The sequence below is a fragment of the Pan paniscus genome, chromosome 3, assembly GCF_029289425.2.
Source record: "Pan paniscus chromosome 3, NHGRI_mPanPan1-v2.0_pri, whole genome shotgun sequence".
NCBI classification, from domain to species: domain Eukaryota; kingdom Metazoa; phylum Chordata; class Mammalia; order Primates; family Hominidae; genus Pan; species Pan paniscus.
Window position 1 is genome coordinate 172,654,451 of NC_073252.2, and position 144,179 is coordinate 172,798,629.

The 144,179-nt window shown below is 36.5% G+C and overlaps 1 protein-coding gene and 1 pseudogene across 5 annotated transcripts; one reads left to right on the forward strand and one right to left on the reverse strand.

Annotated features, from left to right (window-relative positions):
* Window positions 1-12,229: 12,229 nt before the first annotated feature.
* On the forward strand, window positions 12,230-73,256 carry ADAM29 (ADAM metallopeptidase domain 29). Of its 5 annotated transcripts, XM_055112017.2 has the most exons (5): window positions 12,230-13,063; window positions 15,279-15,384; window positions 25,506-25,695; window positions 31,455-31,535; window positions 70,249-73,251. In XM_055112017.2, exon 5 carries the CDS (start codon window positions 70,429-70,431, stop codon window positions 73,234-73,236), a length of 2,808 nt encoding a protein of 935 aa, XP_054967992.2. In that variant the 5' UTR covers window positions 12,230-13,063; window positions 15,279-15,384; window positions 25,506-25,695; window positions 31,455-31,535; window positions 70,249-70,428; the 3' UTR covers window positions 73,237-73,251. The 5 variants fall into 5 exon arrangements, with proteins under 5 accessions (XP_054967992.2, XP_034815329.2, XP_054967993.2 ...); XM_034959438.3 differs by lacking the exon at window positions 15,279-15,384 and having other exon boundaries at window positions 70,249-73,256; XM_055112018.2 differs by lacking the exon at window positions 31,455-31,535 and having other exon boundaries at window positions 70,249-73,245.
* Window positions 73,257-74,368: 1,112 nt separating this feature from the next.
* Window positions 74,369-86,318, reverse strand: LOC129397700 (uncharacterized; annotated as a pseudogene).
* Window positions 86,319-144,179: the final 57,861 nt, after the last annotated feature.

A 144,179-nucleotide genomic window follows, 5' to 3' on the forward strand; every position in this document is an offset into this window, starting at 1 on the left:
AGTTTGTTAAGAGTTTTTAATTATGAAGCAATGGGGATTTTTACCAAATGCTTTTTCTGCATCTATTAAGATGAGTATAAGGTTTTTTCCTTTACTCGTTCGATGCAGTGTATGATATTTACTGTTTTGCTTATGTTGAACCAACCATGCATCCCTGAGATAAATCCCACTTGATCATGGTATATTATCTTTTTGATCTGTTGTTAGATTTGGTTTGCTAGTATATTTTAAAGGATGTTTGCATTTATGGTCATCAGGGATGTTGGCCTATAGTGTTTTCAATTTTTGTTTTATCTTTGTCTGATTTTGGCTTGTGGGTAGTAATTGCATGATAGAATGAATCAGGAAGAATTCCTTCCTCTTGAAATTTTTTAAATAATTTGAGAAGAACTGATATTAGTTCTTCTTTAAAGATTTAGTGGAATTCAGCAGCAAAGCCATTCAGTGCTGGGCTTTTCTTTGTTGAGAGACTTTTTATTACAGATTTAATCCTACTAGTTACTACTGGTCTGTTTAAGTTTTCTATTTCTTGGTGGTTCAATATTAGTAGGTTATATTCAAGGAATTTGCCCATTTCCTCTAGGTTTTCCAATTCATTTGTGTATAGATATTCATAAGAGTCTCTAGTGATCATTTGTATCTCTGTAGTATTAGATCTAATGTCTTTTTTGTTTCTGATTTTAGTTGTTTGGGGATTATCTGTTTTTTTCTTAATCTAGCTAATAGTCAATTTCATTTTCTTTTCAAAAACCCAGCTTTTCATTTTGTGGATCTTTTTTTTTATTTTGGAGACTCTATTTCATTTAGTTCTTCTCCACTCTTTATTATTTATTTTCTTCTGCTAATTTTAGGTTTGGTTTCTTCTTGCTTTTCTAGTTCCTTGATGTGCATAGTTAAGTTGTTTATTTGGAGTCTTTCTACTGTTTTGATGTAGGCATTTATTGTTCCAAACTTACCTCTTAGTACTGCTTTTGCTGCATCCCATAAATTTTAATATGTTTTGTTTCCATTTTTCATTTGTTTCATGAAATTTTAAAATTTTCTTTTTAATTTTTTCATTGACCCAGTGTTCACTCAGGAGCATGTTATGTAGTTTCCATGTATTAGTATAGTTTCCAATGTTCTTCTTATTACCAATTTCTAGTTATTCCCTTGTGGTCAGAAAAAGTACTTGACATAATTTCTACTTTTTTTATTTGTTGAGACTAGTTGTATGGCTCAACATGTGGTCTATGCTGGAGAACGTTTCATATGCTGATGAGAATGCGTATTCTGCAGCTTTTGGATAAAATGTTCTGCAAATGTCTGTTAGTTCTATTTGGCCTACAGTGTAGTTTAAGTTTTTTGTTTTTTTTTAATTTGTCTAAATAATATGTCCAATGCTGGAAGTGGGGTGTTAAAGTTGCCACTTTTTTGTGGTCTATCTCTCCCTTTATCTCTAATGATATTTCCTTTAGATACCTGGGCACTTTACCGTTTGGTGCATACATATTTCTAATTGTTAGAAATTGCTGAATATATTCCTTTATCATTATATAATGACCTTATTTGCATCTTTTTAAAATGATTTTTAACTTAAAGTCTACTTTGTATGATATAAGCATAGGTACTTCTGTATGCTTTTGTTTTCCATTTGCATGGATTATCTTTTCCCACCCTTCACTTTCAGGCTATGTGTGCCTTTAGAGTGAGGTGAGTTTCTGTAGGCAGCATACAGTTCAGTCTTGTCTTTTTAAAATTTATTTAAATAGTCTAAATCTTTCAATTCAGAAATTTAAACTGTTTACATTCTAGGTTGTTATTGATAGATAAGAAGATACTCCTGTCATTTTGTAAATTGTTTTCTGATTATTTTGCATATCTTTTCTTCCTTTCTTCTCTTATTGCTTATCTTTGTGACTTGGTGGCATTCTGTAGTGATAACATTTGATTCCTTTCTCTTTCTCATTTGTGCATCTGCTCTTTTTTGAGTTACACACTTCAGTGTATTTTCCTGATGGTTAATATTATCCTGCTGCATCCAGGTATAGGACTCCCTTAAGCATTTATTTTAAGGCCAGTCCATTTTTTGACAAATCTCCATTTTGTTTGTTTGAGAAAGACTTATTTTTTTTTTTTATTTCTGAAGTATAGCTTTGCTGGAAATAGTATTCTTGACTGATAGTTTTGTTGTTTCAGAGTTTGAAAATATCATTCCATTCTCTCCTGACCTGTGAGTTTTTGGCTGAGAAATCTGCTGTTTGTCTTATGGGAATTCCATGTGACTTCACACTTTTTCTATTTTTAGAAGTCTTTCTTTGCCTTTGACTTTGGACGGTTTGACTAAAATGTGCCTTGGGGAGGATACTTTTTGTTGTAGGATCTATAATATTTGGGGATCTTTGAGCTTTCTTTATCTGGATGTCAATATTTTTTGTAGAACTTGGGAAGTTTTTAGTTATTTAATTGAATAGATTTTCTATGCCTCTTTTTCATCTTTTCTCCTTCTGGAGCTCCCAAAAATCATATATTTGTTTGTTTGATGTTATTCCATATGACATGTAGGCTTCCTTCCTTCTTTTTTATTCTTTTTTCCTATTTTTTGTCTGACTGTGTTATTTCAAAAGAATATATTTATATATTCAAGTTCAGGAATTCTTTCTTCTACTTGGTTTAGTATATTATTAAAGGTCTTGATTTGTTTTTTAAATAATTCATTGAATTCTCTAGTTCCAGAATGTCTGTTTGGTTCTTTTAAATGATATCTATATTTCTGTTGAATTATTCCCCAGATGATGAATTTTTTTTCTTATTTCTTTGTATTATTTATCTGTGATTTTCTGTATCTCACTAGTTTCCTTAAGGTTATTATTTTGAGTTCCTTTTCAGGTATCCTACATATTTTCTTTTCTTGGGGCCTGTTACTAAAGAGCTATTGTGCTCTTTTGGAGTTGTCTTGTTTCCTTGCTTTTTCATGTTTCTTGTATTCTAATGTTGATGTCTGTACATCTGATGTAGCTGTCCCTTCTTCTAGTTTTATGGAGTAGTTTCCATATGAAAAGTGTTGTTCCTGTATCCATTCTGTTAGTTGGGTAGGGTACTTTGGTCTTGATTCTAGATGAACCATTTTAGTGTAGTCTCTATATGATTACTTCTGCTATAATCAATGTCATTGGTGTCTGCAAGTTACTAAGTGGCTTAGGCTGTGACTGTTTTTGGAGGCTGTAATGAGGGTTTGCTGGGGATTGGGGAATGTAGCAGGACAGTCCTCAGGCACCAAGGTGATGTGAAGGGGGCATCAGCACTGGTGACTTCTTGCCCTGGATGGGCCAGTCTTTAGGTCCTGGTGGGGTCCATGGGTACCAGTGGTGGCATGGCAGATCAGTCTTCAGTCACCTAAGAAGGTCACATGAGTGCCAATTGTGTCCACAGTAGGGGAGGCATCCTAGTCCCTAGGCCTCTGAATGGGGCACATGGCATTAGCATTGTTCACAGTGGGGTGAATGGGCCAGTTCCTAGAACTCTAAATGGGCTGCATGGATGCCAGAGGTGTTCACAATGAGGCAGATGTGCCATTTCATTGGCACATGACATGGATAGCCTGGTACCAGTGGTGTGTGCAGTGGTATGTGTGAGTGGGTCTCCAGGCCTCTGGGTGGGGCAGACGAGTCCTGATGGTGTCCATGGTGTCTCTTAGACTTTTAAGATAAGCTTGTGGGCTAGTCAACTTGGAGAATGGAAATGACAAAGTTTAGTAGTTTTAGGACTATTTCTTGCACTTTGAATTATGTAAGAAAAGGGAAATATAAGCATATTTAGATTACTATGTGTTCACATTGAGTATAACCCATATAATGACCCAGATAAACATAAACTGATATTTATATCTATCTATCTATCTATCTATCTATCTATCTATCTATCTATCTATCCATCTATCTATCTATCTATCGTGTATATATATAAATTTAATTCACTGGTGGAATCAGTGGGAATATCTCTCAGTGTCTTGCTGATGATGTTAACCTACAATGACATTTCCCCCTCTGGTATGAACATATATTATTCAGGTTGGGTTATGTTGGTAATCTCTGTGAAAATTATAGTGTTATTAATTTTACACTTTTATTTATTATATGGCCTAATATCATGATACAGAGAACCACTGTTGACAAATAACCCAATACCAAATATGAAAAATAAAATTGATATGCAAAATTACCATTGCTGGTTCCATCTAAACAAATTTATTGCTTTTGAAATTATTGTTATGAGTTATATAATTAATAAAAAGGTGAGTTACTATTTTGATTTATAAGCATCCTATTCTTAAAGCTGATTACAATAATCATGCAGAAATGGAAACAGATGCTTAGAATTTAGCATTATTTCCTAATTTACTCTATGATTTATTATAATCTCCTAACTATTCCACACAGCTAGTGAATAGGATGACTTTCCAGAGAAAATGGCTTTATTTAAGACCTAGTATTGGAAAATACTTTATATTTATTTCAACAACAATGGTTAGACACTTACATAAAAGGCAGCTTCTGGGTTCTTATGTCATTTAAGAGATAAAGAGAACTGGATAGTATTTCTCCCTCCTTCACAATAAGAAAAAACAGTTTTCTAAAAAACCTTAAAAATTGATTACTTTTACCATAAGACAATGAATGTTGTAGGGCAAAAAAAGTAAATCCAGAGTGACAAATGTGCTCTAAGGAAGGAACAAGATCCAGGAATTTGTTTACCTGAGGCATAAGATGCTGAATGTCATTTGAGTTGGTATGCAGAGTCAATTAGAAGTTTTTCACTAATTACTAATGTCTGAGTGTCGTTAAGCATGAAAATTGGAAGCCACAACAAGACACTGGCAAATGTTAGGTTTGCACCCTCTTACAAGATTTTCCTCTAGCAACCACACCAGGTACTCACAGGGAATACTGTTGAGAATACTGAGAAAGCCTCCCTCACGGTGCTGGCTGGGCAGTGAGTGACACTGCCCAGCCCAGTGTCAGTCTCATCTTCGCCCTAGTCTCATCTTCTCCACCTCTGCTAATGAAAACAAGCCCTCATAGGCAAAGCAGAAGTCATCAAAACCTGTGGCCTGAGGGCACATATGGAAATCCCCAGCAACTCTGGGAAGAAAACAAGAAGAAAATATTGCTTCTTAGGGAAGTGGAGAATATTTAGCCAATCATTTTGTCTGGAGGTGGGGCAGGGATATCTATGAAGGCTTTAACCTGGTACTCATTTTTGTAGTACCTGCCTAGGACTACAACTCAAAGAAAACTTCAGAGAATGACTCCCCCTCATTTCCTCCCAAACAAAATACTCTCAAGATACCTGTGAAAATAACAATGGGATATAGCTGGAAGAGCAGCAAGAGAGAAATAATCCTTTCTTGTGAGCAGCACAAAGTGGAGATCTAAAGTCAGTGGGGGAACAAAGTCCGTCAGGAAACATTTATACAGAAAAAAGCCTTTGGTAAATTAGTCAATGCTATGAACATAGGTTATCACTAGAGGAAGTTGAAGGTTTTGGTATGCTGAGGTAACAACACCAACAACAAGTGTCGACCCACTTCAACTCTCAACTAGATTAAACATAAAAAATAAGGCCTAGCAACAGGTAAGGTATATTCATTTTCAAGCATAAAAAAGCATAAGCCCGTAGTATCTACTGTCCTATACAACAGGACTACCTTTTAAAAACAAAGCCTGCAGAGAAAACATAATCATCAAAACCAGTCTCAAATATTATACATATGTTAAGACTACAATAATTAAAAATAACTATAATTAATATTTTAAAGGCTAATGGAAAATGTAGAAAATATGGAAGATTTAGATAGAAATTTAGCAGAGAGATTGAAACTATAAGAAAAAAATTGAGCTACTAGAAATTGGAAATATCATAATAGATATAAAGAAGCCCATCTTTGACAGGCTCGGTAGTATCGGCAAACTTTGGAGATATTGTAGGTTCAGTTCCAGACCACTACAATAAAGTGAATATTGCAATAAAGTTAGTAACTTTTTTTGTTTCCCAGTGCATATAAATGTTATATTTACACTATACTATAGTGTATTAATTGTGCAATAGCATATGTCTAAAAGGGACACTGTACATACTTTAATTTGAAAATACTTTATTGCTAAAAATATACTACTGATCTTTTGAGTCTTAAGCAAGTCATAATCTTTTTGTTAATGGAGGGTCTTACCTCAATGTTGATGGCTGCTGACAGAATAGGGTGGTAGTTACTGAAGGTTGGGGTGGCTGTAGCAATTTGTTAAAAAACAAGACAACAATAAACTTTGCCACATTGATTTACTCTTGATTTCATTAAAGATGTCTCTGTAGTGCATGATGCTGTTTGATAACAGTTTACCCACAATAGAACTTCTTTCCAAACTGGAGTCAATCATCTCAAATCCTGCTGCTGCTTTATCAATTAAGTTTATGCAATATTCTAAATTATTGCTTGTCATTTCAATAATGTTCACAGCATCTTCACAGGGAGAAGATTTCATCTCAAGAAATCACTTTCTTTGTTCATTCAGAAGAAGAAATTCCTTATCCGTTCAAGGTTTATTATGAGATTTCATCAATTCAGTGACATCTTCAGGCTCCACGTCTAATTCTTGTTATCTTGCTATTTCCACCACATCTGTAGTTACTTCTTCCACTGAAGTCTTAGACTCTTTAACGTCACCCATGAAGGTTGGAATCAACTTCTAAACTCTGGTTAGCATTGATATTTTGACAAATGTTCTTAATGACATCTAAAATGCTGAATCTTTTCCAGAAGATTTTCAATTGACTTTGAAAGAAATACATTTCATAAGGCTAAAGCCATCCATTGTGATCAGAGGAATCACAATGGATGGCTGTAGCCTTATGAAATGTATTTCTTACATAACAGGAATTGAAAGTCAAAATTCCTCATTGATCCTTGGGCTGCAGAGTGGATACTGTGTTAACAGGCTAAAAAACAAAATTAATCTTGTATGTGTCCATCACAGCTCTTGGGGGACTAAGTGCGTTGTCAATGAACACTAATATTTTGATGGAATTTTTTTTTCTGAGCAGTAGGTTTCAACAGTGGGCTCGAAATATTAAGTAAAACATGCTATAAATAGAAGTACTGTCATCCATGTTGTTTTGTTCCTTTGATAGAGCACAGACAGAGTAGATTTAGTATCTATAAGGGTCCTAGGATTTTCAGAATAGTAAATGAGCACTGGATTCAACTTAAGATAAGCAGGTATGTTAGCTCCTATCAAGTAACTCATCCTATCCTTGAAAGGTTTAAGCCAGGCAATGCCATCTCTTCTCTTGTTTTGAAGTTTTAGATGGCATCCTTTTCTAATACAAGGGATTTTGTCTACATTAAAAATCTGTTGTTTACTGTAGCCACCTTCATCAGGATCTTAGCTAAATATTCTGGGTAACTTGCTATAGATTCTGCATCAGTACTTGATGCTTCCCCTTGTCTTTTCATGTTATGGAAATGGCTTCTTTCTTTGAATCTCACGAATAAACCTTTGCTAGCTTCAAACTGTTCTTCTCCATCTTCCTCACCTCTCTCAGCCTTCACAGAATTGAAAAGAGTTAGGGTCTTCTTCTGGATTTGGCTTTGGCTTAAGGGAATGTTGTGGCTGTTTTGATCTATCCAGATGATAAAAATATTCTCCATGTCAGCAATAATGCTGCTGGTTTTCTTATTACTTATGTGTTATTTGGAGCAGCACTTTAATTTTCTTCAAGAACTTTTCCTTTGAATTCACAATTTGGCTATGTGTTTGGTGCAAAAGGCCTAGCTTTTGGTTGATCTTGGCTTTCATCATGCCTTTCTTATTTAGCTTAATCATTTCTAGCTTTCGATTTAAAGTGAGAGACATGTAGGTCTTCCTTTTACCCTCACACTCAGAGACCATTATAGGGTTAGTAATTGGCCTCATTTCAATATTGTGTCTCAGGCAATAGGGAAGCTTGAAGAGAGGAAGAGAGACAGGGAAATGGCTGCTGGGTGGAGTAGTTAGAACACACATTTACCAATTAAGTTTACCATCTAATATGGGCTCAGTTTGTAGTGCCCCAAAACAATCACAACAGTTACATGAAAGATCACTGGTCACAGGTTGCCATAACAGATATAATAATAATGAAAAGGTTTGAAATATTGCAAGAATTACAAAAATGTGACACAGAGATGTGAACTGAGCACATACTTTTGGAAAAATGATGCTGATAGACTTGCTCTAGATGCAATAGATGGTTATCTAGAGCAACAGATGGTTATCACAAATCTTCTATTTGTAAAAAATGAAATATTGGCAAAGTTTAAGAAAGCAAAGCCTAATAAAATGAGGTATTCCTGTAAAATCAACCTAGCCTGAGGAAAATAATCAGTGGATTTCTAGATTGGTCAATAGAGATTGCCACAAATAAAATGTAAAGACATAAAAGAGTGGGAAAAAAGAGAGCAGAGTAACAAAAAGCTATGAGGCAATATCATCTGGTCTAACACATGTGTAATTAGAATATCAAAAGGAGAAGAAATAATGAGCAGAAGAAATTTTTTAAAAATGTGCCTAAGAATTTTCTGAAATTAGTGACAGACACCAATCCACAGATCCAAAGAGCTGAGAGAACAACAAGCAGGACAAATTGCAAAAAGACACATCTACATATATCATATTCAAACTGTTGAAAGCCAAGCAAGTGAGCAACCAAAGAAACACACACACACACACACACACACGAGATAGAGAGATAGAGAGAGAGAGAGAGAGAGAGAATCTTAAGGTAGCTGGTATGGGGGTTATATAACTTATAATAGCACTTAAAATGAAATGCTTTGGTGTAATTAAATATAACAGAATGTGTGGAGAATCTGTATGCTGAAAAGAAAATAAACCTGATGGAAAAAAATCAAAGACAATCTAAATAAATGGAAAGCTACACAGGGTTAAGTATTTGAAACACTTAATATTTGAGATGTCAATTCTTACCAAACTGATTTTTATCCCAACAAAAATCCCAACTAACTTCTGTAAATATTGACAAGCAGATTCAAAATGTATACGGAAAGGCAAAGGAACCAGATTAACCAAATAATTTTTATAAAGAAAAAAATTGGGAGGGGGATCTGACACTACTACATTATAGTACTATTATAAAGCTACAGCATTCAAGACTACAATATTAATGAAAGGATCAAGGCATAAATCAATGGAGCAGAATAAATATCTTAGAAATAGACCCACAAAATGTAGCCAACTGATTTTTCACAAAAATAGAAATAGAAAAGGCATAGTCTTTTTAGCAAATGGTACTGAAGCAATTGAACATCCATATGCAAAATAAATAAATGACACCTTGGCAGACACTTCATGCCTAATATAAAAATTAACTCAAAGTGTATTATAGACCCTAATAGAAACATAAACTATAAAAGTTCTAGGAGAAGGAGGATTGCATGACCATAGCAATGAATTCCTAGATATAGTGCAAAAGCATGAGCCATATGTTTTATAAATACAGTTTTTCTATTTATGTTTGATAAATAGAGTTTATCAAAATTAAAACATTTTGCTCTTCAAAATATATTCTAATGAAAGTGAAAATACAAACAACAGACTGGTAGAAAATATTTGCAAATTACATTAGAGATAAAGAACTTGTATCCAGAAATGTAGAGAACATTTAACAATCACAAGAAAACAAACTACCTAATTAAGATGGGAAAGGTCTCAAACATTTTGAGAAAGAAAATAAACAGATGACAATCAAAACCATATTGAGTTATCTCTACACACATATCAGAATGGCAAAAACAAAACAAAACAAAACAAACATACAAAAATTGATAATAGCAAATGCTTGTGAGGATGCAGGAAACAGAAACTCTCCTTCATTGCTGTTGGGACTGCAAAATGGTATGTACAGCCACTTTGGAAACTGACAGTTTCTTAGACGAAGTTAAATATATATTCACCATGTGAACCAACAATACCATGTTTTGTTTTTTTTTTGTTTTTTGTTTTTTGAGATGGAGTCTCACACTGTTGCCCAGGCTGGAGTGCAGTGGCACGATCTCAGCTCACTGCACGCTCCGCCTCCCAGGTTCACGCCATTCTCCTGCCTCAGCCTCCAGAGTAGCTGGGACTACAGGCGCCCGCCACCACACCCGGCTAATTTTTTGTATTTTTAGTAGAGACGGGGTTTCACCGCGTTAGCCAGGATGGTCTCGATCTCCTGACCTCGTGATCTGCCTGCCTCGGCCTCCCAAAGTGCTGGGATTACAAGTGTGAGCCAGCGCGCCCGGCCCCATGTTTAGTTTTTAACCTAGGTAAATTAGTAAAAGTCTGTGTGCACAAAACCTGAAACCTGTATGCAAATTTTTCTAAAAGCTTTATAATCACCACAAAGCAAAAATAACCAGGATTCCCTTTAACATATGAGTAGATTAACATGCTGCAATGTACCTATACAAAGAAACGTTACTCAGCACTAAAAAGAAACTGTTGATTCATACAACAATATGAAGAAATCTTGATTTCATTTTGCCAAATGAAAGCAGCAAGACCCAAAGGGCTGTATACTGTATAATTTCATTTACATGACATTTTGCTAAATGAGAAAAAAAAATCAGTTGTTGATCAGGACATTTAGTTTTGATCACTGGAGAGCACACAATGGAAATTTGAGTGAGGCAACTGTTTTATATGGTTCTGCAGTGATGTACAAATGACACTATGCATTTTTCAAAATTTCAGAAACCATACAAAATAGTGCATTAAATGTACTCATATTAAAATAAAAACTAAGCTTTTGGAAATCCAAGGATGAAATGAAGACTGTGCCAAATAAATCTAAGTACAGGGTTTAATCTCACTGAAGTGTGTGAGAGAAACAAGAAAGAGCTCACAATAACGTTGGGAACAATGTTTTGACTAGATCATAAAATTAAAGGCAGAAAGAACTTTACATAAGCACTTTATTTCAGCTGGTAATTTTGATATCACAGGGTAAATTTAGCCATTCTGGAACTACAACTCCTAAAGTTGTACAAGTAAGTAAACAAAATGTAGACAGTTCACTACATGGAATGGAATGGGAACCAAATTCTTTATATCGAAAAAGGAAATTACAAATGAGCAAGTGGGAGAGGCTAGAATGACCACTGTGGTGATGAGTTAGAATTGGAAATAAAAGATTGGGTTCTTGCTTCTTTTAATATGCATAAATATAAGTAAATATAGAAATACATATAAACATGTGTGCATATGTACATGTAACTTTGTCTTTCCAGAAAAAGTAAACAAGCAATAATAGTTCTATAGCAATGAGCACCACTGTTGCTTATATCATGGATTCTAAATATGATTCTGCAATCATATTTAGAGAAATGACTGATCTCTTTGGTCATATTTGGAGAAAATATGGGGCTGGGGCAGGAAAAATACAAATTATTCTGGAGCATCCTGTGGTGCTAGAAAGCAAGCAAGGGCTGATAAATAAATAAACATACAGATAAATACATAGGGCATGTCAAAGTGATCCAAGAGTTATCCTGAAACCTCAAAAATCTCCCAAGGCAACCCTAGAACAACTTGAGTAACAAAATAAACAATGTCATTATTGAATTACATCCATTAGATAAAATAAACACGTGCCCATACTGATATAAATAATCAAATAAATTAATTGATGAAGAAAGGGAAAAGCTTCTTTACAAATGGTGAATGAAGAAGAATGGCAGAAATAACAAGTCAACAGGTCTGAAAATATCTCCCCAAAATATTTATTAAGTACTATGGTAGTTGAAACATATGCCGGTAAATTCTTTGATACTCCTCTCTCCATGGTGGAGCTTGAGGGTGGGTTAGACTTGTTAAGAAGCTTCTAATGAATAGAGCAGGAAAAGAGACAAAAGGCAGCTTTCCAGTGGAGAAATCTATCAGTCGCTAACTTAGCCATGGTGTCAAAGTAAGCCATCTCCAATAACAAATCATGCTGATATCAAGTTTCCTTGACATATTAGAAAAAGGCTTTAAATGATATTCTTCACAAAATCCATACCTCAGTTGCATTGTGAGAACCACACAAACCCATATCAAGGGCCATTCTACCAAATACCTTCCAAAGTATATTGGTAATGAACAACAAGGAAAAACTGACAAACTGTCACAAACTGGAGGAAACTAAGGAGATAAGATGACTTAGTAATGTGGTAACCTGGACTGGATCCTGGAAATGAAAAAAAATTTAGGGGAAAATACAGGCAAATCCTAATGAAGTCTGTAACTTAGTTAATAGTATTATACCAATGGTAATTTTTTACTTTTAATAAATGTATCATGGTTATTCAAGATGTTAACATTAGGGGAAGCTAGATGAAGCATATATGAAAACTCTACAAGCTTTGCAACTCTTCTTTAAGGATTTAATCATTAAAAAATTAAAAATAAATGAAAAAAACAGCTGCAACAATTGTCTATATGTTGAGAATTTCAAAAAGATGCTGTTTACTTTGGGATGCAAGTAAAAACACTATAGTTGTTAAACCCTAGAGTACTCTTGAAAAAGATGGTTTTATACACTTTAAACTGAAAGAGTATAGGAAAAATAATTTCACTCTTACAGCTAGGAAACAAAAGGGAACAAATACAAATGGGGTAATTATTGAAGTTTCTGCAAGGGGGAATAAGTCGCTCAATGTCCCTTCATTGCATAAAGGCAAAGTTCTCTAATTATTAAAGAAAAAAAACTCAACATTTTGATTGATAGGCCCTGTGACATCTGTCATACATCTTGACATTGTTACCTAACTTCTCCCTGGGACTGAATAACTATCAGGTGCCGGGTACCGCTAATAACCCTCAAACACTTTGCATGCCCCAGCGCATAATTGTCGCCCTCAGACTCTTAATTGAGAAACATTCTTTCCTCCTTTGTGACATCACATCCACTAACCAAATGGGGTGGTGTGAGTATCTCCTGTAAAATAAAAGCTCTCCTGATGGCCTGTTCCTGCACATTTCCTGAGGACGCCCTCGATCACAAGCAGGTTATAGCTATTTAAACCTTGCCTTACCTGTACTCTTTACACAAATTGAAGGTCAAAGAAGTAGTCATACTTCTGGGCATAGATTAAACTGATTTTGTAATACTATTTAGGCTGAACCTATCAGTTTCAGACTAAACCCTCCAAATATCTGCCCAAACTTGCCCCATACCCTCTAAAACCAAGGCCTAACAAAGCACTAAAATCAATAGATGAAAACCTAATTGAGAAATGAATCATGAAACTTTGTACTATTCCTTTTAGTACTTCTCTAAATTTAAAAAAAAGAAAAAGAAAAAAAAACACAGGGCAGTGATATAAATTTGTTCAGAATCTCAGGAGTATAAATTGAATAATGATCTCCCACTTCTCTGTAGTAACAAATTCAAATATTATTTTGTCTTTGGCGCATAATGAAATTGCATATTTTACAGCTGTAAATCTGTTTTCTGTTCCTTTAGAATCTGTTTAATTCAGAGTCATCTGTTTGCTTTCTTCTGAGAAATTCGATAACGTACCCTGGTAATTATGACTTAGGGCTTATTGAGATATTGTCTTAATTTTTAAAAGTCTTTAACCAGGGCCTCAAGGAACTTACATTTCCCTATATTCTACCATACTTTGTGGTATTCTAAAGTTTAGCTGAGCTCTAGGACTGACTCCATCCATCTAATTACTTGTTTTATGTCTAATAGTCTATAAACTTTCTGATGGGGACTAAAATTTTTTCTCAAACTAAAGTGTATCATCTGAAGCATAATATATCCCAAGGAGGTAAATTTCTCTTTTCTGAAAGATCATAACCATTCAGAATTTTTCTAGTTAGTAACCAGGAGATTTTAGAGATGATTCTTTGGGTCTCATTCACTATAGCCAACAATGGGTTTCCAAATGTATTCATTTTCTATGGCTAGATATTAAATTAGCACAGAGTTAGGCGCATAAAGCAACACACATTTATCACACCACAGTTTCTGTGGATGAGGAGTTTGGGTAAGGTTTAACTAGGTCCTTTGTTCAGGGTCTCACAAGCCGAAATCAAGGCATTAGCCACGTTGCAGTTCTCTTCTGGAGCTCAAAGTTCTCTTCCAAGCTCGTTAATGTTGGTAGAATTTAGTTACTTGTGGTTGTAGCATCGAGGTCCTCTCCTTTTAGAGGCTCCCCCTCTTTACGGGCAGCTTTCAATACAGCTGTTTCTCTTTAAGGCTAGCTAGAGATTCTTTTGCTTTTATGGCTTTCACCTGATTAAGTCAGTGCCCATCCAGAATAGTGTCCCTTTTGAATCAAAGTCAACTAATTAGAGATCTCAGTTACAGCGGCAAAACCCTTTCACCTTTTCTGTGTTACATAATCCAATCACTCAAGTGAGATTTATCATATTCAAAGATCCTACTTATATTCAAGGGAGAGGATTATACAAGAACATGCACATCTGGGCATTTTAGGAGTCATTTTCTTACTCTGTCTGCCACGTTGACTTTCAGAAATTGACACAATACTGTATCACTTAACCAAATCTTTGTTAATCAAATCTCTTATCTGAGAATTTATGCATATATAGGCATTTCATGCTTTAAAAATTAGCCCTTCAACAACCTCTCATTATGAGCCTGCGTCATCATGAATCATGTTACCTATTCATACATAAAAGATCTGAACAAGCCAAATATCTCTTCCATCTCAACAAACCAGTATCATGCAACTATTTTTCTACTAACCCAATGTCAAAATCCTACTTTCCTAAGCTGAAAGCAGAAGTTGAAACTTGATGGAGGCTTCTACTAACAGTTTTACTTTCTACCTTAAACTTAATGGTTCCCTATTTTGCCAGTCTTTGCTGCCCATTAAAAGTATGCAATATTTCCTAACAAAGTAGGCTTACTTTCTAAAATTGAATTACTTTCTTCTTTCCATGTTTCTGTTCATCACTGTAATACTTTAAATACTATTAATCTTCTTCCATTAGAAGAGGGAAGCTCATGGCCCCCTAACCACTGCTTCCTAAATATCTAGTAGATTTATTAAAACACGCTAATAAATTAATTAAAGCATGCCCAGAAATCCAGATTTAATCTTGATTTGTTTGTAGGTCATATCCTAAGAATGAAACCAGAAAATATCAGGCAGAATACACTGGAACAAATTTTAACTCACCATTTTGACCCCTTTCCAGAAATGAAAATATTCTTAGATAACAGAATTGTTTCCATTCCCATAGCTTGCTGGATGAATAAAGGGAAGAAAGTTTATGTACACTAATAGTAGAAATGTTTTGGGATGGTTCATGATTTCGAAAAGCTTCAGAGAAAATAAAGATACTTAATGTAAGTATCTTTGCAGTAAGATAATGTAATTATCTTACATTATCCATAATTTAGAATGGTTAGCAGATTAAAAGTATTTTAATAACTGTAATGGTTCCTAAGAAGTTGACTATTATCAAGGTGGATATCAGTTCAAAAAGAGACATCATCAAAGCAAAAGAAAATGTTGATTGATCATTACACCAACGGGTAGTTCTCACCAAGATCTCTAACCCACAACACTCAGAGACCACATCTTTGAAGAAGTTCAAAGAGAATATTATACTATGCCAGTCTTTGGTTCTACAGTAAGAAAACTAGAATAATAAGCACAATGGAATTGTCACCAGAAAGTATAAACAAGATGAGTATAAACAAAATTTATAAACAAGATGTAAACAAACACATTTTTAAAAACCTGTATTTATGAAAACAGTCAATCAACTCAAATGTTACACACAATTTTTCAACAAGAGAAATAAAAGCTATAATATGAAAATCACCTCTGGCCCACTTAGAGTGGCTTCTGGTGGCCCCAAGTGAAATCTTCTTAAAAAGGTATGTGACATTACGCACACATGTAGGACAAACTGGCCTCTGTACTCAACCAACATTAGTGAGAAAATGAATTTCATTTCCTATTGCTGGACTACTCTTGATGCATGGTGCCAAAGAATTATAATATTATCTGACAAACCCATACAGGCATTTTGGCCAAAACCAGATCATTGAATGGTCCCCAACAACCAATTTCCAAATGGACGCACAAAAGCCTACTGCCTATTATCCAAAAAGTGAACAGGAATATGTTACCATGTTAAACTGATATCCACCTTAAGGATAGTGGCTAACAATGTCAACTCGCATATATTTTGATCCATCAGTTTCCCGTCTCAGTAAAAGATTAATATGCTTTCTTCGTATGTTTTACATAAATTGAATCATTCTTAAAAGCTTTACTAAATATGTAATATATGGAAGGTGTATTATTAACTGCTACAGGAAATACCTGTGGGAATAAGTTGTGTGTGTGTGCACATGTGTACACACATACATGTGTGGTTAAATTTCAAAATTTCTTCCAAGCTATAGGTAAATTTTCAAATGACTTTTATTTTCGTATGTAGTTCAAAATGTGGAATGATAAGATAAAGAAATGATACTTTAGGAAGCCAGACTTATCAGGTATTATAACAATTAATTTAAAGTTCAAACTCAATTGAAATCACTCTATTGAGTCTCCAACTACTAAATTAGTTAATGATTCTTTTTAACTTTTGGGATCTTGGTTTGATGGAAGTGAATATAAGTATCAAAATTCCTTAAATATTTCCATATGAAGACAAGTTTAAATCATATATAAAAATTCAAATAAAGGTCTGTCACCAGGAACATTAATAAGCATAATGTAACTGTCACTATAAAGTCTTTAAACAAGTTGTAAACAAAATACAATTTTTAAAAACTGTGTTGATGACAATAGCTTATCAACTTGAGTGTTACATACACTCTTTCAACAAGACAAAAAAGCTGAGCAAACTGAAATCAATGAATTTTATTGGACCCATTAGAGAACTGAAGTCATAGAGCAAATCATCATCCTGAAATCTGGAGACAGGCAAATACAGAGGGTCATAACTGGAGTCTGCTTATTTGGAGCAGAAGTTTCCGAAGCCATAAACTGGTAGTAACATTTATAAGGTAATTCTTCTGAACTGCTGAAGCTTTTTGATGAGGCTGAGTTTCAATCAGCACGAGCATAAGAAACTCAGAGGTACCATTTATGGAGGCTTCCATACTTTGGTGGGTTTTTACTTCTAGGAACCCCACCAACTTATCATTGTGAAGAGGTAAGAGAGAGACCCTCACGGCTGTGACAGTGGGTAGAGAAAGTTACCATTTGAAATATTTGAAACCATTTTTATTTTATTTTTATAAAATAAATATTTTTATCTTAAAAAATATTTATTCTGTTAGTTATTTTATCCCCCCACTATCACATTCTTGTGATAATCACATCTTTTAAATCTGTAAGCAATGTTATCTTTTAATATAATCTTTGAAATATAATCTTTGAAATCTCACAAAAATTTATGTTTTATAATTCACCGTGAATAGCAAAGCCAAAAGAATAACCCACTATTTCCTATACTCAAACATGTTACAGATCAACCCAAAAGAAAAAAGACACAAAACCAAAACCAAAAAAACACATATGCTTAGTTAGGAGTTAAAGTTACTCAAGCTCTCCAAATAAAACATACAAATTATTAGCATTAATTAATTATTATTATTTTTTTTGAGATGCAGTCTCGCTCTGTTGCCTAGGCTGGAGTGCAGTGGTGCGATCTCGGCTCACTGCAACCTCTGCTTCCCGAGTTCAAGTGATTCTCCTGGCTCAGCCTCCCCTTATAACTGGGATTACAGGTCTGTGCCACCATACCTGGCTAATTTTTGTATTTTTAGTACAGACGGGATTTCACCATGTTGGCCAGGCTGATCTCCAACTCCTGACATCCTGATCCACCCACCTCGGACTCCCAAAATGCTGGGATTACAGTCATGAGCCACCGTGCTCGGCCTAATTTAATACAATTACAACTTAAATGGCCACTTTGTCATTGACAATGATTGCTTGAGCACAGGGTGAGTGCCCCATAAGCTGTTAGGAGCTGTTTCTTCAGATCAATGTCTCCTCTCTGCACTGCCAGCTCCTACCTGTGCATCACCCCCTATATACTGTGCATGATATATATATATATACACATATATATCTTTAAAAAATATTTTCCACCACACATACTTCCTTTCATTAATCAGATAACAGGGAAGAACAACAACAAAATCTGAACAAGCCAATCACTCTCTCTTTGGGATATGATTTTTTTCCTTGTGCATGAAGTATTCAGCAACAACATAAGAAAGGGAAAAGAAGAACCATTTCTTGTGTATACTCCCTAAACACACAAGCCTAGTCCACTGGGTGGGATATAACTGTATTTATATGCCTACCTCCAGGCATGGTCACTTGATGTTTCACTACTACTGGTTTCTGTGTCTAAGTTCTCACACTCTGCTTGACAAATGCTTCTTCAAGGGGATAACAGGCTAGAACTGCAGCTCTGCAAGAAGTCATTCTTCCCAAGGCCACTTCTTCTCAGCTTCTCTGTCTTCATGAGTTCTTTGAGCTCAATCTTCTGTGAGAAGAAGGCAATTGTCTTCATTTTCAGGATAGAAGACACTGTTAAGAGAATGAACAGAGTAGTCACAGACTGACGGAAATATGCAAAAATACAAAAGAAATTACTTTATTGTAAATCATACCTAACACTCAACAATAATAGTACAGACAACTCAATTAAAAAATGAGCAAAAGATCTGACAGACATGTCATCAAAGAACATGTACAGATAGCAAATAAGCATAGGAAAATTTTATCAAAACATTTGTCTTTAGGAAATTGCAAATTAAGACAAAATGCTGCTACATACTTGTTAAAGAGGTTAAAATTTAAAAAATTGGACAATACCAATATGTGGTAAGGATGCAGTGCAACAGGAACTCTTGTTCACTGCTAGTTTTGGAAGACAGCTTGGGAGTTTCTTACAAAGTTAGAGATAGTCTTACCTCAACATCCAGAAATTATACTCTTGAATATTAATGCAACTGACTTGAAAACTTATGTCTACACAAAAAACTGCATGTCAATGTATATAGCAGCTTTATTCATAATCATCAGAAAGTGTAAGTCACAAGATAGCCTTCAGTATGCTAATGAATAAACAAACTATGACATATCAATACAATGGATACTGTTTAGTGATAAAAAGAAATGAACCATTAAGCAATGAAAAGACATGGATGAACCTGAAGTGCATAATAGTAGGTGAAAAATGCCAGTCTGAAAAGGCTACATTAATATCATTTCAGTTATATGAGATTTTAGAAAGGCAGTAAAAAGACCATTAAAAGACTATTGTATGTTAGGAGTCTGGAGAAGCATAATTCTCCACTTCTTCCATGTGGGCTATGCAAGTTGACACCCTTTCAAAGGCTACAGTGTGGAAAATGGAAAAAGTAACTTTACATTAGAGAAATGGACAAATACTACCTAAGCCCGATGATGAAGGCCAACATTAACTGTGACAAGGAATGTCGATAGCAGTTGCCTTGATATGATAAAAGGCACTTTCCCTTTGTGGCCTTCCAAATATGTATAAATTATTCTAACCATCAAACACTAATTGAAGGACATTCAACAAAATACCTTCCCAGTACTCCTCAAGATTGTCAAAGTCATTAAAAACAAGGAAAGGGCAAAACTGCAATAGCCAAAGAAGCTGAAAAAGACATGACTAATTGTGATGTGGTGTCCTGGATGGGACCTTGGAACCACAAACAGACATTAGCAAAAAATTAAGGAAATCTGACAAAAGGCATGGATTTAATAACGAGGTGTTAATATTGGTTCTTTCATTGTGAAACATGTATTATATAACGTAAGATGTTTCTAATAGGAGAAAGTGGGTATGGAGATACATGAAACTCTGTGCTATTTTTGCATTTTTTTTCCTGTAAATTAAAACGGTTTTAAAAAACAAAGTTTATATTAAAAATATTTAAAATGTCATGACCATCTGCCTCTTGTCATATAGCCATGCCTCCATGGCTAAGACATACAGGAGTAATTAAATGGTTCTTTTATTAAAGAAAGGAAGAAAGGAAATATCTTACAATGTGATAGAGGAAGTCACTTTAAACTATGCAGTTTTCCCTTTCAGAACCGTCCAATTCAAATGTTCTCTGACAGAATTTGTTTACATTATTAATTCTGAGAGTCTTCATAACTCTTATACTTGAGCCAAAATTAAAATGCCAGGAGAAGTATCCATTTCAAAGGGAAAAGGAAGTGGCTACCCACGTCGTTTCGTAAAGACTTGTGCTCCTGAGAAACAAAGAAGTGAACCAGACAGAAGATAAAATGCTAGATGAAAATTGATGATAATAATTGCTTGAGAAGGCTTAGAAAAATAACTAGAAAATCACAGTGGGTACTTTCTGTTTTCCTTGCTTGCTGAAAGACAAATAGAAACAAAGTATCAGGTACAGATGCTTCTGATATGGGATCACACAATAACAACACTGCTTCAGACACACTTTAATGAAAGTCAGCTTTCTTTCAAATCATTTTTTAAAAAAATTATATCCTTTATTTCCTATTTGGTGTAAAAAAAAAGAGTATGTATATTTATACAGATAGAGTGAAGTGGAGATTTGCAAAACCACTGAAGTATTTTAAAGATTGTAAAATAATCATAATAACAATTATGTATTGAATAAGAATGGTAGTCACTGCCCTAAATATTTAACCTGGTTTATCGTATTTAACTTCCCAAACCACCGTATGAGGTAGACATTACTATTATCATTCCCATTTTACAAAAGAAAAAACCATATCGATAACGCTTCAAATTGATGCTCAGACCACTTCCCTGCCTTCCGTTCATAAGCACACAAGTTTACTTAGCCTAAAGAAACTTCTCCTGGTTGTCAATATGATTAAATTATATAAATATTATTTAATTTTCTCAAGTTCTGAAAATAAGATATATTTAACTATGAAGATTTAATAAGGCAAAAGTATAAGGACAGATGAGTTACGTTTTCCATTAAAATACTAGTTTTTAAACTCAGAGTACTGACACTCTAAAACAGTATTAAAAACAACATTTGGGAGGCTGACCGGGGAGGATTGCTTGAGGCTAGGAGTTCGAGACCAGCTTGGGCAGCATAATGAGACTCCATCTTAACAAATACATTAAAAACCATTAGCGAGTGTCGTGGTGCAAGCCTATAATCCCTGCTACTCAGGAGGCTGAGCCATGATCACACCACTGCTCTCCGGCCTAGGTGACAGAGCAAGACCATGTCCAAAAAAAAAAAAAAAACGAAACATAACAACAAAAGATAACACTGTTTCCCCTTTTCATTAAATAGTTCTATTGTCTTTATGAACTCTCTCTGACTTGCATTTGGCATATATTGAGAACTCTTAAAATTCAGTAAAATATACAAAAAACAATACAAACTAGGCAAAATATTTCAGCAGACATTCCACCGAAGAATATACATAAATGTCAAATATGCTTATCAAAGATACTCAGTATCATTAGTCATTAGTGAAATGCAAATTAAACTCAACTAGATACCACAACAAATCTCTTAGAGTGGCTAAGAAATACTCAAAATACCAAGTGCTAGCAAGAATGCAGACAAACTGGAACATTCAAACACAGGTGTTAGGAAATAGTACAGCCCATTTGAACTATTTGACAGTTCATTATACACTCACTATCAACCCAGCCACTCTACTTTTAGGTGTTTGCCCAACTAAAAACTTATGTTTATGCAAAAACCTGCATATCAATATTTATAGTAGCTTACAACTGTTGGTGCAATAGTAATTGTGTGTTTTTTTTAAACGGCATTACTTTCAATGGTAAAAACTGCAATTACTTTTGCACCAAACTAATATAAAACAATTTGGGGAGAACTGGCACCTTTACTATGTTGAATGTTCTAATCTATCTGTATTTGATTTTAAAAAATTTCCCTTATTAACATTTTGTAGTTTTCACCATGTCAATTCTGTACATGTTTTGTTATATTACTATCTAAGTAGTAAATTTTCTTTCGAATGATTGCAAATGGTAGTTGAGTTTTAATTTCAATTTCTAAATATTCCTTGTTTGCATACAAATTGTGATTAAGTTTTGTCTGTTGATCTTGTAACCTGCAGCCTTGGTGAACTCACTTACTGGTTCTAGGAGTATTTTATAATATATTTATTGGGCTAGTCTACCCACCACCTGTTATGGCGAGGTCCCTCTTGCTGGTTGGTGCACAGCTACCTGGGTATTCCTGGATGTGGGAGTGGGGTTTCAGGATGAGCCTAGTGGGAGAGTGCTTCTACTGGCCCCTCTATGTTTACTGGGTCCTGATTGATTCCTCTTGCTGGTGGAATCTTGCTTGGTATTATTGGAGGGACATGCATTTGATCCAAGGGAGACTTAATCCTTTCTGAGCCACCTTCTTTTGCTAGATTATGGGCTGGGAAACACTTGGCCTGTGTGGCCTTCTTCTGTTCGGTGGGGGAATATAAGACAAACTGCCATTATAATTTGGCTTTCCTCCAGTCCTAGGATTCCAAATCAGTTTGTCTTCGTCTTCCCTGCTTAAAACGTTTCCCCTAAGGGTATACAAAAACCTTCGTTTTCTGGATTTTACCTGTAAGGGATAATTGGAAGGACAGCCGAGTTCAGGCAAGCTGATTTATTGTCAGTCCTGCCGGGCTACCTCCTGATAAAAGCAGAGGAGGCAGCCCTGCTTACAGACCATTGCAGGGCTTTATAGGGCGAGGAACAGGGTCAGGGTGGGGGAGCTGAGATGGGTGTGCAGGTGTCTTGACCGCATCCTGGAGATGTTTTTTGCCAGCTTTGTTATGCAAGGTGAGCAGACATGTCAACCGCATCCTGTAACTGACTGGATAGTTACTGGAGGGGTCAGTGAAGGGGGGTTTGTCTTTAGCCCTGGGGGAGCTGTGCGGATGTAAGACCCATGGGAAGGGAGGGGGAACAGTCTGGTTGGGGTGAACCTAACATTACCTATCTCTACAAATTCCCTGTCATGTGCTTTAAAAAAAAAAAAAAAAAAAAAAAGACACCAGCCAGAGTTGACAGGCAAAGACAATTGCAGAGGGAGGCAAGACTATTGCAATAGGGGAGAGAGACTATATTTAACTCCCCTGAAACAAAAGATGGCACAGTTTTTAATGACAAAGTACTAGAGAACTTTGCAGGGAGGTTGGTAAACATGATTCGGCCATCTGTGTTTGCTAATACGTGCTTATCTAAGTTAAGCTCCTACATTTCTATAGAGACTGGATAAAGGCACTCCATCTTTCTTGGTGAATACTTTTCAAAAGGATGACTCTCAGGATCTGGAGAAAGACATTCCTAGTCTGTAAAACTTGCAAGAGAAGATTTACATCTCTAAGCTGCAGCGAAAGAATTTACAATTTTAACTTTTCTAAAGTAACTGCTCTAAGAAAAGAGAGATCAAGGGCCTAGAGTCAGGAAGAAACTTGTCTAAAGTTTAGTCAAGTTTGGGGGAACTTCTAAGGCTGCCTTGGTCAGTGCCAGATGACTTAAAATTTCCGGAATGCCATCTGCTAATTTGCACTTTCTTGTTTTTGCACATGTTGGTTTCTCTGTAAAATATCCTTTCCTCTTTGTTTTCCTGACAGTTTCCTTATTTTGTTTCAATAATCTGTTCAATCTTTACCTCTTCTGTGAAGTACACTCCTGGTTACTCCATATCAGTTGATAAGGCACATTTTATACCACCTTTTTGAAGCATAATGTTGACTTTCTTTAGAAAGCATATTCTGATGCTTTCAAAAAGACCCAGCCACCTCTTTTTGATCACTTTGTAAAACATAAAATGTCTTTTTGTTACAGGACTTTTCATTAGTTCAGCTCAAGATGAGGTCCTTATCACACAGCTACGAAAATTTAGGCTAGCGGATGATTTGAGGAGTGAAAAAAATGGAAAAGGGGGGAAACACAGACTCTCCACAAAGCCAGAGTCCCTGCTGATGCGCTTCCCGCCTCGCAGTTTGAATCCCAGGTTCCACACAGGAAGAGGAGGGGCTAAGCTCCTCCCTGCTGCAAAACCCACAGGAACTTCCTGAGTTTCCACCCCAGTGCCCAAGGCCAGCTGGAGTTTTTCTGGGGAGTCCTTCCCACTTGTCTGCCTCATTTTTGTATAGGATTTACATAATTTCATTGTTTATACATCTCTCCTTCACTCTATCTCTCACATCTCTCTCTCTCTTTTTTTTTTTTTTTTTTTTCTGTTGAGACAGACTCTCACTCTGTTGCCCAGGCTGGAGTGCAGTGGCGCGATCTCAGCTCACTGCAATCTCTGTCTCCTGGGTTCAAGCGATTCTTCTGTCTCACCCTCCCAAGGAACTGCAATTACAGGCGCATGCTACCACACCTGGCTAATTTTTGTTTGTTTGTTTGTTTGTTTTTGGGACAGAGTCTCAGTCTGTCGCCCAGGCTGGAGTGCAGTGGCCCGATCTCGGCTCACTGCAACCTCTGCCTCCCGGGTTCACGCCATTCTCCTGCCTCAGCCTCCCGAGTAGCTGGGACTATAGGCGCCTGCCACCATGCCCGGCTTATTTTTTGTATTTTTAGTAGAGACGGGGTTTCACCATGTTAGCCAGGATGGTCTCGATCTCCTGACCTCAAGTAATCTGCCCACTTCGGCCTCCCAAAGTGCTGGGATTATAGGCTTGAGCCACCGCTCCCAGCCTCTCTCATATATATCTATATATGAAACTCTATCCCCACTCATGATATAAAGCTTGAAGCTAAGTAAGCACTCAAAAATACTTTAAATTGAATAATTAAAGCAATTTTCACATTGTGTTAAAATTTTAATAATATGTCTCTTCATTCTTGTCTCTGAATAGCTTGAGTTCATTCATCTTGTGAAAAAGGCCCTAGCACCTTGTCTGGCAGCTGCTTACTGATTATTTAATGAACAAATGGATGAGTAATAATAATTTATAAAGCAAAATTATTTTTCCAGAAAAGTAGCAATTTTGTATCAAAACTTGGAATGTCATATTAAAGTCCTTAAAAATTAAATTTATTTAAGAATTAAAAGCCTCAGATTTTATGTTTAAAAGGTAACTATGTCTTTTTTCCTTCAACTATTAATTTTGTTTTTCACAAATGGCCAACTCTTTTTTTTAAATGACTCCTTTTCTCCTAGAATCGGAAATTGTACTTTGAAAATATACTCTAGATTTAACAATTCAAATAGCCCACTAACACTGACAATTTTGATGTAAAAGAATGATTTTCTTCTGGGAAATTTTATATTTATGCATTTAAATTTCTCTTGACTATTTTTCCATGTACTTCAGAAAGCTATGAATTTTTTTTCAGCCTTCCACTTTTGTGTGTAGTTATCAAGTTTTAGCTCATCAAACTGCTGAATTTAAGCTTTATCTGTCTAATTTCCTCTTCCAATATTCTTCAGCAGTTCACAGTCTTCATTTCTCATTTCAGGTAGAGTACAAAACATGTTCTCCCTGCAGTCTCACGAATTGTGAACAAAAACTGAAGTGAAAACTCCCGGGGCATAACTCGTCAATACTCCTGTGATCGTATAACCATCAGCAAGAAAACAAATTTGATTGAGCCCCCATCCAGTCCTCTTTGCGTGGAATCAGACCTCTTTCGCGGTGAAAAGGAGCAGGTAAAACAAATAAGCAGAGGCACAAAATCATCACCAAACCAGACTCACTGAAATGCCAACACTGGCATGTGCGCAGACATTTTCTACTCTGGACTTACTTCTAAACAGCAATGCTAACAAGCATGAGAGGTGAAAAAATGTGGATAAATACATGTTTGGTTTATTGAACTAGGTCTTATCATATCCAAATTAAAAACAAAAGGCACATCTCAATTTCAAAATAAGGTTCTGAATTTTAATTCTCAGATTCATTGAATTTCTTTTTGATTCAAAATTCAAACTCTTCTATCGAATATATCCTTTAGATAAATTGTCTCCCAAACTCAGCAGCAGATTCTCCCTTTTTCTTGTAGCCACATGAAACTATATATTTTCCCGACCAGAGTCTCCAAATATATTGTTGATAGAAACATAACTTTCTATTAACAAAAATTGTTTATGCATATCTACTAATTTCTTACATTGTATTTCCACCAACCAAACATAACCAAGATCACACATATATTCAATCTTACACTGAGAATACCTTAAAAGCTAATATTTTAAACTTTGTAATTAATTCTGATTGTCTCTATTTTCATTTTAAAAAAATCTCTCTCGTTAGTACCTACCATAATTTATACCCAGTCTCTCTCTGTCTGTCACACACACACACACAAGCACACATACACATGGTGAGAGGGAGAGTGGGAGAGACTGTTTTGAATGTTTTGGTTAATTAACTATAATGTATTTTTCTCATTTGTATTTTATTTAAATTTTCATATTTACTTTCATTGAAATGAAATATTTTTCCACATTTATTTTTATTGAAATGACAATACATGAGGCCAGGTGAGGTGGCTAACACCTGTAATACCAGCACTTTGGGAGGGCAAGGCAGGTAGATCACTTGAGGTCAGGATTTCGAGACCAGCCTGATTAACATGGTGAAAACCATCTCTACTAAAAATACAAAATTAGCTAGGTGTGGTGGCACATACCCGTAATCCCAGCTACTTGAGAGGCTGAGGCAGGAGAATCACTTGAACCTGGGAGGTGGAGGTTGCAGTGAGCCAAGATCATGCCATTGCACTCCAGCCTGGGTGACAAGAATGAAACTCTGTCTCAAAAAAGAGAGAGAAAAAAAAAGGAATGACAATATATGAAGTTTTCCTGAATGGGGAGAAAGTATAATCAGAGAGTAAAGATGTAACAATTCTTAGTTTATAACTTCAAATATTAGGATCTAGTGGTAAGCTACCTCAGTCTATTTGGGCTGCTATAACCAAGTCTGTATCCTCACATGGTAGCAAGGAAGGCCTCACAAGCTCCCTCAGGCCTCTTTTACAAAGACATTAATCCCATTCATAGGGCCACAGCCCATAGGACCCAATCACTCCCAAAGGCCACACCTCTTAATATTATCACATTGGGGTTCAAGTTTCAACATATGAATCTTGGGGGACACATACATTCAGACCATAGCATAAGCCAAGTAAAGATTTTGAGTGATCTTTTAGGAAGTGGGACTATTTTTTCCCATCCTTCTTTTCCCCTTTGTCCAAACTAAATGAAAATTTTGCAGTGAAAAAAGGGGAAAGTCTGAGGAGGAAACCAAAGGGCTAGACACTAATGAGATCTGGGAAAGCAGTTCTTTCGTCTCAAAATTAGCCACAGTATGGAACGATGAAAAGAAAGGATGTCAGGAATCAAAGAATAGATAAGACTTATTGTGTGTTCATACCTGATCATCTAGAAAACCTAAAAATCTCCCCAAATCTCCTAGGGCCAGGAACATGGATTTGGAACATCCTCACAGATAGGTCCCATGTGATTTGGTCAGATAAGAGGAGCAATCTCACATTTCCTTAACTGGCAGAGAGTGGAAGTTAAGGAACAGAAAGCAAATGGCTCTGAGGATGTTTTGTAATTGTGATTAGAAGAATCTAGAGAATAAATTGATTGGACCATAAAGTTAATGAGCAGAATGGGGTCTGAGATAACGAGAAGCTCTCTGCCTGAAAGTGTGGAGAATAGGATCCCAGCAGAGGACAGCACATCCACAGGGCAGGGGCTTTGCTCCTTCCTCACTATATATAGTGGTCATACAACCTCTTAGAAAAGAAAATTCTAGAGAGAAGTGAAAGAGAGACTTCTTGAGCTCCCTAAGTGTAAATTTGAAGTGACAAAGAATACTGAAATAATTGAGTTTAACTTGAATTGTTTATGACTATCTAACATGAGGTGGAAAAGGAGCTTTTGTGATATGTTAAATCATAGAAAAGTCAAGAAGTTACATGCCTACCAAGCTCTATTTAAAAAAAAAACTTTTAGGTTCAGGGGTACATGAGCATGTTTGCTATATAGGTAAACATATGTCACAGGAGTTTGTTGTACAGAATATTTCATCGCCCAGGTATTAAGCCTAGTACCCAATAGTTATTTCTCCTAATCCTCTCCCTCCTCCTTTCCTCCATCCTTAAGGAGACCCCAATGTCTATTGTTCCCTCTTTGTGTCCATATGTTCTCATCCTTAAGCTCCAACTTATAATTGAGAATATGCAGTATTTGGTTTTCTGTTTCTGTGTTAGTTTGCTAAGGATGATGGCCTCCAGCTCCATCCATGTTCCCGCAAAAGACATTATCTCTTTCTTTTTTATGCCTGCATAGTATTCCATGGTGCACATGTACCTCATTTTCTTTATCCAGTTTACCATTGATGGCATTTAGGTTAATTCTGTGTCTCTACTATTGTGAATAGCGCTGCAATGAACATAGGTGTGCTTGTGTCTTTATAGGAGAATGATTTATATTCTTCTGGGGTATACCCAGTAATGTGATTGCTAGGTTGAACGGTTCTTCTGTTTTTAGCTCTTTGAGGAGTTGCCACACTGCTTTCCACAATAGTTGAACTAATTTACATTCCCACCAACAATGTTCCCTTTTCTCTGCAACATCACCAGCATCTGTTATTTTTTGACTTTTTAATAATAGCCATTCTGACTGGTGTGAGATGGTATCTCATTGTGTTTTTGATTTGCATTTCTCTAATGATCAGTCATATTGAGCTTTTTTTCATATGCCAAGTCTATTTTTAAATATCATTAGTGAACTAATTATGAGGTTTATTACCTTATATTTCTCTTTGATATACCAGCATTATTATGATATAATGCATATATCATAAAGTTTGTAGTTTCTCATTTGCTGATAATTTCAGTATCAGAAATCTCAAAGAGTTTTAATTTTAATCTCTATTTCCTCCATATTTACCATTTTCTTTCTTTGTATTTTTATTTCTATTTTTTAATGTATAATCTTATTGTTCAAAACACTTGGGTTTTTCTAGTGTCGATTGCAATCATAATCTTAACTGATACAAATTTTAATGCTGATATTGCAGTTTAATTTTCTATAACCAAAACTCTTCTTTTTCAATTCATCTTATTATTTTTTCACTATGAGCCACATGTCTGTTGTGATATTTAAAAGTAACATATCAGAGCTTCATCCCCAGAGATTCTGACTCAGGTCTGGGGTTTCCCATCTTCCGCAGGAGATGCTGATGCACGGATGGAATTGAAAACCGCTGTTGTAGTTAACTTTTCAGGGTCTGTCAGTCTTTTGTCTAGTGAGTCTGTTCATCTGAAATGGGACCTTCAATTTGGCCCACAGCTAACTTTTCTGATATTATAATTAGATGCAAAAAGATAGGTTAAAAGAGATATAAACAATTCTCTAGTCCCTTAGAAAGCTGTGAACTAAAGCAAAATTAATAGTTTTAGTTCATATTATATTACCTGAATGGATAGAGAGAAAGAAAAATGGATACACAGATGATAGATAGATACATAATCAATAGAGATAAAGACATAGTACATATTGTTGTAACTGTGTTCATATATTATAGGCATCAAAGCTATGAGGAGCGTGAGCTGCCAGTGTTATAAATTTTTTACCGAAATACCCTAGTTTTACAATTGAGGAGCCCTTTTTTGGAAAACCAGTCAAGCTCCTTAGATAAGAGCTCTCTGTTGTCAGTTCTCAAATAAAATAAAGTTATATAACAATAGAAGGGTCTACATATAATACAGGATATGTCATTAGAAATGCATTGAATTCTTATCAAATTTCAAGGTAACTTCCCATGTGGAATTCAGAATTTATTGTTAGATTAAAATATGTAAATAAGAAAAACAACATAAACTCAATAAGCCCATGTATACACAGGACACTTTTGGGACACTATGAGGTTTGGGACCACAGGGAATCATTCTTGGAGATCTTCATCAAGTTAAAATGTTCTATTTTAAAGTAAACCTACTACCCCATTCGTAGTGAACGTCTAGTAAGATTTTTTTGTTTGTTTATTTTGTTTTTTGTTTTGCCTTTTGCTGCTTTCTGATACAGTTGAGGCTTAGGTATTTAGGAAGCAATATAAAAATTATCCATATTTACGAAATAGGCAAGTTAATCTGGTTGACTTAATCTATTTAGAAGTTTTGATTCAATAGATTCCCAGTGCTGCAGTCCTACCATTTACTCTTTCCTTCAAATACTTAACACAGTATTTCGCTTCATTATTCATTCAGTAATTATTGAAAAGGCTGTGTGTCTCTGTAAATAGAAAGATGTAGACTTCCGAGTCAGCAATTTGGGGTTTGCTCCTGGATTACATGAATTACTTATTTATGTGAAGGCTTAGTTTCTTCATTTGAAAAATGGGCACTTCTCCGACAAGTTTGCTTATGAGAATTATGTTTGCACTGGTAGAAACATAAAAAGTATGCCTCAGATATTAACTAAATAGAGTGACCATATAATTTACTGTCCAATCTGGATACTTTTGAGAACAAAAGGAGGTCAATATTAATAAGTACACTGGGACAACAGTTACAAATCACAAGAGCCCAGGGCAAAATTGGGATTCAGGTCAATCTAATAAATAATGGCATTGTAGACCCTCAATAACAGCAATTCAGTCTCTTTCATTGTATTCCTCTGAGAGTAGATAGTTTAAATCCAGCAATCAACTTGCATTGCGGAAATTCTGTCTCTATAATATCAATGTAATTTCGACTTGAATTCCCAAATATAAGCAAAAAGTGAAAGAAGTTTTTGAGCAGTTTTCTTTACCATGTAGAACAAAGAAACGTGCCTAATTAAGATTTTGAAAGGTCAAAAGTTATTATTTTTAATTTATCTTAATTTTTACTGAACGAAAATAAATTTGTTACTTATTTGACATTTTTTTGGAACAACATTTTACGAAGTTTACTACTTTAGCAGAATATACCATTTCCTAAATTTACTTCCTTTATGTTCTATTACCACTGTAAACTTTCCCCCTCACTCCTCCCCTGCCCTGGCAACTCATTATAACTTTAAAAAGTTATTTTATTTTATTGATAAAACATTGCAGTTAAAAACTACCTATGTATTTGTTCTAAGTTGCTCCCACTTGTATTTGAATGGCAAGGATAAAATAAAGCCTCCTAAATGGTACTATTTTTTTCATTGTTATTCCACATTACAACTAAAATTTACCTTCTATTGAAGCATAAAGTTCATGTCATGTCACCAAAAAGACATGGGCATGATATCCTTATATATTTTTTTCAATTAAGCTCATATCACTAAGTGCTATCCTAGGAGGAAAAAATGATTTGGAGAGTGATCTCATTCAGTTTAAAAGAGCATTTTTATGCCAATATAGAACAATGAGAATTTATCATCTGTGATAATATTTTAAATATAATGAGTTCCTCTTATTCCAGAGAATGTGACTTTCCTGAACAACAGGAGCAAGAATCAATGCCAGATTCTCTTCTCTAAAAATAATCAATTTGTTACTACAGGTAAATTAATTTCACTTTTTTCACTTCTTAGTACAAGGGGGTTTTAATTTCTATTACAATAAAACACACATTTTAAATAGATGTCATGCCATACACATTGATACTTACTTGTTGCATTATGTAGAGAACCAGTAAAATCTTTACTCACAATTTGCTAGTAATTTCCATAGAGCTTTCTTTCTCAATGAAAGAGTTCACTAATTCCTTCACTTCACATCCTAAAGCTAGAATGAATTGTGTCAAGCTGTTAGCCGTCCAGGCCACCAAAAAGAGTTACGCAAATGATGATGTATTCATTTATAAACACTCCTAGCTATTTTCTCAGCTATCATCAATTTTCCATTCTATTTTTAAAAATCATATTACTTTGATATATTTCTAAAGATTCTTACTGTTGAATCCTAAGTTATTTTACTCTTTTTCAGTTGTCAAAGTTCAAAAACATCTGACTTTTATATTGTGAAAAATAACCTTTTATAAACCTAAACATCTGTAGTCAGACCAGGCCATCTCTCCCATTTCATCAGGTGATTTCTCAACCAGAATTTCTATACCAAAAACTACAGTATTCTTTAAGGTTCTCAAACAGATCATATTTCCTTTCCTCTGAATGTCTTCATACATGCTGCTACCTCATTTCTTTACGTACCCTATTCACCTGGCTAGTTCCTAAGCATTTCAAATTTCAGAGTTTTTTTTTTTTTTTTTCTCAGAAAGCATTTTCTGAGCCTTGGATTGAAGCAGTTCCTATTCCTTATCCAAATCACATTTTATACTTTTTCATATAAGAAGGATCTCAGAATAGCAATTAATTAGTGCCTGCCACACCACTTGAATAAGGTATTAAAACATTATGACAAATTGCAATGTTAAAAGCCAGGAGTGAAAGAAGCAAGTGATACAGGTTAGGGCAAGTTTTTCAGAAATTAATGATATTTCATTGTTCGTAGTCCAACAAAAGTGTGGTGGCAGCTGCATGGTCTCGTGACAATAATAGATATTAGAGATGATGAAAGATTTTCATGACTGCAGCTGAAGAATATGGGGAAATATTCTGACTAGCTATATCTGAAAAGACATTGGGGACAATAGATTATTTGAAGGGTCTCTAAATACAAATGAACATTTCAGCATGTGGATATGGCCACAAGGAAAATTCTAAGTGGAGATAACAAATAAGGAGGGAGATTTAAATATTAAAAAACCAAGAAATCTTGGGGCGGGGCAAGAAGTTTACTAGGTAGCATGAATTATGTGGAAGATATAAAACTACAGAATTTGGGGAAGTTAACTAAGGATGGAACAGAGAGAAATGGAATGGGAATGTGAAAATCCTGTTCCTAAGTCCAGTAATGCTACCCTAAACCAAAATATTAGAGAAGTAGATGAGCAATTGAGAAGACTTGAGAGTGAAGGGATGCATGGTGGATTTCTTAAGGTTTTATTTGTAATATCACTTTTATGAAGGAGGAGGAAAAACTTCTGTATATACAAAAGTGCTCTATGTTTCTCTCCTTTTTTAAATATTCAGACTTTGCTCAGGTTTCATAAAATAATGTTTTCATAAAATGTACAGCAAAACAAAGATAAACTTATACTACTCAGATGACCTTGTTTTAAGAGATACTTGTGCCAAATATGAATTACAAGATGATCATGAGATCATCTGAATATCTTGACTGGGGCTCAGGATAAGAAAACAGGGGATTGTTGGTATAATGTTTTATTAGGGCTGCCATTACAATCTCCACAAATTGGTGGCTTAAAACAACAGAATTTCATTCTCCCAAAGTGTTGGAGTTGAAGAGTCCAAAATCCAGGTGTCGGCAGGGAAAAGCTCCCTCTGAAGAGACTCTGGGGCAGAATTCTTCCTTGAATCTTTGAGTTTTTGGTGGCCCAAGGAATTCCTTGGCTTGTGGCAGCATTACTGCAGTCTTTGTCTCCATCATTACATGGGTCTCCACGTGACCTTCTCTATTATGTGACCATGTCTTCTCACCTTCTCCTTTCTGATAAAGGCACTTGTCACTAGATTTAGGGCACACCATAATCCAGGAAGATCTCATATCAAGGTCCTTAACTTACTTATCTGCAAAGAGTCTTTCTGCAAAGAGTCTTTCTTCCAAATAAGAGTACATTCACAGGTTCCTGGGGTTAGGACATGGGACATATCTTTTTGGGAGCCACCATCCAATCCACCACAGATAGTAGCACTTCTTTTTTGATCATAGTACTCATAAAGATATACTTTCTTTTCCATTTCCTTTTCTAAGAGCCCACATCAAAACACTGTCTAATTCATGAAGTACTGATGTCGGCTAAGAAGAGACTTTAATTACCTCCTCCAGAAATCATTTAGAATAAGGAATAGTCAAAGTTTTATTATTCTGGTTCGAATATTCTGAAAATAGGACAGAAAAATGAATCATCAAACAACTCGATATTTTCCCCTTTAATATTTCAAGTATAGATTTCACTCCAAGCCAGCATTTGCAAATAAATGCCATTTTTATTTTTAAACAATTTAGAAAATATTTTATCACATACCTTTGAGTGAAAATAATAAATGGGTTTTGGCAATTGTTCATTAGAATTGAGAGATGTAAAATAATATATAATATTTCATTTTGAGTTACATTCATCAATTGTTCCCATTTCCTAAAATCAGGAACTCATGGAAAAAATAAAGTTTACCTACAAAAGCTTAAAAGGCAGATCAGATTTCACAAGGATGGATTATCCAAATAAAAGACACAATACACATTTAGATGGAAAGAAACAAACAAGCCTGAGGCTACCAAGTTTATAGTTAACTGGTGGAAAAATAGCCATTTTCTCACATGATTATCAGAAACACAAGACTGATCACAAGTCAGTGTTGCAAATTTTATGAATACAATCTTTCCTTTTTCTCCCTCTCTTCCTTCTACCCTCCCTCCCTTCCTCTCTCCTTCCTTCCTTTCCTCCCTACCTCCCTACCTTTCTCCATCCTTTCTTTCTTCCTTCCCCCCTCCTTTCCCTTTTATTGAGGAGTCAGAAACATATATAAAGGGTAGATTTTATATAGTTAGGGGTATATTTCAAGGCACACTGTTTTTGCTATTGTTTTTAATATCTCAGGGTAAAGTGGTTAGTTTTCTTCCAGGGCTGTGGGAAGTGAAGTAAGTGCATGATCACACCTCATGGTGGCAAAACAAGATATTAGTTTTGCTTTCTCAGTACCTCCTCTGGTCAAGGATTTGTTCACATCAGCTTATTTAGCTACTTTTAGACTTGGTGTCATTAACATGAAGGTTTGCTTATTTAGAGTTATTTACGTAGATATAACATGAGATATTAATAGACAAAACCGCAATGTTAACATGATGACAGCCATATGATATTAAAACTTGAGGGTTGACATATGCCTATAGGGTCCATAAAGTCCCTAATGTTATAATTAAAACTACTTGTGTGAGTCAGAATTATTTTTACAGCCTTGATCTGCTTTTTTATACAGATCAGAAAAAAGAGCCATTCAAAGTATTTTTCTCAGATTTCTTTGAAGCCTCTCTGACTTTTTTTCATACTAGGATCTTCTATTTTGCCAACATTCCTTGCCTATTTAAAAATGATATTAATTATTTAGTGACATTAATTACATATTCTAGAAGCACTTAATAGACATCACTTCACATGTGAAGTGGGGTCTTCTTGCTTAAAACAGGGCTTATAAGACCTATTTAAGTAATATTTGACTTTAAATGTGACATTTTCAGCATGGTCATGATTATACATTCCATTTATCCAAGTAAAGCCAAATAAAAAAAGACAAATCTATTGACCTATGAAAATGATTATGCATTCATTACTAGTAAAGGGAATCAGTCAAGCCTTTTAGCATGGTGTATAACCATTGTTTTAAGTGGTGTCATACTCAAGAACAATAAATGTACGCCATTAGTTAGAAAATCGTCATTAAGTTTTTATGATTAAGTTTATATGTTTTAATCTGTAGAACAAACTTTTATATGGTTATTATTTATAAATTCAGGGGGTCAATGGAGATAAGATTCTATTTAGCATGAATTTAATTTCCATTTGTACAAATACAGCCTGTTAAATTAAGGATTATAGATGGTATAAGAAAGAAGAAATTTCAAATTATTTAATTTCATTCTGGTCTACCTAATAATTCTTGTTATCTTGGTCTTGTGGTAAAGGTAGCAAAAACTGACCTGCTTCTAGATTAAATGAATCATGGAAATCCTGATGCAATCACCTGATGTGTCTGATAAATGTCAGATTATTGTGGTGATGTTGTCTAATACAGTGAAGCCTGTCTCCATGGGTTGGTTCCCTATATCAAATTTTAAAATGCTGTATTAATCTGTTTTTACACTGCTCTAAAGAAGTATGCAAGACTGGCTAATTTATAAAGAAACAGGTTTAATTGACTCACAGCTTCACATAGCTGGGGAGGCCTCAGGAAACTTACAATGATGGTGGAAGGGGAAGCAAGGCAAGTCTCACATGGCAGCAGGGAGCAGGGAGAGTGCCACACTTTTAACCATCAGATCTCCTGAGAACTCACTCACTGTCATGGGAACAGCATGGGAGAAGTTCACCCTCATGATCAAATCACCACCAGGTCCCTCTCCTGACAAATGAGGATTGCAATTTGAGATGAGATTGGGGGGACACAGAGCCAAACCATATCACTCTACCCCTGGCCCCTCACAAATCTCATGTCCTTCTTACATTTCAAAACCAATTATACCTTCCCAATAGTCCCTCAAAGTCTTAACTCATTCCAGTGTAACTCAAAAGTCCAAGTTCAAATACTCACCTGTGACAAAAAAAAGTCCCTTTTGCATATGAGCCTGCAAAGTAAAAAAGTTAGTTACTTTCAAGAAACAAAGGGGGTAGAGGAATTGGGTATATTTTTCCATTCCGAAAGGGAGAAATTGGCCGAAACAAAGAGGCTACAGGCCCCATGCAATTCCAAAACCCATAAGGGCAGTCATTAAATCTTAAACCTTTGAAATGATCTCCTTTGACTTCATGTCTCACATCAAGGGCATGCTGATGCAAGGGGTGGGATCCCATGGCCTTGGGAAGCTCCACCCTTGTGGCTCTGTACGGTACAGTCCCCATGACTGCTTTCATGAGCTGGCATTGAGTGCCTGCAGCTTTTCCAAGCGCATGGTGAAAGCTTTTGGGGGAATCTACCATTCTGGGGTCTGGAGGATGATGGCCCTCTTCTTACTGCTTCACTAGGCATTGCTCCAGTGGGAACTCTTTGTGGGGGCTCCAACCCCACATTTCCCCTCTGCATTGCCTTAATAGAGGTTCTCCATGCAGGCTTCACTCCTGCAGCAGACTTCTGCCTGGATGTCGGGACATTTCCATACATCATTTGAAATCTACGTAGAGGCTCCCAAAGTTCAACTCTTGTCTTCTGCACACCCACAGGCCCAATACCACGTGGTATCTGCCAAGGCTTAGGGCTTGTCCCCTCTGAAGCAATGGTCAGAGCTGTATCTTGACCCCTGTTAGCCACAGCTGGAGCTGGAGTGGCTGGGATGCAGAGCACCATCTCCTGAGGCTTCACAGAGCAGTTGGGCCCTGAGTGTGGCCCACAAAACCATTTTTCCCTCCTAGGCTTCCAGGACTGTGATGGGAGGGGCTGCTGTGAGGCTCTCTGAAATGCCCTGGAGACATTTTCCCCATTGCCTTGGCTATTAACATTCAGCTTCTCTTTGCTTATGCAAATTTCTGCAGTGAGTGGCTTGAATTTCTCCCCAGAAAATGGGTTTTTCTTTTCTACCAAATGGTCAGGCTGCAAATTTTCCAAACTTTTACACTCTGCTTCCCTTTTAAAAATAAGTTCCAATTTCAGACCATCTCTTTGTGAGTGCATGACTTTACACTTTCAGAAAAAGCCAGGTCACATCTTGAGTACTTTGCTGCTTAGAAATTTCTTCTGTCAGATACTTTAAATCATCTCTCTCAAGTTCAAAGTTCCACAGATCTCTAGGCCAGGGGAAAAATGTTGCCAGTCGCTTTGCTAAAGTATAGCAAAAGTGACCTTTGCTCCAGTTCTCAATCAATTCCTCACCTCCACCTGAAACCACCTCAGCCGAGACTTCATTGTCCATACCACTATTAGCATGTTGATAAAACTCATTCAGCAAGTATTTTGGAAGTTCCAAAGTTTCCCACATCTTCCTGTCTTTTTCTAAGCCCTCCAAACTCTTCTAACCTCTCCCCATTAGCCAGTTCCAAAGTCACTTTCACATTTTCAAGTATCTTTATATCAGCACCTCACTTCCAGTACCAATTCTCTGTGTTGGTCCATTTTCACACTGCTATAAAGAACTACCTGAGACTGAGTAATTTATTTTTAAAAAGAGGCTTAATTGATTTATAGTTCCACATAGCTTTGGAGGCTTCAGGAAAATGACAACTATGGTGGAAGGCAAAGGGGAAGCAAGTAACATCTTACATAGCAGCAGGAAAGAGAGAGAGCAAGGGAGGATCATCGCTCTCCATCAACCATGTGGTCTCGTGAGAACCCACTATCATGAGAACAGTATGGGGGAAATCCACCCCCATGATCCAACCACCCCCCACCAGGTCCCTCCCCTGACACATGGGGATTACAATTCAAGATGAGGTTTGGGTGGGGACACAAGAGTCAAACCATATTAAGGACCTTCTTTGGTCCTGAATTGGTATGTTATTCTTTTGATATTTCTTCCAGAAGAGTCAACTTCTGATCTTTGACTTGTAGCATGAGCCTTACCACAAATGTACAGGAAAAAAAAATAGAAGTCGTTCAGTGATTATAAAACCGAATAGTTTTATTATAATAATACACATTTTATGAGAAACTATTCAATGGTTACATTAAAAGTAAGCATGTCAATTTATTGTCCATAATTGCCCCCATCTTTGTACAAGAACACGAAGGTGCTTTTACTTATACTGAAAGGTATACCACTGAAACACAGTTATATAGTAATGTTTTATTGTCTATAAATAATTATAAATACAATTATAAATTATAAGTTGTTAAACATAAAATTATAATTAACAGTTATAAATAATGTGGAATCAAAAAGTAATAGCAAAACTTTGAAAGATTTTGAAATATAAAATACCACATAGAAATCATGAGATACAGCTAAAGTTGAACTTAGAATGAAATGTGTATAATGGCATACATTAGAAAAAAATGAAATCACCCATCTCAAGAAGTAAACACATTCATTTCAAGAAATAAAAACTAAGAACAAAAATCTGAATAGGAAGAAAGGAAAGATAGTTTAAAAAAATTAAATTGTTTTTGTAAACTAATAAAGTCAGCACTCTGCCATCTCACTCCCCAAGCTGTTGATATCCTTTCATTTCTTTCCATGCATGGGTGGAATATTATTTTTTTCTCTTGGTTTTATTTTCATTTCATATTCAAAACATGGTTAGGAAATGTCAGCATTCTAGTCTCCTTATTTCTATTTTTTTTGATTAAACTTTTCTTTAGCTTCAGGGATCCACATGTAAGTTTGTTGCATAGGCAAACTGTGTGTTATGGGGGTTTGATGTACCGATTATTTCATCACCCAGGTAGTACGCATAGTACCTTATAGGTAGTTTTTCAATCCTTATCCTTCTCCCACCTTCCACCCTCAAGTAAGCCCTCATGTCTGTTGTTCTATCCTTTGTGTCCATGTGTACTCAATGTTTAGCTCCCACTTATAAGTGAGAACATGCAGTATTTGGTTTTTTGTTTCTGTGTTAGTTTGCTAAGGATAATAGCCTCCAGCTCTGCCTATGTGTTCTCAAATGTCATAATCTCATTCTTTTTAATGGCTGCATAGTATTCCATGGTGTATATGTACCACATTTTCTTTATCCAGTCTGTCATTGATGGGTACTTGAGTTGATTCTTTGCTATTGTGAACAGTGCTGTGATGAACATACATGTACATGTGTTTTTATGGTGGAACAATTTATATTCCTATGAGTATATACCCAATAGGATTGCTGGATTAAGTGGTAGTTTTGCAAAACTGCTTTCCACAATGCCAGAATTAATTTACAATCCCATGAGACCTGTATAAGCCTTCCCTTTTCTTCACAACCTTGCCAGCATCTGTTATTATTATTATCTTACTTTTTAATAATACCCATTCTGAACATAGTATCTCATTGTGGTTATGATTTGCATTTTTCTAATGAGTATTGTTGAACTGTGTTTCATATGCTTGTTTATCCACATGTATGTTTTCTTTTGAAAAGTGTCTGCTCATGTCATTTGAACACTTTTAAATGGGTTGTTTGTTTTTACTTGCTAATCTGCTTAATTTCCATATAGATTCTGGATATTAGACCTTTGTCAGATGCATAGTTTGCAAATATTTTCTCCCCTTCTGTAGGTTGTCTTAAAAATTTACTTTGTTGATAGTTTCTTGTGCTGTGCAGAAGTCTTTTGTTTACATAGGTCCCAATTGTCAATTTTTGTTGCAATTGCTTTTGGCATCTTCATCATGAAATCTTTGTCCATTCTTATGTCTAGAATTGTGTTTTCTAGGTTATCTTCCAGGGTTTTTACAGTTTTAGGTTTTACATTTAAGTAATTAGTTTATCTTGAGTTGATTTTTGTATATGGTGTAAGGAAGGGGACCAGTTTCAATATTATGCATATGACTAGCCAGAATTCCAGCACCATTTATTGAATAGGGAGTCATTTACCTATTGCTTGTTTTTGCCAGCTTTGTTGAAGATCAGATGGTTCTACATGTGTGGCTTTATTTCTGAGTGCTCTGTTCCATTTCTTTAATCTATGTGTCTGTTTTTGCACCAGTACCATGCCATTTTGGTTACTGTAGTCTTGTAGTATATTTGGAAGTCAGGTAATATGATGCCTCAGCTTTGTTCTTTTTGCTTAGAATTGCCTTGACTATTTGAGCCTTTTTTGATTCCATATGAATTTTTCAAAACTTTTTTTCTAATTATATAAAGAATGTCATTGGTAGTTTGATTGGAATAACACTGAATCTGAACATTGCTTTGGGTAGTATGACCATTTTAAGAATATTGATTCTTTCTCTCCATGAGCACAGAAAGTTTTTCCATCTGTTTGTTTCATTTTTGACTTCTTTCAGCAGTGTTATGTAATTCTCATGGATGAAATCTTTTACCTCCCTCATTAGCTGTATTACTAGGTATTTTATACTTTATACTTTTTTGGCTATTATGAATGGGATTATGTTCTTGATTTGGCTCTCAGCTAGGACATTGTTGTTGTATAGAAATGCTATAGATTTTTGTGCTCTGTTTTGTATCCTGGAACTTTGCTTAAGCAAAGTTAGATCTAGGAGCTTTGGGGCAGAGACTATGAGGCTTTGTAGTTATAGAATTATATTGTCTGTAAAGTGAGATAATTTCACTTCCTTTTTCCTATTTAGATGCCCTTTATTTCTTTCACTTGCCTGATTGCTCTAGCTAGGACTTCCAGTACCTTGTTGAATGAAATTGGTGAGAGAGGTATCCTTGTCTTTTTCTCATTTTCAAGGGGAATGCTTCCAGGTTTTTCCCATTCACTGTGATATTGGCTATGGGATTTTAAAGATGGCTTTTAGTATTTTGTTGAGGATTTTTGCATCTATGGTCATCAAGGATATTGGCCTGAAGTTTTCTTTTTTTGTGGTATATCTTCCAGGTTTTGGTATCAGGAAGATGCTGGCCTCATAGAATGAGTTAGGGTGGAGTCTCTCCTCAAGTTTTTGGAATAGTTTCGTTAGAAATGGTACCAGCTCTTCGTTACACATCTGGTAGAATTTGTCTGTAATTCTTTCTGGTCCTGAGCTTTTTCTGGTTGGTAGGCTTTTTATTACTGATTCAATTTTGGAATTCATTATTGGTCTGTTCAGGGATTCCATTTCTTCCTGGTTCAGTCTTGTGACATTGAATGTTTTCAGCAGTTTATCCATTTCTTCTAGGTTTTCTAGCTTGTGTTCATAGAGATGTTTTTAATAGTCTCTGAGGATTTTTTGTATTTCTATGGGGCCAATGGTAATTTCCTTTTCGTCATTTCTCATTGGGCTTATTTGGATCTCTCTCTCTCTCTCTTTTATTAGTCTATCTAGCAGTCTATTAATCATATTTATTTTTTCAAAAAGCCAACTCCTGCTGGATTTGTTGATCTTTTTATGGTTTCATGAATGTGTCAGTTTCACTCAGTTCAGCTCTGATTTTTATTATTTCTTGTCTTCTGCTAGCTTTGGGGTTGGTTTGCTATTATTTTCCTAGTTCCTCTAGATAACATGTTGGTTGTCAATTTGAGATCTAACTTTTAGGTGTGGGCATCTAGCACTAAAAACTTTTCCCTTAACACTGCTTTAGCTGTGTCCAGAGATTCTGGTATGTTGCATCATAGTTTTCATTAGTTTCAAGTAATTTCTTAAGTCCTGCCTTAATTTCATTGTTTACCCAAAAGCCATTCAGAAACAGGTTGTTTAAATCCCTCGTAATTGTATGGTTTTGAGCAATCTTTTTACTATTGATTTCTATTTTTATTGTGTTGTGATACGAGAGTAAGTTGGTATGATTTAGTTGTTTAATTTTCTGAGAATTATTTTATGGCTGATTGTATGGTCGATATTAGAGTGTGTGCCATGTGCAGATAAGAATAATGTACACTGTGTTGTACTTGGGTAGAGAGTTCTCTAGATGTCTGTTAGGTCCATTTGGTCATGTGCCAAGATCATGTCCTGAATAACTTTGTTAGTTTTCTGCCTCTGTGGTCTGTCTAATACTGTCAATTGGAGGTGAAGTTTCCCACTGTTATTGTGTAGTTGTCTAAGTCTCTTCATCTGACAGAGCTAATTTGGAGAACTAGTCTTTGAACTCTGGGATTCTTTCCCCAGTTTATCTATCGTGCTATTAATACATATGACCATATTATGACATTCTTGAAGTGAGTGTTCCAGGTGTATCAGATCAGTTTAGTTATATCTTAAGATGGACATTTCATCTTTTACCTCCTGTATAGTTTGTTTGTATTCCTTAGATTCCTTGTCTTGGGCTTGCACTTTCTCCTAAATCTTGATGATCCATCTACCTTCTGAATTCTGTATCTGTCATTTCAGCCATTTCAGCTTGGTTAAGAACCATTGCTGGGAAACTACTGCAATCATCTGAAGGTAAGAAGACAATCTGGCTTTTTGAGTTGACAGAGTTCTCATGCTGGTTCTTTCTTATCTGTCTGGGCTGATGATCCTCCCATCTTTGAAGTTGCTGGCCTTTGGATGGGGTATTTTGCTTTTATCTTCTTTGTTGCTCTTGGGAGTCTGATTGTGGCAGAAGGTGGGTTCAGTCCACTGACTTCACTTCCGGAGGATTTTAGGAGTCCAAAGCTCAGCTCGGCACTCCTGGGATGAGTGCTCTAACTCTGATCAGCTGGTACTGAGCCCCCCAGCTTGTTTTTTGGCCCCTTGAGGTTATGAACTGGAAGGGCTGAGGTTTTCCTGGTACACTAGCCACAACACTCCAATTTCCAGGGGCTGCCAACCAAAGTGCTTTGTTGGGACAGAGGCAGTGGGATCTGTGCTTGCTCACATGTGCCAGCAGCTGCAGCAGCATGGTGGGGTGCATGCACGTTGGCTGGGCAAGGGCATCTAGAGGGGGTAGGGTTGTCAGCCTCTCTGCTAGCACTTGTGCTGATAGTGGCAGTGGTGATGGGGGCACTGGCAGAGCTGAGGTTGTTGGCACCTGTGCACAAGTTTGTACCAGCAGTGGTGATGGCACTGTGGGGGTGAGTTTCCTGGCATCTGTGTATGAGTTCACATCGGCGGTGGCAAAGCAGCATCACAAGGAGGGGGTGGCTGGGTGAGCTTGTGCTGGCAAAGTGGTAAGGGGGCCGTGAGTGAGTGCATGCTGGAAAAGCTGCACGGGGAGTCTTCAGCGAGGGGAAACTGGGTGGCCTGGTGTGCATTGGTAAGGATTAGTCTGCTGGAGCTTTCCAACAGTCAGGCATGGTCTTCTGGCAAAGGAGCTATAACGTGAGCCCCCAGGAACTGCCCTGATTGGGCAACCGAGGCTGCACTGCAAGTGGATGTGGTCAGGCTGGGGCCCCAGGAGATGCCAGTAGATGGAGGGGCACTCAGTCATGCCCTCATCCCATGGGCATGACTGCTCTGCTCTGTCCAGGTCCTACAGTCACCCTGAGGCTAAAGTCTCCTAGAGTTCCTAGGGGAGCATGGCAAGCTTTGGGGGATGAGCATCACTGGCCATGCTCCGCTGAAGCCACTCCCATGCCAAATCTTCTGAACTACACAGGCTAGAGCCCTGCCGTGTCATTTCTCTAAGCAGATCTTTCTGCCAGCTCAAGTGTCTGTGGGGGTCAGGAGTTCTTCTTCTGCTAGGATTCCAGAGGTCCATGATAAGTGTAGGTCTCTCCTCACCTGTGTGAATTACCCCTTCGCCAGGAGTCACTGGGGGCCAGGAGTGAGTCCTGGTGCTTATCTACCCTGTGCCGGGTTCTCAGCTTTCTCCCCATTCAGCCCAGCATTTGTGTCCTCCCCGTGTCCACTCTCAATTCCTTCCCTCTGAAGATCTACTTGTAGGATGCCAGTCTGCCCCATATCACAGTCCCTTGGTGGGAGATGTTCCTCCTGGCTGCAGCTAGTCAGCCATCCTGAATCCCTTCCTATTTCTGTTTCTGAACCACCATTATCCTTGCGCCTCATGTAAAAATGCATCCATCCGCATTTAAAATAATTGAATTAAAGCTATTAATCCTTTCCCCCTCACTTTGCTGTCCTTTTCCCTCAATTTCTCATCTTTATAATAGTCCTTTATATCACTCCCCATATTTGTTAAAATCCTTGTCTATGGATTATTAACATTTCCTATATATAAACCCCAAATTTTTCTTGAGAGTTTAAAAAAACACAGAATAACTGTGGATGACTTAACCAATAACCTATCTTGGATCTATTCAACTTCAAAACTTAAAAACTTCAGTATCTCATTCTGTGACCATGGCCTTTAATAAGTAACAAATAAGCAAACAAATAAAATAAGTAAAAGTATTGATTTTACCAGGATTCTCTTTTCAAACCTCTTCTTTTCTTTACATATCCCTCCATTGATTTCCCCACTCCATGCCCATGATTTAAATATCATTTATATGTTCATGTCTCTCAATCCCATTCTTTATAGGTAAGCACCAGAATAGAATGTTTCACAACTTAGTGGAAGTCTCCAGTATGATAAACCCATAGGACTTCCAACTAAAGCATTCAACACTAATCTTTTCATCTCCCTGGCAAGGTTCCCTTCAGACCTGGAATCCTATATATTGTTAGTGGCATAACTAACAACCTGGTCTCCCAGTATAAGCCTAGGAACTTTTGAATTCTCTGACTTCTCTACTGGACATAAGTAAATTCATTTTTACCCTATATTGACTATCCTTTCTCTTTTCCATTCTCCTAACTATTGCTATATGTAACTTCTAATGTGAATTTCTGAAAAAACTTCCATACACATTGCTTACAAGTAATGATTTAAAGTGTATAACTTAAAAGACTATAAACATAGATTTCATAAGCTATAAAAAGTCCTTCTAGATTTATAAATCATACACACATGCATGTGTATATATACACACTTGATGTGGTTTATCTCTGTTCCCACCCAAATCTGATGCTGAATTGCAATCTTCAGTGTTGAAGGAAGGGCCTGGTGGGAAGTGAGTAATTACATCATGGGGGCAGACATCCCCCTTCTGTTCATGTGATAGAGTTCTCACGAGATCTGATTGTTGGAAAGTGTGTGGCACTTTCCCCTTCTCTCTTTCTCTCTTTGTCTCTCTCTCCTGCTCCCCCATGGTAAGACATGCTTGCTTCCCCTTTGCCTTCCACCATGATTGTAAGTAAGTTTCCTGAGGCCTCCCAGCCGTGCTTCCTCTATAGCCTGAAGAACTGCAAGTTGATTAAACTTCTTTTCTTCATAATTTACCCAGTCTCAGGTAGTTCTTTATAGTAGTGTGAAAATGGAGTAATACAATACTCCACACACAAACATATGTACCTGTGGTGGTAAATGTATAAAAGTATAAAGCATTTACTTTATAGATTTCTTTAGAGTTTTGAAAAATACCTGATACCCAAAATGTTTCTATCCACTGGCCAATGTCTCCACTCAAGTCATTTTGTATGAACACGTGGGCTGTCCTGACTCCCATCTATTTCATAGACAGTATCTCCTACCATTCCTTGCTTCAAAACATATGCCAGTTCTAAATAGTGTTGATTATTATTCTTTAAAGATACTTATTATTACTTCACACTTCTTTCCATTTGAGCGTTTTGTTATCTCTCCCTTAGAAATAAACTTCTCTGATTATTTAACTAGGAAATTCCTATGTATCTTTCAAAACAAAGAATAAATATGTTCTTTCTTAGGAAGCCTTTTGTATAATGGTTTATTTGTTTGAAATGATGTTTCACAACTTGAGGTGAGTTGTACATTATTCCTATTTAGGTATGAAATTGTATTTGCAGTTATGTTTCAAATCTATCTTCAATAGTATGTGTTAATGTCATTTACTTTATGTATCAAGAATGCAGGATAATGCCTGGCACACAGTAAGCTTTGAATGAGCAGAGAAAATGGATGATTAGCTGAGGGGTTCTGAAACAGGCAGTATCATATTGCCGAGTGGCCCTGCACTCTCAACCATCAGCAGTGGTTTCAGTGCTGTTCATGCCTTTTGAGTAGCCTTTTCCCTGCTTATGGAATCCCAGAAGTCTGACAGTCTTTCTTCATTTCATCCCACATTTGCCCCCTTTATTTCAAGGGGATTGGGGAGATGTTGATTAAAGGATGCAAAATTTCAGATAGATAAGAGCAATTAGTTCAAGAAATCTATTGTGCATCATGGTGACTATAATTAATAACAATATATTGTATACTTGAAAATTTCCAAGAGAGTAGATTTTAAGTGTTTTTACCACACAAATGTGATAAGTATGTGAGGTAATGCATATGCTAATTAGCTTGATTTAGCCATTCCACGATATATACATGTATGAAAACATCATATTGTATAACAAAAATATATGCATTTTAATTTATTAATTAAAAAGAAAACAACCTTATTGACTTTTTTTTTGGAATGTCAAGGGAATCAACATTTGACATGAGGGCTCTCCGCAGATTCTTCCTGGTTAACTTTATCTCTATTCCTAGCTGCTCTGATGATGGCTGTTATGATCCACAAGTCACACATGTCTCTCCCCTCATGAAGGTCAAAATTTAGTATTACAGTGCAACAACCACACACACACACACACACACACCTTAATTACAGCAGTTTAAAATGGGTGACTTAGATCTTCCCAAAAGTAAAGGGAATATCAGTACATACTAACACATGAGAATATGTTTGAAACAGCACTATTAGTCAGGACCAGAAGATTTCAGATATCCAGTTAATATATTTTTAAAGAACACTTTTAGAATTATATTACAACCAGATCTTCCACAGGAATAGTCTAAATGGGCAATGGAAACTATACTTCACTCAGAGATTCAGAAAATCTTAGAGAGAAAAAAAGTGGGAGATGAGATGAAAATGATGAGAATATGTAAACTGAGTATCTGTACATGTGTTTCTGGTATTCTGTCGTTCACCTCTAGTGTGAATGGGAAATAAAAGCTTCAGATTAGAACTAAGGAGCAGTGTGCAAAGACTGTCTGCAGATGGAGTCAGGACAACTACCCTGGGCATAGTACCCGGGGGCAAAATATTAATATAATCTTAATATAATCTGAGTGACAAGCCGAACATTTTCTGGTTCTGTTAAACATATGATTCAAAAACTTCACTTGAATGCTATTTTAGAGAGGGAAAACTAGTTTCAGTGCTAAATTTGTAACAGTAATTGAAAATAACTGAACAATTTTATCGTTAAGAATGCTAGGCTGGGCGCGATGGCTCACTCCTGTAATCCTAGCACTTTGGGAGGCCAAGGCAGGTGGATCACAAGGTCAGGAGATCGAGACCATCCTGGCTAACATGGTGAAACCCCATCTCTATCAAAAATACAAAAAATTAGCCGGGCGTGGTGGCCGGTGCCTGTAGTCCCAGCTACTTGGGAGGCTGAGGCAGGAGAATGGCATGAACCCAGGCGGCGGAGCTTGCAGTGAGCTGAGACTGAGCCACTGCACTCCAGCCTGGGCAACAGAGCAAGACTCCGTCTAAAAAAAAAAAAAAGAATGCTAATTATATTAATTGATATCTTAGTGAATAGATGTTTACTCTTACTTATTTTTCAATAAATTATTCTTTACTAAAGTATACTATTTTCTTTAATACTCACTGGGTTCATTGAACAAAAGGGCCTGGAATAAAATAAGCAAAAATAGCAGATATTTGTTCAATTTTCACATCCTACAGATTTCAAAAGATTTTCTAACAACACACAGCATGAAACTCACATAATATGAAGACACAAAACTGGCCCCGATATACAGCATTCAAAGGAGAAAACTTTAGACCTGTCCCCTACTACATTATTGTTTTGGAAGATTACTTAGAATATATTTTAAAACCCACAATACAAACATTTATTTTGATAAAGTTTATCTGCAGAAAAAATTGGTACATTATGACCCATGCTTTTTTATTATTATTATTTTTTTCTGAGATGGGGTCTTGCTCTGTTGCCCAGGCTGGAGTGCCATGATGTGGTCTCGGCTGACTGCAACCTCCACTCCCAAGTTCAAGCTATTCTCCTCCCTCAGCCACCTGAGTAGCTGGGACTATAGGCATGCACCACCATGCCCAGCTAATTTTATTGTATTTTTAGTATACATAGTAGAAACCGGGGTTTCACCATGGTTTTCAGGCCAGACTTGAACTTCTGACCTCCAATGATCCTCCTGCCTCGGCCTCCCAAAGTGTTGGGATTACAGGCGTGAGCCACCATGCCTGGCCCCCATCTTTATTATATCATGTCATTTCAGCTGTCATTTCCATTCTGCCATTATATAACTTTCCCTCATTTTCAAAATCCACCTTAAAATATAAAATCCTCACCATGGATTTCAAAATATGCCCCCAATTTACCCTTAAATGCATTATTTGAAATACCTCTGTATTGATCTTAAGATGATCATTGCTTCTTCATTTCGTATTAGATCTTGCCATTCCCTAAATTCTTATCATCAGTCCCTTTCCCTCTCATTTCCTGTATTGTCTCAAATCCCATATCTTTGTCATTTATATTTTGAAGATGCCAAGTGATTTTTATCTTCAAACCAGACACATGTTTGAATCCAATAATTTTATGTTTAACACTGTGGTCTCTCTCCACTGAAGTTTTCCAGGTATACTTTATTCTCGTTAAGGCTAAAATTAGTTCTTATTTTTTTCTCAATATTTCTCCAATCTTTCAATATTCTATTCCAGCAAATGACCACCGAATCAGTTTAGTTATCCATAAGCCAGAAACATGGGCTTATACGTATTTACAATTCCTTTTGCCTTCATATTGAAACAGTTATTGAAATTGTAAGGATTCATGTTCCCTTTATTTTATCAAGCTTGTTCTGCCTTTCATTTAACACCTGAGTCACTGCATTAGCCTTTTACACACATCTCTGTTCCAGGCTTAGTATCCCCAGTCTCAGGCAGTCAGAAGGGTAAGTAATTAAGATTGGATCTGTAGTGGCTGTAAAAACTGAGATGGTCATCCATCTCAGGTAGGTTACATATTTATATTTATGAATGAATGAATGGGCTTGGATTAAATGTAATCATTTTGCTCCTATGTCTGTTTATTTTTAAATGCTCTATTTCTAGTATATTCTGAAATTTTCCTCTTATTTGAAAACTTAAAGTAAAAATAAGTCATTTTTATAATCACTTAATATATGACAGTAGAGATGCATTTTCTATTTCATTCATGTATGTTTTAGATTTCTATCATAAAGATTTTAAATGAAAAAATAAACAGCAGCAAATAAAACTAATAAAATGTATGTTAGTAATAGTATTAAATGCATTTTTTTTCAAAATGTAATATCAGAGATATCTTAAATAACAGAGCTAGGTTGTCTTGCTTATCTGGCAAGCAACTGCTGTTGTAAACATGAATCCAAGAACAAGGTATGAAATCGTATGACATATTTTTGAGCTGAATGTGTCAAATATCTGGCTCATTGAATCATGAATTGTCTGATCAGGAAAGGAGAAGAAAACAACCCCTACTCCTGACCTAGAATAATTCATATCCTGTGGTATTAGGAAGATTTAAAAAAGAAGAAGACGACATGAATTAAAAAAAACAAAAACCACTAGACTCTTTTAATATTTGAATATAAGAGGGTACTCTGACACACAGTTATTATATAGCTGGAAAGAGGATTTTGAGAGATCAATATTGTAGCTTTCATCAGCTTATTATTGCTATCAACAAACATTCTGCTTTATCGAGATGTTTAAGCATTCTTAAATTATTAGGGGCAATAAAGACAAGCAAACATAAAGCTGAACAGAAAAATAAATACTCAAAATTTCAGCTGTATAAGATCTCAAAATTTGTTATGCATTGTAAATTGTCCTATTTGTAATTACACTTATTTTAAGATCCCAGATCAATTTTATTCTGCGTGTACTTTATGAAAAAAGATCAAATATGTATATTAAGTATAAAGTTGCAAAAGCTAAAGGTTAAACTTAGTTCATTATAAGCCTTTACTAACCCTTTATTTTCTACCCTTCCATATACAATTTCCTTGGAAATTACCAAAAGGAGGAAGCTTTGACTTCAGGAATTGTTTATTCTACTATAATCTTTATTGGTTTCCTTGCTTCAATTTTCAAATCTGCAATTGAAATTAGATATGATTGCCTAGCTGAACTTCAGTAAGATGCATTTTGATTATGATACCCTCTACTTAGAAACATTATGTTCTTTCCTATTGTGCTCAGGACAGACTATATGTTTTAGACTAGGTCTTCAGACACATAATAATCTAGCCTCATGCTATATGGCCAGTTATCTCTGAAATAGCCTTACCATTCTGTTCATTATCCCTTTGGTACTTGAAGTCATATCTCTTACTGAGACACTTTCTTCCATCTCCTCCTCATCGATATTTGGTATCTCATTCCTTAAAATGTGTTCCATCTGTCAACTTAAGCACGTACCTTTCCCATTCCATGAAATTCTTTGCAGCTACAGTGATTGTTCCTTCCTCAACATCTATACAAATTCCATTCAATAATCGATTTAATTACTTTAATGTATATATGCTTGTGTTTCAGTTTAATTTTTTAGTAAATATTCATTCAAAATTTCTAGAGATAATTTTATTCATTGCAGCTGTGGCATATAAGCCCTAACTGTGAAAAATGTCCATATCTGTATCTTCAAATTCCTGTTTTAAAAAAATGTGTGTGTGTGTGTGTGTGTGTGTCTGTGTGTGTGTGTGTGTGTTTGTGAGAGAGAGAGAAAAAAAGAGAGAGAATAATGAATAAGAGCTATAGAATCACTCCCTTTATACCATGGCTTTGTGCTCAGTATAGTCAGTGCTTTGCATATAATCATTGTGGTGGTAATATTAGTAGTTTGGCAATGGAAAACACTTATTTTTTCTGGCCATTGTACTGAGCATGCTTCATGTGTTAACTCTGAATTCTCCTACTGTCTCTGTAAACACAGATGGAAACCCTGCTGCATACAGGTCCTAGGTAATTAGCCTAGGATATCAGGCTGTAGATTACATACTTATCACACTATGCACTCTCCATAAATAGACGATTTTATTAATTACTTAGTTAAGCTTCTATAAGCAAATTTTTCAGGAAATAAACCGTATGATTCCTAAAAGTCATGTTCCATACATGTAACATGATGCTTTGTAAATCAGCATAGTCAAATATGAAAGAATGATCCACTTTTCAGTGTTGGCTGAAGTTATTTTTACCTTTCTTTGCATGCATCCAAACATGCAAATAATACTTAAGCCATTTTCTTTTATAAATCAATAACAATGAAACACACAGGCAACAATTGCTTCATATATGACAGTTAAATTAGCACCTGATTAATTGCATTTATGCGATAGGAAAACCATGGACCCTCTCAACATCTGGACAAACAGTTCAATGAAAGAACTTTCCTCAGTTCAGTTCTGTGTATTCTTTTGTGTTATGAATACCTTCAAAATATAGGTTAATCAACATTTATTGAGTACTCACTCTGTAATGAGCTTAATGCTAAGGATTATATTATTGCAAATGATATTGTTTTATTTCACTGCCTCCTTTTACTCTTATCTGGGTACCTTAGATTTTATCTCTTCACCCACTGACCTGTACCCAGTTGGATAAAATATCCCCCAAATTTTAATGGCCAAATTGATTCCTCCTTCCGCTTTAAGATATGGTGTTCCTCTGCCCTAAAACTTACCATTTCAGGGACAAACTGTTTATAACTTAGTTGTTGCACCAGTTTCTGTGTATCTAGGAGTAAGAAATAAAGAAATCCTAGTAAGTTCCTACTCTGGGTCTGCTCTCTGCTTTATCTAAACTAAAACTCAGAGAAAAGAAAATACCTACACTGAAGATTCAGGCAGCCAATTAATATTTTTAATAGATAGAGGGCTGTTTGGGTACCCACAACACTTATTTTCTTACACTCCTTATGAGTTATTTTTGGAATTTTTCAGTCTGTGTATTATAATTAATATGAATCTATCTTTCTAAAAATATAATTAGATCAGAATGAATTTAAATTGACCTGAATTTAAATTGACAAGGTTTAAAATGTGAGATATTTGTTTCTGTATAATATTTTGAAAAGGCATTTGGTGATGATGCCTGGATCTGATTTTATGAGCTTTTGATCTTACAAGATTCACTGCTCATGGATCACAGCTTTGCCAGTACTCTGAGTATTTGGAGATTTTCTAGTCATCTTTCTGTTATAGTTTAATTGTATTGTAGTCTGAGAAAATATTTTGTATGATTTAGATTCTTTTAAATTTGTTAAGCTAGATCCAGGATGTGATCTACCTTAGTAAATATTCTATATAAGCTTAAATATGTGTTTTGCTGTTTTTAAATAGAGTGTTCTATAAACGTCAATTTGATAAAATGGATCAATACTGCTCTTCATTTCAGCCATATCCTTGTTGATTTTTTGCCTGCTCCATGTCAATTACTGATGGGGGGGTGGGGAATTATCCAACTATAATAGCAAATTTGTGTCTTTCTCTTTTCAGTTCTATCAGGTTTTCCCTCAAATATTTTGATACTGTGTTGTCAGGTACATACCAGTTAGGGTTGTGTTCTTCTTAGAGAATTGACCTTTTTTATCATTATGTAGTTACCCTTCTTATCCCTGACAATTTCCCCTTTCCTGATGTCTTCTTGTCTGAAATATACTTTGGCTTTCTTTTGATTAGTGATAGTATACTATCTTCCTCCATCCTTTTAATTTGTCATAATCTTTACATTTAAAATGAATTTCTTGCAGACAGCATATAGCTGGGGCTTGTAATTTATCTAGGCTAATAATTATTGCTATTTTACCGATGTCATTAGACATATTTAAAGTGATTACTCATATATTTATGTTAAAATGCAATATATTTGTAACTTTTCTTTCATTACGTTTGTTCTTTGTTACTAGTCTCTACCTCTTGTTCTACCTTTTTTGTTTTAATTATTTTATATTATTCCATTTTATTTGGCACAGTAGTTACACTTCATTTTTACATATCTGTAGGTGAACTAGGTTTTATAATATGCATTGTTAAATAAAGTTAGTTCAACTTCAGATAACACTATATTTTATTTGTAGCATAGGTACCTTGTAACACAGTGTTCCACATTCTCCCTTCTGTCGCTTCTGATGTTGCTGTCATCATTATTTTACTTACTTATATTCTTGAATTACCTAAATGTATTGTTATTACTATTGCTTTAGATAATTAACTGTTAGATCAGTTAAATATAAGACAAATAAAATATTTCACTTTATTCCTTTTTTGATGCCCTTTTAAAAATGTAGTTTCAAGATTCTGACTTATATCATTTTTCTTCTTCCGGAAAAATTTTTTTTAACATTTCCTGTATGACAGTTCTGCTGTCAATGTCATTAGTTTTGGTTTGAGAATATTACTTCTCCTTTATTTTTGAAGAATGATTTTTGTGGATGTAGAATTCTAGGTTGGCAGGGATTTTTTTTCTCCCTCAATACATTAGAGGTTTGATAATCTTCTTGTTTTCATTATTTTAGGGGCAAAGTCAGCTGTAATTCTAAACCTAATTCTTCTGTAAGTAAGGTGCCCCTTACCAGCTTCCTTCAAGACCTTTTTTTTTTTTTTTTTTTGCTTTAATGCAATTGAAATAAAATATTCCTACTGTGGTTTGTGTGTATGAGAAAGACTGTGTGTGTGTGTGTGTGTGTGTGTGTGTGTGTGTGTGTGTGTGTGTGTGTGTCTGAATGTAATATTTACCCTGCTTGGTGTTTTCTGAGTTTCTTGGTTTGTGGATTAGTGGCTGTTATTAATTTTGTAAAGTTCATGGCCATTTTAGTTCTCGTTTACTTTTTTTCTCTAGTGTTTTCTTATAAATTTTTAATATTTCTCCACAGTTCCTGAATATTTTGTTTTTAAAATCTTTTTTCTTCTCTTTGTACTTCAATTGGTAAATTTCTATCTTCAAGATTGCCGCTAGCTTCGTTTATTATTTTCTTAATAGTGTTGAGTCTACTGATAAGTTCATTAAACACATTCATTTCTGTTACTTTAAGAAAGTTTTCTGCATTTTATTTTTTACTTTTTCTTAATGTAGCCATGTCAATGTGTCCTGAAGTAGTTGGTGTAAGATTCAGTTTATACATTTCTTATGAGATTTTATAGAATTCAGTGTCAAAACTACCTGGGGCTGCGTTTTCTTTATAACAATGATTTTTACAATGAATCCAATAAAAGACTACTCACATTTTCTGTTTATTCTTTTGTGAGTTTGATGATGTGTTTTTAAAAATAAACTTATCATTTCACCTAAGTATTCATAAAGGTGTTATGAAGTTGTTTATAATATTTTCTTATTAACATTCAAGTGTCTATGTGATTTATAGTGATAATCCTTCTATCCTTGATATTGATAATTTTTTGCTCACTTAGTGTTTTCTCGAATAATATACATAGGCTACTATCAATTTTCCTGGTGTTGGAAATAATAAACTTTGGTCTGTTAATTTTTTTCATCACTTTTTATTATGAAATATTTACTAATTTTCTTTGTGATTCTTCCTATCATTATGGATTATTTAGAAGTTGTTTAATCTCCAAATTTTAAGTATCATATCTTATTATTACTTATGACAAATTTAATTTAATTATTATCAAAGTATATTCACAGTATAATTTCAGTTTCTTAAAAAGTATTTAGATTTGTTTGATTTTTTATGTGGACTTTGTGTATGTATCATCTGCAGTGAGTTTTCTGTATTTTTTAGGTATATTGTTCTACAATTCTCAATTAAATCATTCTGGATGAGAAGGGACCTAAGAATATTTACATCTTTAGTAGTTTTTTCTCTAATTGCTCTATCAAATGCTTTGTGAGACATGCTAAAATTTCCACGCTTGCTGTTTTGGACTGCCTCTTTGATTCTATCAATATCTTTCTCGTGCATTTTGAAGCTCTGTTATTAAGTGTAAACATATTTGTTAAACAAGGTTTACAGGAGGGCATTGTTTTGCACTAACTTCCTGAACTAGGTCCCATCAAACCAGGCCAAACCAAAATGGTATAACTTATACTATGTGCAAGGAAGTAGGTAGATCCCCAAATAGACCAGTTTTCCCTGAAGACAGGAGATTCATAGCAACCAATCAAAAAGAGCCCAGTCTACCTGAGTCAGTGTGATAAGAACTGTCTCCTTTGCTTCAACCTTACAAGAAAAGTGACCTGTAGTAACTTTATGTTAACTGATCTGCTTTCTAAAATTGTTCTGCCTTCTTGCTCCTCCCTTACAAAAACCAACCATTCTGGCATGGCCTGTGGAATATTCATTCTATTTTATAAAATGAGGTGTTTCCTGATTCCAGAATTAAAAATAAAAAATAATTATATCTTTATGTTAAATTTATTGTAATATTGTCTTTTGACACATTTATGATGGTTATTTTTTATAAACTTCTCATTATATTGCTAGAAAATATCCCTTTTTACATACAGTAATACATTTTACTCTGAAGCTCATCTTATTTGATATTATGATATATTTATATATAATAGATATTATACATTATATAGTTGATATATGATTGATAATATTAAATATGAGAGTTCTCTCATATTTCACCTTTAGGCAGTGAAACTTTATGCTGCAGGTTTAGTTAATGACTCATTATAAGGAAGTAAGAAGTCTAAAATTATAATGACCCACATTAGTTACAATGACTATCTTGTGATTCTAATGCTTTTAGTAATCATTTCGTGCTCGTTAGTACAAATGAGAAAGATTCCATACCAAGCTAAAAATTTAAAAACTAAGTTTTAGTTTAAAAGAAATATTTAAAAATCATTTCTCGTTATTACTACATTAGATACATTCCAAATTTAAAACAAACATACCTAAGAAAAAAGATCTAAACCATTTCATAATAAGAAATAAAACAAGAATTAGAAAAACATTTTTTATCACTGGCTTTCAAATAAGTTATATGCTAACAGCAATTCTCTCTTGTTTTAATTATCATGATGAATTTGGGATTACTGTATTGCCATACAGCCTATCCAGTCAGAGCACACACTTTGCTTAAACCTTACCAACTCCATAAAGATTTCACTGGCTTCTTCATCTTTCCTTCAGACACTTTCTGTCTTTAAGAATTATGGTGACCTTCTCCAATTAAGAATTATATAGTGTTCTGTATTTTTTCTTTCTATTAATTATTATATTTTAAGTGGTGCCATTTTTATAGAAACATTCATAGCAAGTAGTATGTATGTTGTAATAGAAAGACAAGGAAAGAAAATAAAAATAATAATTTGATACGTAAACTTTTAAAGTAAATACTGATTAACTTCATATGTAAAATTTGCATAAACTTTTAAAGTAAATACTGATTATTAACTTCATATGTAAAGTTTGCATCTGAAATTATCAATTCATGTTTTCTATAGCTATCATGTTAAAAAGATTTACAGTTAGAGGCCTGGTGCAGTGGCTCATGCCTGTAATCCCAGTACTTTGGGAGGCCGGGGTGGGCAGATCATGAGGTCAGGAAATCAAGACCATCCTGGCTAACACGGTGAAACCCCGTCTCTACTAAAAATACAAAAAAATTAGCTGGGCATGGTGGGGGGCGCCTGTAGTCCCAGCTACTCGGGAGGCTGAGGCAGGAGAATGGCGTGAACCCGGGAGGCGGAGCTTGCAGTGAGCCGAGATCGCGCCACTGCACTCCAGCCTGGGCGACAGAGCGAGACTCCGTCACAAAAAAAAAAAAAAAAAAAGATTTACAGAGTAGGAGTACTTTCAAGACATTGTGCATCAGAGTGACTGTAACTGATGACAATATATTGTATTCTTGGAAAATGCTAGAGTGGATTTTAAGTGTTTTCACCACAAAAATGATAACTGTGTTAGGTTATACATTTGTTAAATAGCTAGATTTAACCATCCCACAATGTATATGTACTTCAAAACATCATGTTGTACACAGTAAATACATACAGTTGTATATGTCAATGAAAAAAAAAATTTGAAAGAAAAAGAAAAACTTTGAATTACTTGATTCAACATTTGTTTGTATTAATTAATCATGATTTCCTAGTATAGTGAAGAGAAATTTAGTGTTGATAATTGAGTCAAGCATGAATTATCAATAAAATAACATGAAAAATTATTAGAATGCTCTACCAATGAAAAAATGAAGCTGTTACCACCCAAATCCACTGAAAAACTTTAGCATCTCAGAAAGTAAGACAATTAGTGTTTTGTGCTTCCTGATGAAATTCAGTATGAAGTACATGGGACAATCTATGAGGTAGTCTCATTAAAATACTTGGCCTGAATCTAATCAAAATTCTAGCATTAACTTCCATTTACATGGGAAAACACATAATAAGGGAAAAAATATAAATGCAACTAAAAAATAGACAGACACATTAGGATATGGTACATTCAAATGGATGGCTAACAGAGTGAGGGGGACAAATCTGGACTGTAAGAAGCTTAAGAGACACATCGAATATAAATGCAATAGGTGGTCTTTATGGATCCTGATTCACATAAACAAACGGTGTAATTTTTATGATATCAGACAAATTTGATTCTTGATTAGGTGTAAATTTATATGAAAGAAACACTTGATAATTTTTCTTGAAACATACTGGCTTTACCATTAAGTAAGACTGTGTCCTCTGTTCAGAGATTCAGTGGTAAAATGACATGTGGAATTTGCTTTAAAGGCCTTAGCAAAAAAAAGATGAAGGGATGCATATAAACCACATATAGCAAAATCCTGATAAGTTGGGAAATAAAGAGATTCACTGTACTTTCCTCACTACTTTAAATATATATTTTAAGTTTTATTAAAATGTTGTAAAGTATAATATTTTCACTGACAGAAACAGAATGAAAAACTTGAAGGACAAATAGTAAAGGTTTTTTCATTTTAATTTTTTTTCTTAGATAGAATCTTGCTCTGTCACCCAGGCTGGAGTGCAATGGCATGATCTCGGCTCACTGCAACCTCTGCCTCCTGGGTTCAAGCGATTCTCCTGCCTCAGCCTTCAAGTAGCTGGGATTACAGGTGCCCACCACCGTGCCCAGCTAAATTTTGCGTTTTTAGTAGAGACGGGGTTTCCAGGCTGGTCTCGAACTCCTGACCTCGTGATCTGCCTGCCTCAGCCTCCCAAAGTGCTGGGATTACAGGCATGAGCCACTGCGCCTGGCCTAGTAAATGTTAATTTAAACGTAGTTTGATCTTATTTATACTTCCTCTTAAGCTATCTTTTGTGACTCAATTAATGGGTCATTTGTTGATTAAATACAGTATTATCTAGGATAATAAAATGTTTTTTTCTATAAATTATGTATGGTTTGAAGGCCCAACCCCCAGTACTTGAGAATGTGACTGCATTTGGAGATAGCTTCTATAAAGAGGTGATTAAGATTAACTGAAGTAATTAGGGTGGGCTCGAATCCAATTTGACCAGTGTCCTTATAAGAAGAGAAAATTAGTACACTCAAGAGGCATCAAAGATTGTATGTACAGAGAAAAAACCATGTAAAGCCCCAGTCAGAAGACAGCCATCTACAAGCCAAGTGGGAAGGTTTCAAGAGAAACCAAACCTGCCAACACTTTGATCTCAGACTTCTAGATACCATAACAGAAAATAAATTGTTTAAGCCACTCAGTCTGTGATACTATACTTTTGTTTTGGCAACCCTACTAAACTAATACAGCATTGCAGAGAATACAGAAGTGTAAAGATAAGAAACCCCAAAATAATTAAGAAAATATGAAACATGAAGGAAATTAGTACAGATTCTTAGGAGACCATAATCTATCTATTTTACTAAAATTATTTTACTATGTAACTAATATTTTTCGGACTAGATCTTACATTCTCAAGGACACATTTTAAATGCATTAATACAGTATTGCACCTTGTTAAAATTGAGTAAATGGAATGCAGTGGCCGGATAAATTAAGAAATTTAATTACAAATTAAATATAAACATGTAAGAGTAAAACTCTTAACATAGAAAGTTGAATTTAACCACAAGATTATGGGTACCTTATTTTTTAAAAGATGATTTATGAAATCTTTCTTGTGTTTGCAAAATTCTTTATGTATATGTTCATAAGTGTTTGGCCAGGTGAGTAGGCAAAAAAAAATAAAAAAAAACACAGAAAATCAATGAACAGGAGATGGTGGTTTATGGAAGTCAAAGAGAACTGGATTCTAGAGCCAACTCCAGCAATTATTAGTTACTGACTCACACTACCAAAATCTTTAGTTATCATTTCACAGAGAAAAAGAGGACTATTTATATATTAGTCTTTTTAGTGTTGCTATAACAGAATACTTGAGGCTGGATAATTTATAAAGAAAAGAGGTTTATTTGGCTTCTGATTCTAGGTCTTGTGAGGGACTCCCTCATGCTGCTTCCTCTCGTGGCAGAAAGCAGAAGGGTGCAAAAAGATCAGAGGGTAAGGGAGGAAGCAAGAGAGAGAGAGAAACCAAGGAAGCCAGACCCTTTTAATGAACAACCAGCTCTCATGAAATAACCCATTCTCTTAACAGTGAGAACTCACTCCCCCAAATAAATGCATTAATGTATTCATAAGAGGTTTACCCCCATGACCTGAACATCACATACCAGGCCTCACTTCCCAATACTACTATTTCAGGGATCAAATTTTAACATGAGTTTTCATGGGGAGAAACCACATCAAGCTCTATCTATCATCTATCTATCTATCATCTATCTATCTATCTATCTATCTATCTATCTATCTATCTATCTATCTATATCTATTTACCTACCTATGTACTTATATATGATTATAAGAAACATGAGGTTAATTATAAGAAACTGGCTCATGTGATTATGGAGCCTTGAAATACGAAGATAGAGGCAGCAGCAGATTTGATGTCTGATGAGAGCCCTCTTTTGCTCTTAAAAAAATGGTTTGCCTACCACTGCCTTCTTTCTGTGTCTGTATTTCAGAGGAGGAGAGATGTGGTGTCCTCATCCTCTTATAAAGGCATGAATCTCATCATGGGGGCCTTGCTCTCATGATCTCATTTAAACCTAATTAACATCCACAGGCTCCACTTCCAAATAACATTATGCTGAAGATTAGGGCTTCAACATGTGAATTAGTGGGTACACAATTTGGTCCACAGCATTGGGCCCTGGTACAACAAATTCATGTCTTTCTCAAAAGCAAAATACAGTCATCCCTTGATATCCAAGGAGCATTGGTCCCAGGACCTCTCGCAGATACCAAAACCCAGATGTTCAAGTTTCTAAAATGGTGTAATATTTGTACGTAACTTGTGCATGTCCTTTCATATACTTTAAATCATCTCTAGATTACTTATAATACCTAACACAATGTAAGTGCTGTGTAAATATTTGCTATACTCTATTGTTTAGTGGGTAAATGACAAGAAAACTGAATCTGCACATGTTCAGTACAGATGCAATTTTTTTTCAAATGTGTTTGATTCACAGTTGGTTGAATCTATGGATGTGGAACCCACAGATACAGAAGGCTGACTATATATTCATTCCATTTTAACAGGCCCATGAGCCTTAATTCATTTCAGCATCAACTCTGAAGTCTAAAATTCAAAGCCTCTTCTAAGCATTTTTAAAATCAGATATGGGTGAGACTCCAAGCAAAAATCCATGCTAAAACTAAATATCCCTCCAGCTATGAAACTGTGAAACTAGATAAGGTATGCAATTTCAAAATACAGGTATGGGACAGGAGTAGGATAGACATCCTATTCCAAAGGTAAAAATCTGAAGAAAGAAATGGATAATTTATCTCAAGGTAGTCCAAAACCTAGCAAGGCAAATATCATTAAATATTAACATGTTAATCCTGTCTGGTTTGATGCTCTGCCTTTCAGAACCACTGGGGCAGCACTTCTGCCTCCATGGCTCTGCTGGTCATGGGCCATACCCCCAAGGATTTATGGGGCCTGGTAGCTGGCCTGGGTTAGTCAAGATCATGTCCCTCACTCTTTGAGACCAAAGAGGCATCCCCAATGATCTCTGAATTGCCTTTGGGATAATTCTTCCATTCTCTTGAAGAATAGCATATATTTGTAGCAGAATGGCAAAATAATTCAGTCCTAAAAATAGAAATCCAAGAGCTTTCCTTCATTTCATCCCATCACTTTCCCTTTCAGTTCAAACTGGCAGTGTGCCTGCTCATATAATCCTGTGTGTATGTTTTCCTGCATATATCGCCCATCTAAGCACTTTGTGTACATACTTGTATAGAAAATTTAATTGTGCTAGCTTTCATTTGTATGAGTTTGCTAGTGCCTCCCTTATTAAAACTTATTGCAGCTTCACCTCTTTCTAAGATAATTCAATAAAGCCATGGAACTTCTAACATTTTTGAGTTTGTTTTAAATCAGAAGCCCACCTCTGAAGTTTTGAAATAGTGAATCAAAGGGGCTTCAAACTGTTAACTTATTTTTCTTATTTTATTCTCTCAACATTCTAATTAAATGTATATGTAAACTTGTTCATCTCAATCATTGAGGTAACAAGATTTTTCTTTTATTATCTCTTCTTTTCATTTTATTATTATTATTACTTTAAAAGCAGTAGTGGTGGTTACCTGAATTAGCTTTGGTACTTGGAGTTTCTAAGAAATGTATCTGAATACTTCATTTATATCCTGTCTACCCTCTTTTGCTATTTTCCAAAATTTGTTAAGTTGCTCACAAAGTGGCTCTCATATATTGCTTCATTTAATTCACATCCTTTAAAAATCTGTAATATTTCAAAATGTGCTAATTTCCTTCAAAAGCTTTTGGCCCACCTTAATGGATTTGATGATGAAAGGGGAAACACTGCATATAGCAAGAAATGGTGTGAAAGGAAAAGCACTGGATATTTCCTGAGTTTGGTAACAACTAGTGCAATTTATTTGCAATCCCTATGTATTAAAACAGTTTGGCTCATCCAAGAAGTTACTGCAGTTCTCTAGAATTAAGTCCTGTCATGAAACCGCTTGGACTCATTTAATGCTTATTGATTTTCATAAACAAACACTGAATTGTTGGGTGGTTAAGACAAAACAATCGCATAGGCCGGGCGCGGTGGCTCACGCCTGTAATCCCAGCACTTTGGGAGGCCGAGGCGGGCGGATCACGAGGTCAGGAGATCGAGACCATCCTAGCTAACACGGTGAAACCCCGTCTCTACTAAAAATAGAAAAAATTAGCCGGGCGTGGTGGCGGGCGCCTGTAGTCCCAGCTACTCGGGAGGCTGAGGCAGGAGAATGGCGTGAACCCAGGAGGCGGAGCTTGCAGTGAGCTGAGATCGCGCCACTGCACTCCAGCCTGGGCGAAAGAGCAAGACTCCGTCTCAAAAAAAAACAAACAAACAAACAAAAAAAAACAATCGCATGAACCGATATGCTTTCTCCAGTACAGATATGGTTTCTCCAATACAGACATCCACTACTTGGAATGTCTTCCTTTCATGGCCTTTTCTTCTGATTTAATACTCACAAGTTATTTCTTCCCAGAATAATTTTGCTATCAAATAGCTAAAATCTTAACAGAAACTGAATTATTTTGTTCATTATACTCGCTTTATTATTTATTTGTCAATTCCTCTATAAAACCATGATTTTTCCTTCGTGTTTCTTTCTAAGTACACTGCAGGTGTCAGTATACTTGCCTTTAAATACTTCGTCATGAACACCATGAGCTAGATCTGAATTTTGTTTAGCTTTTTCTTTTGAGTTAAAATATACATACAATGAATTACACTAGACAAAGTGTGCATTCACTGTCATTTGACAATTGCACACACCTTTATAATCCAAAGACCTATCAAGCAGGAGGACTTAAGCAAGTGCATCAGTGGCCCTCTGGAACAGCTCTAGCTTACTGTGTTTCAGACTACATCGGGGAAGGATTAAGGCTCTTGCACTGCAGCAGGAAGTTAAATGTCTGCAGTCACACTGCCCATGCCAACTGTGGATCAGATCTTCTGGCCGTGGGGTCCAATGCATTGCAAAGGACTGGATCTTGTGTACAGTGTCTCTCTCCACTTTTTGTACATAAGCACTTTAGACTTGACCTTAGTGTGCATGTTGTTTGTTTTCAGCAATCTTGAATCATGTCCTGGTTTCTTCTCTCGGTGGCAATTATCTGCTTTTAACTTTGGCCACATTCATGTCATGTTCTATTCTGCAGCACATTCTGACTACCCAGTGAATAGGGAAATAGGTAGCATAAATAATCAACTTTGTACTTCTTTATAAAGATTATTGTGGATATTCCTAGGTACTTTGAACATTCATATAAACTTTAAAATCAGTTTGCCACTTTCCGCCAACACACACACACACACACACACACACACACACACACAGCTTAATGTAATTTAGATCGTGTTTGTCTTATATCTGTAAGTCAATTAGGAAAACAAAATTGCCACTGTCATAGATTGTCTTCAAGTATAAGTACCTTGAATTTTATGAAATTCATTTCCTACATTTAAACTCACATAAATCCTCTCAACATCATTGTTGCTATTCGTATTTTTGCATAAGGGGATTAGTTCTAGAAAAAAAAAGAAAGAAAGATGAGAGGATCTTCACCCTAGAAAATTCAACGTTCACAAAGACTTTCCATCACGTAGTCAGATCTGTCATTAGAAAACTTAGTCTCTTATTTTCCAGTATTGGAAAAATTAACATCATCTTCTTCATTTTTCTTTTATTTATTTATTAAAAAAATTTTTTATTATTATACTTTAAGTTCTAGGGTACATGTGCACACTGTTGAAGACAGTGTGGCAATTCATCCTCTTCATTTTTCTTCATCACCATCATCATTGTCTTCTTTATACCATTATATATTTTAAATAAAATTACAGAACCAAAAACAAAGTAAAAATTAAAAAAAACTTCTACATAGGATGTCAGAATCCTAACTACTAAAATGAATTAAAATTGAACCTATTTTCAATGTCTTCACTTGAAAAATATCTTTTTTCTGATTATAAATTGAATTTATATGTATTTGAAAAAAATTTTTAGAGGAAGGCCTTAGAAAGAAAATACAAGTAACAATTAAACTCACAATTCCAGGGAAAACCAATGTTAATATTTGTGTGTACTTCACAGTAAACTATATAAAATAAATGAATAAAAATATAGAAATATTTATAGTAATGTACATACATAAAAGAATGCTATACCAACATAATTTTTTAAAGTTAAATTAGGTTAGTTATTTTTATCATGCTTTTACATCTCAAAATAAACACCAAGTATTTTGATGTGTCAGTTAATATCCTTTGAAAATATAATTTATACTAATTACTTTTCCATATAAAAATGAAATATCATTAATTTATTTACCCAAAGTTGAGAATTCTTTACATATTTTTACTATTATAAATAATGCTATGATATTTTTCCCATAAATATTTGATTAAATTACTTAATATTACTCTGGAATAATTTCTTAAAAGGAAACTCTGGATCTTGACCATATTGCCACATTTTCTCTGCAGTGTGGGGCTTGATTTATCATTCTATATTCTGTATTAGAAGGCACCTGTCTCCTCACATCCTCACTGACTGTAAGTGACACCATGTTTATATTACAACACCTTGATAGGTACAAGAAAAAAAAATATGGACCCTACATTCCTGGAAGAAAAATTCACAAAAAGAGAATATACACAGATTAAAAGACAATAGGATTAGTTATTAAGAAGATGAATACAATAAAGAGGATGAAGTGGGTGGAATAATTGTCTCCCAGAAATGTTCCTGTCCTAATCCCTGAAACCGACAAAGATTCCAATTTACATGGTAAAGTGAATTAAGGTTGCAGATGGAATCAAGGTTGCGAATCAGATGACCCTAAAATAGGGAGATTTCCCTGTATTATACCATGAGTCCAATGCAATTCCAAAGGTTCTTATAAATGAAGGAGGGAAACAGAAGAGGCAGAGTCAAAATGAAGTGATATGAGAATGATTTGACCTGCTACCTCAAACCATCCTTGAAAATTGAAGGAATAAGTCTATGAGCCATTAATGTGGGTGGCTTCTAGAAGCTGGAAAGGAATGAGAAACAGATTTTTCCCTTTTAACCTCCAAAAAGAAACTCAGTCCTGCTGACACTTTCGTTTTGGCCAATGAAACTCATTTTAGCCTCCAGAACTACAGAACTATAAGGTAATACATTTGTGTTGCTTTAAGACACTGAGATTGTGGTAATTTTTTACAGCAGCCATAGGAAACTAATAGAAAAGCTAAAAGAAAAATAAACATGCTATGGTAGTATTAAAATCTATATTGTTGCCAAAACATTCCATGAAAATCCCTTTCATAGTGTTATGATCCATTTTATTTCTGTGGCATCTGTAGTAATGTTGCCTCTTCATTTCTGATATTGAGTCTTCTTTTTTTCTTTATCTAGCTAACATTTATGAATTTTGTTTGTCTTTATTTTAAAAACTGCTTAATAGTCTATTTTAAGCTGATAAGTTCAATAGCACACAGAAACTCTAGAATAATCTCTGCAGTCACACACAGGAGCTCTAACACCCTACCCCACACTTTATTTTATTGTTGCTGCAATTTACATCCATTCATATTGTGTCTCTTTTAACATATTTTATTTCTTTTTTTAATACTTTTGTCTTTTGACTTTTATACTAGAATTAAAAGTCATTATTACTGTAGTAATCATTTCACTATGTATATGTATATGAAAATATCATGTTGCATACCTTAAATACATACAATAATATATTTGTAATGAATAAAAAATAATAGTCATTTATACACCACTATTGCAGTAATGCAATATCTGTATTTGTCCCTATACTTACCTTTATTGTCAAGTTTCATACTTTCTTATGCTATGGTGTTGCTGTTTAGTATCCCATCATTTCAACTTGAAGAACTCCTTTTAGCATTTTTTCTAAGACAGGTAATATACTATTGGTGATGATCTCTCTCAGATTTTGTTTATTTTAAGTAGTCTTTATCTCTCCTCCACTATTAAAGGCCAGGTATAGTGTTCTTGGTTGGCAGTTTCTTTTCTTTTAGAACTTTGAATGTATCATCCCACTCCCTCTGGCCTGCAAGGTTTCTGCTGAAAAATTCAGATAGTTTCATGGACATTTTCTTTTATGTGACAAGTTACTTTTCTCTTTATCTCAAAATACACTTTGTTTTTGACTTTTTAAAATGTGATTACAATGTGTCTCAATGTTGATTTGTTTGAGTTCATCTTATTTGGGAACTTTTGGGCTTCATGGATCTGAATGTCTATTGCCTTCCTCAGATTTGGGAAGTGTTCAGCCATTATTTCTTTAAACAGGCTTTCTGGCCCCTTCTCTCTTCTCCTCTGACACTTCCTTAATGCTTATATTGGTGTCCTTGAAGAGGTCCTATCAGTTTCTTAAGTTTTCTCCGCTCATTTTTGTTCTTTTTACTCTACTGACTGAATCATTTCCAATGATATGTTTTCAAGTTCACTGATTGTTTCTTCTGCTTCGCCTAGTCCATTGTTGAAGCTCTCTATTAAATAATTTAATTCAGTTATTGCATTCCTCAGCTTCAAGATTTCTGTTTTGGTACTTTAAAAATATTTTCTATGGCTTTGTTGAAATTCTAACTTTTTTCCTGCATTGTTCTATTGACCTCCATAAACATCTTTATATCATATTTTGCATTCTAAATGAAGTAAATCATATAATGATGTTTCATTAGGGTTGGTTTCTGAAGATTTATCTCTTCTTTCTTTGTTTGGAATATCTTTGCCTGTTTCTACATTTTCCTGTTATCTGTGTTGATATTTGCACATTAGACACAGAAGGTCATCTCTCAGTCTTTACAGACTAGCCTTGTATAGGAGGAAACCTCCACCAACCAGCAAAGCCAGAGATTCTAGTCCTTCTAATAACTCTCTCTCTCTCTCCATGAAAAGAAGCAGGTGTGATTTTTGTCTACTCCTCTGTGCTGACCTGGGGTGGGAAACTATTGTATCAACCAGTCCAAACTACCATTTCTATTAATCTTTTATCCCAGGTGTCTAGATTGTACCAGACCCATCAGAGATCCAAGAGTGGCAAGTCTCATACCAGTTCTTTGTGTAGTCCTGGAGAGGTTGGGTGCTGGGCTCATGATCAATTCTTTTCTTCTCTAGAAGAAAGCTGACACTTGGGATATTTTTTCTGCTTGCTCTGTGCTGAGCAGGAGGGACTATCTATGGTGTCCACCAGCACTAGCTTCCATCTATTTTCTTCCCTGGTGGCTAGACCGTGATAGGCCTCTCAGAGCTCTAAGACTGGTCAGTAAGATGCCAGTTCTTTAGAGAGCCCTGGAGAAATTTGGGTGTTGGATGCACCAGTCAAATCTTCCACACCCTTCCCAATCCCAGGAGAAAGCTGAGAGCTGGAATTTTTTGTCTGCTCTCTATGTACTGAGAAGTAGGGAAGATCTACGCTGTCTACCGGCTCAAGCCCCATCTCCATTCTCCCACAGGTGTCTAGACTGTGCCAGACCCATTCGAGCTCTAAAACTAGTTAGATAGATGCTAGATCTTCAGGCAGCCATTGAAAAGTTGGAGTGTCAGATACACAGATCAGCACTCTTCCTCCACAGCAGGAAGCTGAAAGCTGAGATTTCTTATCTGCTTACTCTATGCCAAGAAGTTGGGTTGTGGGGGGGGGGCGGGGTCTGTGGCATCCACCAGATGAAACCACCATCTCCGTCCTCTGCAGAAAGCTAGATTGTGGTAGACCAGTCAGAGCTCCAACTGACAGAAGTAATTCGTGTATAAAGGCCCTTTAAAAATTTTGGAGTACTGGACACAAATCAGTCTCTTCCAATGACTGGGTGAAGCTGGGAACTAGGGGTTCTCTTTCTGATCGTATGGCAGTACACTGGGGACAGGGACTCCACTGAGAGGATGTTCTGAATCTCCCTACCAACTTTGGTAACTCTGATTTTTCATTTTCCCAGGATGTGGTAGTCATTCAATTAGCTTCAGAATTTCTTACAAAGATAATTTGTTCAAATTGTTGTTGAAATATGTTCTGGGGAGTAGGACGGTGGAGAACTTCCCACTCTGCCTTTTTGCTGATGTCACTCTGTAGGAGATGCTTGATCCTATTTAAACTTTCTATTTTAGAAGATAGTTGCCTTTCTATGTTTAGAGTATATATATTCTGGTGTGCTTTTGTGGGCTGAGTTCCAAAAATGTTTAATTTTGATAGCTCTTTCAATATTATTATACTTTACTTTGCTTTTTTAATTCTGAAGGGGTTTCAGCTCAATCATTGCTGGTGCCATCTGGGGCAGAAGGCCCTTTCTAGGCCATTCATGTCATTGGGCCACTTTCACGCCTGAAGATGGAAGGAACAAAAACAATGAGGCTTTGGTCTTCCTATGTCATTTGATAGAGGGCTAGGAAATATCAAGTTTGATGGATAATACTTCTGTGGCTCATTCAGGCTCCATTTCACTGGCCTTATTCTACAGCAGGGTTGTATCAGCTAGGTAGGGCTTCACTGATGCCTCTGAAGGCAGATCAGTTAGCTAGTTACCTGGTTATCGAATGACGGTTAGGTTAGTCATCCAGTGCTGTGATGTTGCCAATATGGGTGGAATGGACAGCCCACCAGTGCACTGAATGTGGAGTGTGTTTGGTGGGCCTGCCAAGTCTGAAATGGCCACTGTGGGTGAATCAACACACACATGTGTCCTGACTCCCTGACTCTAAAGAAGGGGCTGGAGCACCTCCCCATGTCTTTGCCGAGCTTTTCCATTCTTAGTCATTTGGCCAGAAAGTGAAAGCTTTTCTTTAGCTATTATTGTTATTATTTTTGTCTATGCCTGTTGGAGGTTTGGGGTTAAAGATCTGTCTAGCACCCAGTTTGGGATATACATGAAAGATAAGAAGAAACTCAGATAACTGACCTTCCTCAAGTCCAAAGGTCACTAGTCAGAATTTTTCTTTTTATTAACCATCCTTCTATTCTCTATGTCCATGAGTCTTCAGAGTCTTTTTGTTGTTGTCCATTGACTTGTTTCAGAGTATTAAATTGTATTTAGAACGAAGGATAAGGAAAAACTGAAACTACAAAACTTTGTTCCAGAGAATGCATTTATCATAGATGTTGAATAATTTTCTTCTTTAAAAACATAATAAAGTGTAAACATATTTTGAGTAATACTTATTTCACTCCAAGAACAATCAGCTTCAAGTCAACCATTATTTATTACATAAAGAATTAAACCAGGCATTATATGAGACACTAATATTTGTGAAAGATGCAAATGATGCTCTTGAGGATCTTCCTGCTGACAAGGCTAGTGAGAAGAGGAAGTTAGCGAAGAAACAGAAAATTAAATAAATATTGTGCCATAGAAAGGTATATGATAAGAACCAAAAATTTAAAATAACATAAGAATGGTTTTTAAAAATGTCTCTTAGATAATGTTTTCAACTAATTTATCATCTGAAATGGAATAGAAAATCTATTAATGCTTATGACAATTTAACACGTGTAAATTGAAACTGTCTCAGAAATTGAAGATATAAGTTCAGCTTACCCTTAAAAATTTTTGTTTCAATTATTGTGGAAATATTTGCAAATAATTACATATTTAAAGAACTGTATAGTGAATCAATTTCCCACCGTTTATATTCAGTAACTATCTGTGTATGGCCAAGTTTTATTTTCTGTACACTCCCTATTCCCTTTTCCCTATCAATATTTCAGAGCAAATTCTAGGCAATTTTTTGAGTCATTCCTTGATGAAAGCACTAATCACTTTTATCTCATGTTTTTTTCTCTTTCTCCTCTTCCCCACTGGATTCTCTTATAAGAAGAATTTCTGTACACTCATCCACATGCTGCTTTTTGTTTTACTTATAGTGCTGCAGCTCTGATGGTTCAACTCTGCCAGAAGATGGATCTTTAATGATCAGCACTACACACTGACCAACTCAGAAGAAGGAGCCACACCACCTGTGACTCCAGCCCTGACTTCTGCTCTGGACCAGTGTTTCCATAACAGGGACTTCAAAATCACTGTGATTTGAAGCCTTGTTGAACATGAAGATGTTACTCCTGCTGCATTGGCTTGGGGTGTTTCTGTCCTGTTCTGGACACATCCAGGATGAGCACCCCCAATATCACAGCCCTCCGGATGTGGTGATTCCTGTGAGGATAACTGGCACCACCAGAGGCATGAAACCTCCAGGCTGGCTCTCCTATATCCTGCCCTTTGGAGGCCAGAAACACATTATCCACATAAAGGTCAAGAAGCTTTTGTTTTCCAAACACCTCCCTGTGTTCACCTACACAGACCAGGGTGCTATCCTTGAGGACCAGCCTTTTGTCCAGAATAACTGCTACTATCATGGTTATGTGGAAGGGGACCCAGAATCCCTGGTTTCCCTCAGTACCTGTTTTGGGGGTTTTCAAGGAATATTACAGATAAATGACTTTGCTTATGAAATCAAGCCCCTAGCATTTTCTACCACGTTTGAACATCTGGTATATAAGATGGACAGTGAGGAGAAACAATTTTCAACCATGAGATCCGGATTTATGCAAAATGAAATAACATGCCAAATGGAATTTGAAGAAATTGATAATTCCACTCAGAAGCAAAGTTCTTATGTGGGCTGGTGGATCCATTTTAGGATTGTTGAAATTGTAGTCGTCATTGATAATTATCTATACATTCGTTATGAAAGGAATGACTCAAAGTTGCTGGAGGATCTTTATGTTATTGTTAATATAGTGGATTCCATTTTGGATGTCATTGGTGTTAAGGTGTTATTATTTGGTTTGGAGATCTGGACCAATAAAAACCTCATTGTAGTAGATGATGTAAGGAAATCTGTGCACCTGTATTGCAAGTGGAAGTCGGAGAACATTACTCCCCGGATGCAACATGACACCTCACATCTTTTCACAACTCTAGGATTAAGAGGGTTAAGTGGCATAGGAGCTTTTAGAGGAATGTGTACACCACACCGTAGCTGTGCAATTGTTACTTTCATGAACAAAACTTTGGGCACTTTTTCAATTGCAGTGGCTCATCATCTAGGTCATAATTTGGGCATGAACCATGATGAGGATACATGTCGTTGTTCACAGCCTAGATGCATAATGCATGAAGGCAACCCACCAATAACTAAATTTAGCAATTGTAGTTATGGTGATTTTTGGGAATATACTGTAGAGAGGACAAAGTGTTTGCTTGAAACAGTACACACAAAGGACATCTTTAATGTGAAGCGCTGTGGGAATGGTGTTGTTGAAGAAGGAGAAGAGTGTGACTGTGGACCTTTAAAGCATTGTGCAAAAGATCCCTGCTGTCTGTCAAACTGCACTCTGACTGATGGTTCTACTTGTGCTTTTGGGCTTTGTTGCAAAGACTGCAAGTTCCTACCATCAGGGAAAGTGTGTAGAAAGGAGGTCAATGAATGTGATCTTCCAGAGTGGTGCAATGGTACTTCCCATAAGTGCCCAGATGACTTTTATGTGGAAGATGGAATTCCCTGTAAGGAGAGGGGCTACTGCTATGAAAAGAACTGTCATGACCGCAATGAACAGTGTAGGAGGATTTTTGGTGCAGGCGCAAATACTGCAAGTGAGACTTGCTACAAAGAATTGAACACCTTAGGTGACCGTGTTGGTCACTGTGGTATCAAAAATGCTACATATATAAAGTGTAATATCTCAGATGTCCAGTGTGGAAGAATTCAGTGTGAGAATGTGACAGAAATTCCCAATATGAGTGATCATACTACTGTGCATTGGGCTCGCTTCAATGACATAATGTGCTGGAGTACTGATTACCATTTGGGGATGAAGGGACCTGATATTGGTGAAGTGAAAGATGGAACAGAGTGTGGGATAGATCATATATGCATCCACAGGCACTGTGTCCATATAACCATCTTGAATAGTAATTGCTCACCTGCATTTTGTAACAAGAGGGGCATCTGCAACAATAAACATCACTGCCATTGCAATTATCTGTGGGACCCTCCCAACTGCCTGATAAAAGGCTATGGAGGTAGTGTTGACAGTGGCCCACCCCCTAAGATAAAGAAGAAAAAGAAGTTCTGTTATCTGTGTATATTGTTGCTTATTGTTTTGTTTATTTTATTATGTTGTCTTTATCGACTTTGTAAAAAAAGTAAACCAATAAAAAAGCAGCAAGATGTTCAAACTCCATCTGCAAAAGAAGAGGAAAAAATTCAGCGTCGACCTCATGAGTTACCTCCCCAGAGTCAACCTTGGGTGATGCCTTCCCAGAGTCAACCTCCTGTGACGCCTTCCCAGAGTCATCCTCAGGTGATGCCTTCCCAGAGTCAACCTCCTGTGACACCCTCCCAGAGTCAACCTTGGATGATGCCTTCTCAGAATCAAACTCCTGTGATGCCCTCCCAGAGGCAACCTCAGTTGACGCCTTCCCAGAGTCAACCTTGGGTGACGCCTTCCCAGAGTCAACCTCCTGTGACACCCTCCCAGAGGCAACCTCAGTTGACGCCTTCCCAGAGTCAACCTCCTGTGACGCCCTCCCAGAGCCAACCTTGGGTGACACCCTCCCAGAGTCAACCTCCTGTGACACCCTCCCAGAGCCAACCTCGGGTGACACCCTCCCAGAGTCAACCTCGGGTGATGCCTTCTCAGAGTCAACCTCCTGTGATGCCCTCCCAGAGGCAACCTCAGTTGACGCCTTCCCAGAGTCAACCTCCTGTGACACCCTCCCAGAGCCAACCTCGGGTGACACCCTCCCAGAGTCAACCTCATGTGACACCTTACCGGAGTCAAAGTGGTAAACAAAAGCAATCAGTACCAATTCCAAAAACTGTATCCAGAAAAGGTACATTAAAAAAATAATTCCTAGTATGTTTCTACTTACTCTTCATTGTTTTAAATAATTTGAAAGTTTATTTTTTCTGAAAAACTTGCCACTTTATATTTCCTAAAAGAGCCATGGCATATGTGTGGCGTACCAATTTTTAACTTGTTGTCTTTCAGCTTCCAAATCCTTTCTTCTTTTTCAGTCTACTTTATAGGAACCGTATTTCTGCTAAACCAGCCCTCATCCTATAGGGTTTTGCAACAGGGAGAAAGAATAGGAAATTAGAAATCTGGGAGATCTGTTTTCTTTGTTTATCAGTATTTCCTGAATAATAGGTTTTACACTGGTAACAATACTTGATTTTAATCTCCCCCTACTTTTTAAAACTCACTCCAGAAAAACTTCATTGTCTGCTGTCTGCTGTGTTACACTCAGGGTTCTGGATTTCAGTTCTTTGAGCTCTATGCAAATGTCTCAAACCTCCAGCACCGGCTGAGCAATACCTATTGTTAGAATTCTGAGTGTGAGATCCATGGGGCCAGTCCTACCATCTTCTAGGTTCAGCTAAGTCCAGTCTTTTCCATTTGCTTCTTAGCTTCATGAATGGAATCATTTTTTTGCAATTAGTAGTTCATATTTAGTAGCCAATTAGTAGCGTGGTGTCTACCTTAACTTGTTCTGTTCTTCAATTGCTGTTTACCCAATTACTTATATTTAATTATATCCCTCCAAAATCACTCATGTGGTTTCCCTTTTTCTGACTAAGCTCTTTTTAGTACTAATCTTGATATAATGGATGAAGCAGGAGTGAGAAGGCATCATATGCTTTATTTTTTAAAGTTTACTTTTAATTTTCAGGGTTTTTTTTATCATTGCCCTTCACTGTCTCTGGAAAATTACTTAAACTTATAGACAGTTTACCTCAAAATAAGGTGGGATAATAATAACAGTTCTCTTTCAACTTCTGGGTTCCTCTGGTTATAAAATGCGATGAAGCACAGCACTATTCACAGCAGCAAAGACATGGACTCAACCTAGGTGCCCATCAATGGTGAAATGGTGTATTAGGGTTCTCTAGAGGGACAGAACTAATGGAATACACACACACACACACACACACACACACACATACACAGAGAGAGAGAGAGAGAGAGAGAAAGGGGAGTTTATTAAGTATTAACTCACACAATAACAAGGTTCTGCAATAGGCCATCTACAGGTTGTGGAGCAAAGAAAGCCCATCCAAGTTCCAAAACTGAAGGAGCTGGAGTCTGATGTTTGAAGGTAGGAAGCATCCAGCATAGGAGAAAGATGTAGGCTGGGAGGCTAGGCCAGTCTCTCTTTTCACATTTTTCTGCCTGCATATATTCTAGCTGTGCTGGCAGCTGATTAGATTGTGGCAACCCAGATTAAGGGTGGGTCTGCCTTTCCCAGCCCACTGACTCAAATGTTAATCTCTTTTGGCAACACTCACACAGACACACCCAGGATCAATACTTTGTATCCTTCAATCCAATCAAATTGACACTCAGTATTAACCATCGCAAGTCCAACCCTTGTCAACTTGAACCCATACACATCTCTTGAGATCATGCATAATCTTCAAATAAAGACAATAATACAGTCATAATTATGCCTAAAATAATACAACTATCCTTCGTACAACTGGAAACGCACCAATCTCCAATCCAAATACTATTACATAAAATTACTTAAATGCTGATATGAAGTCAATAAATCTTGTCACATGATAAATGAGAAAGGAAATAAAATGAAGATATTTTCTTAGTACAAGTGTATACATGCACAAAAACGTTTTCAACAAAAGAAAAAGGAAATACTCATGACAATTTCAGTCCTCATTTCTGCAGCTGGTCACGTGGTCATGGCTGGTATTGATGACTACCTTCTACTACCGATTCTGTATTCCTTTTGCCTTTGGCAAGCACCTCAGCAAGTCCTTTTATTTTATTTTATTTTTAATTTCCCTGGTGGAGTGACCCAAACCTTCATTCCTGTGGGGTTTGGTCATTTGTAGTCTTGCCTGGATTGGGCTGTTGTAGTTTCCCACTTACCTTAATCACAGAGCATGGTAATACTAAGAGACGCCCTAATGGATCTCCTGTTTTCCATGCATACTCTTCCTTACCTCCATTGTGGAGTAATAGACTGATTTCCTCTTAATAGTCTGGGTAAATCACCCCAGCCAACACTGTAACTCCCTTCTTAGCCTGTTGACTTAAAGTAGGAGGAGCCCAAAGTGTCCAGGTGGCAATCTTCACTTCCAGTTTAATGGAATCGTTGTTGTGTATCCTGGTGGCAGCATTCCTCCCTCTGGAACTAAGACCTCTAGGCCAGCAGAACATAATGTCATGGAAACAGGAAGCAAAAATTTTGCTAGTGGATCACTATGGGTAATGGTGAGTGGTGTCACTTCCACCCCTTGATTCCTTGAGCCATGAATCCTGCCTATGGGAGAAACAGTACCATATATCGGATGCAGATTCAGAGCATATACAGCCTTGTGGAGAACTTTGTCCCAGTCATGAAAAGTATGGTCACCTAGTTGGCATTGTAATTGTGACTTCAAAAGGCCATTCTACCATTCTATCAATCCAGCTGCTTCAGGATGATGGGGAACACGGTAAGACCAGTGAATTCCAGAAGCATGAGCCGACTGCTACACTTCTTTAGTTGTAAAGTAAGTGCCTTGGTCTGAGGCAATGCTGTGTGGAATACCATGATGGTGGATAAGGCATTCTGTGAGTCCACAGATGGTAGTCTGGCAGAAGCATTGCGTGCAGGATAGGCAAATCCATATCCAGAGCAAGTGTCTATTCCAGTGAGGGCAAACCTCTACTCTTCCTATGATGGAAGAGGTCCAATATAGTCAACATGCCACCAGGGAGCTAGCTGATTACCCTGAAGAATGGTGCCAAATAGAGGGCTCAGTTTTGGTCTCTGCTGCTGGCAAATTGGGCACCCAGCAGTGGCCTTAGCCAAATCAGCCTTGGTGAGTGGAAGTCCATGTTGCTGAGCCCATGCATAACCTCTGTCCCTACCACCATGGCCATTTTGTTCATGGGCCCATTGGGTGATGATGGGGTGGCTGGGGAAAGAGGCTGAGTGGTGTCCACAGAAAGAGTCATCTTATCCACTTGATCATTAAAATCCTCATCTGCTGAGGTCACCTGTTGGTGAGCACTCACATGGAATACAAATATCTTCACAGTTTTTGACCACTCAGTGAGTTCCATCCACATACCTCTTCCCAAATTTCTTTGTCATCGACTTTTCAATCATGCTTCTCCCAAGTCCCAGACCATCCAGCCAACCATTGGCTACAGCCCATAAATTAGTATATAATTGCACATCTGGCCATTCCTCCTTCTATGCAGAGTGCACAACCAGGTGCACTGCTTGAAGTTCTGTGCACTGGGAATACTTCCCTTCAGGTCTATCCTTCAGAGATGTCCTAGAAAGGGTCTGTAGTGCTAGAGCTGTCCACTTTCGGGTGATGCCTGCATATCATGAAGAACCATCTGTGAATCAGGCCCTAGTCTTCTCTTCCTCTGTCAACTGATCATAGATAACTCCCCATGAGGCCATTGGTGCAGGCTGGGGAAGAGAAGGCAGGGTGGCAGGAGTGGAGGCCATGGGCATTTGAGCCACTTCCTCTTGTAACTTACTTGCGCCTTCAGGACCTGCTTGAGCCTGATCACATACATACCACTTCCATTGATAATGGAATGCTGCTGTGCATGACCTAATTTATGGCTAAATGGGTCAGAAAGCACCCAGTTCATGAAAGGCAGTTCAGGTCACATGGTGACTTGATGACCCATAGTCAAACATTCAATTTCCATCAAAGCCCAGTAGCAGGCCAAGAGCTGTCTCTCAAAAGGAGAGTAGTTATCTGCAGAAGATGGCAGGGCCTTGTTCCAAAATCCTAGGGGCCGCTGCTCTGATTCACCTCTGGGGGCCTGCCAAAAGCTGCGAACAGCATCCCTATCAGCCACTGACACCTCAAGCACCACTGGGTCTGTGGGGTCATATGGCCCAAGTGGCAGCGCAGCTTGAACAGCAGCTTGGATGTTTTGCAGAACCTTCTCCTGTTCTGGATCCCACTCAAAACTTGCAGCTTTTTGGGTCACTTGATAAATGGGCTGGAGTAACACACCCAACTGAGGAATGTGATGCCTCCAAAATCCAATAGGCCCACTAGGTGTGGTGCCTCTTTTTTTATTGTAGGAGGGGCCAAATGCAGCAACCTATCCTTCACCCTGGAAGGATTATCTCGACAGTCCCAACATCACTGGACCCCTAGAAATTTTACTGAGGTAGAAGGTTCCTGAATTTTAGTCAGATTAATTTCCCATCCTCTGGCATGCAAATATCTCACCAATAAGTCCAGTGTGTTTGCTACTTCTTGCTCACTGGCTCCAGTCAGCATAATGTCACCAATGTGATGGACCAGTGCGATATCTTGTGGAAGTGAAAAGTGATCAAGGTATCTCTGAATAAGATTATGACACAAAGCTGTAGAATTGACATACCCCTTAGGTAGAATGGTAAAGGTATATTGTGAGCCTTGCCAACTGAAGGCAAGTTTCTTCTGGTGGGGCTTTGGACAGGAATGGAGAAAACAAATTTGCCAATTCAATGGCTGCATATCAGGTACCAGGAGATACCAAGACCAGCTCAGCCGTGGAGACCCCAGCCCAGCAGCGCTAGAGGAATTGAAGACAAAGACACAGAAATAGAGTGCAAAGTGAGAATCAGGGGGCTAACAGCCTTCAGAGCTGAGAGCCATGAACAGAGTTTGACCCACATATTTATTGATAGCAAGGCAGTAATAAGCATTGCTTCTATAGATTATAGATTAACTGAAAGCATTCCTTACGGGAAACAAAGCTTTCTTAGTGAGGAGAAGAGAAATAAGCTTTGGCTGATTATCTGCAGCAAAAATATATTGTTAAGGTACAGGCTGCTCCTGCTATTGTTTGTGGTTTGAGCAGTTTTCCACTCTGGGTGGGCCAGGTGTTCCTTGCCCTGCTCCAGTAAACCAACAACTTCTAGCAGTGTCTGTGATAGCCATCAAGAGCATGTCACATTGCTGCAGAAATCCTGTTTCTGGCCAGTTTCTTTAAGGCCTGTTTATGACAGGCTTAGGGATTGTTCCCTGCATGTCTCCCTTTCTGTTTTTGCAAAGCAATAAAGGCAAAGGCAGTTTTTTCACAGTGGGCTACTTCTTGCAGAATTTAGGATCCGCATCTGCAGACTACACAAAGACAACACCAATTAAAAGCACAATCATCATTGAAATCACAGAGCCTCCGAGTGTCTTGATCCGTTTTAACCAGTTAATAGCTGCTAATCCATCTGCAGCTCCTTCAAACACTTCAGTTCCTGGCATTAGCGTCAGATGTGCCTGAGAGGCTTGAAATACTTGTTCCTTCAGTTTTGCAATATCCAAAGATAAATTTCCAGTATGACCCTTTAAATGTCTCTTAATTATTTCCCACTCATGCTCTGTTTCATTATACAAATGAGGAGTAATGCAAAAATCACAAGTATTCCAGTCACATTGTAACTGTATTCTATATTCTAAACTACTTACTCAATCTCCTAGCCACATTACAATTTATCAGAGATCATTGATTTGGTTAGCTAGTTTCTGGTCTATATTAGTTTGGGAATTCCACAGCAGAGTAGAATTTAAAAAAAAAATTTTTTTTTTTTTAGTATTTATTGATCATTCTTGGGTGTTTCTCGGAGAGGGGGATGTGGCAGGGTCATAGGATAATAGTGGAGAGAAGGTCAGCAGATAAACATGTGAACAAAGGTCTCTGGTTTTCCTAGGCAGAGGTCCCTGCGGCCTTCTGCAGTGTTTGTGTTCCTGGGTACTTGAGATTAGGGAGTGGTGATGACTCTTAACGAGCATGCTGCCTTCAAGCATCTGTTTAACAAAGCACATCTTACACCGCCCTTAATCCATTTAACCCTGAGTTGACACAGCACATGTTTCAGAGAGCACAGGGTTGGGGGTAAGGTTATAGATTAACAGCATCCCAAGGCAGAAGAATTTTTCTTAGTACAGAACAAAATGGAGTCTCCTATGTCTACTTCTTTCTACACAGACACAGTAACAATCTGATCTCTCTTTCTTTTCCCCACATTTCCCCCTTTTCTTTTCTACAAAACTGCCATCGTCATCATGGCACATTCTCGATGGTCGCTGTCTCTTCGGAGCTGTCGGGTACACCTCCAGAAAGGCTGTCACTTCACACTTGGAAGATTGCACAGCAGCCAGGCAGAGGTGCTCCTCACTTCCCAGACAGGGTGGCGGCTGGGCAGAAGCACTCCTCACATCCCAGATGCGGCGGCCGGGCAGAGGCGCTCCTCACCTCCCAGACGGGGTGGCTGGGCAGAGGCGCTCCTCACTTCCCAGACGGGAATTCCACAGAAGAGTAGAATTTTTCTACCAATTATTTACATAGTCTGCTGTTTGTACTGTGGAATGCAAAGAAACTCCAGCTACCATGGCAGTAGCTGTGACAGCAATCAATCACATAATAATTAAAATTAAGGTAGCAATGAAACACTGAGGGCACCTCAAAATCTTATGAAGAATTTCAGTAATAATATGCACAGAAGGAGAGACTTCCCAAGGATGGGAAATCTTTACAGGTATCCATACTCCTTCTCAGGCTCTTACCGCTAAAATAGAATGATCAGTATTATACAAGGAAGAATTCACACAAGAAGACAATATACATTATTGACAAGTCACATGATGATTAGTGAGATCAAGTTTTAAATCACCCACTACAAGCAGGAAAGAGGCCTCATTATCAGTCTCGACATGGTTGCAACCGGGGAGTCTTCGGGGTGCTTCCCAAATATCTTCCTCAGCATCTGGCTCATGATAAGGTTTCAGGTGTCTTGATGGTATCCAAATTGGCTGCTAGTTTTGGCCTGGAGAAACACAAGCATAACCTCTACCCCATGTTATTATTTTACCTATTTCCCAACTTTTTGTTATTGGATCTCTCCACCAAACCAGTTATTCTGCTTCTGTCTTTGCCGCTGGTTTCTGTAGATGCTGTTCAGCTGCTGATAGCATCTGGCCTTTAGGTAGGCTCAAAAAATTTAAAGTCAATAATGCTAGATTCAATTGCATATGTGGAGTCCCATATTCACTGTTTCCCCCTTTTTGTTTTTGTAACTGCTGTTTTAGGGAGAGATTCATTCTTTCCACAATGGCTTGTCCTTGTGAATTATATGGGATGCCAGTAATGTGTTTAATATTCCTTACAGAGAAAAATGTAGCTAGAGCTTGGCTAGTATAGCCTGGGGCATTGTCCGTTTTAACTGAATCTGGAATGCCCATGACTGTGAAGCATTTCAGAAGATGCCATTTAACATAGGCAGAAGATTCCCATTTGACAGGAGCCCAAACAAACTGAGAAAATGTATCTATACATATATGTACATAAGCCAATTTACCAAAGGAAGGACCATAAGTGATATCCATTTGCCAAAGAGAATTAAGTTCCAATCCTCGAGGATAATTCCTCTTGTAAAAGATGAGGAATGCACCATTTGGCAAGTTGGGCATTACTGGATAATAGCTTTAGCTCATTTCCGGGTTATGCTGTATCTGTGTTTGAGACCAGAGGTGTTAACATGAGTTAAATTGTGAAAGTGTTTAGCATTAGATAATGCAGTAGCAACTAGATGATCAACCACTTGAGTCCCTGCAGTCAAAGGTCCTAGAAGAGACGTATGAACCCTAATGTGAGTGATGTAAATAGGGTGCATTGTACTCCTAACTGCTGTTTGCAATTGGGTAAATAAAGTCATCAGTTGCTCATCTGTGTAGAATTGTAGCTGAGCATTTTCAACTAACTGTGTAGAATGAACCACATAAGAAGAATCAGAAATTACATCAACAGACATCTCAAAAGCACTCAGCACCTCAATTACAGCTACAAGCTCCGCTTTTTGAGCTGAAGTATAGGGTGTCTGGAAAACTTTGCTTTTTGATCCAGAATAAGAAGCTTTACCATGACTAGATTCATCTGTAAAAACATTTTCAGCACCTTCAATTGGTTTAAATTTAGTTATTCTAGGGAGAATCCAATTAGTTAATTTCAAATATGGAAATAATTTTGTTTTCAGAAAGTGATTATCAAGAACACCTATGAAATCAGCTAAATGGGCTTGCCAAGTAAGACTATTTATAAAGGCCTGTTGTATTTGTGCCTTCGTAAGAGGGACAATAATTTTTCCATGGTCATATTCATGTAATGTAACAATTTGAGTTCTCCCATTTCCTATCAGAGTAGCAATTTGATCCAAATAAGGAGTTAGAGTCTGTGAATTAGTATGTGGATGAAAACGCCATTCTACCAAGTCCTGCTCTTGAACAATAACACCAGTAGGTGAATGCTGAGTTGGAAAAATCAGTAAGTCTAAAGTCTTTTCTGGATCTATTCTATTTATTTGAGCTTTATGCACTTGCTTCTCAATCAGCTGTAACTCTGCCTGAGCCTTCTTTAATTGCTGAGGGCTAGTGAGACTAGGATCTCCTATAAGGATAGAAAATAGATTACTTATGGCATAGGTAGGAATGCCTAGAGCAGATTGTATCCAATTAATGTCCCCTAGTAATTTTTGAAAGTCATTTAATGTTTTCAATTGATCCCTATGTATGGTTACTTTCTATGGCACAATGGTAGTGCCATTTACTAAGGTCCCCAAGTAGGAGTAAGGGGGTAGTAGTCTGAATTTTGTCAAGAGCTATAATTAAATCGGCATGAGAAATCGGGTTTTGCAAGTGATCATAACATTAGAGTAATATTTCCCGAGTGGGGGCAGCACAAAGAATATTATCTATATAATGAATAATGTAACAATTTGAAAATTTTTTATGAGTAGGTTCAATTGCTTGTCCTACATAAGTCTGACAAATTGTTGGACTGTTTAACATGCCTTGTGGCAACATTTTCCAGTGAAAATGCTTATCAGATTGCAGGTTGTTTACCGCAGGAATTGTAAATGCAAACCATTCATAGTCTTGCTCAGCTAAGGGATAGTAAAGAAACAGTCTTTTAAATCTATGACTATTAAAGGCCAATTTTTTGGAATCATAGCAGGAGAAGGCAATCCTGGCTGCAAAGCGCCCATAGATTGTATAACTGAATTAATGGCTCTAAGATCTGTCAACATTCTCCATTTACCTGATTTTTTTTTTTTTTAAATAACAAAGACTGGAGAATTCCAGGGGGAAAATGTTGGAGCTATGTGTCCTTTTTCTAATTGTTCAGTAACTAAGTCCTCTAAAGCCTCCAGTTTCTCTTTACTCAGTGGCCATTGTTCTGTCCAAATTGGCTTATCTGTTAACCATTTTAAAGGTATAGGTTCTGGAGGCTTAACAATGGCTGCCATCAAAAATGATATCCTACACGTTGATGAGGATTCTGTCCTTCTGCTTGAAGTGGTTTCTTTAACCCTTGTAAATTTTTTCCTAATCCCATACCAGGGACATACCCCATTTCATGCATCATATGTTGACTTTGAGGGCTATATAGTTGTTCTGGAACTAACACTTGTGCTCCCCATTGCTGTAATAAATCTCTTCCCCATAAATTTATAGGTACAGAAGTTATAATTGGTTGAATAGTCCCAGGTTGTCCATTGGGCCCTTCACAATGCAAAATATAATGCTTTGATATACTTCAGGGGCTTTACCAACTCCAACTATGTTAAATCGAATGGGTGGAATTGGCCACACGGATGGCCAGTGCTGTAGAGAAATGATTGAAATATCTGCTCCTGTATCTACCAATGCTTTAATTTTTTTCCCTGAATAGTTATTTCACAGGTAGGACGTTTATCAGTAATTTGACTCACCCAATAAGCTGCTTTGCCTTGTTTATTAGTGCTTCCAAATCCTCCTGTTTAGTTTCACTTTTCCCCATTTCCACATATGGCACAATCAGGAGCTGTGCTATGCGCTCTCCTGGCCCTGCTTTCCAGGGAACAGAAGTAGATATAACAATTTGAATTTCCCCATTGTAATCTGAATCAATGACTCCTGTTTGCACTTGTACCCCTTTTAAATTTAAACTAGACCTGCTTAGAAGTAATCCTACTGTCGCTGCTGGCAAGGGTCCACAGAATCCTGTTGGCACTTTTTGAGTAGGTTCCCCAGGCAGAAGGCTCACAGCTTTTGTACAGCATAAATCTACTGCAGCACTACCAGTTGTGGTGGGGGACAGGCATTGTACAGGGGTGAGGGAATGGCCTGAGCTGGGAATGCCACAGTTTGAACCGGGGCCCGGGACAGGCCCCTCATGGCATTTCCCAAAATTGGGTTCCCATGTTTATCAAACTTACAGTGACACTGATTAGCCTGGTGTTTTCCTTTTCTACATTTTGGACATATTTCAGACTCAGCAGTTTTCTTTTTTCCCCCAACTGGTGGCCTGACTTGCTGATTTTTTCTGCATTCTTTTTAGTATGACCATGCTTCCCACAGTTAAAACAAGCTCCAGGAAATGGGGTATTTCCTTTACCCACTCTCAGTCCTGCCATTGCCTGGGCTAGCAGAGTAGCCTTAATGCAGATTACCTCCAATACCATCACAAGCTTTAATATAGTCAACTAAATGTGCTTTTCTTGTAATAGGTCGCAGAGTGGCTTGGCACTCAGGATTGGCATTGTTGAAAGCTAATAACCGCAACACTATATGCTGAGCAGCTGAATCTGCGATCACCTTTTTAAGAGACTCCTGTAACTGAGCTAAATCCACATATGGTTCTTTTGGTCCCTGTTTGACAGCACTAAAGGAAGGGTATTGTTCTCCTCCTGAAGTGATTTTTTTCCCAAGCTCTAATGCACACTGCTCTAAGCTGCTCTATGGCATCATCCTGCGTGACCTCTTGTGAATCTAAACCAGCCCAGCCGCTGACCCCCAAAAGTTGGTCTGCAGTTATATTAATTTGAGGTTGGGCCTGGACATTGTGAGCAGCCTGAGTGGAAGCTTCCTCTGCCCACCAAGTTTTAAATTGTAAGAACTGAGCAGGAGTTAGACAAGCTCAAGTAAGAGCACCCCAGTCAGTAGAAGTCATCTGACTGAAGACAGCAGCATTCTTTAACAGTCTCATTACAAAAGGAGAACCTGGTCCACATTGATTAATAGCTTGTTTAAATTATTTAAGTATTTTAAAAGGAAAAGGCTCAAATGTAGCTATAATATTCCCCTGCTGATCAGGTCTATGTATTCTAACAGGTAACTGTCAAGCATCTATATCACCCTCTCATCTAGCTTGCTGGATTCCTGCCTGAATAGAACTGAGAGCGGTCGCTTGAGGCGCTGCTTGAACAGTCACTAGGGCAACTACTTGTTGCCCAGTGTCCTCTGGAAAAGAAAGATCTGGAGGGTCAGGCCACTCCTTTTCTTCAAAATAATGAGGGTGTGCAGAGGAGTAGGGACAAACCCCTCCCTCCTTTACCGCTTTAGCTGGCAAGCAAACCTGCTCTGGTACTTCATTATACTCTCCTTCTTCCTCTGATTCCTTCTCCTCATCATCTGTGTGGAAAGGCTCCAAGGCTGAATGAACCAGAGCCCACACTGACCAGACAGTTATAGGAGTATCCTCAGCACCATCCTTATATGCCTTTTTCAGTGTGCTGCCTACATTTTCCCAGACCTCTACATTCATAGTTCCTCAGTCCAGAAACCGGGGGCAATGTTTCTCTACTGCACTAAAAAGCTGTGTAAGTCAGCTAGTGATAACTTTCACTCCCCCTTTTCTGAGGAGCTTCCAAAGCAGACTCAAATAAGCCTTGTGCCTGCTCAACCCTTGTCCCATTGTTACCCTGATGCTTCTGAGTTCCTCTTCTTACTTACCACGGAGATTGCTTAAGAGTACTTGGGTGTCCTCCAGCATAGTTCCACATTCTCCAACCATCACTCTGGCGATGCTTCAACCTGGGTTCAGGCCCCTACGTTGGATGCCACTTGCCGAGACAAGCTCGGTTGTGGAGACCCCAACCCAGTGGTGCTAGAGGAATTGAAGCCAAAGACACAGAAATAGAGTGCAAAGTGAGAATCGGGCTAACAGCCTTCAGAGCTGACAGCCACGAACAGAGTTTGACTCACATATTTATTGACAGCAAGGCAGTGATAAGCATTGCTTCTATAGATTATAGATTAACTAAAAGTATTCCTTCTGGGAAACAAAGCATTCTTAGTGAGGAGTAGAGAAACAGGCTCTGGCTGATTATCTGCAGCAAAAATATATTGTTAAGGTACAGGCTGCTCCTGCCATTATTTGTAGTTTGAGCAGTTTTCCGCTCCGGGCGGGCCAGGTGTTCCTTGCCCTGCTGCAGTAAACCAACAACTTCTAGCAGTATGCGTGATAGCCACCACGAGCTTGTCACATTGCTGCAGAAATCCTGTTTATGGTCAGTTTCTTTAAGGCCTGCTTATGACAGGCTTAGGGCTTGTTCCCAGCAAGGAGATGTTTTAATTTTCTCAAGCAATGAAACCACATTTGGTACAGCAGCTGCAGTTGGAATCACCACTTGATTAAGCTTACCATAATCCACTCTCATTCTCCAAGATCCATCTGTCTTCTGTACAGGCCAAATAGGAGAGTTGAATGGGGATGTGTTGGGAATCACCACCCCTGCGACTTTCAAGTCCTTGATGGTGGCACTAATCTCCACAATCCCTACAGGGATGCGTTACTGTTTTTGTTTTACTATTTTTCCAGGTAGAAGCTCTAAAGCCTTCCATTTGGCCTTTCCAACTATAATAGAACTTACCCTACCAGTCAGGGAGTCAATGTGGGGGTTCTGCCAGCTGCTAAGTATGTCTATGTCAATTGTGCATTCTGGCACTGGGGAAATGACCACAGGATGAGTCTGGGGACTCACTGGACTCACTGTAAGTTGGAACTGAGCTAAAACTACATTAATTACCTGGCTTCCATGAGCACTTACTTTAACTGGAGGACCACAGTGAAGTTTGTGGACCCCTTAGAATCAACGTCAACTCAGAGCCAGTGTCCAGTAGTCCTCAAAATGTCTGAACACTTTCCATTCTACAATGCAAAGTTACCCTGGTAAAGGGCTGAAGGTCTCCTTGGGAAATGATTGGAGAAAGATTCACTGCAATAATTGTCAGTAATGTAGTGGGATCTTTCCTCAAGGGGACCCAGACTCCCCTTCATTCAAGGGGTTCTGGGTCTGTAAACAGGAACCCCAAGTCTGGAAATTGATTGAGGCCATGATTCTGTTTTTATAATTCAAATTACTCTTTCATCCCTTCCACCTAGAAGTTTTCTGCTTATATAAATTAAGTAGGAAAGCAGTAAGCTTCCTATCAATTTCACTTCTAGGAACACCATTGTTAATTAGCCAATGCTAGAGCTCTACACAAGTCAGACTATTCTGATTGCTGTTTTGTCTCTGCTGTCTATTATGGTAGCTATGCCCACATTGGCTATGATGGTTGAGTGCTGCCTTTTGGCCCCTGGCACCTCAGGATCCATTTATTCCCATTGTATTTAAATTTTGTAGTTGAGTGACTGCAGTTCCCACTGTTAGATCTGACATACAGAAAAGAGCAATTACAGGGCACTTCAAAGATGCAGGTGCTGTCCTCACAAATCTATTTCACAAGGCATCCATCAAGGGTATATCTCCTGGATCCTCCCAGCTGGGATGAGTAGATCTAAAGTGACTAATCCACTCCACCATCTCAATCTCCCTAAGCCTTTGGATCCCTTCCTGCATATTAAACTAAGGCAGATCAGGCATTTCCAGCTTGCTCACAGTGGGTGATCTTTTAATCCGTATTTCAGCTAACCAAGCAAATAAACTATTAGAATATTTTTAACTCCCCAAGCTGCAACATTAAATGCGGAGTCCTAACTTAGTGGGCCCAAATTAATAAATGCAGCCTGATCCAACTCTATGTTCCTTCCAACGTTATTTCACACCCTTAATATCCATTCCCATGCCTGTTCTCCAGGTTTCTGTTTATATAAATTAGAGAACTCAAGTGGGTCTTTTTGAGCATAGCACACCTCCTCATGGGTCACACTCTAACCTCACCTCTAGGGGTCCTTCAGGACTTTAGTCTAGTTATAGGTCTAGAAGCAAACAGGAGTGTTGGGAGTGGCTCCTGAGGAGAATCAACATTATCTTGCCTGGCAACTGCCTCAGAGGAGGCCACCACTGTTGCCTCAGTCAGCACAGGGTTTATCTCCTCAGACAAAGGTGAAAAAGCTGATGCCAGCACGGGTTGGAGAGGGGATGTTGCCACTACTGAGGATGGGAAAGCTGTTTCTTATGACAAAAAGGGTTCATCAGAGTTTACACTCAGTGTTCACAGCTTCAACAGGGTCCTCCTACACATTCTTATTCCAAGTTGCAAGGTCCCATTCTTTTCTAATCAATGCCCTCACTTTAACAGTAGACACCTGGTGAGGCTGTGCATGCACCCTTCATTGCAGGTCAGCCACTTGCATGATAAGAACTTGTGTCTGTTATTCCATAATTGCAGCTCTTTCCCTACTGAAGCTGGGAGATAGAATCTCTGAGTTCATCATTTTCTTTCATCACTTTGTCCACTGAACTTAGGAGCAACCAACTAATGTCATTATGTTCCTTGGTTCTCCATATATGGTCAAAGTTATTGTGTCACTAAATTCCTTGCCTCTCACGAGTGATGAATCAGGAGTGCCACATGCATTTATTTTGCATAACGCTCTAAACAGTTCATGTCAAGAACTATCAGTGTTCTCCCTACTATTAGACGTAAAGTCCTTAGCATTTTTGGGTCTAATCGTGTTAAGCAGCCAAGTCCAGAAACCTCCAAACCAATGAAAGAACTCCATCCTTAATATTATGTTCTTCTAGAACCACTTCTGGTACCAAAATCTATATTAGTCAGGGTTCTCTAGAGGAACAGAACTAATGGAATATATATTCCACTTTATATGTATATGTACATTCCTATATATATCTCATACATATGTATCCCATATATATGGGAGTTTATTAAGTATTAAAGCGTACATTCACAAGGTCCCACAATAGGCAGTCTGGAGGTTGAGGAACAAGGAGAGCCAGTCTGAATTCCAAAACTGAAGAACTTGGGAGTCCAGTGTTCAAGGGCAGAAAGCATTCAGCATGGGAGAAAGATGTAGGCTAGGAGGCTAAGCCAGTCTCTCTTTTCACATTTTTCTGCTTGCTTATATTCCAGCCATGCTGCCAACTGATTAGATTGTGCCCACCCAGATTAAGGGTGGTTCTGCCTTTCCCAACCCGATTCAAATGTTAATCTCCTTTGGCAACACTCTTACAGACACACCCAGGATCAATACTTTGTATCCTTCAATCTAATCAAGTTGACACTCGGTATTAACCATCACAAATGGATAAAGAAAATGTTTTGAATATGCCCCATGGAATAATATGCAGCCACATAAAATAATGAGGTCATGTCATTTGCAGCCACATGGATGCAGTTGAAGGCCATTATTCTATGTGAATTTTTACAAAAAAAGAAAACCAAATACTGCATGTTATCACTTATAAGTGGGAGCTAAACATTGGGTACACACAGACACAAATGGAGAACAAGACATGGGACTAGAAGGGGAAGGAGTGAGGAAGAAAGGCAGGAGTTGAAAAACTACCTATTGGGTATTATACTCACTACCTGTGTGACAGGATCAATCATATCCCAAATCTCAGCATCATGCAATGTAGCCAAGTCATAAACCTGCACGTGTACCCCTTGAATCTAAAATGAAAGATATACATAAATAAATAAATAAGGTACTTATATTTTAGGTAGACTGTAGACTAGAAAAGCAAGTGATTCTTCTAGGGGAAAAACTATACCATGCCAAATCAATTAAAAAATTATTTTAAATGGATGAGGGAGGATTTAAATGAAAAGCAGAAGGCACCATAATTGCAGAGAAGGGAAAACAATTCTGAACTGTCAGCACTTTCTTTCCTTGGAACATATGATGTTTCTGAATACAAGTTAAATATCAGTTTTGGCCAACTCAGTTAGAGTTCCTCTATTGAGAAAAGAGAAACCTGAAGACCCCTTAGTGCCTAGAAAAGATTAGATTGATAAATTTTAAATTAAGGGATATCAAACTCAGTATCAGCTTTTTTTATGCCACATTTGTTGAGTTAACATCCTTTGAGGGAGGCCGAGGAGGCAGGGTGAAGCTCTTAAGGCAGAAATTTCTATAATCCTGTTGTACTTGGGAAACAAAGCTCGAATGGAAAGAAGGCTTGTCTAAAGCACATGTGCTGCCTCCCCTTTAAAACATTTACCTGGTTTTGAATAAGCTTGGGACATAGGCTAGAGGACTGAGATTTGAAGCTCTGAGTATCAGAAATCAATCATTTACTGTATTTCAAAGCTGAGAAAATAGAGTTATTCTGGCTCTTGAGAGAAATTCTGTAGAGTATCTGAGTCTTACTAATACTACACTTTTTTGCCTAATTTAATTTAAAATGTGCTGAAGTTGTCAGTTACTCAGCCCATTTTCAAAACAGAAGATGGAAACTTCCTAAGTCGAAAGCAATACCACCTAAAGCTTCTACTGCTTTATTAAATAGAACATAAAGCATACAATAAAAACTGCACATAGCAAAAGCAAAAAGTTATGGACAATAACACAAAGAAAAAACAACAAAGATAGAAAAAAGAAGCCAGAAGCTAAGAGATGATCTATAGAGTCAAAAAGGTGATAACACACACACACAAAAATCCCACTGTTAGAGAAAATGAAAGAAAAATGAACAAATTAAATGAGGGAAGATAGATTCATTTCACCAGAAAATTTGATTCTATAGATTTCACTTGCTATGTATATATTTGATAACAAAATATGTAAAGAAATCAGTAAATCGTTTGAATTATAGGCCTCATAGTTAAAAATACTGGATTAGTTAACTAGAAGAGATAATGAAAAACATCTCAACTGACAAAGAGAACAAAACATTAAAAAAATAGTATAAGTAATAATTACACCATATTAAAAAGCCTAAAACCCATAAAATAGGGACCAATTTGTGGAAAAGAAAGAGAATTGAATAAAAGTTATGTAAAAACATACAATGCCTGAGAATTTTCTAAAAGTATGGAATGATATCATCCCATTCAAGCAGCTCACTGAATTCCAACAGGATAAACACAAAGAAAACACACCTGGTCATAGTAAGACTGTTGAAAACCAGAGACACCGAGAAATCTTAAAAACAGCCATAGAAAGAAGGCCTATATTTTAAAAGACAGCACGATAAGATTGATGGGTGGCCTCCAAAAATGAAGTGCAGAAGACAACGGAATAAAAATTGTATGCCATAAATATAAACTATTGACCTAGTTACTTGTTCTTCAGGTAGAGTAAGTAACTAGGTCAGCAGTTATATTTAAGAGCAAGACATCATCAGGAAATGTGAATGTGAAGATGGCAATGAAGTACACAAGGTAGAGTAAATGTGTGGGTATATATAATAAAAATTAACTGCAAAAATCAATATTAATAATATCTTATAGATTCTAAAACATATGCAAAACAAAAATGCAAAATACCACAAAAGTTGGGAGGCACGTAAGTAGACAAAAGGTTCTAAGTTTCCAGTAGTAATAAGAAATGGTGAATTAATGATATATCTTTATTATATTATATTATATTATATTATATTAATGTGAGGATGCATGATTCAATTTCTAGTGGGACCATTAAAATAATAAAAAATATAAATATAAGACAGAAAAATTATAATAAATATTTGATGACTATAAATACAGGCAAGAAAGAAGGGAAGCAAACAAGACATTTGTAAAAATAAGCAAACATAACTGGTAGATATAAGACCTATGTAAAATAGACTAAATAAAGCAAACAATTTCAAGATATTTCACAATGAAATAAGTGTGCTAGCATTTTGCTGCTTATAAGAGATGTAATTTTAAAATAACGACACAGAGCATGTAGAGTGTGGAAATTTTTATGCCTTGCAAATTTTAACCATAAGAAGATGGAGTTCTACTAATATTAGATAATTAAGGATTTATGGAAAGAAGCAAGAATAGAAATAAGAAAATATGTTGCAACATATCATTCCCCCTCATCCACAGTTTCACTTTCTGTGGTTTTGCTTTCTGTGATTTCAGTTACCCACCATTAACCAAGTGAAGAAAGATGAGTACATTGTAAGAAGATATTTTGTATATTTTGTGAGAGAGAGGGAAAGAGACCACAGTCACATCATTTGTATTGCAGCATATTGTTAAAATGTTCTATTTTATTATTAGTTGTTATTGTTAATCTGTTAGTGTGATAACTTATAAATTAAAACTATCATACATACAGGGAAAAAAACATAGTATATACAGGGGTCCATACTTTCCCCAATTCAGGCACCCACTGGGGCTTTTGGAACATATCCCATGTGGATAAACTGGGTCTACTGTATTTATCTACAAACATAACTTTAATATATATGGGGAAATTTTGAAAATAGACAAATTCACAATCATAGATATTAACCCACTTCCTCAACAGTGGTTGAAGAAGCAGAGAAAAATCTCTTAAGAAGAGAAGATCTTCAATATATAATTGTAAACTTGATCATCTTATATATATAGTACAAAAAGACTTCAAAATGTTCACGGAAAATGGAATAAAAAGATAAAATGTATAAACTTCATTTCTCAACATAAGCTCTATCAAGGTCAAGACAGTTTTGTAAGTGATGATAGCAGCCATGTGGTCCATCCCTAAAGAACAGAAGGTCCTGAGATTTTAACCATGTCAAGGCAATCTTTTTTACATTATTAACTGAAGGAAAAATAGGTGTCCTTTAAATATTTTGTTAAGATTAGGAAACAAAAACAAGTCAGAAGAAGTCATATCAGGACTATAAGGTAGATGCCTAACTTTCTTACTGAAACTGTCAGAAAATTGCTCTTGTTTGATGAGATGAGTAAAAGCACTGTCATGGTAGAGAAGGACTCCCTGGTGAAGTTCTTCTGGATGTTGTTTTCTGCTAAAGTCTTGGCTAACTTTATTAAAACACTCTCATAATAAGCAGATGCTATTGCTCTTTGGCCCTACAGAAGGTCAACAAGGAAAATGACTTGAGTAACCCCAAAAAACTGTTGCCATGGCCTTTGCTCTTGACCAATCTGCTTTTGCTTTGACAGGATCACTTCCACGTCTTGGTAGCTAGTGATTTGTGCTTTGTCTTCAGGATCACACTGGTAAAACTGTTCATCTTCTGTTACAATTCTTCAAAAAAAAAAAAATGCTTCAGGTTCTTCATTCCTTTTGTTTAAAATTTCCATTGGAAGTTCTGCTCTTGTCTGCAGCTCATCTGGGTGCAATGGTTTTGGCAGCCATTGACTGGAGTGTAAAATTTCCTCAGTTTTAATGTTTGAGTCAGATTTGCATAAGCTGCACCAAACGAGACATCTATAGTGCTCGCCATTTTTTCTGCTGTTAATCATTGGTAATTTTCAATTAGGGCATGGACAAGATGAGTTTTTTTTTTTTTTTTTTTTTTCCGTGCAAACTGATGTGGATGGTCTGCTGCTGTGGGCTTCATCTTCAATATCATCTTTTCCCTTCTTAAAATACATTTGTCCACTTGTAAACTGCTGATTTATTTGAGACATCATCCCCATAAACTTTTCACAAAGCATCAATTATTTCACCGTTTTTACACTCAAGCTTCACAATAAATTGGAAGTTTGTTCTTGCTTTAATTTTATCAGAATTCATGTTGCTCTGATAGAGGCTCTTTTCATACTGATGTCTTAGTGCTTGAAACTAGATCCTGTTAAGGCATGTTCTAACAAGTTAATATGAGTGTATTTTGGTGCAAAAAATCTTGAAATCCATGAGTAGTTTTTTCAAAATACACATTTTAATGAACTTTTTGAAGACCCTTAACATGTGTGTGTGTTCACAGTTGTGAACTTGATTATATATATCAGTGTGCCCCAAACTGACAAAACTCACTTTAGTTCAACTTCATATGGTCTGTTTAATGCAATAAACAATGTATTTAGCCAAAATATGTCTCAATAAGTTTTGTAAGTTTGAAATGATGAATAATGTTTTTTCTATCTACAATAAGATTAAGTGGTAAGTCAACAGCATTAAAGATAATGCTTTCAATTCCTTGGAAATGACAGATTCCATTTCTAATTAATATATAGGTAAAGAAGAAATCAAAATGGAAACCATAATTTTTTAACTAAGGTATAAGTATGCACAACATATGGAAACACCATAGGATTAAACTAAAGCAGTGGTTTAAGGAAAATGTATAGCCATATATATACTTTAAAAAAATACTGAAAAAATACCAATGATTTAACTTTTCTTGTCGAGAAGTCAGGAAAATAACATATTAAGTCTGAGAAAATTAGAAATATAGCCATAATAAAACTAGGAGAAGAAACAATAAAATATGAAACAAATGCAAAATATTGAAAATAAATGAAAGCAAAATTTAATCAAATACATTTTGAAACATAAAAGTTTAAAAACTTATGAAAACATGAGCTAAAACAATAGCAGAAATGAAAAGAGAACACCATAACACAGCCTATACAATTTTTGGAAGGAACAACATTTAGCAAATAAATTTGACAATTTTGATAAAGAAGTTTATTGAACAAACCAAGATACTAGCTGACATTAACAATAAACGTTAAAGACACTAAAGAATCAGCATTACAAAGAATTAGCCAGTCTCAGGTAAGTGAATTTTTCCAAAAATAAAGAAATGTGCATCATTTTAAAAAACTTCTATTTTAATGTCAAGGGCAAAAATGCAGATTTGTTACACAGGTAAACTTGTGTCACGGGGGTTTGTTGTACAGATTATTTCATCACCCAGGTATTAAGACTAGTACCCATTAGTTATTTTTCCTGATCTTCTCTCTCTTCCCTCCATTCATCCTCAAGTTGTCCCCAGTGTCTGTTGTTCCCCTCGTTGTGTCCATGTGTTTTCATCATTTTGCTCCCACTTATAAATGAGAACATGCAGTATTTGGTTTTCTGTTCCTGTGTTAGTTGCAAAGGATAATGGCCTCCAGCTCCAACCATGGCCCTGCAAAGGACATGATCTCATTTTTTTTAATGGCTTAATAGTATTCCATAACGTATATGCACTGCATTTTCTTTATCCAATCTATCATTGATGGGCATTTGGGTTGATTCCATGTCTTGCTATTGTGAATATTGCTGCAATGAGGATACATGTGCATGTATCTTTGTAATAGGATAATTATATTCCTTTGGGAATATACCCAGTAACGGGACTGCTGGGTCAAATGGTATTTCTGTCTTTACGTCTTTCAAGGATCGCCACACTGCCTTCCACAATAGCTGAACTAACTTACACTCCCACCAACAGTGTATAAGCATTCCTTTTCTTCCATAACCTTGTCAGTATCCGTTATTTTCTGACCTTTCAAATAATAGCCATTCTGACCGGCATGAGATGGTGACTCATTGTGGTTTTAACTTGTACTTCGGTAATGATCAGTGACGTTGAGCTTTTTTTCATATGCTTGTTGGCCACATGTATGTCGTCTTTTGAAGTGTCTGTTCATGTCCTTTGCACACGTTTTTATGTTTTTTTTTCTTGTAAATTTATTTAAGTTCCTTATAGGTGCTGTATAGCAGACCTTCATCAGGTACATAGTTTACAAAACATTTCTCACATTCTGTAGGTTGTCTGTTCTGTTGATAGTTTCTTTTTGCTGTGCAGAAGCTCTTTAGTTTAATTAGATTCCATTTGTCAATGTTTACTTTTGTTGCAATTGCTTTTGGCATCTTCATCATGAAATCTTTGCCTGTGTCTATGTGCTGAATGGTATTGATTAAGCTGTCTTCCGAGGTTTTTATAGTTTTGGGTCTTACATTTAAGTACTTAATCCATCTTGAGTTAATTTTTGTATATGGTGTAAGGAAGGGATCCAGTTTCAATCTTCTGCTTATGGCTAGCCAGTTTCTCCCAGCACCATTTATTGAATAGGGAATCCTGTCAAAGATCAAATAGTTGTAAGTGCATGGTCTTACTACTGAGTTCTCTATTCTGTTCCATTGGTCTATGTGTCTGTTTTTATACTAGTTCATGCTGTTTTGGTTACTGTAGTATAGTTTGTGGTCAGGTAGTGTGATGCCTCCAGGTTTGTTCTTTTTGCTTAGGATTGCCTTGACTATTCAGGCTCTTTTTTTTTTTTTTTGGCTCTATATGAATTTTAAAATAGTTTTCTCTAGTTCTGTGAAGAATGTCAATAGTAGTTTAATAGGAATAATACTATTTTTAAAAGCACCCCAAACCCAAAGTACTTAGGTAGAAATCTAAAAAATATAAATATATTCAGAAACTATATGCAGAAATAAACCAAATGCTGATTACTGAAATCAAATATCTAAGCACATAGAGATATAGTTCATATTCATTGATCATAAGATTCAGTATTGTTAAAATGTCAGTTCTTCCCAACATGATCTACAGATTCATTGTTTTCTCAGCCAAAAATCACATCAAGGTTTCTAGAGATACAAACTGATCCTAAGGAGTACTCAGAAAATAAAAAACCTAAACAACCACCCAACATACTTGTATTACTGAAGTCAGAATTACTTATTTTAATATTATATATCATTAATAAATTTTTTGTTATAGTTAATATTTTTGTCTTTTATATTAGAGTTAACATTAATTTATGTACCAACATTAGTGTCACTACTGTGTGTCTATATATTACATTTACTGGTAAAATACCCTTTTATATGCAAAATCATTAGCATAATTTTGTTCCCATTTTAAAAACTGTCAAGTTTTTCTCATAAGGAAGGTCTGGTAACGATTCTGTCAGTGTTTGTTTGACAGAAGATTTTACCTCTCCTTCATTTTAAAAGATAGTTTTGCTGGGTATAGTGTTTATGATTGGCAGTTTGTTTCTTTTCATTAAGTACTTTGTATAGATTATCCCACTCTCTCTTGAACTGCAAGATTTCTCCTGAGAAATCAGTTGATAATCTCATAGAGGTTTGCATATTACAAATTGCTTTTCTCTTGCTACTTTCAAAATTCTGTCTGCTTTTGACTTTTGCCAACTTAATTGTAATGTGTCTTGGTGTAAACATTTTTATGTTCAACATATGTGGAATCATTTGGGCTTCTTGGATCTTTGATCTTCTAAGATGTCCATTTTCTTCTCCAGATTAGGTAAGTTTTCAGTCATTATTTATTTTAATAAACTTCCTGCCCCTTTGTACTCTCTGGGTAAACTTCTATTATGCATATATTGCTTCACTTAATAATGTCACATAACTCCACTTCCTTCTCCTTTCTATTCTCCGGGGAAACTTCTATTATGCATATATTGCTTCACTTGATAATGGCACATATATCCCATAGGCTTTCTTCACTATTTTTCATTCTTTTCTTCTCTTTTCTCTTCTGACTATATAATGTCAAATGACGTTGCTTTTAGTTCACTATTTTTTTCTTCTGCTTGACTGAGTCTACTGTTGAAACTCTTTATTGCACTTTCTATTACAGCACGTGTGTGTGTGTGTGTGTGTGTGTGTGTGTGTGTGTGTGTGTGTGTTGAGAAAGGGTCTTGCTCTGTTACCCAGGCTGGAATGCAGTGGTAAAATCATGGCTCATTGCAGCCATGACCTCCTGGATTCAAGCGATCCTCCAACCTCAGCCTCCTGAGTAGCTGGAAACACAGGTATGCACTGCCATGCCCACCTAATTTTTTAAAAAATTTGGTAGAGACAGGGTCTCACTATGTTTCCCAGGCTATTAACTGTATTAACTCCAAAAACGGGCTCTTTTATGATTTTTAACTTTTTTTTAAACCTCTAATTTTGTTTATATGTTGTTGTGTTGAAATTGTTGATTTGTCTTTTTGTGTTACAGCTTGCTGAGCTTCTTTAAAGCAATAATTTTGAATTATTTTTGGCAACTCAGATCTCCATTTCTTTATGGTTTATTAGCAGAAATTTGTGTTCCTTTGGTATTGTGTGAATACTTTTTTGTGTTCCTTGTAGCCTTGTCTTAGTGTTTGATCATCTGAAGAAGGTGGCTCCTCTTCCAGACTTTACAGACTAGCTTTAGTAGAAAACAGCCTTAACCTATAAAAAGGCTTGAGGGCAACAACTTTATGGGTTTTGTGGTGGTTCCAGGTGCAGAGGGGCATGACAATGCTGGTGCTGTGGGAGAACATGGGAGCTATTTCCAGGGGTTGCACAGAGATGTCAGTTGGCGGGGTTGGGTTAAGGCCCAGGGCTATGAAAACAGGGAGGTATTATGGCATAGACTCCACATGGCTCCAGCAGAATCTAGTCGGAGACAGTCTCAGATGGAGATGAAGAAGTTGTTGGGAACTGGAGCAAAGGTGACCCTTTTTATGTTTTAGCAAAGAGACTGGTGGCATTTTATTCCTACCCTTCAGAATTGTGGAACTTTGAACTTGGAAAAGATCATTTAGGGTATCCAGCAGAAGAAATTTCTTAGCAGCAAAGTGTTCAAGAGCTGACTTGGGTGCTGTTAAAGGCATTCAGTTTTAAAAGGGAAGCAGAGCATAAAAGTCTGGAGAGTTTGCACCCTGACAATGTGATAAAAAAGGAAATCCCATTTTCTGAGGAAAAATTTAAGCTGACTGCAGAAATTTGCATAACAAGGAGCTGAATCTTAATCACCAAAACAATAAGAAAAATGTCTCCAGGGCATGTTAGAGACCTACACAGCAGCCCCTCCAATCACAGGCCCAGAGGACTAAGAGAAAAAAATGGCATCATTGATTGGGCCTAGAGTCCCTCTGCTGTTTGCAGTATAAGCATTTGGTGCTCTGCTTCCCATCTGCTCCAGCCATGGCTAAAAGGGGTGAAAGTAGAGCTCAGGCCATGGCTTACAGGCAACAAAATGAAGAAAAAAAGATAACCTTTCCAACAAATGGGGCTGAAAAAAAATATATACATGCCAAAAATGAATCTAGATGTAGACCACACACTTTTCACAGAAATAAACTCAAAATTGATCACATATCTAAATGTAAAATAAAAAATTATACAACTAATACATAAGATAGGAGAAAATCTAGATAAATTTGAGCTTGATTATAACTTTTTAGATATAACACCAAGGACACAATTCTTGAAAGAAAGAATTGATAGCTGGACTTCATTAAAAGTAAAAATTTCTTCTTTTATAAATGCACTGTCAAGAGAATGAAAAGAGAAGACAGAATGGGATAAAATATTTTCAAAAGATGTTTCTGACAAAGTATTGTTATTAAAAAATAGAGAAATAACTCTTAAAACTCAAAAATAAGAAAACAATTGATTAAAAATATGCCAAAGACTTTAGCAGACAACTGATGAAGAAGATATACAGATGGCAAACAAACATGTATGAAAAGATGTTCCACATACTATATCATCAGTGAAATGTAAATTAATACAACAGTAACATACCATATTACATATTACGATGGCCGAAATCTGAAATGCTGATGACATCAAATGTTAGTGATGGTGTAGAGCATGATAGACTCTCATTGATTTTTGGTCAAATTCATAATATTAAAAAACTGTTGCAATACATTTGTCAGTTTCTTAAAAATGTAAGCTTATTCTTCCATATGATCAGCAAGTGCACTCCTTAGAATTTATTCAAAGGAGGTGAAAGCTTATGTCCAAACAGACATCTGCATGTGGATATTATATCAGTTTTATTCATAATTGCCAAAACTTAGAAGATGTCCCTAAGTAGGTGAACAGCTAAATAAGGTGTAGCATATCCAGACAATGTAGTATTATTCAGCTATTAAAAGAATGAAATATCAAGCTACACAAAAATACATGAAGGAAATTTAAATGCATAAATTTTTTATGAAACTTAAATGCATAATCCTTTGCTAAGTAAAGGAACCAATTTTGAAAAGATCACATACTGTTTTAATGCAAATACAACAGCTAAAATTGAAAAAAGCTATGGAGACATTGAAAAGGTCAGTGGTTTTCAGGTGTTAGTCGGGAAGGAGGAATAAACAGGACAGCACAGAGGATTTTTAGAGCTGCGAAAGGACTTTCTGTAATACTACAATGTTGGATATATGTCATTATGTATTTGTCCAAACCCATAGAATGTACATTAAGAGTGAACCCTAATATAAATGATGATTTTGGGGTGATAATGTGTCAATATAGATTCATCAATTGTAACAAATATACCACTTTGGAGAGAAATGTTGATAAGATGTGTGCATGTATGTGAGAAGGAGCTATTTGGGTTATCTCTCTACCTTCCCCTCAATTGTGCTGAGAACCTAAAACTGCTCCAAATATTATAGTCTATTAAAAAAATTCAACACCAAATTTGAATTGTTGAAGCCAGAGTATGGACTTAAGTAGCTTGTGTTTATGACATATGTTATCTATATATTCCTTATACAAACATACATGCCACTTTCTCATGTGAAATAGTATATCTTCCTCCTCTTCATCACCTTCTCAACCACACTTTGATCTGACCTGGCTTTCCTCCTTGCTTGAGTAATATAACTTGGCAAATTTGACATTCTGGTACTTCTGAAGCTAAATCATAAGAAGACTTTCAAGTGTCTGGCTAGACCAACCAGAATGTTTGCTCCTGGAACACGGTAATGTAAGGAGAAACTGTGCTACAGAGGTATTATGTAGCCTCTCTAATACACAGACCCAACCAAACCCAGACTTCTGGCCATCTTGCTCAAGTCATAGACTGAATAAAAGTACCTCAGACCCTCAACATCAGCCAAACTACCAGCTGAATACCACCAGATGAACACTGGTTGACATCACATATGAAAAACTTGCCCAGCCAAACTCTGCCGGAATTCCTGGCCTATAAATTTGTGAGAAATCATAATATAAATTTTGTTATAAGTCACTAAGTTAGACTAATTTTTTATAGGAAAATAAGTAACCTGTAACATATTGTGTTCAGTAATCTTTCCTCTGGGCAAACTTCTCTTTGAAGTTTGACAGAGAAGTCTCCAGTTCTACTTTAATATATAAACATTTCAAGAAAAGGAGCCTCTGTGGCGTATCTTGGAGGTAATTAATATGAATTTTATCTGAGTATTGACAAAAAATGAAAAGAGCTTTGTTGAAAATGCTTCTGCTTCATAGTGATGTCTTAGGGATTGGAACCTTCCTGTTACAAAAATAAACAAACAAAAAATCCCCAACACTGTAAGCTATTTTGTATCTAAGCATGGAGGTATAATCCCTTGATTGTTGGCCAAAATATCCCTAAGATTCGCTCCACCAAAATATACTCTCAGTTTCTGACTAGACAATTATATATGTCTTTGAGTTATTTTTGACACGTATCAGGAGGTTTCACTGAGATACTTAAAATAAAAGGTGCTGTTGAAACATATACTTGACACTCCTAGAACATTTAAGCATTTAGCTCATTATCCTTAATTCCTTCTAAAAGTGCTAAGTGTTTCTTATAAAATAATATTTTTGGTCTGATTTTGATTTACACACTGATAACTATGTCTTCCTTAATCAGCATGTGTTCTGGTTTTTAATTTCATGGTATATTCATTTAAAAATTTCTGTTAGGTGACAGTCTATTTTCTTTCAAGTGGCAGAGGACTACAAATTTGGATTTTTCTTATTTACTTTATTAGTTGGATTCCAAAGTTTTCCAAAGTTTTAGAATTGATTAGTTTATTCACTTTCCAATTATAGAGCCATCTGTCTTTGTTTGGTGTTACATGAAACTATGATTTTTTTAATCCCCAAAATGGTTGTTTTCTTTATACCTCTCAAATCCACCCATTTTGTCTTTAATAATTATGGTGCCAGATAGTTAACAACATCCACAGAATTGGAATTCCTACACCAAAGATGATGTTTGTATAAAAATGTCCCCATATGTGAAATTTTGAATCTCTTATAATGATATTCTTTTGAATGGTGTGTCAGAAGAAACAAAATTCCAGCAGAAGGTGTTCAGCTTTTTAAAAAATTAACATGCAAAGCAACTATTGGGTAGCACTATTATCTCTTCAAACCTCTTTAAATAATACTACAGAAAGCAGAGAAAGGGAACCTATTTTCTAAAATGGACAATAGTTATTGATGTATTAAAAAATTATCCCAAATCTAGTGATTTAAAATAACACACATTTATCTCAGAATTTCAGTGAATCAGGCATCTGACCACAGCTTAGTTAGATCTTTTACTCAGGGATCTCACAAGTCTGTAATGAAGAGGTTGGCCAGACTGTGTTCTCATCTGGAGGCTCAACTGAGATTGAATCCATTTCCAAGCTCATTCAGTCTTAGAACAATTCATTTTCTTGCAACTTTATGTCTGACAGTCCTGGCTTATTACTGTCCGTTGGCTGGGAGCCTCTCACTGTGTTCTCTGCCAACTGGAAAAATAACTATCCTTGCTGGATTCATAAGGACTTTTATAGAACTTTCATATTTTACCAGTAACACTCCTAACACTCCACTGAAGGATCCAGTAGTGTTAATTATACTGTTATTTTGTTCTTTAGTCAATATTCTAAATAAAAAACAATATTTTTTGTTCCACTTTTAAGGCTTGCTACTTTATAACAACTTGCCCAAGGTTAATTAAAAATTTTGTTTGGGGAGTACAAGCTAATTTTTTTGAAAAACGTATTTGCATAACTTTTCTATTTCTGGAGTAAATTAATACATTTAACTATGTGATTTCCTGTAATTTCAGGAAGATAACTGTTTTGCCTGGCTTGTAGAAACTATAAGCCCTATATTTGTAGATTTAAATAAAGGAAACTCAAGGATTTCTAGGAAAAATCTTCCAGTTATATTTTATGCTACTCCTATAACTCCAGCAGAGAAAGCTGCTTAAGCTTTCATAATGCTACTGGCCTTTGTTACTGAATTATAAAATAAGAAGCAAATAACTAATGGGAAGTTTACTTATTCTAAGTAACATAAAATAAAATATTTCAGAGGTAATTTTACTTTACGAGTTAATGCAACCTTCCTGATCAAGATAATAAATGGAAAAATTGTACCTGTTAAGTAGCTGGATTATAAAACTATATTCACTCACTCTCTCTCTCATTTTATCTACATATAGAAATAAAATTAACATGATATTCTAGCTGATTCAAATTTTGTTTTTCTCTTCACTTTAACATCTAATAAATTTAGTTATCTTATTCACATAAGGATTTTTTTTCTTTTCTTCCTTATTGTGATAATACTTAATCTGAGATCAACCTATGCTCTTCACGAGTTAAGGGCACAATACAGTATTTACCATAGGCATAATGTTGTATACCTAATCTCTGGAACTTATTCACTTTGCATAACCGAAACAATGAACAGCGAGTCTCCATTTCCTTCTCCCCCTACCTCCTAACAACTACCAATCTACCCTGTGTGTCTGAGTTTGACTAATTTAAATAACTGAAATATCATGCAATATTTGTCATTCTGAGACTGGCTAATTTTGCTTAGCATAATGTTCACACGTTTTGTCCATGTTGTTACATATTATGGAATGTCCAATTTAAGGCTGAATAATATTCCATTGTAGGTATATGACACATTTTACTTATTCATTCATGTATTAATCAACATTTAGGTTGTTGATTCCCCTTCTCGGTTATTGTGAATAGTGCTGCAGTGACAGAGTGCTAACATCTCTTTGAGACCCTGATTTCAATTCTTTTGAACAAATATCCAGAAGTGAGATTGCTGGATCATATGATAGTTGCATGTTTAATGTTTTGAATAACCTCCATACTATTTTCCATAGTTGCTGCACCATTTTACATTTGCAACAACACTATACAAGCATTCCAGTTTCTCCATACCCTTGGCAACATTTATATCATTATAGTCTTATTTTATAATAGCCATCCTAACCCATGTGAAGTGATACTTCATTATGGTTTTGATTTGCTTTTCCCTGATGACTTGTGATGTTTAAAATCTTTTCATGTGTCTGTTGACCTTCTGTATGTCTTTTTTGAAGAAATGTCTATGGAATCCCTTTGTGCATTTTTAAATTGGGTTGCTTTTCTATTGAGTCTTGTGATTTCTTTGTATGGTTTAAATATTAACCCTTTATCAGGTCTGTGGCTTGCAAATATTTATTCCTATTCCTTAGGCTGCCTTTAAACTCTGTTGTTTCCTTTGCTGTGCAGAAGCTTTTTAGGTTGATGTAGTCTCTCTTCCTGTTTTTGCATTTGTTTCCTGTGCTTTTTGTGTCATATCCAAGAAATCATTGTAACAAGCACTTTCAAGAAGGTTTCCCTCTGTTTTGTTCTAAAAGTTTTACAGTTTCTGGTCTTACGCATTTGTCTTTCATCTGTACTGAGTTGATTTTGTGTATAGTGTAAGAAAAGGATCCAAATTCATCTTTTTGCATATAAATATAGTTTTCATAACACCATTTGTTGAAAAACCCCAATGCTTTCCTCATTGTGTAGTATTGGTGCCCTTGTCAAAGATCGGTTGACTGTACATGTATGGGCTTATTTCTGGACTCTCCACTCTATTTCATTGGTGAATATGTCTATCTTATGCCACTACCAAATTGACTTAATTGCTGTAATTTGTGTTATATTTTGAAATCAGAAAATGTAATGCCTCTGGCTTTGTTGTTCTTGCTCAAGATTACTTTGGCTATTTGGAATCTTTTGTAGGTCTCTATGATTTCTTGGATTTTTTTTCTACTTCTGTAAAAATGCCACTGGGATTTTGATAAGGATCACATGAAATCACTAGATTGCTTTGGGTATTATGGCCATTTTAACAACACTACATCTTCTAATACATGAACACAAGATGTCTTTCCATTTATGTGTCTTCTTTAATATCTTTTATCAAGGTTTTCTATTAGCAGTATGGAAGACTTTCATCTCCTTCATTAAATTTATTCCTAAGTACTTTACTCATTTTCATACCATCATAAATGGGATGTTTCTTAATTATTTTCAGATAGTTATTTGTTAATATAGACAAATATCAGTGATATGTGAATATCAATTTTCCATCTTGTAACATTACTGAATTTATGTATTAGTTTTAAAAATGTTTGGTTGTTTTGAGTCTTCAGATTTTCTACATATATGATCATGCCATCTGCAAAAAGAGATATTTATCCCTGTCTGATATGGATGCCTTTTATTTCTTTTGTTTATCTGCTCTGACTAGAACTTATACTACTATGTGGAATGAAATTGACAAGAGTGAGCATCCTTGTCTAGTACCTGTTCTTAAAGGAAAAGGTTCAGTTTTTCATCATTGAGTATATTAGCTTTGGACTTTTCATAGATGGTTCTTATTATGTTGAGGTAAATTCCTTCCATATATACTTTCTTGAGAGATTTTGTCATGAAAGAGTGTTGAATTCTGGCAAATGCTTTTTCCGTATAGGTTGAGATGATCATGCATTTTTTATCCTTCAGTCCGTGAATGTGATGTACCACATTGATTGATTTGCATATACTGAACCATTCTTACATTCCAGAGGTAATTCCTGCTGGTTCGTAATGTATGATCCTTTTAATGTGCTATTGAACTTGGTTTGACAGTATTTTGTCTTTTTTTCCCTTTCATGAAGATTGGGGTCTCACTATGTTGCCCAGGCAGGACTTGAACTCCTGAGCTCATGCTGTCCTCCTTCCTCTGCCTCCCAAAATGCTGGGATTACAGGCATGAGCCACTGCACCCAGGAGTTTACTAATATTTTGTTGAGGATTTTTGTATCTAGGTTCATCACGGATATTGACCTATAGTTATTTTTTTTGTAGTGCCTTCATTTAGCTTTGGTATAAGGTTAATGTTGGCCTTATTAAATGAGTTAGAAAGTATTTTCTTCAATGTTTTGGAAGAGCTGGAGAATGACTAGTGTTAATTCTTTAAATGTTTGATAGAATTCACTAGAAAAGCCATCTGGTCCTGGGTATTTCTTTGTTGTGAAGAGTTTGATTGCTTATTAAATCTCCTTATCTGTTTTAGTATGTTCAAAAACCTATTTTCTGCTTTATGATTCAGCTATAGTAGATAGGTGATATGTGTCTAAGAATTTATGTATTCCTTCTAGTTTTTCCACTTTGTTGGCATCGAATTGTTCATATTAGTCCCTTTTTATTTTTATGATGTCAGTTATAATGTTTTTTCTTTCACTTCTGGTTTTATTTATTTGAGTTTTCCCTTTATTTGTTAGTTTCATTAAGGGATTACCATTTTTGTTATTTTTAAAAAATGTCAAACTCTAGTAATTATTTTCCTGTTGATTTTTTCTTCTACTTATTACTGCTCTAATTTTTGTCATTTTCTTTTTCTGCTCAGTTATGACATAGTTGTTTTTTCTTTTTCTAGTTCCTTCGGGTATACTAAGTTAAGTTGTTTTGGGGGGATTCTTCTGTTTTATAGTAGGTATTTGTCACTATAAACTTTCCTCTTGGTAATGCTTTTGATGCAACCCATAAGTTGTGAGATGTTCTGTTTTCCCTTTTGTCTCAAAATATTTTTAAATTTTCCTTTTAATTTCTTTTTTGACCCATTGGTTGTTCACTGTATTGTTTAATTTGCACATATTTATACATTGTTCTAGTTATCTTTTGTTATTGATTTCTAGTTTCCTTCCTTTAACATTGAAAAAGGCATTAGGCATGATTTCAATCTTTTTAAATTTAAAATTTCTTTTTTGATGTGACATATGATCTATACTCAAAGATGTTCTGTGTGTGCTTGAGAAGAAGATGCATTCTGTTGCTGTTGGGTGGCTTGTTCTTTGCATATCTGTTAAATCCACTTGTTCTACAGTGTTACTCAAAGCTGTTTACTTACTGATTTTCTATCTGGATTTCTATCCATCATTGAAAGTGAGGTATTGAAGCCTCCTACTAGTAATGTGCTGCTGCATATTATTCCCTTAAGTTATGTCAATGTTTGTTTCACATATTTAGGTGCTCTGATGATGGGTGCATATATATTTATCATTGTTATACATCTTCCTGATGAACTGACCCTGTCTATCATTACACAATGACCTTCTTTGTCTCCTGTAACAGTATTTGGCTTTATTTTATTTTATTTTATTTTATTTTGACAGAGTCTCGCTCTGTCGCCCAGGCTGGAGTGCAGTGGCTCGATCTCCACTCACTGCAAGCTCCGCCTCCCGGGTTCATGCCATTCTCCTGCCTCAGCCTCCGGAGTAGCTGGGACTACAGGCGCCCGCCACCACGCCCAGCTAATTTCTTTTTGTATTTTTTTTAGTAAAGACGGGGTTTCACCGTGTTAGCCAGGCTGGTCGCGGTCTCCTGACCTCGTGATCCGCCCGCCTGGGCCTCCCAAAGTGCTGGGATTACAGGCGTGAGCCACCGCGCTCGGCCGGCTTAATGTTTTTATTGTCTGATGTAAGTATGTGTCCCTGTAGAAGAGGAAAATTACAGATACAAGGAAATCAGCAGATGAATTTGGAGTTACGCTGCCAGAAACCAAGAAACTAACGGAAGGTACGAGAAAAGCCTGAAAGAGATCTTTCCCTAGCACCTTCTGAGGCAGTATGACCCTGACAATGCCGTGATATTGTGATTCTAGTCTTCAGAATTGTCAGACAATTGATAACTATTGTTTAAGCCATGCATCTTATCTTACATGGTTATGGAAGCCTTAGCAAACTAACCCAGACATTAAAATCACCATGTGTAACTGTGGTCCTTTAAAAAATAACTGCAATAAAATATAGAGTAAAAGTAAAAAGTTCAGTGAAGGAAAAGGTATAGAGCTTAACTTACTAAGATGAAGGGGCAATGGAAACGCACTAGCAGATATCACACTTGTAGATATTACCAGCCCCTCTGCCCTACAAGTAAACTCTCAAGGATAATAGAGACTGAACTTGTTTCCGTGATTTCCCTAAGCCAACATGCGGAATGCAGTCTTCTCAGACTGGTACTTAAAATCCACCAGCTAACCAACTTACCAAATCAAATATATTCCCACACTATTACTTTATTCATCGCTCTCTTCTTCAAATTTTGTTTTGTCTTTTCTTACTGACAACAGCCCTCCATCAGAAATGAAGCATATGTATGTACAGATGTGAAATGTCTCTGAGTTATTCAATGACCTTAGACAAAAAGATATAGATGATTACTGATAGTTGAATTCCTTAAAAATTGTTTTAAATGAGGTTGAATTTTTTTCTAGAATTTAAAATACCTGAAGTATTCCATTATATGGTTCAATTTTGAGGAAATAATCTGTGACCAGGTAATAGTATGAGCTAAAGTAGAGAAGGTAAAGAGATTATTTATCAGGTATATAAATGGAGGAAGGAAATCAGATTTCTTAATACTGAAGAGTTACTGGAGCACACAGAATGAGAACAAAGAAACTATATTTATTAATGTTAAAGAGTAATTATAAAATTTGGTAGAGATAATGCAGCTAGAGTAGGGATAAATCTTAGCAAACTGGTATATTCTATAGAACTGAGAGACTCCTGTTGCTAGGCAATTAATCTAAAACTTAAATGAGAGACAACTGAAGGAGAGAATTTATGATTCTCTTCATCATGTGAGGCCTCAAATAAAAATATTCACAAAGATGAGTGTATAAACAATCCCAGTCCATGAATAGGGCTACAATTAGATAAGATCTGACAATTGGAGCTGACAATTCATCTGTTGGTAAGTCATTCAAAAGTTTAGCTCTAGAAGAGAGAAGCACCAGTACTTATGCATGCATGAATACACACAGATACACATACACGCACAATGTAATTCTTTACCAAGTGTTCAGATATTCAGGATGATTTACACTCAATTATTTGGTAGTCTACTTACTTGCTTCAGAATCTTTAACATGTTTTTAAGGATTTTTTTAAAATTTTACTCATAGTTTATAAACAGTGAATTAGGCTATAAATGAGAGCGAGAGGGATGTGGTAATTAGGGTACAGAGAATGATGAATTCAATGAGTGTGGAAAGAAAAAACCCAAACTTTGTAAAGGGTAATGTATGACCAACTACTTTGAAGTCTCTACTATTATAGCACTATACCACATTATTAATGAAAATATTATATTTTCTCAGGAGGTGTAGTCTCTGGAGTCATTGTATAAGATAATGTAATAAGTGCAAAGGCAGTCTGGCTCAAATATTTTTTTCAATTTGTTTCCTACTGCTTGCAAGATAAGTTCTTATAAACAAATTCTGAAAGATGTATACTGGTTAAGTTCACTCTCAATGGGGCTACATTAATGAAAAATAATCCTTTTCCATCACAACAAAAATCCACACTCCATAAAAATTAACAAATATATATCAAGAGAGATACGGAGAGAAAATCAGCGTAACAAAATTTTACTCACAATGTATAGATGTTGTCCTCAAAGATTTCTTCTACTGATGTGGCTTTCTTCTTGTGGCCTCTTGGCATTTTGTGAAGTAAACCTCCCTTTTATATCACTTGATTACTTTACCCAAGCAATCAAGCCACTCTTTTCACTTTAGTGAGAAGGATAACATATTCAGCCTGCAAAAAATCCACTGCTACATACGTACAATGACAAACCAAATACTAAATATCTAATCCTATATTAAACAAACATGAAATGAAAAATTTTTGGTTTTATAACTTAAAATCACTGATACGCAATAACAATAGTAACTCATAAAAATGAAGACAAGGTTGATTTTCACTTAGGGTCCTATGCATTAATGAGGAAACTTAGAAAAACAGCTAGTTAAGAAAAAATGTGAACAAAATAAAAATTATTAAGAGCATAGGAGTGTTTAAAATATCTGTCCATGATTTCATCATTTAAGGGTGAAATGTCAGGCTATTTGATCTTAATTTTATGTTTCCCCTTTTTAAGCACCCCTAAATATATTCTGCGATTTATTATTCCAGAAGTGTTGGCAGTGAGCTGTAGGAGTGGCCAAAGCAGACAAAGGATTAATCTAGATTCACTTGAGGATTGTGGTCAACAGTGGTTGAACTGAAGAAGTCCAGAGCTAGGCTATGGGGATGGAAGGCACAGAAGGGGAATTTGGAAAGAGGGAAAAAAGAAAAGAAAGTTATTTTAATCCTCTATGAATTTGATGTGTAAGTTTCAATTAAGAATACAAGTTGTGGTTAACTAATATATCCAAATTAGGATGGTCAAGGATGGTAACACCATAGAAGTGATGGCCATAGGTCAACAGCAAAAGCTTATTGAAGATGAGATGTAAAGGTAACAACAAACAAACAAACAAACAAAAAACTGGGTGCTGTATGGGTTTTCCATGCTTGGCAAACACAGTAAATATTATTGGCATAATTGGATAAGATGATTGGCAGAGAAGAAAGTAATATCAGACACCCATTTATTTGTGGTTTGTGCAGGACTGATTTGGGAAGTTGGTGTAATAGTAAGAAAGAAAAGTAGATAATAATATAATGAGATGGCTGCCAGTTAAGTGGTTTGTAAGGGCCTTTGGCAATCAAAGCAAATTATGGCCAAACATCTGGTTTATAGGGAACATGAGAATGCTGGGAATAGAAAACTCCCTCTCTGCTGGGCTTCGCATCTTTGAGATTTAAGTTTTGTAAACTTCAGTAGCAATAAGGAGCTCTCCATAAAGAGATACGAGTAGAGAAGAGATTATTGTGGCTTTTCATGAAAGAAAGGTTCTGTAAGTGACAGGAAAATGATTCCAGAGAAAAGAGGTCAAACATCAAGATAAAACATAATTAAGGAGAAAAGAATCCAGGTATAGAAGATGACAGGTGCTGAAACTAGCATTTTTGATTTTCGTATTACCTACCATTGAAAGTGGTATTTAACCAGCGTGTTTTAGATTCCTCATAGCAGATTTCGCTTTCTCCTGTGATTTTTTTCAATTAAGCCAGTAGTTCTTAATCTCATTACTTTGATAATCTCATCATTAATAGCCTGATAATCACTGTGAATACTCTCACTAGCTAAATAAAACTAGGCATTTGCTATGTAAAATATGGAATGGAATTTTACAAATTCCTAAAGTGTATCTTCACCCCAAACACTCTGCCTGAATTTATGCTACGTATCATTAACTTATTTTGGCCTGTATCATTCATTTTTGTTTCTAAGTATGCAGCTTAGTGTCTACATATTACATGGTTTAATTAATGTGTTATTCAAGAGCAAAGCAACAAATCAGTGTTGCCAGCCAGACATACTAGATTTCTCATTTGCACAAATATGTGGTAATAAATTTGTACTATTAGGTAAAACTTTTTATTGTATTTTTATATAAGCTATGTAAATGTGTTTTCATATATGACATAAATACTTTTGGAGGTCAATCTCAGGAGCTGGTGACTTTATCGTCTTAAAACTGCAAGGGACATTGATGCCTTTGTCTCAGCATAATATTACCTTCCCCAAAGCTTTCCTCCCCCTTGTTGGGGTTCATTAATTTCCTTTTCATTTCTGAAGGCAGTTTGTTTTGTCTTCAGCATTTTCACATCTCTGACTGTTACTTTCCTGGCTTGTTTTATTTCCTTTTCATTTTTCATAGCCAAAGGCTTTGAAAACAGTTATTTTTATTAAGGGTATAACTAAATATATACATCTTTGAGTAATATCTATCTATGGACACATGGTACTACCTCATTTAATTCCACTGTTTTTTATTGTGTTATTCCACAAAGGTATCCACGACAGTAAATACTACTATTTTTGAAGAGCAACTGATGCTTTGTAATTTGACAGGAAGAAGTGAAGATAGGACAAGTAATGATTTGTTGCATGGAAGTATATATTAAGAAAGATGAAAAAAGATATGAAAGTATTTCTTATATATATATATATCTTCAGAGTAATGTAACTAAATAATGTATCACTTGAAACTGAAAGGAAGAATATTGATATTTATTCCAATTCAATATGTATAAATCAAGATTCCCTTATCAAAACAAGATATACGTTCAGCTTTTAAGAGCCTTTCCTTTTAAATATTTGTGAAAATGTGCACACATATACATGTATTTTGATAACAGCATAATGAATCCATGTGTTCTTTATCTGGGTTCGGGATTTATCAACTGGCAGGCAATTGTCATTTTTTAGTATACAGTCTGAGTTTGCATCACCAATGTTGAAGAGCCAATCCAATGTAGTATTATATATTGAGTCATGTGTTGAGCCAAACACTAATCCATTTTCACCCATATATTCCTATTTCTTCTTCACCCTGGCCTATTCATAACACCACCTGCGTGTCTGCCCTTCTTTTTATTTTGTCTTTTAATTTGGCTGCTCTGATAGATTGACTGTCAGAAAACAGACCACCAAGGGTCAGCATTGCGTAAAATCAACCCAAGGGAGAAAGACAGACGAATCTTGCCTCCTGCCTTCCCCTCTTTTGCTCTCACTCATAGCTCCATCATGGTGGCTCCATAAAGGCTGCAGGTGAGGCCCTGCTGCATATGAGGATCACACTCCTGCTGCTCTCACTGAGGATATTTCTCTTCCTTTTTTGATGAGCCCATATTGGGCCCCCCAGAGTGGTGATAACCCTGAGGGTAACTTGCACTGGTAGTGGTATGAATCTTCTAAGCTGGCTGTCCTGTAGCTTGTAATTTGGAAAAAAGAGACATATTGTCCACATCAGAAGCTTTTGATTTCCAAACACCTCCCAGTGTTCACCTACACAGACCAACGTGCTCTCCTGGAAGATCACCCTATTGTCTGGAATGACTGCTGCTATCATAGTTTTGTGGAAAGGGATCCAGAATCCCTGGTTGCTATTAGCAACTGTTTTGGGGGTTTTCAAGGAACGCTACAGATAAATTACATTGATTATGAAATGACACCCAAAAGGCCTTCTGCCACATTTGAGCATCTGGTATAAAAAGCTGGGTAGTCAGGAGACAAAATTCCCAACCATGAAATGTAAATTAACAGAGGATATAGTAAGAGAATTAAAGTTTCAAGAATGTGATAATTCCACTCTGATGCAAAGTGGCTATGAGGGCTGGAGGGAGAACCCACACATTTTTTCTTGAACTGGCAATAGTGGTAGACTATTCATTATTTGGAAAGTAATACCTCCCTTGGGCAGGAGGAAATAATAGTTGTTGCCAACAAATTAAATGTTGTTTAATAGTGCCATAGGACTTAATGTGATTTTAACTGTACTTGAGATCTGGAATGAAGAAAACCAAGTTACAGCAGGTGACCTATGTGTTCTTATATAACTTTTGCAAATGGAAATAAATAGCTATAATTTCTACATATCTGATGATGGTGTAGAACTTGCAGTAAAGGATAAATATGGTAGATTATTATCCTATACCATTATTGGTTCAACCTGTAATATTGGTTTTAATTATAGAGTTATACAGTTCCAAGGTACTGAATTTATATCATTTGCATTGCTGTTGGTACACGAGTTAGGTCATAGGTTTGGTATGCAGAATGATGGTAAAGATTGTTCTTGTGGTCATGAAACATGCACGATGTCTTCAAGAATATAAAGGGCAACAAGGTGAAACATCGTCTCCACAAAAAATACAAAAATTATCTAGATGTGGTGGTCCCAGCAACTCAGGAGGCTGAGATGGGCAGATCCATTGAGCCATTGAGCCAGGAAAATTGAGGCTGGCAATGAGCCTTGATTGTGCCACTGTATTCCAGCCTGAGACAGAGTGAGACCCTGTCTTAAAACTATATATATATATATATATATATATATATATATATATATATATATCTCAAAGACAAGTCATCTATTCAGACACAGAAATTATTCTGTATTGGTCAGCCTTTTATCTAAGCACTATTTGTATACTGAAATCCAGAGAACATCATTGCAGAGAAGTGCTGTGGCAATGGTGTGGTTGAAGAAGGAGAGAAATGTGACTGTGGATCCTTATGATTGTGTGCAAAATATCCATATTGTTTGGCAAACTGCACTCTGAAATCTGGGGCTGCCTGTGCTTTTGGGCTTTGATGCAAAGCCTGCTAATTCATGCTGTCAGGCAATATGTGCAGAGAAGAGAACAACGAATGCGTTATCTCATAGTGTTTCAATGGAAATTCACATAATTGTCCAGCAGATATGAATGTGCACAACAGGATCCACTGCATGGGCAGTGTCTATTGCTATGAAAAGGGATGTATTAACTACGAACAGTGTAGGCAAATTTTTGGCAAAGAAGCAAACAGTGCAAATCAGAGTTGCTACAGAGAAATTAATACCCGTGGTTACCATTTTGGTCACTGTGGTATCTGAGGCTGGACATGTAAGATATAATATCTCAGATATCTTTTGTGGGAGAGTTCAATGTGAGAATGTGAAAGAAATTACCCATTTGAGAGATCACACTACTGAGCACTGAACTCACATCAGTGGTGTTACCAGCTACAGTACTGACTTTCATCTGGGGATGACAATAACTGATACTGGTGAAGTGAAAAATAGCACAGAGTATGGTCCAAAACAAGCGTACATTGACAGGAAACGTGTTCATTATCATTTTGGAAAAGTACTTCTTCTTCTAAGACCCGCAATATGAGAGGAATCTGCAACCATAAACATTAGTGCCACTGCAACCAAAGGTGGAAAATACTTATTGCTTGATACAGGGCACTGGAGGTAGTGTTGATAGTGGCCTATACCCTGCCCACCCCAAAAAGATGAAAGAGTTGTTCAAAAGGATTTTCTTGATAGTAATTTTTTAATTCCTTTTTCTCTTTTGTTTTACTGTTTGTTAATTTTGCTTTCAGTGATACACACAAGAAAAGAAAAAGAAAGAAAGAAAGAAAGGAAAGAAAGAAAGAGAAAAACATCATCTAAGAAAGAAGTGCAAATTGTTCAAACTTCACCTGAGATAGAAAAGCAAACTGTTCAAACTTCACCTAATAAAGAAATGCAAAATGTTCAACTTTCAATTATGAACAAAGAGCAAAATGTTTAAACTTTATTTCAGAAAAAAATAGTAAAAATTTACTATTTCAGAAAATAAACCCAATTCTTAATGAAATTTTTCATCTGTTAATTTTTAATGACCTGGCAGTAGAAATGTTATTGTGTATGTCAGAGATCATTGAAAGAAAATCCCAGAGATCTATTATATTTAAGAATCACAAACAGTAGCCATTAAATGAAAAAGTTAGTACTAGAATATTAATACTTTTCATTATTTTAAGTAATTTTAGTGGTTTATTTTTCATGATATTAGTCACGTTTCCTGAGCAAAGGCAGGGCTCATGGATGATATATGTGCATTTTAATTTTAATGTGCTGTCTCTCAATTTCAAAACTCCTTCCCTTTTCCAATCTGCTTTGTCACAAGAAGGATGGGTGCCTATACAATAACAGCTTTTCTTTGCCAGTCCTCTCTCTATTAGTGTCTTCCAATGGGGCAGCTAGAGGCAGACTAGAAACCTGAGATAACCGTTTCATAGCTGTTCATGTCAGCACTGGCTCAGTAAAAGCTTTTACCTTGGCAGCAGCAGTAGTTCTCAGTCTGTACATGATTTTTATTGTTAAATCAAAAACTTCAGACAAATAAAATTTAGCAGAGTTTACTTGAAGAAAGAATCATTCATGAATTAGTAGCACTCAGAACCAGGAGAGATTCAGAGACCTCCACTAGGCAACATGGCCATTCAGTATTTGTAGACAAAAATAGTAACTGATGTATAGAAGCACATTGATTGTTTACAGCTGGGCATTGGCCTTATTTGGGCATGATGTCATAAGGCATATGCCTTATGTGGACATGGTCTGATCAGCTGGTACCCTGTGATTAACTGAAGCTCAGCTGCTGTGATTGGCTAGGACTCAGCCATTTGTTGCAGGAATATACTTTTAAGTTAGGTAGCAGTTTTTTTTTTTTTTTAAATACAACATTAGGTTGAACTCTGTTATGAAGGAATTCAAAGTATGGAGGGAGTTTTAGGCCATATTTATTTTAATTTAAAATGTCCCCATTTGGTCGGCTTCTCAATTTGGAAAGATTGACCAAAACCTTGGGCACTGACATCATTCTGTCACCATCACAATGATCTTGTTTGGTCTCAGTATGGAATTTATAATTCATAATTGGGTTAGTTGAATGTTTCTTCTGTTCTTTTTAGGTTTTCACTATTCAAACTGTAGTAAGATCACTTGGCATATGACAGATGGCTGCATAAGAGCATTTAAGACTCTTGAGAGAATCTGGTGCACCAGAGAAACCATTATGATGGCTATCAGGAGGATAATACTAAGAAAATGAAATACACTCTAACAGGAGCCCCAAATAAGCAAACTGATCAAAATCAAATATATAAAATATGAACCACGAGAGAAATCTATTTGTTTTAGCCATTCCGCTTGTTTGTTGATTTCTTGCAGCTGAATTTCTTCCATACCAGATGTATTTATCCAAGGGCATCAGAAGTGTTAGCTATCACACATGCTCCCCCTTGTTAGGCCATCAATAGATAGTCCAAAGCAATCATGTTATCTAAGGACAACATTAGTAAGAAAGTTTCAAGAAATTTCCTTGGGCAACTATAACCTTTGCAGTAGAGTCAGCTATATATGCTACCTAATGTTTGAGATAGGTTTCTATAATCATAACTTCAATGACATTAATGCGAAGCCAGGGAAAATCACCCTTCAAAAAGATGCCTATTTGGAAGGATTTATGTCTGCTAGCAAATTCCTCTTTATTCTATAGTGCAAATTAAGAAGTGTGGCCCAATGATCAGTTTTCAATTGGTTATAGAGTGACAGTGGTAGCATTAAAATCACTCATCTACATTGGTCCTTCATTAGCCACTTACTGAAACATAGGGTTGCCATGCACATGGTTAAATGATGACAATATTGTTAAATCCTTCACAGATAAATATACATCCTGGAAAGGCACAACAAACAGCTCTCTGTGGGATGCCTTGTGTGTGAGCAGTCACCAGTAGGGAAACACTAGTAGCATTTACACCAGGCTCCATTACTGAATCACTGAATGCTTTGATGCTTCCAAAAATTAAATTGTTGAATTATTTTTCCTTTCATCTTCTTATTCAACTTATGGCAGAGTTTAACTGCAAAACCATCACTTTAGTTTTGTCTACTGTTACATTTAAACAAGAAAACTGAATACATAAGTCTAGAAAGTATCAGAAATCATATTTGAAATACCAGTTACAGAGTGAACCAGAAGCTAAGATCATATAAGGACTTACGTTTCACATGACATATCCAAAATTCAGTTAAGTTCCCTGAGTATCGGGGGAAATTCAGCCAGATATCGGCCGAAATTCAGCCCTGATACTTCACGTAAGTTCTTTTCTATTTTCCCTAAGTGTCAGCCGGTCTGAGATATAAAGGGACAGAGTACAAAAGAGAGAAATTTTAAAGCTGGGTGTCCGGGGGAAGACATCACATGTCGGCAGGTTCCGTGATGGCCCCTGAGCCGCAAAACCAGCAAGTTTTTATTAGTGATTTTCAAAAGGGGAGGGAGTGTACGAATAGGGTGTGGGTCACAGAGATAACGTGTTTCACAAGGTAATAGAATATCACAAGGCAAATTGAGGCAGGGTGAGATCACAGGACCACAGGACTGGGGCAAAATTAAAATTGCTAATGAAGTTTCGGGCACGCATTGTCATTGATAACATCTTATCAGGAGACAGGGTTTCAGAGCAGACAACCAGTCTGACCAAAATTTATTAGGTGGGAATTTCCTCATCCTAATAAGCCTGGGAGTGCTATGGGAGACTGGGGCTTATTTCATCCCTACAGCTTCGACCATAAAAGATGGCTGCCCCCTGAAGCGGCCATTTTAGAGACCTACCCTCAGGGACACATTCTCTTTCTCAGGGATGTTCCTTGCTGAGAAAAAGAATTCAGTGATATTTCTCCCATTTGCTTTCGAAAGAAGAGAAATATGGCTCTGTTCCGCCTGGCTCACCGGCGGTCAGAGTTAGAGGTTATCTCTCTTGTTCCCTGAACATTGCTGTTATCCTGTTCTTTTTTCAAGGTGCCCACATATTGTTCAAACACATGTGCTCTACAAGCAATTTGTGCAGTTAATGCAATCATCACAGGGTCCTGAGGCGGCATACATCCTCCTCAGTTTACGAAGAGGACAGGATTAAGAGATTAAAGACAGGCATAGGAAATCACAAGGGTATTGATTGGGGAAGTGATAAGTGTCCATGAAATCTTCACAATTTATGTTCAGAGATTGCAGTAAAGACAGGCATAAGAAATTATAAAAGTATTAATTTTGGGGAACTAATAAATGTTCATGAAATCTTCACAATTTATGTTCTTCTGCCATGGCTTCAGCTGGTCCCTCCATTCAGGGTCCCTGACTTCCCGCAACACCTGAGGATGCTATCAAATATGACATCTTAATTAATGCATTATCTTGTCATGTATAGAAAGAAAAGAAACACAGAGAAAAAAGTCAGGAGGACAAAAGTTTCATGCAGGTAACTTCATCTGTGATCTTGGGAAGGTTGTCTACATCTAGGATGTCATCTGCTTCTCTGAAGAAACCTCCCTGGCCAGTTTGACCATGAGGTCTCCAATGACTGTACAATCCCAGGAGTCTGGAATGGCCCTCTTAAGTTGAGACATGAATCCAAGAATCAAGGCACTGAAGTTGTACTTCCAAGGGGTTCCACAGGCAGTCTTTTTCTGGTGTTCATTTCAAAAGACTCAACATCCAGACTCTAGATCATTAATGGTGTAGCAGATATCTGCTGGTGGTTCACAAAGGGCTTGTTTTCGGTGGAAAAAATATACTTCGGCATAATCCATTAAGGTCTTGCAATATCGAGTCATTTCAGAGTTCATGAGTGTGAGATACATGAAGTCCAATTATTAGGGGCATGGTCCTTCTAGTAATTATTTCATAAGGGGTCAGTCTGTACTTTCTAGTGGATCATCAATCAGTAGTAACTTTGATCAAAGCAACCCATTCAATTCAGTTAGCTTTGCTTAATGCCTTTGTGTTTGTAATTCCTTATTTGACACTTTTATAATTTTTCTAGTGAAATGAATACCTTCATTGCTGGAGATTTCTCCAAGAATACCCCATAAACAAAACACATTTTCTAATAATTTCCTTTTTGCTTATGTTATAGATTCAGCCTTCTTGCATGGGAAAGATTTTATACAAACAGAAAAAAGGCATCAAAGTTGGCAATTGAGTAAAATCCCTCTGTAAATATTCAAGTGATCCAGTAAGTGGCAAAAATGTATCAACTGAGGTCATTTTCTTACTAGAATTATGGGTTTGACAACCCGAACAATGGTTATAAACCACTTCAGCAATTTTAGAATAGTCACCCCACCATTTCTTTTCATGATTTGTATCATCTTATCTATTCCATAATGAGTCAGAGTGTAGTCTTTAATAATGAAAACTTTAAAAAGTCAGGAAAGATCAGGCAGCTATCAAAGCCTCCATAAGTCTCCACTTAACATTAGATTTACATATTTTTAAATACTAGATTTTTTTCCCTCCAAGTAAGGCATGTAGCACTGTTTATTAAATAGTTATTATAGGTAATTTGACTTGGATTTATCTTATGAAATTCATTCAAATTGCATATAATAACAATTTCAGTACTGACTGACTTAGCATAAAAATCTGACTAAGCATTTCCTTGGTATTTAATTAACTCTTATTCTACTTGATTTTTGGTTAGCAGTTTTATGAATCAGTCAGTCTCTTCATTAGAGTTTTTGGGAATACTTACCTGGTACAATAGTATGATCAGATTTCTAAGACAGGCATGTAATTTCTGGAATACATAATAACACATCTACACAAATATAATTCAAAGAAGGTTTGGACTTACTTATTTGGCAATGGTTTCACATAATTTAATATATGAAATAAGCCAAATTAACTTAATATCTCTCTTTTCACAAAGGTAGATACCTGTTTGATTTTTCCAATAGCACCCATGAAAAATCTCAAGGTTAATTTGAGATTAAAAAAAAAGACTTAATTTAAATTTGGTTTCTGAAAGTATGTCAAAAATATGAAGGATGTGAAACACTGGATCAAAATAGGATCACAGGCTACTGTGTATGATCATTGTTAATTTAATCAAAGTAATAATTTAAAGACTTCCAAGGCAAATACAGAAAGTTTGTTGTAGAAAAATTTTAGTTCTTTCAATAAAGAAGGCAGTTTTCTTAAGCCAACAAAAACCTAGTAAACACTGAAGTGCAAGAAGTTATCTTAGTAAAACGCAGAATCATTGTTTTCTATTGCCTAGGCCATTTAACTGAAAGATAAAGAAGGCTGGGCATGGTTGCTCACGCCTGTAATGCCAGTACTTTGGGAAGCCCAGGCAGCCGGATCACGCGGTCAAGAGATTGAGATCATCCTGGCCAACATGGTGAAACCCTGTCTCTACTAAAAATACAAAAATTAGCTGGGTGTGGTGGTGCATGCCTGTAGTCTCAGCTACTCGGGAGGGTGAGGTAGGAGAATCGTTTGAACCCAGGAGGCAGAGGTTGCAGTGAGAGATCACACCACTGCACTCCAGCCTGGCGACAAAGCGAGATTCCATCAAAAAAAAAAAAAAAAAAAAAGAGAGATAAAGAAAATCCTTTCACAGTTTCTTTTAAGAACAGACCAAAATTCCAAGAAAACTGTTGTTTAACACAAGGGACAAAATTCTAGTTTCATATCAGTGTACTTTTGGTGTTAATACTCCATTTTTAGAAAAACTTATAAATAATTCCTTTCTAAGCTTATCTAGCTTAATCACACATAAAATTCCTTTCACAAGATTCATCTTCCACAAACCTTCTGACTTCCTTATCCATTCAGTTTTTATCATATACTTTCCCTCTTCTCATTTTAGAACTAGTCATTCTTTAGAAAAAAAATTACTTTCTTCTTCCCTTAACAAAACATCCTCATACCTTATAGTTTTTGCATATAAAGACACATCTTAACTTCCTTGTATACTTGTGTAGAGAGTTATTTCCCTTATTATTTCTAACAGTTTTATTTACACATAGTAATTAGAATTCTTAACCCTTAGTGACCTTAGTTTCCAGTAAACACTAGGAAGCAAAGAATTTCAAACCATCTTTCTTGCTAGCAATTTGTAGATCAGCAAATCTAAGAATTGTAATTTCAAGAAATATGTGTTTCCCAAACTACAATTTGCCAGTGTGGCACAAAACATTAGTATCTTTGATAAGAAACTGTAGATGAGGCAAAATGTACCTGTCTTAGGTTTTTTTGGCTAGGCATGAGAATCAATTGTTTGTATAGCTATCCCTCAGCCTCAACTTTCCATTCTTGGTGGTAAGAATGTTAAAACTTTCTGTTACAGGGAGGACATATTTCATATGGGAATTTTATTTTGCTTACATCTATTTAACTCAACTTATTAAAACAATTATGCTTAAATTATTCATAAAGATGAGACATTAAATAGCTTGCCATCATCTTAATTTTCTTGGTGACAAATTTTGTAATATGGTGCTAAGATAAGCTTTTTATCAGGAAACCTAGGTAAAAGAAATTGTACATCTGTATTATATTTAAAGCTGAGGACACTGAGGATGTGCTTGTCTTAATCAAACCAAGAAAATTTTTATTTACCAAAGATTATTCAAGACACATAAACTTGAAAATTTGGGGGATAGTTTTCATTTCCCTGAGAGAATATTTAGTTTATAAATGTGTTTGTTTTTCTTTACACTAGTTAAATAAATCTCTTCTACAATTTAATTCTGCCAATATCATAAGAAGATAGAAAAATATTGATGCTTTTTTTTTTCTTTTTGGCTGAGCTTTGCCAGCCAGAGACCTCTGTGCCAGGCAATACCCCTGTCCAGGCCTCAGTCAGTCCCAGGCTCACTACAGGAGGTGCCTTGCCCACTCACCCTGCTGGGCAGTGCCTCACTTGCACTCCAGTCCAGATTCCATGTTTGCTGTGGGATCCATATTCAGATCCCAGCAGGAGTGGATGTGTAAGCAAGCAAGTGGGGTCCAGCTGGCCACTCCAAGTGGCAGCACAGGAGTGGGCTCTGTATGAGGCTTGGGCTGGACCAAGCATGTTGCAAGTGACTCCCTCGGTGGACTCCAGCATCCAGACGAGGGGAATGTGGTGATACCCAAATAGGAATGCCTGTGACCCTGAAGCTCCAGAGGGCATGTTACAGTGTGCTAACAGCTCTTCTAGTCCCACCACTGGCAACCCAAATGGGTTTGTTAACAGCTCTGTCAGTCCCATTGCTCCACTCTGGCCTGCAGCTCTTGGGCTGGCCTGGCCCCACTGCTACTTCCCACTTCTACTTCCCATGATGTAGGGCAGCAGGCTGCAGTGCTACTGCCTGCTTCCTACCTGTGTTCATCAGGGTCTGAAATTCTTGACCCATATCAAAGAAGAATGAAATCATGCTGACAACTGGAGGGCGAAGAGGGCAGAAAAGAGTTTTTTGAGCAATGAAACAGCTCTCAGTGGAGAGGGGAAAAGAGGGTGGTCCCCACCAGAAGTCAGGTAGTTTGTCTCCCACTGTGGCTGGGTCCAGGGCTTTTATGGGCTTGGAATGAAGGAATGTCTGTTGATTGGCTTGTGAGTATGCAAAAAAGCCTAAAACAAAGACACCACTCAAAGGTGGACAATACTGTGTTAAAAACAATTAGGGAAGGGTAGCTATGTGTAAAATAGGTGAAGAGTGGAGATCAATTGGGGATAACATGCCAAAAAGGAAGAGACGTTCTCAGTCGGGTCCATGGATTTATCCAAGACTTGTAGTTTGGCTTTCAGGTTTTAAACTATCTTTGGTTTGAAGATCAGGTTTCACCAGGGAACTGCCCCTGTCTGCTTAGAATTTTTCTGCCTCCTGCTGCTATCAATATCACATATATGTATCATTCATAAACATATGGACAGGTACAAGAATACAAAGCTCACTAGTTTATTAAAGAATACCTGTATCCAGATTGTTTTTTCTTTCTGGCTGATGAATTAAGACCCCTTGCCCAGATGGTCAAAATGCTTCACTTATATTTGTGAAAGAAAGAAAAAGGAAAAGGAAAAAAAAATGACTTAGAATTTTTCATTCATCAGTTTCCAAATAGTGCTTTTTTATTTTGTTCTCTCTTTTCTCTTCTTCTATGTCACCACCTCGAAATTTGCATTTCCAAAGGAATAACCCTTAGGTAAGATCATGTAGAAAATGTACATCTCAAAGGCACAGAGCTGTAACTTCAAGGCTAAATATCATAATTTGCCTATTGCAAAAAAGAGGAGTATAGGAAAAAGCCCAGTTAAGACAAGATCACCAAGAAAAGCACCTTAAACAAAGGTAAGACTTGTTATGTAGATTTAAGCCAGCAAAGCACCTTAAACAAAGGTAAGACTTGTTATGTAGATTTAAGCCAATGTGCTCTCCATCGAGAGCATTGCTAATATTTAGTACTCATCATATTCTGCTTGTAGAGATAAAGACACCCTTACAAATTGAGATTTCCTTCATAGATGTAAGTTTTTCTTGCAGAAAGCAGTCGAAGTGACCAGCTGAAAATAGGTCTTATGCCAGAAAGTCTTATTTTGGAGACTAATTGGCTAGATGAGCAGTTCTCCAACCTAGCGTGAATCCTTAGCTAAAAATACTGAGTGAATGAAGTATACTGAAGAAAAAACAACCATTTTTATGGCTGATTACAGTGTAGATACTTCTAATCTTGCCTTATAGTGAGACGTTGTCCCATCTTTTGTTTCAAGATTGAGTGAAAGACCACTCAGCTGCATTTTTTTCCCCCAAGAAATGGTTTTGTGGCACAGAAAAATCATGAAAACGGCTGGGCAAAGTGGCTCACACTTGTAATCCCAGCACTTTGGAAGGCCAAGGCAGGTGGTTCATGAGATTAGGAGATCAAGACCAGCCTGGCCAAGATGGTGAAACCCCATTTCTACTAAAAATAAAAAAAATTAGCCAGGCACAGTGGCAGGCACCAATAATCCCAGCTACTCAGGAGGCTGAGGCAGGAGAATTGCTTGAACCTGGGAGGCAGAGGTTGCAGTGAGCCGAGATCCCACCACTGCATTCCAGCCTGGGAGATAGACTGAGATATCAACTCAAAAAAAAAAAAAAAAAAAAAAGAAAGAAAGAAAAATCATGAAAACAAGAAAGAGCTGGACAGAGTTGACAGAGTATTTAGTCAGCAGAGGTTTGAGAAAAGAGATTTCAGTAGACTGAGAGTTTCCTATGGGAAAGACCAGGAATTAATGCTTAAAATGGTTGTTTTACTGACCATGGATTCTTGGGCTTTCAATGCAACAGAAATTGACATGAGGCCAAAAGAGTTTTCCCACACAAGGCTTCACTGGAGCTTACACCCAGGCATAAAGGAGGCTGTACAAGAAAGAGAATCCCCCAACTCTCCACAGAGAGTTGGTAGGGCTTTTTTTTATTAGTCAAAGCAAGGTAACTGACATCAGGGGTCAAGTATGTATATAAGCTGGGGTGGGCAAAGCAAGTGATGGGTAGGTATGCAGGTCAGCATTATCAGGCTGCCATTGTTATCTTGACTGGCCATAACTGGTGACCTGATGGTCTGGCCAGTGGCAACAAAGCTGTAAATGAACTGTTCAGCATTCCTTCCTGAGGTGGGACATTCTCCAACCTTTGTTATCTCTAAGGCCAGTTCCTGGAATTTTTTAATTAAAAGGACTATTAGCAGCGTGGTATGGTGTGGGTTTTGTCATCACTGGAAATGCATGAAAGAATGCTCCAGTGGGGTGAGCTGAAGCAGAGCCCCATCTTTACTGTCTCAGTTGTTGCAAGGGGATAGCTTGTTGGTTCTAGACTGGCTGTAAGGAATAAGTCCCATAGAGCTATAGAGCTGAGTGAACTGACCTGCCAGAAGAGCTACTACCTCTGACACAATCAGTAGATTACACGTATTCACATAATACATATTATTAAATTAGATTGACTTGAATATATTATTTTATGCAAAGATGAGAAAAAAGATGTGATCTGAAGATCTTTAGTATTCTACCTATTAAAAATGAAGATTCTAATTGCTTCTAAATTCCTTTACAAATTATAAGTCTAAGATACATATCTATTTACTTCAAATCATCACACTTTGTTATAGAAGGGACTGAGCTATGCACATTTATATGCAAGCACACAAAATGTGTAGATTCCTCTGAAAACAGTCATACTGTTTTACGTTTCCTTCTTAGTCAAAGGCAAAACACGAGAAAGAGGTGTATAATAGCATCAGGGAAGGTCTTGCCCTAGCTTCTTACTTCTTGCCCTGTGGTCAGCAGATAGTTTTATGTACTGTGGTGTGGTCAGCAGAGAGTTTTATCTATTAGTCATTGAGCCACTGCTGTCGCTTGATTTGCTTCTAAGGCATGATTCCTTTCTTTTCATCTTCAGGTGTTGAGCCCAAGAGCAATTCTGTTCTTTTTAAGAGATGGGGTCTCACACTCACTATGGCTGGAGTGCAGTGGCACAATCAGTTCACTGCAGTCTTGAACTCCTGAACGCAAGCGACCTCAGCCTACCCAGAGCTGGGGTTTCAGCTGCACAACACCATGCCCAGCAATAGAACAATTTTTAATCAACATCCTGCACACTAAATTCCAACTACGATCTCAGAGTCTGCTTCCCCCGGAACCCAACCTGTAACAGTGTGTCATTTGAATGGAAAATAACTATGAATTTAAAATCTCAGGCTTATATCTACTTTGGCCAGTACTGTCATCTTTAGGTTGTAACCAAGCTCAACTGTAGCACAATTGAATCATTTAAGAGATATCCTCTGGTAGTAATTAGTATCATTAATCAATATATCTAGGACTTGTATCTCTGGGTTCTTCCTTCAAATCAGACTGGCCAATGAGATTTTCATTTTTTTTATTTCTTATTTTGAGATGGAGTCTCACTCTGTCACCCAGGCTGGAGTACAGTGGCATGATCTTGGCTCACTGCAAACTCCACCTCCCTGGTCCAAGCGATTCTCATACCTCAGCCTCCCAGGAAGCTGGGATTGCAGGCACATGCCACCAAGCCTGGCTAATTTTTTTTGTGTGTATTTTTTAGTAGAGATGGGTTTCTCCATGTTGGCCAGGCTGGTCTTGAACTCCCAGCCTTAAGTGATCTGCCTGCCTTGGCCTCCCAAAGTTCTGGGATTATATGTTTGAGCCACCACACCCTGCCCAATGAGACTTTTAAATGACAGTTGAAAGGTTTAGCTAATAAAATGTAAACAAAAGTTTTAATGTGGTAGTGCATTGTCTAGCATGTTCCCTTCTCTTTGACACAGCAAGCAATCATATCGAGATGGAAACCAGCACAAATTAGAGGAGTTTTTAAAATTATTCTAGAAGAATTTTTCCTATTCAGGTTTTTTTTTTTCTACAAAATCAACTTATGTCCAATCACTGCTATATGTGCAGGTGAATAAGAGGAAAAGAAGTTAAAGAAAGAAAAGTCAAGTGAACTTTGGTTATTTTAATTACCATTGTTAGGGATTCTGAGAAGCACCTCTTGAAGGATTTGAAATTGCAGTGAACATACCAGTACACAAACAAATAAAGCCACATTAAATTGAAACCACTCACTTCAAATTCAGAAAGGATATTTTGAAAGAAAATATTATTTTTTTAAAAATAGGCATGTGTAGCTCTTCAGTAATATAAAGACCTCCTTAGGGTCTTGTACAGTCTATAAGAATAAGTAAATGTTTGTTAAATGAAAAAATAAAAGAAATGTTTTTAAACCTTTCCAGTTTGGAGCACTTCTCCCCTACAATGCATTTAACCAATCCCTCAAATTAAATACATGTTTGTATTTCAATATTCCAGTGATTTTTAAAGACACTGATTATATGTGAATCTTAATTTGTCCAAATGTTTAGTGTAACTGTTACCTCATCAACAAAGAATTAACTATAATAGCAATGAAAGAGAGAGAAAAGAGAAACTACCTTCTATTTCACTGGAATATTTTATTTTACAATTATGGTGGTGGTATTAACACATTCCATTGAGAGGAGGTGGTTAGGGGCTGGATAGGCAGACAAAGAGGGAGGATCTTGGGAGAAGGACAGAGAAAGGCAATGTTCACAGGAACAACCTCAACACAGCACCCACACTGCCTCTGCAGCTAATGGGAAGAAACGTGGTTAAGAATTTCCCCTTGTGCCAGGATGTTGCCCAAAGGGACTGTTCCAACTTAGGCACAGGCACAATAAATCAACCTAAATGTACTTAACTTAACCCAGCTCATTATAATGTCATTAACATGGCATTAGTATTGTTATGTTAGCCCTCCCTCGGTTTTGCTTAGGTATTCATGGGTAATAACAAACATGAAGTCACAAACCCACAGAAAACATCCTGACTTCTGCCACATCAAAAACACAGAACTCAGCCCCATTTCTGGCAACTTGCTTTCAGGCCCCCTCTTTTTGCTAAGAGCTTTCAATTTGCTTAATAAATTCTATTCTACTCATTCTCTGGTATCCATGTCCCTTATTCTTATTGGTTGTTTGACAAGAACTTGGACCTAACTAAGCTAGGGACTAAGCAAACTGCAACCCCATCCAATATTATCATCTTTTATGTAACACTCATTCTTTCTTTGAAGGATCTTGGGTCTATGAGGGTCTGTGGCTAAAACAGAATTGATGCTATGTGACTTTCTATGCTGTCATAAAAGCTTCCTCCTGGGATACTCACATTTTGATCTCTATTAAAAAATTTAATAGAGAGCCTTCAGATGACCTCAGTCTGGTCTTCAAGCTGCCCAAGCTGATACTGAGTGAGCTGTCTCTCCTCAGGCCTGCCCAAATGGGAGGTTTGACAGCATAACAGGCAATGCAGGAAAGGGCACCTGAGAAAGAGAAAGGAGAAATGTGAGGGGAGCCCTGCAATTGCCCTCACATACTGCCTGAGGGAATAGCTCACCAACAGCCCATATAAGAAGAGTCCAACTGGAGCTTGACAATCTCCTTGACTTGGGGGAGATGAAGTTGTGAATTTGCAGAGGCCAAGGGAACTAGAGACTGCAGGAAACAGTATTGATCATTTAAAATCACTCTAGTAATTACCAATGTAATTTCATTCTTGTCCAGGGGCCCTTGCATTTGACATTCCTTCTGCCCTGTACTCTCTTCTAGATAACCATCTGGCTGCCTTATAAGGCATTACATTATCTGTTTCTAACCACTTTATTAAGATATCACTTGCTGTCAATCTGAATCCACTTGTGTTTTTTGCCCTTAGAATTTATCACAAATACCATAGACATCAAATGTTCTTGGAAATTATGCAAGCAGATTCAGAAAAGTCCAGTGGAGAAAAATAGAATCTAATTATTTGTCATTTAAATATCTTAAGAAATGCAAAAACAAAAATGAAACAAAGCATTAAAGTATCAACCACAAATTTAATGTTGTTTGCAGACGTGGTAGAGGATACATTTCTAAAGGTGTTACTTCCTCATACCTTTAAATTAGGGTTATGGTTCCAATTCCTTCAAATTATAAAGTTCTTATTATCAGAGCTATATATAAAACTAAATGGTTTTCATAAATTTTGTGGACAAAAAGTTGATCTTGATTCTAGACCTGTCTGTGCTCTAATTGCTAGATTTTTCAGCCATCTGATTAAGAAAACAAAACCAAAGAAATCATTTGGGCAGGGAAACATCCAAATTTTTAGACAGTATAATATATTTCTTAGGGGTAAATATGTTTATTGCCAAGAAATTCTAGATTGAAATATTATAACAAATCAATCCCATAATTTCTGTTAAGAAATAATTTAGCACTTTTGACATTTTGAGTACATTGTAACATTTGAAGTAATTGGCATTTTAAATTATTTTCTGATTACACTTGAGGTTATAATCACAAGTGTGTAGTTATTTAGTTGAGATAGAACTGCGCTATTTACTATCAAAGTTTTTAAAATGATTTTACAAATTATATTATCTGATTTACCAATTACTTAAGTACTTAGGAAAGTTTTATCATAAGAGAGTTAAATTTTTTAATAGAAAACTGAATATTTTATATTTTTCAGCATAAGCATTTTTAATAGATTTTGATTATTTCATAAAATCCTCCATGAAAATTATTGGTAAAAGTTTTTCATATTTATAAATAGAGTAAGATTATAGTTTGAACTCAAGAGCTTAAGGAAAAATAAGGCTTTTCATTTTTTCACTATCGTTAGTTGAATATTTCTGACATAAAAGTTAAAAAAATTCCCTTGAGGAAAACACTGAAAACACTATAACCACATATGTTTAATTGTTCATTTATTTATTCTTCCCTCAAAAAATTAATCTCCATATAAACCATTGTCAAAAAAAATTTCAGCATCAGATGGCTGGCTTCTTCAGCTTGCCCATTTAAGAGATTCTATTTTTTTAAATCTGTAAAGCATGTAAACCTGAGTATATGTCCTAAAGATTAAGAACATTATTTTTAGTTAAGATGACTCAAGATAGTCTTAAGATGTATGCATACTAGGAAGAGAAAATAAGATAAATGAATTTAGTGTGGAGAACTATTTAACAGCAGATATGTTCAAATGATTTTAGACAAGCGAACCAAGATTATTCAAGTGGGAAAGGGTGGGCTTCTCAATAAATGGTGCTGGGAAAATGGCATAGTCACATGCAACGAATCAAATTGGACCTTTACCTAACAATACACAACATGGATCAAAGACCTAAATGCAAGAGCTAGGACTATACAACACTCAGAAGAAAACACAGGAGAAAAGCTTCATAACATTAGAATTTGCATTGATTTTTTGAATATGACATTTAAGGTACAGGCAACCAAAGAATAAATAAGCAAATAGGAATTCATTAAAATGAAAAACTTTTGTTCATCAAAGGATATTATCAATACAGCTAAAAAAAAACCCAGAGAGAAAATATTTGCAAATCACATATTCTGATAATGGATTAATATCCAGAATATACAGAGAATGTACAAAACTCAACAGCAGCAACAACAACAACAATAAACAAACAACCTGATTCAAAAATGGGGAAAGGACTAAATAAAACAGACATTTTTTCAAAGAAAATATACCCATGGTCATCTGTATCTTGAAAAACTCATTAAAAGATGCTGAATATCGCTAATCATTTGGAAAATATAAATCAAAACCACAGTGAGATACAATTTTACCCTCATTAGGATGCCTAGTATCCCAATAATCAAATATTAATTTTTAAGGGGGATATGGAGAAATTGGAAACTTCATGAACTGCTGATGGGATGGTAAAATGGTGCAGCTGTTATGGAAAATATTATTTTGTTCCTCAAAAGTTAAAAATAGAATGACTATATTATCCAACAGTTCACTTCTGAGTTTACAGGCAAAATAATTAAGAATGGAGACGTGGACATATATTTGTACACTCACATTCGTAGCAGCATTATCCAGAATTGCCAAAATTGGAAGCAACCCAAATGTCCATTCATGAATGAGTAGACAAAATGTGGTACATACATACAGTGGCATATAATTTAGCCTTAAAAAGGAAGGAAATTCTGACATATGCTACAACATGGATGAACCTTAAAGATATTATGCTAAGTGATAAGCCAGTCATAAAAGGACAAATACTGTATGATAGCACTCATTTAAGTTACCTAGGGTAGTCCAATTCATACAGACAGAAAGTAAAATGGTAGTTGCCTGGATTGGGGGAAGAGGAAATAGAGAGTTATTGTTTATTAGGTACAGAGGTTTAGTTTGTGATGATGAGAAGAGTTCTGAGGACAAATAGTGGCAATGGTTGTACAATGTAAATATACTTAATGTCACTGAACTTCACACTTAAAAATGGTTAAAATGGCACATTTTATGTTATATATATTTTAACATGACTTTTAAAACAAATACTGTTTTACAAAATCTCCATGATAGTCTAGTTGGCCTTGGGCCAAAGAAAGGAAGGAGTTCATGAAACACTCGTCAAAGAATCAAAAATAACTCACTTGTTTCTCAGCTGTACTGGCTTTAACTCTTATAAAAGGCAAGGCAGAGAAAAGAAAAAAAAAATGAGAGCAGAAATCCATGGCAACAAGCAATTTTTTTATTATTGATAGCATCTCAGGGGAATTAAGTATCTGGCTGCTAAAGAGACCAAGTTTGTGTGAAATCTTATGAGTCCATTTACTCTATTCTGACTGACCAAACAGAAAATTAATACCTGTTCTATATTCATAAGAAATATATTTTTGTATTTTTGTCTGACAAAATATTCCAATATCACAATTGTTTCAGGAGTTATTAATTAAGAGTACAGCATTAAAAAGGGGATGACAAATAAGCATTGAGGCAGAAAGCAGACAATAAAATAATCATAGGTAGTAATGTAGCCAGCCTAAAAGTATTGGGTATTATTGGCCTGATGAGGGTAGTACATGACAAGTTACATAATCTTTAGCTTTGGTAAAAGAAAAATTACGGTAAACAATTGACTTTAGATGAGTTTCTAAATTTGAAAGAGTACTACTGATATATAATCTTGTTTTATAAACACTAAGATAATAAAAGATTTAACAGGGTTTAGCAAAGTTCAAATATCTCAATTCAGTTCTTACTGCAATATCTGTTTAAGAATGGAAACACCCCATTCACCAACTGGACTTCAAAAGACATTTATTTTAGTCAGTTTGTAGAGTGGCTGAACTACATAAAATTTAGAGAATACAAAACACATCTAAATATTTTAGTAACCCTCACATTATAAAGTCAGTGATATGGTTTGGATTTGTGTCTCTGCCCAAATATCATCTCAAATTGTAATCCATAATGTTGGAGGTGGGGCCTGATGGGAGGTAATTGGATCATGGGGCTGGATTTCCTTCTTGGTGCTGTTCTCATGATAATGAGTGAGGAATCCAGATTTGGTTGTTTAAAACTGTGTGCTACCTGAACCCACCTCCTCCCCGCAGTGCCTGCTCTGGCCATGTGAAGATGTGCCTCCTTCCCCTTTGTCTTCTGCCATGATTGTAAGTTTCCTTAGGCCTGCCCAGCCATGTTTCCTGTACAGCCTGCAGAATTATGAGCCAATGAAACATCTTTTCATTATAAATTACCCAGTCTCAGTTATTCCTTTATAGCAGTGTGAGAACAAACTACTATAGAAACCTGGTACTAGGAGTGGGGTATTGCTATGAAGATAGCTGAAAATGTGGAAGTGACTTTGAAACTGGGTAATGTGCAGAGGTTGGAAGAGTTTGGAGGACTCAGAAGAAGACAGGAAGATGATAGAAAGTTTAGAACTTCCTAGAGATTTGTTGAATGATTGTGACCAAAACGCTGGTAGTGATATAGACAGCAAAGGCCACGTTGACAAGGTCTCAGATGGAGATGAAGAACTTACTGGGAACTGGAGTGAAGGTCACTTTTGTTATACACTAGCAAATTGAGGGAGCATTGTGCCCCTGCCCTAAGGATCTGTGGAACTTTGAACTTAAGAATGGTGATTTAGGGTATCTGGTGGAAGAAATTTCTAAGTAGCAAAGTGTTCAAGATATAGCCTGGATGCTTCTAGCCTTCTATGTTCATATTCACATGCAAAGAAATGATGCAAAACTGAAACTTAAATTTACAAAAGAAGGAGAGCGTAGATGTTAGGAAAATTTGCAGCCTGGCTATGTGGTAGAAAAAAAAAACAATTTTCAGGGGAGGAATTCAAGCCAGCTGCAGAATTTTTCAAAATTAAAAGGAAGGCAAGTAGTAACATCCAAGACAATGGGGAAAAGGTCCTGAATATATATCAAAGAACTTTGTCGTGGCCCCTCCCATCCTAGGCCTGGAGACATAGGAGGGAAAAATGGTTTCATGGGCCAGACCCAGGGCCCCCCCTGCCCTGTGCAGCCTCAGGACACTGCTTCTTGGATCTTGGCTGTTCCAGCTCCAGCTGTCCCTTAAAGGGGTCCAGGTACTCAAACTCCTGCTTCAGAAGGTGCAAGTCATAAGCCTTGGTAGCTTCCATGTGGTGTTAAGCCTGTGGCTATGCAGAGTGCAATTGTTGAGGCTTGGGACCCTCTGCCTAGATTTCAGAAGATGTATGGAAAATCCTGGATGTCCAGGTAGAAGTCTCCTGCAGAGGCAGAGCCCTCATGGAGAACCTCTACTAGGGCACTGCAGAGACAATATGTGGGGTAAGAGCCCCCACACAGAGTCCCCACTGGTGCATTGTCTAGTGGAGCTGTGAGAAGAGGGCCACCACCTTCCAGACCCCAGAATGATACACCAACAGTTTGCACCGTGCACCTAGAAAAGTGGCAAGCATTCAATGTTAGCCCATGAGAGCAGCTGTGGGGACTAGCCCTATAGAGCCACAGGGGTAGGTCTGGCCAAGGTTTTGGGAGACAACCCTTTGCATCAGTGTGGCCTGGATGTGAGACATGGAGTCAAAAAAGATTATTTTGGAGTCTGAGATTTAATAACTGCTCTGCTGGGTTTTGGATTTGCATGGGGCTTCTAGCCCCTTTAGTTTGGCTGATTTCTCCCTTTTGGAAGGGGAGTATCTACCCAATTCCTGTACTCCCATTGTATCTTGGGAGTAACTAACTTGTTTTTGATTTTACAGTCTCATAGGCAGAAGGGACTAGCCTTGTCTCAGATAAGACTAAACTTTGGCCTTTTGAGTTAATGCTGGAATTAGTTAAGACTTTTGGGGACCGTGAGGAAGGCATGATTGTATTTTGAAATGTGAGAACATGAGATTTGGGAGGGACACAGGGAAGAATGATGTGGTTTGGATTTGTGTCCATGCCCAAATCTCATGCTACTCTCATAATAGTCAGTGAGTGCTCACAAGATTTGTTTGTTTAAAAGTGTGTGGCATCAACCCTCTCTATCTTACTCCTGCTCTGGCCATGTGAAGATGTTTCTGCTTCCCCTGCACCTTACACCATGATTGTAAGTTTCCTGAGGCCTCCCCAGACATGCTTCCTTTACAGCTTGTGGAACCGTGAGCCAATACAAATTCTTTTCTTTATAAATTACTCAGTCTCAGTTATCTCTTTATAGGAGTTCGAGAACCAACTAATACAATCAGTGAACCAACTTCTTTGGTTGTCAGTATCTATCTGGGAAACCCCGAAGATGGTTAACATCTAGAAGACATTGCAACAGCTTTTTTTTTTTTTTTATAATTCCAGATTTGGAGGCTGAATTGAAAAAGGGAAAAGATTTGAGAACATTGATTAAGATACCAGATATTGTAATTGATTAAAATCAAGGAAATTGCTACTTTTTATTTTAGAGAGAGATTACTTAAAGCTAACACACTAGAAAACAACAAAAGTAAGTCCCTGTAGCAATAAGTAACTTCTATTAAAATGATTTAAAATACTGCAATGGCAGCAAAAACATTAAAAGGTGCATAGTTTCTCAAAAAGCAGATGAATATACTACGACCCAGTTTACGTATTTTCATGTCTAACAATAGTACAGGTATAGTATCAACAATGTATAACCAGATATTTGAATTACAACCAGTAACCAAAGTATCCAACTTCTGTTTCCTTAAAAATTGACAGAGAAAACTGAAAGACAAGTAACCCCAAACTACATGCTATGGTATTCCATGAGTATACATTGGATATCCACTTTATAATTTTATAGGAGCAAAAATAAACTTGTATGTTGACATTATCCAAAATCATTTATACATCCTCTAATCCATTAATTAATGACCATAACGTAATGTCTATACATGAGAAACAAGGTCAAAATAATATGATTTGGATATTTTGCCTTACCTAGAAAGTGTTATTATGCAAATATCACTAATAAATGATCTAAATTAAATCTTTACCTGAAGTAGATGTCAGCAAATGAATGCCAATAGAATACATTCAGCCTATCTTAATTTTTTTGTACAGACTGTTCTTCTAACTGCCTACAAATTAGGAATTGTTCTTACATGCCCATTGACAATGAGTTCTCATTTGATTTATTAGTTCTCTCTTGGAGTATTAAAGTATTATAATTTGAAGAAAATTTTCAGTATTTTTAAAACAGAAAATGATGTCCATTTTTGTCCCCATTAGAGGAGCTATTTTTGATAAACCAAAAAAAAAAAATACAAAGCAGAAACAGAGACCCTGTTATCAACTTAAAATATTGATCCACTAAAACAAAAACAGGATTAATTAACAATTGGTCTCCCAGGGAAATATCATTTTCAAGGTTCTGAGTAATTTTATGATTCTAACATATATTTGACAGATACCAAAGAAAATAATTCTGGTGGTTTATACATTCTCCAAAAATCTTTAAGAGATTAGCTGTAAAGCATATGTGATAAGCAGTCTCCATGGAATGTATGCCAGGAAGGGTCCTGTATTAAGTTTATGCTAATTAGTACAGATCTTCACATTACTGTAGTAACATCTCATCAATTTTATATGTAAATTCTAAATTCAATTGCTTTAGGCTAAAATATAAAAAGCAAATATTTTAAGCTGTATAAATACTAAAATAATATCTTTATAACAGGTAAAAATATCATAAGGTAAAAGGTTAATTTATTAGAAATATATTGGTGTATTTCACAAAATAGCCTCAAGAAAATCTATAAACAGAAAATAAATATTAAGTTGATCTTTCTCCTTTTATTGCTTCTATTATTTTTTTTCTTCCCTCCACCTGCTGCCAAGTTGCCCTCACTTTTCATTATTGTGGCAAATCATTTTTATGCACTTCTCCACATGATACAAAACACACCCTTTTAGAACTCATGTGATTGGCCCTAGTGTTTTCTCAGACCCCCACGTTCAAAGCTTGACATAGGTTACTCTGTTTTCAGATAAATCTGCCACAACCAAAGGGGAAGATTATATAAATACAAGACAAATTTTAAGTAAAACTTTAAAAATGAAATTGAAAGAGTGCATGTTTCCAGAGCAGTGGATGTTTTGGGAATGTCCATATCTTTGGCTACACATCGCTATGTTAAGACATAAACACATAAAACTAAACAAATAATATTGTCTAGAGTTAAATATATTATTTTTGTATGTATCAGAGAATAGATTTATGAGCTGAATTAGTAAAACAAATATTTTTGAACATGTCACAAGACTTTTCCCTCTCAGTGTCTAAGTTTTTTCACCGCTGCAAGTGAGATGTTGAATCAAAACATCTTTCTACAAACAATAAATGATCCAATGTAAAAAGAGTAGGAAGTAACCATTGCCACAAAAACATCTCTTTGATTATTTTTCAAAATAACATAAATGTTTATTTTTTCAAGGAAATAATTTCCCATATGCCCAATATTTAGAATATATAATATATATCTTTATGGCTTCTTTCATATTGTTGGTTTAAATGTATTGTATGTTGCATTAAGACTAAAAGACAGGGTATCTGAGCCTGACAATCAGTCAAGTATGGAAGGGAAATCTCTAAGTTCTATGCTTGGAAAATGATGAACATTCATTGTATTTTAATACTCACAATCATGCCCACATTTGAACATTTTCTCTCTCTCTTTTTTCTTTTTCTGTTTCATTTGCTTCCTTCCCGTAGAAGCATTCTACTTTCTACAAAGATTTGTTCGGCAGGTAGCATGGTATAATGATAAGAGTCAGGCCTGAATTATGACACTGAAGTTCCCCTATAAATTTTAGTGGTTTATATATCATGCTATAAAAATATCACATTCTTAATAGTCATGCTATCTGCATGTTTTCATCACCCTAAGCCTCAGTGTCTTCAGCTATAAAACTAAAATATTATTTTAATTATTAAATAAGATTGTTACTGAAACATCACAGGTCTACATCCTGTTGCTCACTGCACAGAAAGCCAATCACTGAGTTAACAAGGATTGCCAGGTGATATGATTTGGTTGTGTTCACACCCAAATGTCATCTTGAATTGTAGCTCCCATAATTGCCATGTATTGTAGGAGGGACCCGGTGGGACATAACTGAGTCATGGTGGCAGTTTCTCCTATACTGTTCTAGTGGTACCGAAGAAGTCTCACAAGACCTGACGGTTTTATAAGGGGAAACCCTTTTGGCTTGGTTCTCATTCTCTCTTGTCTGCTGCCGTTTAAGAGGTGTCTTTCACCTTCCGCCATGATTCTGAGGCCTCCCCAGTCATGTGGAACTGTGAGTCCGTTAAACCTCTTTTTCTTTGGAAATTAGTCTCGGGTATGTCTTTATCAGCAGCGTGAGAGCAGACTAATACATGAGGGAACCAGGTTTTACTTTGGGTGCTGCACCCAAGAATAACAGGTAATACAGTCTCTAAATCTGTTTCTCTAACACAGCAAAAATGGGGTGTTTATATAGCAGGGACGGCAGGAAAACAGGAATTAGGGAGGGGTAAGGAAGCAATCATGAGGAATTAAGTTTATTGCATCTTTTTGTCTGATCCGGATGTGGTAATCTAGTGAGTTTCAGTCCCTCACCTGAGGGTTGGTTTCCTGAGGAGGGAACTCAGATGAGATAAATATAAGTTGCAAGTTTTAAGACAAGGGAGGGTCAATTTCTATGTCTATTTTTAAAAACCTATAGATATTTTTTGTATGGGACAATTTGGCTGGTATCAGTATCCCCTTTCTATTTATCAATTCCTCCATCATGGGGAATCTGGTTGTCAATCTTTCTGGCTGCTTCTTGCTGAGGAGAGCTATTATGGGATAATGCTGAGGAATGCAAACCTTACTCCTGTAATTGAAAGCACTCATGAGCAACTGGCCAGCATCTGGCTTGTTGGAGCACGATGACCTAGATAGTTTTATCTTGGTTTAGAACAACATAGTAAGCCACATTGCCTAGGATGATTAGTAACATAGATAAACCAAATTTTAAAATAAAACCAAATTTTAAAATACCAGAGAATATGGAGCTGATCCCCTGGGGGAATCCCAGAGTGTAACTCTAATCCTACCAAAAACTTTTCCTGATTCATTACATCCTGCATGCATAAAGCTATGGTTTCAGGAAGAGCAATAACCTGAAAAGCACATGGTCCCTTTATGATTTCTTATCTAGGCTCTTTGGCTGGGCTTTGAATACTAACTTTGGCCCTCTGAGGGTTCATAAGCCCATGACCTGTTTCCCCTGGAGGGATCAAAAAGGGCTTGGTTTTAACTGAGTATGGAGAATCCATGGCTTAACACCATCCAACTTGAAATGGAGCCTGTTGTTCATTCAAATGGGCTTCAGTTCAAGTTGGGTGGTGTTAAGCCATGGATTCTCCATACTCAGTAGTAGTATGAGTAGTAAATACATTTCATCTTAAAGCCAGTCTCCCGTGACTTGGATATGAAGCATATCAGCTGCTTCATCTGGGGTGTTTCACTTGGCATTGATATGTGAAGTTTGGCAATTCTCCCTCTCGGGGTAAACAGATCTTACAGTGGCATTTATCCAATCCACCAGGCTGGCTGTTCTCTCGGAAATAACCTCCTGTGTGTCTGAATTACATATACCCATCTGTGATTGTTCAACAGTGAGCTGTAGGTCCCGCATCAACCAAAACATGCATTTCCATTCTACACCATTTAAAACCAAAGTCAGTGCTCCCAGATTCGTTAGTCTCATAATCTGTTTTAGAAAAGCTGATGATACCAAGCTACAAAATGAAACAATTTCTTTACATTGTACCCTCTGTTTTTTTCCATTTATTTATTTATTTTATTATACTTTAAGTTTTAGGGTACATGTGCACAACGTGCAGGTTACTTACATATGTGTACATGTGCCATGTTGGTGTGTTGCACCCAGTAACTCGTCATTTAACATTAGGTATATCTCCAAATGGTATCCCTCCCCCCTCCCACCACCCCACAGTAGACCCCAGTGTGTGATGTTCCCCTTCCTTCCCCCACTTTGCCTACCTTCTGGAAAAGGCAGGTCTCAGAGGTACTTTCTGGTGCTCTGGCATAATTTTTCCTTTTGTGGGTAGTCTTGAGGCTACTTATTTGAGCTCAGAAAGTTCCACATCTGAGTTGGTCCAGCCCTAACACCCAACTCAGCATTCTATTACTTTCATTTTAGCTATTATAGATAACAAACCAAGGGATTGCATGTTTTGCTTTTTCTTTATTCGTTTGCATTTCCTTATGCATCCTGTGAACCAAGTCCCTGGGAGTAGAATCTATCTCTAAATTCCATGGTAGCTTTTGTCTTAAATAACTGAACGCAGCACAGCTGCAACTCTACACAATAGGTAACCAGGTTTCCACCAAGGAATCAAAAGCTAATCTAATAGAGGGCATACTATAGTTTTCTTCTGAAACATAAGTTTTTCTCTCTTTAGTCAACAATTTCAACCAAAGACAAATTGTGGTAGAACCAATTTATTTGCAATATAAGTTTTCATCTATCATACTTGGCCTGGTTATTTGCATAATGTGCCTCAAGAATTATTGTCCATATAGGATCTTTTATATTGGGGCTTCACTGGACTTTTTATAAGGAATCTCAGATTTGACTATTAAAGGCCTCTCAAGCCCAGGCAAGGATTTAAACTGGGTGAATTCCTCTCTTCTCAAGGTCCCAAAATAACTTAAGGTTCCTGGTCCTGTCAGAAAGTGACATTCTTTACTCATCACAGATCAGGAAACTTATAAAGGAACCAGTTAGGCAAAATACTAGACCAGTCTTTCCAAGGAACTTTTATCGGCTCCATAAATCAACCTCAATCTCTGAAGGCATTCTGCTCATATCTGAGAATATATCATTCCAGTCAAAGCTTTGGGAAAATAACCAGTGTTTCCAACTGTGTCCTATTACAAAAGAAAACAAATTCTTATTGAACATATGCAAATAAACATATTGCCATGAATTAAGAATATTCATAGATGATTTCCAAAATCTGGAGAAATCAGGTAGAGAAAGAAAAATATGCATTAAATTGGTTTACAAGAATATATTCAATTGTTAAAGGCTATAAATATCTAAAAATAAAGAAAAAATCTTTTATCAACCCTCAAAAATAAAACAAAACACCAATGTTTCATTATAAAAAAGCCATACAAAATTAGTTTGGTCCTTTATTAGTTCAGTCTATGCAATTAACTCTTGTTCTGCTTCACATTGGGTTAACAATCTTTCTGAACACATCAGTCTTTTAATTAGAGTCCTGAAAGTTCTCTCTCTAGTCCAATGGCACATTTCTAGAGAGAGAAAGTTATCTCTCTAGTCTCTTTGTGCCATTGCAAAGTTATCAAACACTTGCATTCAATAATTTTTTTCATGAATTTCCCTAAAGAAAGAAGTTTGGAACTGTAGCTAACTGTAAGCCACTTTTTTGACAAGCATCAAAGTAAAACAATAATTTTGAATGATAAAGGTCTTAGGACAGTTCTGGTTAAAGACAAGCCTTAGGTTAGCCATAATTAAAGACACAATTGATAAGCAAATTCACTTTTTTTTGGCATACAACAATAATAATCGTAAGTATTGCTGATAACATATACTTAAGACATATCAGAATTTTAGGAATCTCATACAAATTTGGAACACATGTTCGTAACATACTTACATAAATATAACCCCAAAGAAAGTTAAACACCATTTCATGTTTGAAAATGCTTCCTTTATAATTTTAACATACCACATAAGCTTACTATGCCTCTCTTGGACTTCAGGGGATGTAATATCTAAAAAGTTATTTTAACATCCAAAAGACTAAATTTAGAACTTGAAACTTTGATATTGGAAAGTTTGTCAAATATCAAAGGATTAAAACACTTACTATCACAAAATAGGATTATAGGTCATTATAAAATAGTCATTCACTTAGCCAAAATGATAATTCAAAGATTTTTTTAAAAGCAAAAACCTTTATTCTTTGATAGAGACTCAGTTTCCCAAACAATAAGACCTTATAAAGACAGCATGTGCCTAACTAAATCTGTCTCTCTCCCTCCCCTCCTTTATGCCCCTGAAGTTTACTCAAAAGGTAAACAATAATCTTTATATCTCTTATTAATGTTACATGAAAATTTTGTTCAAAAGGTAAAACCAGAATTTACCTTTGCATAGTATATTGTTAATGTTCAAGCCTATTAAACCTTATAAGTAAATCTAATTTTAATATTTGACCATAATGTAAGATTTCCTTTTATAACCTTTTACTATTTTCTATTAAAGAAAAGATCAGTGCACCAAGAAAACCCTTTTATTCTGATAAAGGGGCCCAGACACTGGTCTCACATCACTGTGCCTTTGATATTAATGTTTAATTTATAGAAAAACTCTGAACCATACTTATCCCTCAAAATAGGCCTTTACAATCTCATGCACCACCTCTTCTGCAATAGTCCTTGGGCCTAGAGGGATTGAGAAGTTTTAATTTCTGACCCTGTGTTTTAGCAAAGCAGTTCATTTCGATTGCTGCTATCTCCAAGGTCTGAAAAAGAGGTGTTGACTAATGTCACCATTCAAGACTTGGCAGGAGTCAATGCTTTCTTCAGATCCAGGAGTCAAAGCCCTGTGATGTAACAGCACAAGGACTTTAAAAGCAATACAGAAAGTCACATGGATGTAAAAACCTTTGAAATCTCAGTTTTCCTAAGCAATCAGAAACCTAATATTGATGACCTAATAATGATGACACAAGAATTATTACGATAAAATGTAAAATATCTTCCTTAGGCTAGTTACCAAAAGGCAAAAAAAGGCCCTCTGTTGTGTGATTGTTTCTCCTTAAGGGAAGACCATTTAGATAATCTGAAAGTCAATCCCAATGAATAATTTAGACATATCAAGAAAAGTCAACAGTACAGAATCAAGTTACCTGAGGGAAAGCACTGCTTTCCTAGACCATATATGAGGGTTGAATTTGGCCCATGGGTTTCCATTTTGAAGCTCTGGCTTGCAAATTAGGTACTAACAATTAGAATAAGACTGTTTAGAGAGGAAAGCTACCTGGAAAAGACATTTTGACAACACTCAATATCAGTCCCACATAAATTGATGGATGAGAGGGAAGATTATCCTACTTTGAGAGATGATAATGTAAAGGCACAAAAATGAATGAAATTCATTATCTGAAAGAGTCTCTAAGAAGAATTACCTTCCTTCAGGGGAGAATACTGTGAAATAATGCTGGTGAAAGAAGCTTGCTATGTGAAAAGAAAAATGAACGGTAATCAAGGAATGATGAGACATTCTTGGTATATGGGATGGCAATTTAACTATATGAATAAATGTACATAAATGTTCTACTTCTAGAGAAACTTACTAGAAAATAGAGATGAAATGAAATAATGTCTAAAATTTGTTTAAAATAACCAAGAGTGAGAGGCAAGAGTAGGACAATATTACTTATGTATTGATAATTACTAAAGGTAACTGAAGGGTACACAGAAATTCACTGCACTATATAATTTTATATGTTGTATATGTTTGAACATTTATATAAAAGTTTATATATCATGTTTTTATATAATAAAAGGTTTAGAATTAAAATAGACTAACACATAGAATATTGGTGAAAATGAAAAGTAAAAATCAAATGTAAGGAATACTATCAAATATATAGCAATAACTGGAAAGCTACATTAAATAATACAAGAAATAAAGAGAAACAGCTGAACTTGAGCCTCAGTTTAAAAAGCAAGGCCACATATTTTACAATGGTTCCATGTCTATTTAAGACAAGAAGAAGCCGATGAACTAAAATTATTTTCAGTCTACCACTGTGACTTTAAGTAACATTACAAAAAATTCAAGTGGAAATAGACTCCCATACTAAATTTGGTGTATCTCCCGGCAGGCATCATTGTCCATATGGATAAAAGGCAATGAAACCACCCCCACTGTTTCATAGAGCTGATGTTTACAGTTTTTAACTTATATTTGTCTTATCTGAGTTCCTTCCTTAGGAAATTGACCCTCAGGCAAGAAACTGAAACTCACCAAACTACTGCACCCCAACAATGGGATACCAAAGCCCTCATCCAACATAATTGCTTCCTTACTCCTCCCAAATTCCAGTTTCCTTACATGGAGCTACATTCCTCCTCCACTATGTAGACCCCAAATTTTAGTTGGTTGAGAGAGACAAGAGTAAGCAGCAGGATGTAGGCTGAGTCCCAGGCATTTTGGTAATAAGAATACAAAATAAACCAAAAATGCATCCCTAGCACCAGCTCAGTGTCTTCTACACAATAATAATGATGCTTCAACCTTTGACAAGCTCTCTACATATGGGTTTTTTTTTGTTTTAGTTTCTATAATTGCCTTTGCTATGACAAAAGGAATTTGCAAACACAATATGACAACATTTTATATCTGGCATTGAATAAAACATTTATTTGAACTTAGAAAATGATTCAATTACTCTAGGCTGTTGAACTAATCTCATACAATGTAATTTGGTTTTAAGGAAAAAACTTATTCTACTGGAGGTCTAATAAACTCTAAAAACCATACAGTCCACAATATATTTGTTACTCAGCTTATTCTTTAGTTTTCTCTTTAACAAAATTAAATTATGTAAGACCCTAAAGAATAACTCTAAGCATAAGAATTATCTTTAAGATTTGTCAAATATATTCCTTGGAAATTGTTTCTTAAAAAACAGAATAATCTCTTAAGGCAACACATTGGTATTGTTATTTGAATATAATTACTTTACTCATGAAATTTTAGTGGAATTTGTTAGGTATTGTTGAAAAGAGAGCTCAAGAACTCCTTTTTATTTTGTAGACCTAAGTATTTTATGGCCTTATTTGTGAGGAATTTGTACAGAGGTCTCTTTCTATAAGCTATACAAACAAATATTGTAAACCAGCAAGTAAATGCTGTCTCTCTGGCATTTGTAATTTAAATCTTAAGAATTTTTGTAAAGTTGCTTTTAGAAAGTTGGCCGGGCCGGGTGGCTCATGCCTGTAATCCCAGCACTTTGGAAGGCTGAGGCGGGTGGATCACCTGAGGTCAGGAGTTTAAGAGCAGCCTGGCCATTATAGTAAAACCCCATCTCCACTAAAATAATGCAAAAATTAGCTAGCTGTGGTGGCACGCATCTGTAATCCCAGCTACTCAGGAGGCTGAGGCCTTGAACCCAGGAGGCGAAGTTTGCAGCAGTGAGCCAAGATCGCGCCACTGCACTCCAGTCTGGGTGACAGAGCGAAAAAAAAAAAATTATGCCAGGATTGGGGGGAAAATGGTGGGTAGGAGGCAAAAATAACTTGCAGCTCTCACTCAGACAGAGCAGCATGTGGAGACCCACATTATGAACTTTTGCTCCAAGAACTACCACAGGAACATACCAGAAAAAGTAAGAGAGTCCACAGACCCTTTTGAAGGAGGTGGATTGCTGCTACTGGTTCTGTGGGACAGCAGAGCAGCAGGGGAACTCCTAAGACAAAGGACATAATCCCTTGGGAGCTCTATGGCCCTGCCCACCACCTGAGAAACCTTAATACTTATCCAAAGGTGACCCTAGGGCAAATTTGTATCCTCCCTAAACAACCGCAGCTGAGGTGCTCTTGAAAGCGCCACCTCCTGGCTAGAGGCCAGTCAACACAAAACCAGTGCACTTAACAAACATTCAGCCAAGGACCCACACAGAGTCCACCCCCTGCTACCTCCACAGAGCAGGTGCTGGTATCCATGGGCTGAGAGACCTAAAGATGGATCACATCACATACTCTTTGCATATACTCCCCAGTACCAGCCTGGAGCCCATTAGTTCTGCTGGGTGGCTAGTTCCAGAAGAGAAATAACAATCACTGCAGCTTGGCTCTCAGGAAGCACCATCCCTAGTGGAAAGGGGAAAACACCATATCAAGCGATCACTCTGTTGGACAAAAGAATCTAAATAGCAGCCCTTGAGTCCCAAATTGTCCTTCCA

Excerpts from the sequence above, each read along its gene's own strand:
- ADAM29 (XM_034959438.3), top strand. The coding sequence starts at position 70,429 with ATGAAGATGTTACTCCTGCTGCATTGGCTTGGGGTGTTTCTGTCCTGT.